The sequence below is a fragment of the Ranitomeya imitator genome, chromosome 3, assembly GCF_032444005.1.
Source record: "Ranitomeya imitator isolate aRanImi1 chromosome 3, aRanImi1.pri, whole genome shotgun sequence".
NCBI lineage: Eukaryota > Metazoa > Chordata > Amphibia > Anura > Dendrobatidae > Ranitomeya > Ranitomeya imitator.
In genome coordinates this window covers 769,824,197-769,968,375 of record NC_091284.1, presented here as the reverse complement: position 1 = coordinate 769,968,375, position 144,179 = coordinate 769,824,197, and the positions used below count along the sequence as shown (strand labels likewise).

Genomic DNA, 144,179 nt, shown 5'->3' with positions numbered 1-144,179 from the left:
TTGAATTCTGTGACCCATTCTGGTGTATCGCTGTCACTAATAGACCTGTTTCCTCTGCCCACGTGATATTGTCTGAAAGGATTCTGATGTGTTGCTTCTTTAGAGTTGACCGACTTCTTCTTAACGTTTCCCAGACAGCCTGAAGCTCTCTGAGGTTTGATGATCTGGGAAGATTCGATCTCTGCTAGGCCCCCTTTAAGGTACCGTCACATTAAGCGACGCTGCAGCGATATAGACAACAATGCCGATTGCTGCAGCGTCGCTGTTTAGTCGTTGTGTGGTCGCTGGAGAGCTGTCACACAGACATTTCTCCAGCGACCAACGATGCCGAAGTCCCCGGGTAACCAGGGTAAACATCGGGTTACTAAGCGCAGGGCCGCGCTTAGTAACCCGATGTTTACCCTGGTTACCATTGTAAATGTAAAAAAAAAACCACTACATACTTACATTCCGGTGCTTGTCGCGTCCCCCGGCGTCAGCTTCCCTGCACTGTGTAAGCACCGGCCATAAAGCAGAGCGGTGACTTCACTGCTGTGCTCTGCTTTACGGCCAGCCGGCGCTGACGGTCAGTGCAGGGAAGCTGACGCCGGGGGACGCAACAGACACCGGGAATGTAAGTATGTAGTGTTTTTTTTTTTTACATTTACAATGGTAACCAGGGTAAATATCGGGTTACTAAGCGCGGCCCTGCGCTTAGTAACCCGATGTTTACCCTGGTTGCAAGTGAACACATCGCTGGATCGGCGTCACACACGCCAATTCAGCGATGTCAGCAGGAGATCCAGCGACGAAATAAAGTTCTGGACTTTTAGCTCCGACCAGCGATGTCACAGCAGGATCCTGATCGCTGTTGCATGTTAAACACAACGATATCGCTATCCAGGACGCTGCAACGTCACGGATCGCTATCGTTATCGTTCTAAAGTTGCTCAGTGTGAAGGTACCTTTAGGTACTGCTCCTTTATATGGGGCCCCCCAGTCACTGAAGCCTGTTACAAATGGAGACAACTTCCACATTATCCCTTTTTGTAGGTTGGTCATGGAAGTCCACCATGCTAATGACTCCTTTCTTATCAGGGACAATCTTATTTTCTTATCTAGTCCATCTATCCTTCTGTTCCAGGCTGTAAAAATCTGATGTTGTAATTGTCTAGAGTGGAATTGACTCCACTGAACCCATGGTATAGAAGCTGCCATTAATCCTAAAATCTTCATACTTTTTTCTGATGGAGACCTGTGATCTCATTCTGAAAACTATATCTCTGTCTCTGAGTTCCTTTTGTTTTTTTTGTCTGGTAAGAAGGACATCTGGTATCCCTGTGTTCAGAATCATCCGATCTATCAATATGGAGTAACGAGATTAATCTGTTTACATTGATGGAGGGTAACCTGTAGCAGCCTACACTTGGGGACTGTCCTTGTGAGGACAGGAGCAATTCAGGGGCACGACAGGGAATAAGAGAGGAAGAAAATAATTCTCTTACCCCATACATACGTTCATTGCTCCTGTTTCATGTAAACCTGCTAGGAACAATCTATATATATAATTGCCTAAGGGTTTTTCCGTCTGTCTGTCTGTCTGTCCTGGAAATCCCGTGTCTCTGATTGGTCGAGGCCGCCAGGCTTCAACCAATCAGCGACGGGCACAGTATCGACGTAGAAATCCCGCGTCTCTGATTGGTCGAGGCCGCCAGGCCTCGACCAATCAGCGATGGGCACAGCGACGATGATGTCATAAAGGACGTTGACATCCCGCGTCTCTGATTGGTCGAGGCCGCCAGGCCTCGACCAATCAGCAATGAGCACAGTATCGACGTAGATGTCATAATGGTTGCCATGGCGACGATGATGTCATAAAGGTTGCCTCGACCAATCAGCGACGGGCACAGTCTGCCGCGAATTCTGGAATCATCATTGTCCATATACTATGGGGACATGCATATTCTAGAATACCCGATGTGTTAGAATCGGGCCACAATCTAGTATTCTTCATATGAGTGAGACCAAACCTTTTTTCAATGAGCACTGGTTGAGCACTAGCGATTTATGTATGTGTTTATTGTAATTTGTGTCACTTTTTTTCTATGTTGTGTCTGGAGTAATCATTTTAAGACTAATCAATTAAAGGTTATGTTTTATTTCTAAAGGAGACTCTCCCAGCTATATTCTTACTAGTCCTGAGGGTACTTTAATAGTGAAGTTTAAAATAAACACACTATAGCTGTTTTTAAATGCAAAACCCTACATGTGGCGGAAAACTAAAACTGCATATCCCTATGAAAACACTCCTCACTGGCAAACATGGTGGTGACAGTATCATGCTGTGAAGATGCTTTTCTTCAGCAGGGGCAGGGACGCTAGTCCATGGCCGGACACACCGCATGTGCAGCCTGTGCAGCTGCACAGGGGCCCAGGAGGACAGGGGTCCGATCAGCTGCTCAAATATCTTACTCTCTCATAGAGCCAGCGGCTGCATCTACACTAAGAGGAGAGGAAGGGGCCATACCTGAGTCTTTTGCTATCAGAGAGGGGCCCCTTCCTCTCCTCTGAGTTGATGCTGCCGCTGGCTCTTTGATAAGATGAAGGAGCCCGGGATCCCCGGACATGCCCCCAGCTTCTCTGCCTGGTTCACTGCAGGCAGGAACAGGCCTGGTAAGTATGGCTGATCTCAGCCAGTCCTGTCTCCTGCCTCCTCCTCACTGCCTCTGACTGCTGATGGGAACAGCCTGTGAGCAGTCAGTACATCTGTCACCTCTGCTGCCTCCTGAGTTCTGACAACTGAACTGCCTGATCAATGTTCACATGAGCTATCACATCAATCCCCCCTACCCCCTGTAGCTACCTCCATCCCCTGTACTGAGGGGGCTTTATTGAAAAACCGCTGCACTGGCCCATTCAGATGCAGGAGCTGCAGTGTGAATGCTGCCTGAGTGGCCAGTGCAGCCATTCCTCAGTAAAGACCCCTCAGTACAGGGGTGGTAGGTGGCTATGGGGGGAGGGGAGGCTGATGTGATGGCCGATGCTCAAATGGGTCAGACACCTGACAGAACTTCTCAGGAGGAAGAAGTGTCAGATCCACTGACTGCGGGGAGTACACTCTGCAGCTATCAGAGGTAGGGAAGAGGCAGGAGGACTGGAGAGAGCTGGAGATCTGGCCAGTAAGTGCTGATGGAGGACTGAAGACCCCCAGGATGGAGCTGCTGGAGATGGAAGAATGCACCTGCCAGAGGGACGACACGTGTAAGTAACAAAATGTGTACAGACTTACTATCACCTATGTGTATTACCATACTTCTGTGCACCTGTTTGTAAAAGTCTATATATATAATTATCTATCTATATATATAATTGTCTAAGGGTTTAATTGTCTGTCTGTCCTGGAAATCCCGCATCGCTGATTGGTCAAGGCCTGGCAGCCTCGACCAATCAGCGACGGGCACAGTCTGCTGCGAATTCTGGAATCATCATTGTCCTCCACTGCTGTCAAGTGCCACCATTGTGTTGTCTAAGGGTCTAATTGTCTGTCTCGGAAATCCCGCCTTGCTGATTGGTCGAAGCCAGCCGGCCTCTATGGGGCCATAACTGCATGGAGCATTATAATACGTGACTGGGCAAAATACTACGTGACTGGGCAATATACTACGGGGACATGCATAGTCTAGAATACCTGATGCGTTAGAATTGGGCCACCATCTAGTATATATATAATTGCCTAAGGGGTACTTCCGTCTGTTTGTCTGTAACTTCCGTAACGGAAATCCCGGGTCGCTGAATGGTCGCGGCCGGCCACGACCAATCAGCGATATTGGGGCGGGAGTTAAACATCGCTTCACTTTTACTATTGATGCTGCTACTGAGACATCAGTAGTTTAAGGCTATGTGCACACGTTCAGGAATTCATGAAGAAAATTCCTGGGGAAATCCGGACATTTCTGACATGCGTTTTTTTTGCGCGGTTTTGAAGCGGTTTTTGCGCGGTTTTTCCCAGACATTTCCCAATGCATTAGACAGTGGGAAAACCGCGAAAAAAACCACAAAATTAATAAGCAGGTTCAATATTTTTCCACAATGCGTTTTTCATGCGGAAAAACGCACATCATGTGCACAGAAATTGCGGATTTCATTAAAAATGATAGGATGCTTAATGTATGCAGATTATTTGCGGTTTTATAGCGTTTTTATAGCACAAAAACGCTAAAAAACCGCAAATAATCTGCAATGTGTGCACATAGCCTAAGTGTTTTTGAATATCCATATTGAATCAGGAGCCCCATATAATGATCCATACAGTTCATGATGGCCCCATAAGATGCTCCATACAAAATACGCCCCATATAATGCTCCATACAGTTTATGAAGGGCTCCATAACATGCCCCATATTAAAATATGCCCCATATAATTCTGCACAAATGTTGATTATGGCCCCATAAGATGCTCTATACAGACATTTGCCCCATACAATGCTTCACAAATGCTGATTATGGCCCCATAAGATGCTCCATAGAGATATTTGCCCCATATAATGCTGCACATGGCCCCATACAGATATTTGCTCCATATAATGCTGCAGATAGCCCCATAAGATGCTCCATACAGATATTTGCCCCATGTAATGCCGCACATTGCCCCATAAGATGCTCCATACAGATATTTGCCCCATGTAATGCCGCACATTGCCCCATAAGATGCTCCATACAGATATTTGCCCCCATATAATGCTGCACATGGCCCCATACAGATATTTGCCCCCATATAATGCTGCACATGGCCCCATAAGATGCTCCATACAGATATTTGCCCCCATATAATGCTGCACATGGCCCCATAAGATGCTCCATACAGATATTTGCCCCCATATAATGCTGCACATGGCCCCATAAGATGCTCCATACAGATATTTGCCCCCATATAATGCTGCACATGGCCCCATAAGATGCTCCATACAGATATTTGCCCCCATATAATGCTCCATACAGATATTTGCCCCATATGCTGTTGCTGTGATTAAAAAAATAAAAAATCACATACTCACCTCTCAGGCCCCCGACACTTGCTATACTCACCTTTCCCATTGCACCGCCGACCGACCGCTGTGTCTTCCCTGTCCTCTGCACTGACGTTCAGGCAGAGGGCGGCGTGTACTAATTGTGTCATCTCGCCCTCTGACCTGAGCGTCAGTGCAGAGGACGCAGAAGACACAGCGGCGCCGACAGTGGAACGGGGAGCAGGTGAATATCCCGCACTGCTCTATACTCACCTGCTCCTGGTGCGGTCCCTGCACGTCTGTTCCCTGGCACCAGCAGCTTCTTCCTGTAGTGAGCGGTCACACGGTACTGCTCATTACAGTAATGAATATGCGGCACCACCCCTATGGGAGTGGAGTCCATATTCATTACCGTAATGAGCGGTACCATGTGACCGCTCACTACAGGAAGAAGCTGTCAGCGCCTGGAGAACCAGGGACCGCGCCAGGAGCAGGTGAGTATTATTAGACAGCTGCCGCTCCCCCTCCCCTGCCGACCCCTGGGTATGATTAGAGTATAAGCCGAGAGGGGCAATTTCAGCCTAAAAAAAATGGGCTGAAATTCTCGGCTTATACTCGAGTATATACGGTATATATATATATGTATGTGTGTGTATTAGAACCTGAGTGTACAGTAGTTATCTGTGTGTGTATAATTATATATATATATATATATATATATATATATATACATACTGTATATGCTACATATAATGCACACACATACACACAGTTATGGCCAAAAGTGTTTTTATGTATCGATGTGTACTTTGGTTATCTATGCATGTATGTACAATATATATATATTAGTACCTGAGACACAGTAGGTAGTAAGTGTAAAGGTAAATATCACTTAAAGGGAACATGTCAACAGTTTTGGTCGCTATAAGAAACAGCCACCACCTTTCAGGGCTTATCTACAGAATTCTGTAATGCTGTAGATAAGCCCCTGATCCGACCTGAAAGATAAGAAAAATAAGTTTTATTATACTCACCTGGAGGGCGGTCCGGTCTCATGGTTGTCGCAGGTCCGGGTCCGGCGCCTCCCATCTTCTTGCGATGCCGTCCTCCTGTTGCTTCATGGCTCCCCGCCATCGTGCTCCTGCACAGGCATACTTATCAGTCCTGTTGAGGGCAGAGCAGTGTCCTGCAGTGCGCAGGCGCTGGGTCTCTCTGACCTTTCCTGGCATCTGCACACTGCAGTACTATGCGCAGATAAGTACGACTGCGCAGGAGCGCAATGCCGGGGAGCCATGATGCTAGCAGGACGGCGGCGATCATAAGAAGATGGGAGGCGACGGACCCAGAGCTGTGACACTCATCGGACCGGACCGCCCCCCGGGTGAGTATAATAAAACGTATTTTTCTTCTCTTGCAGGTCGGATCGGAGGCTTATATACAGCATTAGGGTTGAGCGAAACGGGTCGAACATTTTCAAAAGTCGCCGACTTTTGGCTAAGTCGGGGTTTCATGAAACCCGATCCGACCCCTGTGCGGGGTCGGCCATGCGGTACGCGACTTTCGCGCCAAAGTCGCGTTTCAATGACGCGAAAAGCGCCATTTCTCAGCCAATGAAGGTAAACGCAGAGTGTGGGCAGCGTGATGACATAGGTCCTGGTCCCCACCATCTTAGAGAAGGGCATTGCAGTGATTGGCTTGCTGTCTGCGACGTCACAGGGGCTATAAAGAGGCGTTCCCGCCGACCGCCATCTTACTGCTGCTGATCTGAGCTTAGGGAGAGGTTGCTGCCGCTTTGTCAGAAGCAGGGATAGCGTTAGGCAGGGTCCATTAACCACAAAACCGCTTGTGCTGCAGCGATTTGCACTGTCCAACACCACCCTCGGTGTGCAGGGACAGTGGAAGTTTTTTTTTTTTTTTTTCCCCTCAGCGCTGTAGCTCATTGGGCTGCCCTAGAAGGCTCCCTGATAGCTGCATTGCTGTGTGTACGCCGCTGTGCAAACCAACTGCTTTTTTCAAAGCACAAATCCTCTTGTTCCTTCCTTTCTGCACAGCTATCTTTTTTGTTTGTCCACACTTTTTATTTCATTTGTGCATCAGTCCACTCCTTATTGCTGCCTGCCATACCTGGCTGAGATTACTGCAGGCAGGGAGATAGTAATTGTAGGACATTCCCTGTTTTTTTTTTTTTTTTTTTTTTTTGGTGGGAGATTAAGATTGGCAATTTGGCATTTCTGCTAGAGTGCCATCCCTGTGTGTGCCATCTCTCTCACATAGTGGGCCATAGAAAGCCTTTTCATTTTTCTGTATTTTTTTTTGTGGGGTGTATAAATTCTCCCTGATAAAAATACAGTGGGAGATTAATATTGGCCTTTGGGCTTGTGTGCCAGTCCTGAGTGTGCCATCTCTCTCACAAATAGTGGGCCATAGAAAGCCTATTTTATTTTTTTTTGGGTTTTATAAATTCTCCCTGAAAAAAAGGGAGATTAATATTGGCCTCTGGGCTTGTGTGCCAGTCCTGAGCGTGCCATCTGTGCCAGCCCTGAGCGTGCCATCTCTCTCACAAATAGTGGGCCATAGAAAGCCTATTTAATTTTTTTTTTGGTTTTATAAATTCTCCCTGAAAAAAAGGGAGATTAATATTGGCCTCTGGGCTTGTGTGCCAGTTGTGAGCGTGCCATCTGTGCCAGTCCTGAGCGTGCCATCTCTCTCACAAATAGTGGGCCATAGAAAGCCTATTTAATTTTTTTTTTGGTTTTATAAATTTTCCCTGAAAAAAGGGAGATTAATATTGGCCTCTGGGCTTGTGTGCCAGTTGTGAGCGTGCCATCTGTGCCAGCCCTGAGCGTGCCATCTCTCTCACAAATAGTGGGCCATAGAAAGCCTATTTAATTTTTTTTTTTGGTTTTATAAATTCTCCCTGAAAAAAAAGGAGATTAATATTGGCCTCTGGGGTTGTGTGCCAGTTGTGAGCGTGCCATCTGTGCCAGTCCTGAGCGTGCCATCTCTCTCACAAATAGTGGGCCATAGAAAGCCTATTTAATTTTTTTTGGGGTTTTATAAATTTTCCCTGAAAAAAGGGAGATTAATATTGGCCTCTGGGCTTGTGTGCCAGTTGTGAGCGTGCCATCTGTGCCAGTCCTGAGCGTGCCATCTCTCTCACAAATAGTGGGCCATAGAAAGCCTATTTAATTTTTTTTTTGGTTTTATAAATTTTCCCTGAAAAAAGGGAGATTAATATTGGCCTCTGGGCTTGTGTGCCAGTTGTGAGCGTGCCATCTGTGCCAGTCCTGAGCGTGCCATCTCTCTCACAAATAGTGGGCCATAGAAAGCCTATTTAAATATTTTTTTGGTTTTATAAATTCTCCCAGAAAAAAAGGGAGATTAATATTGGCCTCTGGGCTTCTGTGCCAGTCCTGAGCGTGCCATCTGTGCCAGTCCTGAGCGTCCCATCTCTCTCACAAATAGTGGGCCATAGAAAGCCTATTTTTTTTTTTTTTTGGGTTTTAGAAATTCTCCCTGAAAAAAAAAGGGAGATTAATATTGCCCTTTGGGCTTGTGTGCCAGTACTAAGCGTGCCATCTCTCTCTCTCTCTCAGTCAGTGGGCCATAGAACGCCTATTTTTGGTTTTATTTGTTTTCTAAATTCTCCCTGAAAAAATCATTTTATTTTATTTGGTTTCTAAATTCTTCCTGATAAAATCATATTTTTTTTGTATTATTTTTTTTTCTAAAGTCTCCCTGAAAAAAAAAAAAAAAAAAAAAAAAAACAGTGGGAGATTAATATTGGCCTTTCTGCTTGTGTGCCAGTCTTGACTCCTGGGTGCGTCATCTCTCAGTCAGTGGGCCATAGAACGCCTATTTTTGGTTTTATTTGTTTTATAAATTCTCCCTGAAAAAATCATTTTATTTTATTTGGTTTCTAAATTCTTCCTGATAAAATCATATTTTTTTTATTATTTTTTTTTCTAAAGTCTCCCTGAAAAAAAAAAAAAAAAAACAACCAAAAAAAACAGTGGGAGATTAATATTGGCCTTTCTGCTTGTGTGCCAGTCTTGACTCCTGGGTGTGCCATCTCTCTCTCTCTCTCTCTCTCTCCAATTGTGGTCCATAGAAAGCCTATATTTTTTTTCCTTGATTTGGGTTCCAAAATCTACCAGAGAAAATAACTACATCAATCATTGGTAGAAAAATATTGGCCTCTGGGCTTGTGTGCCACTCCTGACTCCTGTGTGCGTCATCTCTCAGTCAGTGGGCCATAGAACGCCTATTTTTGTTTTTATTTGTTTTATAAATTCTCCCTGAAAAAATCATTTTATTTTATTTGGTTTCTAAATTCTTCCTGATAAAATCATATTTTTTTTATTATTTTTTTTTCTAAAGTCTCCCTGAAAAAAAAAAAAAAAACAACCAAAAAAAACAGTGGGAGATTAATATTGGCCTTTCTGCTTGTGTGCCAGTCTTGACTCCTGGGTGTGCCATCTCTCTCTCTCTCTCTCTCTCTCCAATTGTGGTCCATAGAAAGCCTATATTTTTTTTCCTTGATTTGGGTTCCAAAATCTACCAGAGAAAATAACTACATCAATCATTGGTAGAAAAATATTGGCCTCTGGGCTTGTGTGCCACTCCTGACTCCTGTGTGCGTCATCTCTCAGTCAGTGGGCCATAGAACGCCTATTTTTGTTTTTATTTGTTTTATAAATTCTCCCTGAAAAAATCATTTTATTTTATTTGGTTTCTAAATTCTTCCTGATAAAATCATATTTTTTTTATTATTTTTTTTTCTAAAGTCTCCCTGAAAAAAAAAAAAAAAAAACAAACAAAAAAAACAGTGGGAGATTAATATTGGCCTTTCTGCTTGTGTGCCAGTCTTGACTCCTGGGTGTGCCATCTCTCTCTCTCTCTCTCTCTCCAATTGTGGTCCATAGAAAGCCTATATTTTTTTTCCTTGATTTGGGTTCCAAAATCTACCAGAGAAAATAACTACATCAATCATTGGTAGAAAAATATTGGCCTCTGGGCTTGTGTGCCACTCCTGACTCCTGTGTGCGTCATCTCTCAGTCAGTGGGCCATAGAACGCCTATTTTTGTTTTTATTTGTTTTATAAATTCTCCCTGAAAAAATCATTTTATTTTATTTGGTTTCTAAATTCTTCCTGATAAAATCATATTTTTTTTATTATTTTTTTTTCTAAAGTCTCCCTGAAAAAAAAAAAAAAAAAACAAACAAAAAAAACAGTGGGAGATTAATATTGGCCTTTCTGCTTGTGTGCCAGTCTTGACTCCTGGGTGTGCCATCTCTCTCTCTCTCTCTCTCCAATTGTGGTCCATAGAAAGCCTATATTTTTTTTCCTTGATTTGGGTTCCAAAATCTACCAGAGAAAATAACTCCATCAATCATTGGTAGAAAAATATTGGCCTCTGGGCTTGTGTGCCACTCCTGATTCCTGTGTGCGTCATCTCTCACTCAGTGGCCCATAGAAAGCATATAGTTTGTTACATTTGTTTTCTAAATTCTCCCTGCAAAAATCTATTTTTTTTTTTTTTGGGGGGTTTCTAAAGTGTTCCTGAAAAAAATAAAAATAAAAAAATAATAATAGTGTGACATTAATATTAACATTTGTGCTTCAGTGACAGTCCTGCGTGTGGGGCATCTCTCTAATTTGCAGCCACCAAAAAAAAGAGTGTGTAACATTGGGCCTGATTTTCGCTGTGGTCTCACCAACCTGTAAAGGGGTAGCTAAATCATACTGAAGTTATAGCTCACCGTGTAAGTTGTGTGACTGCAACAAATAACGTTAGTTTGGTTACGTTTTTAAAACAATGAGGAAGTCTAGTGGAAGAGGTCGTGGCCGGGGGCGTTCATTGTCAGCTGGTAATGAGGGTAGTGGTAGTGGTGGAGCATCAGGTGGTCGTGGGGAAAAAAATATTGCACCTAAGTCTGGAGCTGTGGAGCCAGGTTCGTCGTCCGGCTACACAAGGCCTCGAACGCTCCCTTTTCTGGGATTAGGAAAACCGCTTTTAAAGCCGGAGCAGCAAGAGCAAGTTTTGGCTTATCTTGCTGACTCAGCCTCTAGCTCTTTTGCCTCCTCTCGTGAAACTGGTAAAAGTAAAAGCAGCGCGTCGTTAGTGGATGTTCACGGTCAGGGACAAGTCACTTCCTTGTCCTCTTCAGCAAAAACAACAACAGAGAAGAATGCAGCAGGCGACACAACGGGTTACTCCATGGAGCTCTTTACACATACCGTCCCTGGCTTAGAAAGTGAAGCAGTTAACAGTCCATGCCCATTACAAGTTGAATCTGACATGGAGTGCACTGACGCACAGCCACAGCCAGACTACTATGCTGGTCCTTTGACTCAGACCACAACATTGCCCTCGCAGGGTGCTGATCAAGAATCAGACCCTGATGAGACTATGTTGCCCCATCACGAACGCTATACCACCGAACGACACGGTGACACAGACGAAGTTGCGCAGGAGGTACAAGAAGAGTTATTAGATGACCCAGTTCTTGACCCCGATTGGCAGCCATTGGGGGAACAGGGTGCAGGCGGCAGCAGTTCTGAAGCAGAGGAGGAGGAGGGGCCGCAGCAGGCATCAACATCGCCACAGGTTCCATCTGCCGGGCCCGTATCTTGCCCAAAACGCGTGGCAAAGCCAAAACCTGGTGGAGGACAGCGTGGCCATCCGGTTAAAGCTCAGTCTGCAATGCCTGAAAAGGTATCCGATGCTAGAAAGAGTGCAGTCTGGCATTTTTTTAAACAACATCCAATTGATCAGCGCAAAGTCATCTGTCAAAAATGTTCTACTTCCTTAAGCAGAGGTCAGAATCTGAAAAGTCTCAATACTAGTTGCATGCATAGACATTTAACCACCATGCATTTGAAAGCTTGGACTAACTACCAAACGTCCCTTAAGGTTGTTGCACCCTCGGCCAATGAAGCTAGTCATCAACGCAACATCCCTTCCGGCAGTGTAGGACCACCATTTAGCGCACCACCTGCTGTATCTGTGCAGGTATCTTTGCCAGGCCAAAGCAGTCAGGGTCAGGGAATCACCAGTTTCGTAGTAGGAAACACTGCATCTAGGGCACCGGCGGCAACAATACCATCTCCCACCGTCTCTCAGTCTGCCATGTCCACCGGCACCCCCGCTAGTTCCACGATCTCCAGCTCTCCAGTCCAGCTCACCCTACATGAGACTATGGTTAGAAAAAGGAAATACTTAGCCTTGCATCCGCGTACACAGGGTTTGAACGCCCACATAGCTAGACTAATCTCGTTAGAGATGATGCCCTACCGGTTAGTTGAAAGCGAAGCTTTCAAAGACCTGATGGACTACGCTGTACCACGCTACGAGCTACCCAGTCGACACTTTTTTTCCAGAAAAGCCATCCCAGCCCTCCACCAGCATGTTAAAGAGCGCATCTTCCATGCACTCAGGCAATCTGTGAGCACAAAGGTGCACCTGACAACAGATGCATGGACCAGTAGGCATGGCCAGGGACGTTACGTGTCCATCACGGCACACTGGGTAAATGTGGTGGATTCAGGGTCCACAGGGGACAGCAAGTTTGGGACAGTTCTGCCTAGCCCACGGTCTAGTAAACAGTTGTCTGTAGCCGTTCGCACCCCCTCCTCCTCCTCCTCCTCCTCCTCGTCCTCCTGCAGAAGCAAGAGCTCGTCCACAGACCGCAGTCGCACAAACACTCCATCCGCACCTGCCACTGTTGCACACCAGGTCTCCCATTATGGGGCAGCTACTGGCAAACGTCAGCAGGCTGTATTGGCTATGAAGTGTTTGGGCGACAATAGACACACCGCGGAAGTTCTGTCCGAGTTCTTGCAGCAAGAAACGCAGTCGTGGCTGGGCACTGTAGATCTTGAGGCAGGCAAGGTAGTGAGTGATAACGGAAGGAATTTCATGGCTGCCATCTCCCTTTCCCAACTGAAACACATTCCTTGCCTGGCTCACACCTTAAACCTGGTGGTGCAGTGCTTCCTGAAAAGTTATCCGGGGTTATCCGACCTGCTCCTCAAAGTGCGTGGACTTTGCGCACATATCCGCCGTTCGCCTGTACACTCCAGCCGTATGCAGACCTATCAGCGTTCTTTGAACCTTCCCCAGCATCGCCTAATCATAGACGTTGCAACAAGGTGGAACTCAACACTGCACATGCTTCAGAGACTGTGCGAACAGAGGCGGGCTGTTATGTTTTTGTGGGAGGATACACATACACGGGCAGAGAGGATGTGGAAACCACAAGAGAGACGACCAACAAGGGTAGCTATAATTGAAGTAAAAAACTCTTTATTAAATACATATCTATAAAACATATTAGGACATAGATAGAACATGGGCGGGGAGATGAAACATGTTACAATACAGGTACTCCCCTATAAAGGACTAAATGTGCCGGCAAAGCTCTGACTCCCTAATTGAAAAGGATCTTAGTAGTGGGAGGAGACACCAACAAGATGGAAAGGCTAAACAGTAATTGAAGTACTATATATCTATTACATCACTATGCCCTGAATACAGTGGGTCAAAACTAATATATCTGTGGATCTCTATAATGCCCGTATATATTACCAGTACAGAGTAATGGGGCAGAGAACCAAAGACCCCTGTGACATCCCAAGTGGCCACTAATATCAGGCATGAGAGGTATACGATAAACCCGGTAACTCAACAATAAATGCCATAACCAAATGTGTAAAGCATGTCCCAAGCAATAGACCAGGGAGGTGCCAATGCACCTATGTGGAACATAAACACTGCGGTAAACCGATCATTATTACCTGGTCCTGGACTGCAGGCTGGTGTGCAACAAGAGCGTAGCCGGCACGTCTACCCGACGCGCGTTTCGGAGCCGAGGCTCCTTCGTCAGGGGTATGTGTCTGAATGCCTGCGTGCCGGGGTTTAAATGCGTGCCCGTCAGCCTCTGCAGCGGCGTCGACCGGAAATGACGCAGACGTTGCCAGGGCAACACTACCCACAGCGGCGGCGACGTCATGTGAGGGCGCCGCCATAACCATGGCAACCGCCCGAGCATAGAGACGCCGCAGACCGCGGGGAGCAGCGATTCCCAGCCCGTATGCGTACAGGGGACGCCGCTGTAGATGCGGGGCGCAAACCGGACTGGAGACAATCACCGTTCGCACAAGGTGAATGGATCATGTCTATCTATAACCTAAAATCCCTAAGGGCGTAATAAACTCCGCCAGCCCTCCCCATAGACCTCATTAGGGTATCAAGACCCAACCTCCAAAATCACCATGGTCACAAGCACTACACCTAAACGGCACTAAGGCAACAATATGGAACAAGAACCCATAGATGGAATACACCCATTATACTGTCACAAAACACAGACAGAAGAAACATAATATAAACAATGCCACAAAAACACAAAAAATAGAAAAAGATATATAAATAAAAAACAAAAGGAAAAATAGGACGAAATCCGTATCCCCCCACAGGCTGTAAACTCGGAGGGTGAAGTTGGATGCTGTTTCTTCCAAATGCGATATATCTAGGACATCATCCGATGCACAAATGGTGACTTGGGTCCAAACGACACATCTGACATGTCCATCAATAGAAATGGATCTAAAACATAAAAACAATGTTAAAAACAAAATAGGGGTGCACCCGATCATGCACATGACCAAATCCCCTATATGCCGGTCACGATCACAGAAAAGGCGCAAAGCTTATGTTCTCATTAAGTCCGTGGGGATGGACACTATTAAGTGTCCATATCCACCGCGTCTCAAGCTGTGCCAAACGTTGTGAGATATTCCCGCCTCTGATATTAGTTTCAATCAAATCGATGCCTTTAACCAGTAAACCACTGCTGTCACAATTGTGATGTTGCTTAAAATGACGCGGTATCGTTTTTAATAATTGCGCATCCGCTTCCAAAGCTGCTGCCTCGATCCCACGAACGTGTTCTCTTACTCTAATTTTTAATGACGATACCGCGTCATTTTAAGCAACATCACAATTGTGACAGCAGTGGTTTACTGGTTAAAGGCATCGATTTGATTGAAACTAATATCAGAGGCGGGAATATCTCACAACGTTTGGCACAGCTTGAGACGCGGTGGATATGGACACTTAATAGTGTCCATCCCCACGGACTTAATGAGAACATAAGCTTTGCGCCTTTTCTGTGATCGTGACCGGCATATAGGGGATTTGGTCATGTGCATGATCGGGTGCACCCCTATTTTGTTTTTAACATTGTTTTTATGTTTTAGATCCATTTCTATTGATGGACATGTCAGATGTGTCGTTTGGACCCAAGTCACCATTTGTGCATCGGATGATGTCCTAGATATATCGCATTTGGAAGAAACAGCATCCAACTTCACCCTCCGAGTTTACAGCCTGTGGGGGGATACGGATTTCGTCCTATTTTTCCTTTTGTTTTTTATTTATATATCTTTTTCTATTTTTTGTGTTTTTGTGGCATTGTTTATATTATGTTTCTTCTGTCTGTGTTTTGTGACAGTATAATGGGTGTATTCCATCTATGGGTTCTTGTTCCATATTGTTGCCTTAGTGCCGTTTAGGTGTAGTGCTTGTGACCATGGTGATTTTGGAGGTTGGGTCTTGATACCCTAATGAGGTCTATGGGGAGGGCTGGCGGAGTTTATTACGCCCTTAGGGATTTTAGGTTATAGATAGACATGATCCATTCACCTTGTGCGAACGGTGATTGTCTCCAGTCCGGTTTGCGCCCCGCATCTACAGCGGCGTCCCCTGTACGCATACGGGCTGGGAATCGCTGCTCCCCGCGGTCTGCGGCGTCTCTATGCTCGGGCGGTTGCCATGGTTATGGCGGCGCCCTCACATGACGTCGCCGCCGCTGTGGGTAGTGTTGCCCTGGCAACGTCTGCGTCATTTCCGGTCGACGCCGCTGCAGAGGCTGACGGGCACGCATTTAAACCCCGGCACGCAGGCATTCAGACACATACCCCTGACGAAGGAGCCTCGGCTCCGAAACGCGCGTCGGGTAGACGTGCCGGCTACGCTCTTGTTGCACACCAGCCTGCAGTCCAGGACCAGGTAATAATGATCGGTTTACCGCAGTGTTTATGTTCCACATAGGTGCATTGGCACCTCCCTGGTCTATTGCTTGGGACATGCTTTACACATTTGGTTATGGCATTTATTGTTGAGTTACCGGGTTTATCGTATACCTCTCATGCCTGATATTAGTGGCCACTTGGGATGTCACAGGGGTCTTTGGTTCTCTGCCCCATTACTCTGTACTGGTAATATATACGGGCATTATAGAGATCCACAGATATATTAGTTTTGACCCACTGTATTCAGGGCATAGTGATGTAATAGATATATAGTACTTCAATTACTGTTTAGCCTTTCCATCTTGTTGGTGTCTCCTCCCACTACTAAGATCCTTTTCAATTAGGGAGTCAGAGCTTTGCCGGCACATTTAGTCCTTTATAGGGGAGTACCTGTATTGTAACATGTTTCATCTCCCCGCCCATGTTCTATCTATGTCCTAATATGTTTTATAGATATGTATTTAATAAAGAGTTTTTTACTTCAATTATAGCTACCCTTGTTGGTCGTCTCTCTTGTGGTTTCCACATCCTCTCTGTATTATACAGCTACGACTGGTACGGTTTTTAGTCCGTCAAGTGAGCAGCAGTGAGTGTTTACTATTAGTCTACTCACGTGATGTTGCTCTTTAGCACCACCATTTGGATACTACATACACGGGCAGGCAGTAGGATGGCAGACATGGAGTTGTCAGGTGTGCAGTGGTCGAAGATTCAAGACATGTGTCAAGTCCTTCAGTGTTTTGAGGAATGCACACGGCTGGTTAGTGCAGACAACGCCATAATAAGCATGAGCATCCCCCTAATGCGTCTGCTGATGCAAAGTTTGACGCACATAAAGGATCAGGCGTCTGCACCAGAGGAAGAGGAAAGCCTTGATGACAGTCAGCGATTGTCTGGTCAGGGCAGTGTACATGACGAGGTACCGGGCGAAGAGGAGGTGGAGGATGAGGAGGATGATGGGGATGAGTATATTTTTAATGAGGAAGCTTTCCCGGGGGCACGGGAAATTGGTGGCGTGGCAAGGCCGGGTTCTGGTTTTTTGAGGGACACAAGTGACGTAGATTTGCCTGCAACTGCCCCTCAACCAAGCACAACCGCAGATTTGACAACGGGAACTTTGGCCCACATGGCGGATTATGCCTTGCGTATCCTCAAAAGGGACACACGCATTACAAAAATGATGAACGATGACGATTACTGGTTGGCCTGCCTCCTTGATCCTCGCTATAAAGGCAAATTGCAAAATATTATGCCACATGAGAACTTGGAACTAATATTAGCAACAAAACAATCAACTCTTGTTGACCGTTTGCTTCTGGCATTCCCTGCACACAGCGCCCGTGATCGTTCTCACACGAGCTCCAGGGGCCAGCAGACCAGAGGTGTTAGAGGGGCACAAATCAGAAGTGGCGTTGGCCAGAGGGGTTTTCTGACCAGGTTGTGGAGTGATTTTTCTATGACCGCAGACAGGACAGGTACTGCAGCATCAATTCAAAGTGACAGGAGACAACATTTGTCCAGTATGGTTACAAACTATTTTTCATCCCTTATCGACGTTCTCCCTCAACCGTCATTCCCATTTGATTACTGGGCATCCAAATTAGACACCTGGCCAGAATTGGCAGAATATGCATTGCAGGAGCTTGCTTGCCCGGCAGCTAGTGTCCTATCAGAAAGAGTATTCAGTGCTGCAGGTTCAATACTAACAGAAAAAAGGACTCGTCTGGCTACCCAAAATGTAGATGATCTAACCTTCATTAAAATGAACCACAACTGGATTTCAAAATCTTTTGCCCCACCCTGCCCGGCTGACACCTAGCTTTCCTATGAAAAGGTCTTGCCTGTGGACTATTCTGAATGACTTTTCCAATCTCGTAATTTTCTTCACCTGATTGTCCAGCATACGACATGTTTCCACCTCACGAAATGGCCAAACTCCCCACACGGGGCCGTGGTATCGCCACTTTGCGCTTGGACCCTTGAGAGTGCTGTTTGTCTGAAGAGGTGGGTGTGGCCGCTTTTGGTCGACGGCACTGCCACTGGGTCCCTCATAGTACAATAAAGTGTCTCTGGCGGTGGTGGTGCGCACCCAACGTCAGACACACCGTTGTAATATGAGGGGCCCTGTGCCTGTACCGCCGGCCACAAGACAGTTCCCCCCCCCAGCTCAAACAGTGCTCTACCACTAGCAAAATTATCTCTCACAGCTTCACCAATGTGTAGTCTAGGCGCTGACATCCTTCAATGCCTGGCACTGACAATACCATTGTTTTGACATTTTTGTTATGTTAGGCCTTCGAAGCCTGTCTGCGGTCCCTTCTTTCTACAACTACTACACTGACCAGGCCACTGCTGGCCGTGTTACCCTGGAACCAATTTAAAAGTGCCTACAGTCAGCCCAATTTTGTTATGTTAGGCCTTCGAAGCCTGTCTGCGGTCACTCCTTCCACTAGACTTCCACAGACCAGACCACTGCTGCCCGTGTACCCCTGGAACCAATTTAAAAGTGCCTACAGCCAGCCCAAGTTTATTATGTTAGGCCTTCGAAGCCTGTCTGCGGTCACTCCTTCCACTAGACTTCCACAGACCAGACCACTGCTGCCCGTGTACCCCTGGAACCAATTTAAAAGTGCCTACAGCCAGCCCAAGTTTGTTATGTTAGGCCTTGGAAGCCTGTCTGCGGTCACTCCTTCCACTAGACTTCCACTGACCAGACCACTGCTGCCCGTGTACCCCTGGAACCAATTTAAAAGTGCCTACAGCCAGCCCAAGTTAGTTATGTTAGGCCTTGGAAGCCTGTCTGCGGTCACTTCTTCCACTAGACTTCCACTGACCAGACCACTGCTGCCCGTGTACCCCTGGAACCAATTTAAAAGTGCCTACAGCCAGCCCAAGTTTGTTATGTTAGGCCTTCGAAGCCTGTCTGCGGTCACTCCTTCCACTAGACTTCCACAGACCAGACCACTGCTGCCCGTGTACCCCTGGAACCAATTTAAAAGTGCCTACAGCCAGCCCAAGTTTGTAATATTAGGCCTTGGAAGCCTGTCTGCGGTCACTCCTTCCACTAGACTTCCACTGACCAGACCACTGCTGCCCGTGTACCCCTGGAACCAATTTAAAAGTGCCTACAGCCAGCCCAAGTTTGTTATGTTAGGCCTTGGAAGCCTGTCTGCGGTCACTCCTTCCACTAGACTTCCACTGACCATACACTGCTGCCCATGTACCCCTGGAACAAATTTAAAAGTGCCTACAGCCAGCCCAAGTTTGTTATGTTAGGCCTTCGAAGCCTGTCTGCGTCCCGTTCTTTCAACTACAACTACACTGACCAGGCCACTGATGGCCGTGTTCCCCTGGAACCAATTTTAACTTGCCTACAGCCAGCCCTATGTTATTATGTTAGGCCTTCGAAGCCTGTCTGCGTCCCGTTCTTTCAACTACAACTACACTGACCAGGCCACTGATGGCCGTGTTCCCCTGGAACCAATTTTAACTTGCCTACAGCCAGCCCAATGTTAGGCCTTTGATGCCTGTCTGCCGTCACTCCTTCCACTAGGCCTCCACTGACCTGTCTATTGCTGCCCGTGTACCCCTTGAACCAACATCATTAAATATAAAAAAAATTAATTTGATTATAAAAAATAAGATCGTGTTGAGATCTCAAATGCAGACATTTTAACAATCAAAACAAACACACAACAAATATCTGGAACTGTACTACAAAGGTCCAACAGCTACAATTTCTTTCTCCTGCAAGAAGTTAACTGAAAGTTTTTTGGAGTTGTTAACACAGATATGGCATCCACCGAGTGTTGTCCTGTCGCGTCTCCTTTAAATTATTTCCAATAAGATGTTAAACTATTAATTTAATAAAATCAATAATTAAAAAAATAATTGAGTAAGTCAAAAGCACATTGCAAATAAACATTAATTACAAATCAAGAAGCATGGCGCGTCCGAGGGTGAGTAGATACCGAATAAGAATATAATCACCCTCGGACGCGCAATGCTTATTTACAACAGCCTTCCTTCCTAAGAATCAGCCCTTTCGTGGTGTAGAGAGAGGTTGTGTTACACTCCAAGGTGTTCCCCGGGTTGCCTTTCATGAGCTTCGATCTTCCGGCTCTCGTTTAGTAGTTGGTGGAAACTACGCTGCATTAGGCCTACAAATTTGGTATGGGGTGTAGAGACAGGTTGTGTTACACTCCAAGGTTTTCACCAGGTTGCCTTTCCTGAGCTTCGATCTTCATGCTCTCGTTTAGTAGTTGTAGAAAAGTACACTGCATTAGGCCTAAAAAATGGGTATGGGGTGGAGAGAGATGGTGTGTTACACTCCAAGGTGTTCCCCAGGTTGCCTTTCCTGAACTTCGATCTTCATGCTCTCGTTTAGTAGGTGTCGGAAAGTAGGCTGCATTAGGCCTACAAATTGGGTATGGGGTGGAGAGAGATGGTGTGTTACACTCCAAGGTGTTCCCCAGGTTGCCTTTCCTGAGCTTCGATCTTCATGCTCTCGTTTAGTAGGTGTCGGAAAGTAGGCTGCATTAGGCCTAAAAAATGGGGAATGGGGTGGAGAGAGATGGTGTGTTACACTCCAAGGTGTTCCCCAGGTTTCCTTGCCATTGCTTCGGTCTTCCGACTCTCGTTTAGTAGTTGTAGAAAAGTACACTGCATTAGGCCTAAAAAATGGGTATGGGGTGGAGAGAGATGGTGTGTTACACTCCAAGGTGTTCCCCAGGTTGCCTTTCCTGAGCTTCGATCTTCATGCTCTCGTTTAGTAGGTGTCGGAAAGTAGGCTGCATTAGGCCTACAAATTGGGTATGGGGTGGAGAGAGATGGTGTGTTACACTCCAAGGTGTTCCCCAGGTTGCCTTTCCTGAGCTTCGATCTTCATGCTCTCGTTTAGTAGGTGTCGGAAAGTAGGCTGCATTAGGCCTACAAATTGGGTATGGGGTGGAGAGAGATGGTGTGTTACACTCCAAGGTGTTCCCCAGGTTTCCTTGCCATTGCTTCGGTCTTCCGACTCTCGTTTAGTAGTTGTAGAAAAGTACACAGCATTAGGCCTACAAAATGGGTATGGGGTGGAGAGAGATGGTGTGTTACACTCCAAGGTGTTCCCCAGGTTGCCTTTCCTGAGCTTCGATCTTCATGCTCTCGTTTAGTAGGTGTCGGGAAGTAGGCTGCATTAGGCCTAAAAAATGGGGAATGGGGTGGAGAGAGATGGTGTGTTACACTCCAAGGTGTTCCCCAGGTTTCCTTGCCATTGCTTCGGTCTTCCGACTCTCGTTTAGTAGTTGTAGAAAAGTACACTGCATTAGGCCTAAAAAATGGGTATGGGGTGGAGAGAGATGGTGTGTTACACTCCAAGGTGTTCCCCAGGTTGCCTTTCCTGAACTTCGATCTTCATGCTCTCGTTTAGTAGGTGTCGGAAAGTAGGCTGCATTAGGCCTACAAATTGGGTATGGGGTGGAGAGAGATGGTGTGTTACACTCCAAGGTGTTCCCCAGGTTTCCTTGCCATTGCTTCGGTCTTCCGACTCTCGTTTAGTAGTTGTAGAAAAGTACACAGCATTAGGCCTACAAAATGGGTATGGGGTGGAGAGAGATGGTGTGTTACACTCCAAGGTGTTCCCCAGGTTGCCTTTCCTGAGCTTCTATCTTCAGGCTCTCATTAAATTGTGGTTAAATGGAACAACTGCATTTGGCGTACTAGTTGGTTTGGGGCCTACTATCGGTGTCTGCCACTCCTTGCTGTTCTCCTGGTTTCCTGTCCTGAAATTCCATTTTCAGCCTCTCGTTAAGTAGTTGTTAATGTTAGACTGCATTTGGCCTACTAGTTGGGTTGGGGCCTACTATCGGTGTCTGCCACTCCTTGCTGTTCTCCTCCACTGAACAAAGCTGTGCCGCCTGTTTACTACGGTTGCCAATTTTGAACTGCATTTCGACTACTTACTGATTTGGCCCTACTCTCTGTGTCAGCCTCTCATTCCAGTTGTCCTCCACTGCAATGCCCCCTGGTTATTCCTGTGTTACCAATTTTGAACTGCATTTAGCCCACTTTCTTCTTTGGGCCTATATCTGTGTTTCCACTTCATCGTGCCCATTGCCCAGCCAGTGATAGATGAGTCTGCTGGTACATTGACCCATAACGCAACATTCCCCGTGCACGCTACACAACAACATTGTGACCCTGCTGAAAGTCAGGTTGCTCTTCCCGCATACCATACCACCTTACACGGGGACAAAGAGGAAGGTGCAGATGAAAGTGCAGGTTCCTTCATCAGGTGGGGGGAGGAATACTAGTTGGCGACGTCACTGGCACAGGGCCTCTCATAGTACGCAAAAGTGTTGCTGCCGGTGGGAGGCGCCCCCGCCGTGCAAACACACCGCTGTACTTTGAGGGGCCCTGTGCCAGTGCCAATGCCAACGAGTGGGCCCCCCCTGCTTGCTCAGGTTCACAGCACTTGCAAAGTTGAAATACTTACCTCTCCCTGCTCCACTGCCGTGACGTGGTCCAGATTTCCTGGGCCCACTAATTACTTGAACCAGCCCTACCCCCCACAACTTTAGCCAAATGACCCCCAATTTCAAATGCCTTCCAATTATTATAAGGTAAATTATGCTTGACAAGCTTCATTAAGAAGAATGGATGGTTTTGACATTAAAATGGGTACTCTAGGTGTTTTCCTGGCCCCCACTCACTGCCGACTATGCTGCCCCATTGACTTGCATTGGGTTTCGTGTTTCGGTCGATCCCGACTTTACGTCATAATCGGCCGATTTCACTCGACCCGACTTTGGACATAGTCGGGTTTCGCAAAACCCGGCTCGACTCTAAAAAGGTCAAGGTCGCTCAACTCTATACAGCATTATAGAATGTGTAGATGAGCCCTGAAAGGTGGTGGCTGTATCTTATATCTGCCAAACCTGGTGACAGGTTCCCTTTAACAGGGCATTCCCGGGGCCAGACAGATCACCAATGCAGCCGCATCAGGCCCAGAAGTGGAGTGCGGCCACTGACACCAGCGAATATGTTAGCTCGATCTGCATCATTGGACGCACATTCAGCTGAAATAAATTGCAGCGCCGGTGATCCGCCAGTTCCACTGCAGTACACGCCGCTGACCAATTTGCATCCAGCATCTGACCTCGGTGTGTCCATGACTGGGGGGCATATGGCAGTGACGACAAGTCAGCTGGCGGCTCTTGCGCCGGTTGCAGAAGAGGACATGGGAGCGGAGAAAGGGGAGTAGAATCTGTTTTTTTTTTCATGTGTTGGAGAATAACAAGACAAATTATCAGAGAAAGGGGCATGTAGCGCTATGGCTGACATGGTGTCCCCTCCTCCCTCCATGCAGGGACACCAGCTTACTCACCGGCCCATGGCACTGTCTCCAGCATGCTCCTGCCTTCTACATCCACTATGCACGCTGCACTGTGTCCCGATGGCATGCCTAGGGTGCATGTGTGCACACTCCCCTGTTCTAAAAGGGGCAGCACGTGCACAGGGTAAATGCTCAGCTGGGAGGCATTTAGTTAAATGTGTGTTCACTTGCAACGTGTCTCCCAGCCAAAAGCGTGAGACATCTTGTATAAAAAGCACCCTCCCTAGTAGGGAGGTGCCTGAGCAATCCGTATAGTTACAGTATGTTAGGTGGTTGGTGTGTATGCAACTGTATGTTGCCAGGTCCCCCATCCCTAGTCTGATATAGTATCCCATATCCCATACCCTGTGTACTGTTATTAGTGCTCGCTTCCTGTGACTGCTTCGGCGGTGTCCGTATCCAGAAATCGCATATACGGTACCGGTACCCTCCCGTCCCTTATTACGTAACATCCTCTCTATTTATGTATGGTGCCGTCCTTTATTATATAGCGTCTAGTGATGAGCGAATATACTCGTTACTTGAAATTTCCCGAGCACGTTCGGGGGTCCTCCGAGTATTTTTTTAGTGCTCGGAGATTTAGTTTTTCTTGCCGCAGCTGAATGATTTACATCTGTTAGCCAGCATAAGTATATGTGGGGGTTGCCTGGTTGCTAGGGAATCCTCACATGTACTTATGCTGGCTAACAGATGTAAATCATTCAGCTGCGGCAAGAAAAACTAAAACTCCGAGCACTAAAAAATACTCGAAGGACCCCCGAGCGTGCTCGAGAAATCTCAAGTAACGAGTATATTCGCTCATCACTAATAGCGTCCTGTTATGTGGAGCGCCGTCCATTATTACCCAGTATCATCTCTTGTCATCTACAGCACCGTCCTTTACATTGAGTATTCTCATTATTTTTGTTATTCACAGCGTCTTCTCTTTATTGCATGGTGTCCTCTCCTGTAAAATGACTGCTGGGGGAGCAGCATCTGACCAGAAGACCAGTCCATCAGCCGCATCCATCACAAAAGAAGCTTTCCCATGCTCCATCAGCCATCATTTCAGTTTATATCTAACAGGAGTGGATGATATGTAATAAAGAACAGGGAGGTATAAATAAAAATAATGAGAATCTGATATGTAAGGGACGGTGCTGTACATAACAAGAGGGAACTATATGATAAGGGATGGTGCTATACATAAAGAGAGAGCACTGTGAAATAATGGGCAATATATATGAGAGGAGACTGTAAAAAAAAATGTATATGTGTAGCTTGGTCGCGATGAAAACAGGGGGGCCCAGATACATTTCTTGCACAGGGGCCCTAAGCTGTCTGTATTGATGGGAAGATGGATAGAGCTAAATGCAGGACAATCCTGGAGGAAAACCTTTTAGAGGCCAGAAAAGACATGAGACTGGTGCTTAGGTTCACCTTCCAGCAGGACAACTACCCTAATCATACAGCCAGAGCTACAATGGAGGGTTTAGATCAAAGCATATTCATATATGTGAATGGCCCAGTCACAGTCTAGAACTAAATCCCATTGAGAATCTGTTGCAAAACTTGAAAATTGCTGTTCACAGACGCCTCCATGCAATCTCACTGAGCTAGAGCTAGTTTTCAAAGAATGAGTAAAAACATCAGCTCTAGATGTGCAAAGCTGGGAGTGACTGACCTCAAAAGACTTGCAGTAGTAATGGCAGCGAAAGGTGGTCCTACAAAATATTGGTTCAGGAAGGGGGTGGTGGAGCCGAATACAAATGCATGTCACAATTTTCAGATTTATATTTTTTAAATATTTAGAAAACCATGTATCATCATCTCCTTTGCACTTACTTGCTACTTTGTGTTGGCATATCACATAAAATCCAAATAAAGTACATTTAAGTTTGTGGGTGTAATGTGAAAAAAAATGTGGAAAAATTCACAGGGTATGCCTACCTTTTCAAGGCACTGTAGTTTGTCAATTCTTCTTTATAGGCAGAAATCATCCCGTGTACATGGGCTTAGCACAGCTGTCACTTGCTCATTATCTCAATTAACACTGTCATGTAGGAGGAGAAATGACTGCTGCGCGTTGCTGATACACATATTATTCTTAACATGTAATATCCACAATAGACTCATTATAGCAGGGATTGGCATTTGGGGATTATTTGCCTTTAAAATGGGAAATAATAAGACGTGCAGCAGTAATGTGACGATTGCATAACATTGTTACAAAGGCTTTACGTGCCTACAGATAGCACGTGTCTGCCTCCAGGACGAGATGCAGAGGAGTGTGGGAGGAAATGTATTCTCCATGTATAATCTGCCCTTCATGGCCGTCCCCTCACTACACTGTATTTACTTCAGATACAGAAATCCTTTGTGACACAAACCATCCAGCTGTGCGAAAGCCTTGATGTTTCCAGTCTGCCTAAGCCCAACATGGAGATGAGGCAGGCGGTATATATAATAGTGTCACTTCCCTACAAGGAATCTACTGGGAACCTTGTATTGTAGCTTATGAATATACCACCATATCTACAAAGGGAATGTATTAATGTGCGGGGTTAGTATATTATATTCTTTATGTTATGTGAGTGGACAAAAGTACTACAACACACGTCTTAATCATGGAATTCAGGTTTTTCATTAATTGCCCCCGGTATATAATATCCGGACCCTCTTCATGCCGTCAGCTTTTACTTTCATGTGACAGTGGCTGATGGTATAGAGCTCACTGGTACCAGCGCGGTCCTGTAACTGGAACCACCAGTGTAACAAGTTAGGTCATGATATTGCTTGGCTCGTAAACATTCCACCATGAATGATATTACAGAGAAGTGGAAGGAACCGCAGAAACTCAGCCACAAAGTGAAGACCACAAAGTTACAGAACGGAGGGCCAAGTGATGAGGAGCAGAGGGCATAAAGTCACCAACACTCTGCTGACTCCATAACTGCAGAGTCCAGATCTACTCTGGTATTAACATCAGCAAAAACACTGAGCCCCCGCCGGGAGCTTCATGGATGGGCATCAATGCAAATTGTTGGATGGAGTGATGTAAAGACGCCACCACTCAACTATGAAGCAGTGGAAATTTGTTCTGACGGATCACACTTCTCTATCTGGCAATTGATGGCCAAGACTGGGTTTGGTGAATGCCAGGAGAATGTTACCATCCTGACTGCACGGTGAAAACTAAAAACTATAAAGTTTCTTTCTTCTTCAGGGATCGACCTTGATCTTAGTCCGAGTGAATGGAAATCTTAATGCTCCAGAATTCAGAACATTTTAGTCAATTTTACCTTCCAACTTTGTGGGAACAGTTTGGAGAAGTTCTTTTTCTGTTCTACATGACATAAAGACATGATTGGGGGAGTTTGGTCTGCAAGAACTTGAGGACTTCAACCCCATCCAACACCTTTGGGATGAACTAGAACAGAGTTTGAGAGTAGTGATGAGCGAGCGTGTTCGGATTAGGTGTTTTCTGACCATGCACATGTGCTAATAGAGTATCTTCGGCGTGCTCAGATTTATGTTCGAGTCACCGTGATTGCATGTCTCGCAGCTGATGGACAGCCGCAATACATGCGGGGATTTCTTGTTTGTTAGTCAATCCCTGCATGTGTTGTGGCTGTTCAACAGCTGTGAAACAGTCAGCTGTGGGGACTGGAACATAATATTCAAGCGAGCCAAAGATACTCTATTAGCACATGAGCATGGTCAGCTAACCCATTATCCGAGCACGTTCGCTCATCAATAATTGTGAGCACAGCGATCTCCTCAAACATTAGTGTCTGACCTCTTTCATGTTCTCCTGGATGAATGGTCAAAAATTCCAACAGTCACCTCCAAAAACTTGTTCAGTCTTCACAGAAGAGTGGAAGCTGTTATAGCTGCAGAGGAGTGACCATCTCCATACTAATGCCTATGGATTTAGAATTTGAGGTCATAAAGCTTTTGGGGTTCCAATGTGTGTTTGTCCTAATATACTATATCGACAAAAGTATGTATGGAGCGAGTGGACTATATAGTATCTTAAACATGAAAATGATGTATTATATAATGCTCCTCTGTATAATAACTATTGTGTTACACATGATGATACATTCTAAACAGCATATGGAACAATATAGATTACTTATCTGTAAAGACAGGGTAGAAATTGGATACATTTGTGATTTATCAGCATTGTACTCTGATTTACCAAGGTAATATTTCATATCCATAGCACATATATTTGCTACAAAAATAATAAGTCATGATACTGCCGAGAAAAGCAACCTTTCCAATAGGATTTTTATAGGATGAAGGGCAACCTTGCATTTGAGAAAGGAAAGTAAACAGTCCGTCATATCACAAGCATGCATTTCAGTGTCTTGTCATGTACCCCGTGGTAGGACCCGTAGGGATGGAGGCTCGGTTCAGGCGAGCTATATCTCTAATAGAAGAACTACAATCTATTTTGAAAAAAAAAAACAGTTATCAGGTGATGCCATGAAAAAATTTGGTGATGAGTTAGATCCTGACTTTCACTTGGGAAAAGGAAATATTATCTATAAAAGCTAAGAAATTTCAAAGGGACCTTAATAATAAATTAGCTAGCCGGGTGTACAAGTGGAGGATGGGAATAGATCGGTCATGTCCCTTTCCCCCCCCCCCCTTCGGCACTGATTCAAGGTCTCGATCCCTTTCTGGGTCGATGATTTCCATACATCAGAGGAAGATATTTTAGCCAACAAAACTACTGATGAGAGTGAGGATCAACCCACAACATTTAGGAACAATAGAACCCGGTTGGGTACTAAATGTAAAAATACTAATCAGGATAAACAGACAAAAAAATAATGTGCACGTAGTTAATTTGTAAACCCACACACTCTGACCCAGGCCCAGGACAATGTCTTGAGCAGAGGATTAACTTTTTCACCCACAAGTTCCTTTCATTTCTTTACAGCCATGAAGGATCTATACATCTTTTCTTGTAAGCCCATTCTAAGGAAATTACACAGTCATGATGATGATGCATCTCATTCCGGCTCCGATAGGGCAGTTGAGCAAGAAGCTCTCTCGATTTTGGAGGAGATATTGAAGGAACAGAACAAATAGGTGACCAACAAGGTAAGTTTCCCCAAAATATCTGGCCCTTATCTACAAGATTTCCCACTTTTGTCACTATGAGGTTGAGATTTTTACAACACTTGTTATTGATGATTTAAAGAAAATTTCATCCCAATATCATGATCCGGCTGGTTACTAAATACAAGAGAGGTATTTAGACAGCTAAAAGATAAATGCACATATGAGAAATTATCTTTCTCTCCCCTAACTGCGTTCTCCGCTCAGCTGTATGCCATCTTGGAAGAAGGGCTTGAAAAAGGCATCATCACCAAACAAATATTTGCCTGTTTGTTAGACAGCCACAACGCAGGGATTGCCTAACAACCACGAGACATGCAGCCTCGGGGACTCGAACATATTTTTTGAGCACGCCGTAGACACTCAGTTAGCACCTGATCATGGAGGATAACACCTTATCCCAGCACATTTGTTCATCACTATTAGTAAACAACAGAACGCACTTTGACAAATCCCTGAATTTTGTGTTTAGCCCCCATCTCCTGATGTCTACAGCTTACATAGCAAAAACCTGCTGACACATTCCCTTTAGGCCCCCTTCACGCGTCTTGGAGATTCCCGTGCTAGAAAAACCAGTACCGGTGAAATCCGTGTCGGACCATGAGTGCGAGATATGTATGTTCGTATGTATGTTTGTGTCATCTGTGTGTCATCCATGTGCAGTCTGTGTGCACCTGTCACAATGGTGTCACGTCCCCCTGGAAGATCTGAAGTTAAATGGTCATGTCGGGTAATGAATCGCAGGCCTTTATAGATCGTGTGTCCCATATTAAATAGATTTAGTTTTTTCTGGTGCTGAAGAGGTTAACGGCCCTTTCTATGCTGGTCAGAAACATGCAGCGCCATTTCAGCTGCTTCTGATCTGGTCATTACCTCTTCCTATATAAACTGTTCAGACCTTCTAGTCCCTGCCGGTAAAAGACTCGTGCTAAAGATAAGTGGTTGGAGTAGAGTTGTTGTAGAGGTGTTCTGTAATTTGCTGTAGTACGTGTGTGTTTATCTCCTCCCCGTTCCCATTTAGCTTATTCTTCCCGGTCCCTATCCTCCTCCCTATTTTTGGTTAGTGCTTTTGTATGATAGAGGTTTTCTGTTAAAACTGTTTTTTTTGTCTCTTGTTTACATTACATTTCTGTCCCATGCCTCATGGGGTCGGGGAGGAGACAGATCAGGGTTTAACAGGAGCATAGTAAGATCAAACACACTGGCCTCTCTAGGATCCCAGTTCAAGGACAGTTTGAGGCTCCCGTTCCTTAATGAAAACCGTCACAGCATGACAGCACCATCACTGTGACACGTACTGGAATAGAATGAAGAATAGAAATGATAGATGTTTAGGTGTTAGATGTGCAGAGATGGATAGATATCAGTGAGATACATAATTAGTGCCGTGTGTGTGGTTTACTGTACATGAATTTAGCTAATAAATAAATGTAAAAAAAATGGCGTGGGGGTCCCCTTTGTTTTTAATAACCAGCTAAGGGAAAGCAGACAGATGTGAGCTGGTCTTATTATGCTGGAAAGAGCCCAATAACCATGGAGCTTATCAACCTATTAATATCAGCCCTGGTGCAGTGGCAATCAGGGTAATGAGATTGTGAGGTTGACGTCAGTAAGGTTACCACAGTGCAGCGTGAGACCTGGCAGTGGCTGCTGCTCCAGTCTATGAAGTTTCATTCACCTATTTTAACTATGGGGTTAGTAATGGGAATGTCTGACAGACACCTCTCCATTACTAACCTCAAGCCTTGAGGTCAGCGCCAGCTGCTGACATAAACCCTACAATTCCATTACCCTGGTTGACACTGCACCAGGGCAATTAGGAAGAGCTGAGGTAAGCGCTAGAATTGGCACATCTAATGGATGTGTCATTTCTGGGGCGGCTGAGGGCTGGCCTTATTAGGCTGGGAAGGGGACAATATCCATAGACCTTCTCAGTCTGTTAATGTCAACCCACAGCTGTCTGCTTAGTATTTGCCGATTGTTAAAAATAGAGACACCACACTTGTTTTAGGGTCCCCTCTTCCTTTTTTTTTTTTAAAACATCATTTTTATTGGTTGTTTTTTTTTTTTTTAAACAAATAAGTACAATACATATTGCAAATGTTGCTTTAAATTATTACATAGAAATAAAACAAACATTAATCTTTGTAACACAAATAGTATTAACATATCCCCTAATGTCCACATCTAACCAGCTTCAATGATTGGAATCCGACAATCAAATCCAGAACATACACCAACTGATGCATTTATCATGTGACAAATTTTAATTTATCCAAACTACCACTTAAATCTTCTAACAAATACCAATCTGAATTAACAAAGGACCTCATTATCTCTTGAATTTCCCCTGTCGACAATAAGGATTCTATGAACACTCTCCATTTTTTAAAAAATCTTTTCGTCATCTTATCTTTATCCCTTTCTGCTTCTCTTTTTTCTAAATATAGGACAGCCATTAGTCCTGCTTTAATCTCTTTTATCCCTGGGAGTGTACTAGCCAACCAATATTGCAAAATTAAACGTTTTGTCACCAAAGCAATAGTATGGAACAGATCATGTAACTGACCCCCTCTTGTTTTGCCTGTCGTATAATGAAACAGCCAGCACATCGGGCTAGAATCCACCCAGATCCCACACATCTGTAGATACATATCTTGAACCATTGTCCATAACTCTTGTGTCTTGGGACACGACCACATGCCATGCTCCATATCTGTTCTTGATGCGCCACATTTGGGGCAACTCATCTGCCTATCAGGGTTCTGTGGAGTTGGCGGTATATTAAAGCCACATATTATTTTATGCATTATTCTAAATTGGCTATCCCTCCATTGCTCATTTATGATATGTTCCCTTACCAATTTCCATCCATGTAGTATTTTATGCTCAAGTTCTTCATCTTTCATGTATTTTTCCCATTTGCAAAACACTTTGTCTGTCCCTGATGGTCGTAATACATCTCTCAACAACCCATATATCGAGGAGATCGATATTTCCTTAATGTCTTTAGTGACTAAGTCTCTCCACACATCTGAATCAACCTCCTTGCTTACATCTTGTAAGAAATCTAGTACATAATGCTTCAGTTGACTATATAGCATCAAATGGAATCCCGGTAGCTCATATTTGTCTAATACCTCAGATCCCGTCAACCAGCGACCTTCCTGTAAATGTAGTAAATCTTCTAGTGTCTGTACTCCTTTTCTAGACCATTCTATGAATAATTTATTTTCCCTTCCCAATTTAAAGGCTGGAAATGACCAAGGATTCAGGTGCTTTGACACTCTCCATGACATTTTCAGTTTTTTCCTTACTGCTTTCCATGTAGCAATAGTGTCTTTACAAATAACCGAGTGTTTAATATTTGGTGGTAAGTATGACAGTGGCGTGTGAAGCAATGCTGTCAAATCCCATGAGCCACAAAATTCCGTTTCTAGTGTATAATCTGTATAGCGTCCTGTCTTTTTAATCCAATCAACTACATTCCTCATTAAGCACGAGAGATTATACCCTCTAATATTCGGCAACCCTACTCCTCCTCCCTCTTTTGGACGCATTAGTGTTCTCATAACAAGTCTCGCTCTTCTCCCCCTCCAAATAAATTTAGAAAAAGCCCTATTCAATTTGAGAACATCTACGTGTCGGATTAGCATTGGAATAGTCTGCATTGGATATAATAATCTCGCAAAGCTTGTCATCTTAATTAGATGACAGCGGCCTAGTAGTGAGAGGGGTAGATTTCCCCATCTTTCCAATTCTTTCTCTATTTTGTCTATAATAGGCTTATAATTAAGATCATACATCTGTTTCGGCGAACTTCCCAAATGTATTCCCAAATATTTTATAGATGTTGTCGCTTTCGGGATGCCCATTATATTATTTCCCTGACCACGTTTCACATTATTTCTCATGAACAGAATTTCACATTTAGTCCCCTCTTCCTTTTTAATAACAAGTAAAGGCTAGGTAGACAGCTGTGAGTTGATATTAATATGATAGGAAGCTCCATGGTTATTGGGCCCTTCCCAGCATAATAAGACCAGTTCACAGCTGTCTGCCTTCCCTTAGCTGGTTATTAAAATTAAGGGGGAACTCAGGCAATTTTTATAATTTATTTTTTTAACTAAATATATGTACACTAAGCTACATAGGCAAAGCACTTATTATATATCTCGCGGTCATCTTTATATTTATTGTGTATCATCTATGAACCTCATAGCTAACGATTTATCTTTATCTTTGCACATCTTTAACAACCAAAAATACTTTCACTTCTATTCTGCATTCTATTTTGGTATGTGTCACATGGGTGGCACACGCATTTCATCCATGCTGCTGGAGAAAAAAAAGGACATATGTACGGGTTTTGCACACGACCACACGGTCTGTGTGAAAACTCTGACATGTGCGTGTCACCATAGATTTAAATGGGAGTGCATGTGTCAGTGTTTGCAGTACGTGACTACAAACACAGACGTGTGAATGGGTCTTAATTTGTGATTCACTGGGATCTAAGGAAGGAAATGTTCTGCAGTGATATCTCCTGCAAAGGGGCCCACCAGCTTTGTCACATTACAGCACAGTGAGTTGGTAATACATCTGACAAGACACGGATTTGAGAGTTAAGGCCCCTTCACATTAAGCGACGCTGCAGCGATACCGACAACGATCCGGATCGCTGCAGCGTCGCTGTTTGGTCGCTGGAGAGCTGTCACACAGACCGCTCTCCAGCGACCAACGATGCCGGTAACCAGGGTAAACATCGGGTTGCTAAGCGCAGGGCCGCGCTTAGTAATCCGATGTTTACCCTGGTTACCATCCTAAAAGTAAAAAAAAAACAAACAGTACATACTTACCTACAGCCGTCTGTCCTCCAGCGCTGTGCTCTGCTCTCCTCCTGTACTGTCTGTGTGAGCACAGCGGCCGGAAAGCAGAGCGGTGACGTCACCGCTCTGCTTTCCGGCTGACCGGCGCTCACAGCCAGTACAGGAGGAGAGCAGAGCACAGCGCTGGAGGACAGACGGCTGTAGGTAAGTATGTAGTGTTTGTTTTTTTTTACTTTTAGGATGGTAACCAGGGTAAACATCGGGTTACTAAGCGCGGCCCTGCGCTTAGTTACCCAATGTTTACCCTGGTTACCAGTGAAGACATCGCTGGATCAGCGTCACACACGCCGATCCAGCGATGTCAGCGGGAAGTCCAGCGACGAAATAAAGTTCTGGACTTTCCTCAGCGACCAACGATCTCCCAGCAGGGGCCTGATCGTTGGTCGCTGTCACACATACCGATTTCATTAACGATATCGTTGCTACGTCACAAAAAGCAACGATATCGTTAACAATATCGTTATGTGTGAAGGTACCTTTAGTCTGAAAGTGGCGGATAAGTTCAGGAGGCAGAGGGGAGAGGAACAAGTGTCTGATAAGTAGGGAAGGAAGTGGATTTCTCTGATAAAATATATTACAAAGTTCCTTATATTCACTTGTGCTATTGAATTAGGCAGTGTTTGTTGAAAATACAGTTCATCCATTTTAGGCAGACGCGAGATGCAAGCTGAAAGCAGTTCCAAGAACTTTGTGTTTGTGAAGTGTTCCAGAGAGGCAGTTGTCGAAGTTGTCAGAGGGTAGAACAGAAGGTAAGACACAAAACTGAGTACAATATTCAGGGTAGTAAACATTTTTTTTTCTTGCTTTAAAGTTTTCCTCTCCCCCTAAAACAATGTCTCGTCTATAATTAAACTGTCACACGGGAGACAGCTCCGTCAGACATGAAATGCAGCGTTATTATCTAATCACAGACATCTATTCTCTAAGAGCGTTAGATCGGGCAAAGGAAATCTTACAAATCACGGTTAACAAGTCATAAAATTATCATGTCATCCTACATCAATTTATAAAAGAAGGAAAGTCTTAAGTGTCATCTATTAACAATATTATCTCAGGGAGAGACTTTTTTTTTGTTGGATCGCACATTAACAGAAATCCACATAGGATTAGACCAGTGTGACTTTTTTAAAATTGTTTTACATTTGTACATTTTTGTCTGGATTGTTATTAAAAAAATGACACCGTCAATATTCAGCTTAATTCTATCCCAAATCTGCAGGAATTTATATGTGATAATATCCTCTTTTCTGTAAATTAAGACTACTAGATGGTGGCCCGATTCTAACGCATCGGGTATTCTAGAATATGCATGTCCATGTAGTATATTGCCCAGCCACGTAGTATATTGCCCAGCCACGTAGTATATTGCCCAGCCACGTAGTATATTTCCCAGTGACGTAGTATTCTTCCCATTGACGTGGCATACAGCACAGAGCCACGTAGTATATTGCCCAGCCACGTAGTATATTGCCCAGTCACGTAGTATATTGCCCAGTCACGTAGTATATTGTCCAGTTACGTAGTATATTGCCCAGTCACGTAGTATATTGCCCAGTCACGTAGTATATTGCCCAGCCACGTATATTGTCCAGTTACGTAGGATATTGCCCAGTGACGTAGTATATTGTCCAGTTACGTAGGATATTGCCCAGCCACGTAGTATATTGCCCAGCCACGTAGTATATTGCCCAGTCACGTAGTATATTGCCCAGCCACGTAGTATATTGCCCAGCCACGTATATTGCCCAGTCACGAAGTATATTGCCCAGTCACGTAGTATATTGCCCAGTCACGTAGTATATTGCCCAGCCACGTAGTATATTGTCCAGTTACGTAGGATATTGCCCAGTCACGTAGTATATTGCCCAGCCACGTATATTGTCCAGTTACGTAGGATATTGCCCAGTGACGTAGTATAGTCCAATTACGTAGGATATTGCCCAGCCACGTAGTATATTGCCCAGTCACGTAGTATATTGCCCAGCCACGTAGTATATCGGCCAGTCACGTAGTATATTGCCCAGCCACGTATATTGCCCAGTCACGTAGTATATTGCCCAGTCACGTAGTATATTGCCCAGCCACGTAGTATATTGCCCAGCCACGTAGTATATTGCCCAGCCACGTAGTATATTGTCCAGTTATGTAGGATATTGCCCAGCTACGTAGTATATTGCCCAGTCACGTAGTATATTGCCCAGCCACGTATATTGTCGTTACGTAGTATATTGCCCAGTCACGTAGTATATTGCCCAGCCACGTATATTGTCGTTACGTAGGATATTGCCCAGTTACGTAGGATATTGCCCAGCCACGTAGTATATTGCCCAGTCACGTAGTATATTGCCCAGCCACGTAGTATATCGGCCAGTCACGTAGTATATTGCCCAGTCACGTAGGATATTGCCCAGCTACGTAGTATATTGCCCAGTCACGTAGTATATTGCCCAGCCACGTATATTGTCCAGTTACATAGGATATTGCTCAGTGACGTAGTATATTGTCCAGTTACGTAGGATATTGCCCAGCCACGTAGTATATTGCCCAGTCACGTAGGATATTGCCCAGCTACGTAGTATATTGCCCAGTCACGTAGTATATTGCCCAGTCACGTAGTATATTGCCCAGCCACGTAGTATATTGTCCAGTTACGTAGGATATTGCCCAGCTACGTAGTATATTGCCCAGTCACGTAGTATATTGCCCAGCCACGTATATTGTCGTTACGTAGGATATTGCCCAGTGACGTAGTATATTGTCCAGTTACGTAGGATATTGCCCAGCCACGTAGTATATTGCCCAGCCACGTAGTATATTGCCCAGTCACGTAGTATATTGCCCAGCCACGTAGTATATTGCCCAGCCACGTATATTGCCCAGTCACGAAGTATATTGCCCAGTCACGTAGTATATTGCCCAGTCACGTAGTATATTGCCCAGCCACGTAGTATATTGTCCAGTTACGTAGGATATTGCCCAGTCACGTAGTATATTGCCCAGCCACGTATATTGTCCAGTTACGTAGGATATTGCCCAGTGACGTAGTATAGTCCAATTACGTAGGATATTGCCCAGCCACGTAGTATATTGCCCAGTCACGTAGTATATTGCCCAGCCACGTAGTATATCGGCCAGTCACGTAGTATATTGCCCAGCCACGTATATTGCCCAGTCACGTAGTATATTGCCCAGTCACGTAGTATATTGCCCAGCCACGTAGTATATTGCCCAGCCACGTAGTATATTGCCCAGCCACGTAGTATATTGTCCAGTTATGTAGGATATTGCCCAGCTACGTAGTATATTGCCCAGTCACGTAGTATATTGCCCAGCCACGTATATTGTCGTTACGTAGTATATTGCCCAGTCACGTAGTATATTGCCCAGCCACGTATATTGTCGTTACGTAGGATATTGCCCAGTTACGTAGGATATTGCCCAGCCACGTAGTATATTGCCCAGTCACGTAGTATATTGCCCAGCCACGTAGTATATCGGCCAGTCACGTAGTATATTGCCCAGTCACGTAGGATATTGCCCAGCTACGTAGTATATTGCCCAGTCACGTAGTATATTGCCCAGCCACGTATATTGTCCAGTTACATAGGATATTGCTCAGTGACGTAGTATATTGTCCAGTTACGTAGGATATTGCCCAGCCACGTAGTATATTGCCCAGTCACGTAGGATATTGCCCAGCTACGTAGTATATTGCCCAGTCACGTAGTATATTGCCCAGTCACGTAGTATATTGCCCAGCCACGTAGTATATTGTCCAGTTACGTAGGATATTGCCCAGCTACGTAGTATATTGCCCAGTCACGTAGTATATTGCCCAGCCACGTATATTGTCGTTACGTAGGATATTGCCCAGTGACGTAGTATATTGTCCAGTTACGTAGGATATTGCCCAGCCACGTAGTATATTGCCCAGCCACGTAGTATATCGGCCAGTCACGTAGTATATTGCCCAGTCACGTAGGATATTGCCCAGTGACATAGTATATTGCCCAGCCACGTATATTGTCCAGTTACATAGGATATTGCCCAGCTACGTAGTATATTGCCCAGTCACGTAGTATATTGCCCAGCCACGTATATTGTTGTTACGTAGGATATTGCCCAGTGACGTAGTATATTGTCCAGTTACGTAGGATATTGCCCAGCCACGTAGTATATTGCCCAGTCACGTAGTATATTGCCCAGCCACGTAGTATATCGGCCAGTCACGTAGTATATTGCCCAGTCACGTAGGATATTGCCCAGCTACGTAGTTTATTCCCAGTCACGTAGTATATTGCCCAGCCACGTATATTGTCCAATTACGTAGGATATTGCCCAGTGACGTAGTATATTGTCCAGTTACGTAGTATATTGTCCAGTTACGTAGGATATTGCCCAGCCACGTAGTATATTGCCCAGTCACGTAGGATATTGCCCAGCTACGTAGTATATTGCCCAGTCACGTAGTATATTGCCCAGCCACGTATATTGTCCAGTTACGTAGGATATTGCCCAGTGACGTAGTATATTTTCCAGTGACGTAGTATTCTTCCCAATGACGTAATATACAGCACAGAGCCACGTAGTATATTGCACAGCGAAGTAGTATACAGCACAGAGCCACGTAGTATATTGCCCAGCCACGTCTATTGTCCAGTTACGTAGGATATTGCCCAGTGACGTAGTATATTGTCCAGTTACGTAGGATATTGCCCAGCCACGTAGTATATTGCCCAGTCACGTAGGATATTGCCCAGCCACGTAGTATATTGCCCAGTCACGTAGGATATTGCCCAGCTACGTAGTATATTGCCCAGTCACGTAGTATATTGCCCAGCCACGTATATTGTCCAGTTACGTAGGATATTGCCCAGTGACGTAGTATATTGCCCAGTCATGTAGTATATTGTCCAGTTACGTAGTATATTGCCCAGTTACGTAGTATATTGCCCAGTCACGTAGTATATTGCCCAGTCACGTAGGATATTGCCCAGCCACGTAGTATATTGCCCAGTCACGTAGGATATTGCCCAGCTACGTAGTATATTGCCCAGTCACGTAGTATATTGCCCAGCCACGTATATTGTCCAGTTACGTAGGATATTGCCCAGTGACGTAGTATATTTTCCAGTGACGTAGTATTCTTCCCAATGACGTAATATACAGCACAGAGCCACGTAGTATATTGCACAGCGAAGTAGTATACAGCACAGAGCCACGTAGTATATTGCCCAGCCACGTCTATTGTCCAGTTACGTAGGATATTGCCCAGTGACGTAGTATATTGTCCAGTTACGTAGGATATTGCCCAGGCACGTAGTATATTGCCCAGTCACGTAGGATATTGCCCAGCCACGTAGTATATTGCCCAGTCACGTAGGATATTGCCCAGCTACGTAGTATATTGCCCAGTCACGTAGTATATTGCCCAGCCACGTATATTGTCCAGTTACGTAGGATATTGCCCAGTGACGTAGTATATTGCCCAGTCATGTAGTATATTGTCCAGTTACGTAGTATATTGCCCAGTCACGTAGTATATTGCCCAGTCATGTAGTATATTGCCCAGTCACGTAGTATATTGCCCAGTCATGTAGTATATTGCCCAGTCACATAGTATATTGCCCAGTCACGTAGTATATTGCCCAGTCACGTAGTATATTGCCCAGCCACGTATATTGTCCAGTTACGTAGGATATTGCCCAGTGACGTAGTATATTTTCCAGTGACGTAGTATTCTTCCCAGTGACGTAGTATACAGCACAGAGCCACGTAGTATATTGCACAGCGAAGTAGTATACAGCACAGAGCCACGTAGTATATTGCACAGCGAAGTAGTATACAGCACAGAGCCACGTAGTATATTGCCCAGCCAGGTTTGTCACAGGTTAAAAAATAAAAAATAAACATATACTCACCTTTCCGAGGGAGCCCTTGTAGTTCACGGCAGCTTCCGGTCCCAGGGTTGGTATCAGTGCAGGACCTGTGATGACGTCGCGGTCACATGACCGTGACGTCATGGCAAGTCCTTGTTGCGCAGGCCCTGTGATGAAGTCGCAGTCACATGACCGTGACGTCATGGCAGGTCTTTCTGCCACCGGAACCTGCAACGGAGGATGGCGGCCGGCGCGAGCGGGAATGGTTTTCACTTCACAGGTGTGCCCTGTCAGGTTTAATAAGTGGGATTTCTTGACTTATAAATGGGGTTTGGACCATCAGTTGTGTTGTGCAGAAGTCTGGTGGATGCACAGCTGATAGTCCTACTGAATAGACTTTTAGAATTTATATTACGGCAAGAAAAAAGCAGCTAAGTAAAGAAAAACGAGTGGCCATCATTACTTTAAGAAATGAAGGTCAGTCAGTCTGAAAAATTGGGAAAACTTTGAAAGTGTCCCCAAGTGCAGTGGCAAAAACCATCAAGGGCTACAAAGAAACTGGCTCACATGAGGACCGCCCCAGGAAAGAAAGACCAAGAGTCACCTCTGCTTCTGAGGATAAGTTTATCCGAGACACCAGCCTCAGAAATCGCAGGTCAACAGCAGCTCAGATTAGAGACCAGGTCAATGCCACACAGTTCTAGCAGCAGACACATCTCTACAACAACTGTTAAGAGGAGACTTTGTGCAGCAGGCCTTCATGGTAATATAGCTGCTAGGAAACCACTGCTAAGGACAGGCAACAAGCAGAAGAGACTTGTTTGGGCTAAAGAACACAAGGAATGGACATTAGACCAGTGGAAATCTGTGCTTTGGTCTGTTGAGTCCAAATTTGTGCGACGCAGAAAAGGTGAACGGATGAACTCTACATGCGACGAATCATGAATATATAGAAGAAAAGAACGCTTGTTGTTCCAGCTCCTTGGTTAAAAAGTTTCAATGTATTCGAATTCTTAAAACATAATAAGCTCCTAGACAGCAATATAGTGCACACTGGGACAGAGAGACGTGTTTCCATAGCAAAAGCAATCTTTATCAAAGCTACTACACCTGGAAAGAATGAATGTTTTAAAAGACCCAGAACCAATCAATTGTCCGAAGACATCACATGGTATGTAAGGTCCTGGTGAATACACAGAAACAGACACAGTGCAAAGAACCATACAACATAATGAATGAAATCTAACATATTGCATACAAAATAAGATCAATAAATATAAAAACATATATTACGGTATAATTCTAATAGTGAAACAATTTCATTGCATCTGTTAAATCAATTTGGAAACCTGGTACCTAGACTGTAGATCCAATAGGCTTTTCGAGTAAGTAAGCAGCGTCTGATATCTCCACGTCGCACCGGTTTGTTAACTCATTCTAGTCCACACACCTGTAGAGAAGCAATGTTGCGAGAGTGATGGAAAATGAAGTGTTTTGCAACTGATGAAATGTTGCGATTGGCATTATTGTCCTCCGCATTGGAGATATCATACAAGTGTTCAGAGATACGAGTCTTTCATTTTCTGGATGTGAATCCAACATAAGCATCATTACGTGTAATACAGTCTATTTGATAGACAGCATAACACGTGTTGCAATTAATAAATTCTTTTACATTAAATTTGAGTGTTTTATCGTAGTTATTGAAAACTTTTACATTGACTAATTGTTTACAAGTTTTACAATTGGCGGTACCACATTTATAGCAACCTTTAATATCCAACCATGTTTAACGAGGAGTTTTAGACAGAAACATGCTTGGAGATAGCATGTTCCCCAAAGTGGGAGCTCGTCTTGCTACTATCTTGCATCCTGCTTGTAGTACAGATGCCAAGATGGAATCCTCATGTAATATAGGTAAAAATATCTTTATATTCAGTCTAATTTTGTAAAATTGGGGACTGTATTGGAAACATAAAAAGGGTTTGTTTGCAACCAAATTATTTTTTGCGATTGCTCGGTTATGAAATTAAATCCTCATGATCCCTAGATGATACCAAATTTAAATCCCTATTTAACATCATAATTTGGATACTTCTTCCTCTTGAGCTTTCTACACAACTGCCTAAGTTTATTGAGATACCGTAATTAACAAAGACTAGTATGGCAGATACAACCCCCCAAATGATGAGGACATCATCGATGTATCTGCCATACCAGACACTGGAGGACACTAAATTGTTGGATAGAGAAAATAAATGGTGAAATTCCCATGGCCTAGGGTGATGTCAGAGAGGTCACTTAAGAAATGCTATGTGGATTACTGCAAAAGGGAGACGATCAAAAAAGGGAGCAAGACCCGGAGCTGATGAAAAACACATACACTGCTCTCCTCTTCTCACATCTCTGAGAAATGCCAAGTAATGCCGAAAGTGCGCAGCGCAGTCAGCTTTGGTCCCTTTAATTTGGAATATTGTAGGAGGTCAGGGACTGTTCAAAACTTCTCAAATGTTGTATGATAAGTGTTTGAAATGTTGCTTAACCTTGATAAGGAGAGTGAACTCTACATTTCAATAAGATGTTGGCAGTAGTGAAAGAACTGTGACAATCTGCTCCGCGCCACTCATCTGTACAGCGCTAAGCAAATTGCATTTTGAGTCAATAGATGTAGCTCCACAAATGTTTGTTTAGTGCCTGCTATATCTGGATCACTGCTCTTGATAAAAATGCAAATCAAACTTTAAAACAGGACTTTCAAACTAAGCTGGTTACATGGGCCACACAGAAAAAAAATGAATTTGACAGGCCGCATTCTTTGCAGAATGAGATGTCATTTTCAGTGATAGCATTTTTTTGTGATCATCTTTGGCCCTTTTTTTTGTTTTGTTTAATATCATTTATCGTATAGGTTATGGTACAATTTTATAGCTTGTCAAATTTGTATAGCAAATGTCCCCATCCTGGTCACCTTCTTATAGCAAATGTCCCCATCCTGGTCATCTTCTTATACCAAAGTCCCGATTCTGCTCACCTTGTCATAGCAATATACAATTGTATAGGTTGAAAAAAGTCCTAGGTCCATCAACTTCATCCTTTCTCCATCAATTATACATCTTCTTACTAAGTTATCTATAACCCACAATGTTCTGTGTACTGAGGAAATCATCCAGCACATTTTAAAAAGCTGTAAGGGTATGTGCACACGTTGCGGATTTTGCTGCGGATCCGCAGCGGTTTTGACGCTGCGGATTGGCAGTTTTCCCTGAGTTTACAGTACCATGTAAACCTATAGAAAACAAAATCCGCAGTGCACATGCTGCGGAAAAAACGCGCGGAAACGTAGCGTTGTTTATTCTGCAGCATGTTCATTCTGTGTGCGGATTCCGCAGTGGTTACACCTGCTCCATAATAGGAATCCGCAGGTGTAAAACCGCAGGTGGAATCCGCACAAAAAATGCATAAAATCCGCAGTCAAAACGCAGTGCTTTTTACCTGCGGATTTCTCATAATACATTGCAACTGAATAGGAGTCCAAGGATGCACATTCTGCTGAAGCGCCGGCATCGGCAACCGCTGAACCAGGCCACAATCGTCACGGGGAACTCGGGCCGCATGTTGTACCCTCAAGGGCCGCATGTTTGAGATCTTTGGGTTAAAAAGTAAACTAGAAATACAGTTCTAGTTATCAGGACATTTCCAACGTCGCAGTACAGAACAGCGGTGTTCAGCACGGAATTTTATATGTTTAATGAAGTCAACATAGAAATGGGCCGCATCATTTTCACATTCTCAGTAATTAGGAACATAGAGTGACATTCAGAAGAACAGAACCAATAGACCCAAGTTTAATAACAGTATACCATACCATGTACCCCTAAAAAAAAGATGATTAGGCCTCACGTTCCTGCAATGCATTATGGGACAATCAAAGGTTAAGTACAAGGCACATGACATTAAGAGCATCAAATTACTTATGGACGTTACGAAAGCCTTAACGGGTCCATTTTTGACATTATTTTAGTTAACATTTTACGTAAGTTAATTCTACATGTAAAGTCACTTTGTAAGCATTGCATTACTGGTATTGATCTTCGTTATGGTTCGCTTTCAGGTGCCGATTGGCCTGACGTCCAGTCCAAATTCCCCGAGTAAACAAGGCAGCACCCAGCCTAAAAGCGAACCATCCCCCGGTGTAAACTGGCAGTGTGCTGCCGACAAGATGCAAACTGCAAAAGGATCAAATAATGACTGTTCATCCCCATAGCCTCGGTTCTCACGTTATGGATTTGGTGCGAATATTCAGCATAGACTCCCAAACTGAAATTCACTGCGTTTCTGAAAATTGTGTATATTTTCCTCACTTATTCATGGGTTTTATGTGCGTTTTTTTTATTATATGGTGAAAACAAACCAAAAACGTGACAAAACATTTCTAAATTAGAGGTTTAACCTGCAGATTTAGGGTCTCCACCGAACAGAACGTGTAAAATCTGCATCAAAAAGGTGCTTATCCCCAACAGAAATTCACATGCTGCAGATTTTTTTTAAAAAACAAAAGCTACTGTAATTTCTACACAAAAAAAATGCAGCATGTGGATGGGACCAAGTTAAAAATCCTCCACTTTTCTGGTACTGTAAAACACTACGGGTTTTTAAAAGTGGAAAATCCACAACAAATATATGGGAAAACTAGCCTAAAGCCATAAAACCTGTCAATAATGTTGTGTCACAATGATGTGACACTGGGCTACATGCTGTAGTTTTGATAAAATCACTGTTTTATCAGCAATAGATCAATAGAGGATTAATAAGTCTCCTGCCGTATAGTCCCCATTTTCATGAGCTCTGTATAACCTCCCCCCCCCCCCACACACCATTGAAAGCGGACGATCAGCTGGACGGGTTGTGCAGAGCGAAGCATTCAAAGAACTGGTAGATCTGCAGCAGATCTTATCAAAATTACAGCAAGCAGTCCATTATGTGAGTTGTTGCTAGAATCAGGGTCTCTACCCCTAAATCAAGATGGGTAAGGAAAAAAAAACTCTAAGGATATGTCCATTGACAAGCTTGTTGACGCTTTCCAGTAGCAATGCAGCTTTGGGTTATTCTATAGGGTGAAAATCAGGATCAAATAATGTATTTATAACATTTCTGGCCTTTTAATGCCAATTCTATCTCTGTATTAACACTGTACAATAGTAATTAATGGTGAACATACCCTTTAAGCTCTCCCTAGCTAACGACGCATCTTCAACGCTCATCAAGTCTTTTTGGCAACTGGCTAACATATCTATAAAAAGATGTTGAAAGAAGAAAGCCGACATATTTGGCACATCAAATGCTAAAACAATAAAGGATTACGCCTCAGCTCACTCGTCACCTAAACGTCTAGAAAAAAGTGGATTCAAAGATCTGTAGCGATGGGAACGGCATAGTACTACAGGTGCCACGCTGTGCTACTCATCCTCCTACGTCAGGACAGTGCCAATCCCACCAGGTCCTTAATGGTTCCTTCACATCTAAGAATCAGGTCTACCCATCTAAGGAAGTCAGGTGCACACTGCTGCTTCTGATTTCCAGATATAGCCCAGGTAAAAAGTCGAAATTTTATTAGACAAAATGCTCTAATAAAATTTAGACATTTTACCTGGATGGTCATGCCGGAAAGAATCCTTTGTTTTCCTACTATGCCTAGAACGCTGTTCAGTTTGGGTTTGCCGGTGTGTGAATCACGGACCGTAACACATGGATGCGTGAATGCAGCGTCATACATGTCCTCACTAAAGGAAGATCGTCCTCAACAAAGAATTTCTCTAATCGACAACAGTCCATTTACATAAAACTTCTGTCGCCGCCAAAACCCCTTAAAAATTATACAACTTTAGTCCAATAGGTAAAGATGGCTGATTCCGTGACATTACGTCCCTGGGCATCTCATGTGCCATATTCATCAGGTGTTTTGTGAAGAGAACGTGACTATCAGACCTACAGCATATTGTACCCCGCAGGGCAGACAAGTCGCCTTCCATACAAAGGACAGCTGGACTAACGAAAGAATAAAGTAGAAAATGAAGGACTATAGTGGGTTCAATACGGTCTTACGTACTGGTGAAAGCTAGAACACAAGAAGGAGGCTGTAACATTAAATGTTGTCCGTCATGTCTCCGTAAAAATCCCGTTACCTCAGGTGGATAGCTTCGACCTTCACTGGGACATTTTGCAGCAGAATTTTCCCATTTTAACTAGTGAAGTTCTGCAGTAGTCACACAATAATTTTAGATTTGTGCTTTGTACTAAAAAGTGGGTGCAGTGGCATTTAGGCCTGGCAATCTATGGGGGCCAAAAAACGTCCCTTTGGCCTATTTGAAAAGACCAATAGTTGTGAAGACCTGTAACATTTGGGGGTCCTGTTGGTGATTTTGCATTGGGGCCCACAAGCATCAATTACCTATTCACTGCGCAGAAGATCTGATCTTCTCCGTTTACAGGTTCCACACTTTCCCCCAGTCCATATGACCTAAGAGGGCATAGAGACCCCCTGGGTGAGACAGCACAGAGAGCATAGAGACCCCCTGGGTGAGACAGCACAGGGAGCCAGTGACCATCTGCACTCGTTTGCTAGAGACGCAAGACTGGAGGGTCTCAGAATTTACAGTAAAGGGATTGTCTATGATTAGTTAACCCCTTTGGTTCCATATTACAGATGATGGACCCCTGTGGTTTTACAAATCCAAACTTCCATCCCTACTAGATTCTATGCTGATCCCAACATTCTCTTGAGTGGGATCGCGAGTATTCACACCACCCGGTCATGGAGCAGCAGAGACTCCAAACCATGTCTTCATCTAGTCTCAATCACTGGAGTGTTTTATTTATTTATTTTTTTTAAGAAACCATTTTAGAGAGTGTGAAAAATCAACATTGTAAAACACCAACTGGATATTATTGTAATTTAAAGGGAACATGTCAGCTGCCCATGCCCCCTAAACCACCACCATGACGGTATTGCACCCTTTTACTACATTCTAACAAGCCCCTTTTTGTTTCATAGGGATTGCTAAATAAAAGGAAACACTAACCTTAAACCCTTCGCTCACGCTCCGTGAATCAGTGAGTGACTAGTCGGGGGTAGTGATGGGTCATTCGCGAACAATCTGGGTGAGTGGAGCCAATGATCCAGATCACCAGCTGCGCTAGCCATCAATAATCGGCGGCAGGGCGTTGATGTCTTCGGACTAGTCCCAACTCTCACAAGTTTGCCCATGTGGGCGTGAATGACATGATTTCCAAAAGTGATGTTACCATTAGCTCTTTACTACATCCATGGACATGAGGCACGTGCCAATGAAGCCACAGAGCAAACACCAGACTTCATTGCGCATTCCCAGAGAGACCGAACGTCACACCCATGCGCGAGATATGAAAGGATCATGTCACTAACGCCCAACAAGGGCGAGCATACAGTTACATAGTGCAGGGTTTAATACTAATTTTACATTTATGTAACAATAAGTGCACAACAAAAACGGGCTTATTAGAATGCAGGAGAAGGGCATAATACAGACAGGCACACAAGAGAAGGGCATAATACAGACAGGCACACAAAAGAAGGGCGTAATACAGACAGGCACACAAGAGAAGGGCGTAATACAGACAGACACACAAGAGAAGGGCGTAATACAGACAGACACACAAGAGAAGGGCGTAATACAGACAGACAAGAGAAGGGCGTAATACAGACAGACACACAAGAGAAGGGCGTAATACAGACAGACAAGAGAAGGGCGTAATACAGACAGACAGACAAGAGAAGGGCGTAATACAGACAGACACACAAGAGAAGGGCGTAATACAGACAGACACACAAGAGAAGGGCGTAATACAGACAGACACACGAGAAGGGCGTAATACAGACAGACACACAAGAGAAGGGCGTAATACAGACAGACACACAAGAGAAGGGCGTAATACAGACAGACAAGAGAAGGGCGTAATACAGACAGACACACAAGAGAAGGGCGTAATACAGACAGACAAGAGAAGGGCGTAATACAGACAGACACACAAGAGAAGGGCGTAATACAGACAGACACACAAGAGAAGGGCGTAATACAGACAGACACACAAGAGAAGGGCGTAATACAGACAGACACAAGAGAAGGGCGTAATACAGACAGACACACAAGAGAAGGGCGTAATACAGACAGACACACAAGAGAAGGGCGTAATACAGACAGACACACAAGAGAAGGGCGTAATACAGACAGACAAGAGAAGGGCGTAATACAGACAGACACACAAGAGAAGGGCGTAATACAGACAGACAAGAGAAGGGCGTAATACAGACAGACACACAAGAGAAGGGCGTAATACAGACAGACAAGAGAAGGGCGTAATACAGACAGACACACAAGAGAAGGGCGTAATACAGACAGACAAGAGAAGGGCGTAATACAGACAGACACACAAGAGAAGGGCGTAATACAGACAGACACACAAGAGAAGGGCGTAATACAGACAGACACACAAGAGAAGGGCGTAATACAGACAGACAAGAGAAGGGCGTAATACAGACAGACACACAAGAGAAGGGCGTAATACAGACAGACACACAAGAGAAGGGCGTAATACAGACAGACACACAAGAGAAGGGCGTAATACAGACATGCACACAAGAGAAGGCCGTAATACAGACAGACAAGAGAAGGGCGTAATACAGACAGACACACAAGAGAAGGGCGTAATACAGACAGACACACAAGAGAAGGGCGTAATACAGACACACAAGAGAAGGGCGTAATACAGACAGACAAGAGAAGGGCGTAATACAGACAGACACACAAGAGAAGGGCGTAATACAGACAGACAAGAGAAGGGCGTAATACAGACAGACACACAAGAGAAGGGCGTAATACAGACAGACACAAGAGAAGGGCGTAATACAGACAGACACACAAGAGAAGGGCGTAATACAGACAGACACACAAGAGAAGGGCGTAAGACAGACAGACACACAAGAGAAGGGCGTAATACTGACGGACACACAAGAGAAGGGCGTAATACAGACATGCACACAAGAGAAGGGCGTAATACAGACAGACACACAAGAGAAGGGCGTAATACAGACAGACACACAAGAGATAACTGCAGGTCCCACGTCTATCAAACATTTAAGAAAGGACATGCCCAAACCTGATATCTTCCCTCATCTACCGTGAAGGGACTGTGTGTAGACCCCCATACACATCAGACAGACGAGCTATGACTGATCCCGTTCATGCTAATTTCAAGAGACAAAACCTGTGCGCTAACCTTATACGTCCAAGTCTTTCATCAGCACTTTCCAAATACCTGTACATACCAATTATATCCACATGTGGACCTCTACGCCAGAACAACTTAAAAGGGATTGCCCGGAATTATTACAGGTGTTTTTTCCTGAAACCGCACCATTCTTGTTCATATGCTCTGTCTGGTATTGCAGGACAGACACAATTAGGATGGAGCTGCAGTACCACAAGCAGCCTGTAGGCAAAAGGTGCATTGTTTTTTTGAAAAATAAAAACAACAATAAACCCCTATTACTGATTTCAGGCAATTGCTTGTTTTACCTAAATCTTATTTCCTGCATCCAGCAAACAACAAAAAACTCAAGTTATCATTTCAAGTCAAGACAGCAGCTAAAAAACTAAAAATAACAGATAAAATCTCAATCATTTTACATCTTCAGAACAGATCTGACCATACAACTTAGACAGCAGTCAGTCGAAAGCCATTTTACCCAACAACTGTTCCTTCCCCCATACAGATGATGTGTCAGCAAAGGATCAGGCATGTTGAAATTAACAGCCTGATCCTTCTTCTGTCTGACATTCGCTCCTGGAGGAAAGTTGGGGCACCATTATATCCATCAGACAGATGTCTGGTTGCGCCAAAATCAGAAGGTTCAGTTGATATTAGCGTAATGTGTATGAAGGGCCGCAGGTACAGACATCCTGACGACTAAAGACCTACAAGTCTCTGATGAAAAGTGCTAAATCGGAGTGAAATCCCTGATGACATACCAGCGCGGATACTACCAATATGCCATATACAGTATATCCCACGTGTACTAGGTGCAATGATCTAACAATAGCAGAGATGGGGAGGAGGGCCTTTCCAGTTTGGCTATGGACTTATATGCTTCATCGACAAGTCAAATAGGGACAAAATGCTGAAAGTAGTTGTCTGCCTTTTGGGCCTTTTTTTTTTTTTTACTAAAATACAAGGGCTATAGAAGGCAGAAAGGTGCACAGTTTTTTTTTATAAAGAAAGCCAATTGCAAACATGATGTTTAGGGTGTTCTCCCAGTATTTTGGGTGTGCCTGTAAATTACCGGTATGTTTGTGTTGCCGCAGCTGCATGATTTGCAGCTGCTAGACAGCCTGAACACATGTATTCAGGCTATCTAGCAGCCGCAAATCATGCAGCTGTGGCAACACAAACAATCTGCGAGCATGCCCAAGATACTTCGAGACCACACGAGCATGCTCGGGGAAACCCGAGTAACGAGCACGCTCGCTCATCACTAATAATGACTCTAGTACAGAAAGTATAATATAGGCAGTGGTCACTTATTAGGTGGAGAGGACATACAAACCCACCGGAAAACAGGAGATCACATCCAGCGTAGACAGGGCAGACATCAGATTGCCTTCCTCTCAACTTTTGTGACAATATTTAAAGGGAATCCGTCAGGTGATTTTTCCATAGCATACTAAGAGTATCCTGGAATAGTTCTTGGGCAGCCCTCTTAGAATATGTAACGTTTATTGTTGTACCTTGTACCGTTTTCTTGCTGCAAGTTCCGGAAAAGTTGTGCAGCGGCTAGTGAAGCCTACGTACATCCAATGTGAATATTCACCGCTAATCCCGCCCACCTCTCTGCGCCGGCGTCAGTGATAGGGTGCCTCCCTTTCCTACACTGAGCCCCGCCCCTGTCATGTGACTTACAGCACGCCCCGCCCATTGCTATCTCAGTGTCTGCGTTGATCCTCCCAAGTAATACGGCAGTCTGGCTGCACTGCCGACGCAGAGGGTTGGGTGGGATTATGGTCGGAGGTAGGGGTGAATATTTACATACACTTGATTAGCCATCGTACGACACTAAATTGTCTAGAATTTACAGCAAGAAAGCGAGACAAGGTACAGCAATAAAAGTTACATATTCTGAAAGCGCGGCCCAAGCCCTATTTCGGGACGCTCACCTGACAGATTCCCGTTAAAGCGCGGGTTTCAACAAGAGGGCAGAACCCTGGGCTTGATGCGGGGAACCTTAGTGGGTTTTTCTGGGCCTCAGGCGTGTTAACATTTTGTAATATGGCTGCCTATTTTGGGCAATGAGACACAAACTAGCACAAGGGTTTGACTTCGACTGGACATTTTAAGCTCTTCTCCACTTGAGCTTTGGAAAGTCCATCAGTACCCATCACAGACTACTATGTGTGTTCATAGGTATTAACATTTTTAGTGGTAACCACATCCAAACCTACCCAAAAGCACCCAATTGAGGGCGGGTTTTGTGCAAGACTCTACCCCTTTGTGACCCAACACACCTCAAATTTTCCAGGATTGCTGTCTATAATGTGTACAGTCCTGACAAATTTAGGACAATTGTGTTATACACAGTTCAGGGCTTGAGGTGGCACATGAAGATATGGCCGATTAGGTGAGCAATGCCGGGCACCAATAAACCCCAGAGAGATTTTGGGGCAGACTGATGTCACTCGCTCGCCCTGGAATAATAGATAAAGGTAGTAGAGGAAGGGCGCATGTATATTGTGGGCAAATCCTACGTTGTGTAGGAAGTGGATGAGAGCCTGTGTTGAGGCTCGCCCTTGGACTATGAGCCTTAAATGCTGCTGCAGTTACAGGCAGATGCCGGTTGTGTCACACAGGTATAGTGCGGGCTCAGCACCTGAGCCCGGTCCATATTCCCACACCCTACATGCGTTGTATTGATGCGCCTCTTAATAAATTTGGAAGGTCTTTCTCCATTGGGCTGTGGTGTCTGAAAAGGCTTAGTAATCCCCCCCTATTTATTCCCTCTACAATATCACATTGCAATATAATGAACAACAGCTTATGTTTTAATAGAAACAATAACTAGATAAAACAACATTTATCCATTCCACTCTTACAAATGAAGCAGACATGATTCCGTCCTGGCCAACAACCACAAAATCGGCTAAAGGAAGTATAAAGAGCAGCGAGATCCGGCACGCCAGAGGACGTCGGAGGCACACGCCAGCACAGACGACAAATACAGCAAAAGATAAAAAAGAAGTATATACTGCGCTTCAAGACCCCAAATTACTGGCTATCATTACAAGAGATTCAAGTTTTCTAGTGCAAACAATTCCCTTTATAAAAGAAGTTTGGAAATGATAAAGCCTTCCAAATCCAGAATATATGTACATGGAGCCATCCCAATTCATGGTCAGAAGGTGAAGGCTTTCCTATTCAGAGTCACTGGGGTATAGAAAACGCATGGCTAGTGATCCATAGTAGATCTATTTGCGGGACACAGATCCACCATCCAGGTCATTGTACTTAGCGGTGAGACGAGAAGACCACGAATCTCTAACCTTCCAGCATCCCCAGCAGGTCACTTAATTTGTTGGGCCTGGTGCGACGTCATCTGCCGAAGATGATGCACCAGCCCTTACAAATGCCATGCCAGGAATTGTAAAAATCAGGCAAGAACAAATGCATTTAATTAAAAAAAAATAAAAAAAGTATCCCGAACGTCCTACTGACCATAATCCTACAGATTAACGAGAAAAAAATGTAGAAATTCTATTTTATACAACTTCTGGCTTACAAAAAGTCATTCGTTCCAAGAAATATTTTAGTCTCCCATGACTAGAGGATTGTGTAATGCGGGCTGCAGGGGTATATATGTATACGGTGTTATTGATATGTATCATATGAAATTACCTAGAAGAGTGAAGGCCCCTGTGTTACCGATACAGCTACATCCGATCATATACAATATACTGTGTACATATGTATCCGGACAAATACAACCCGCTCCATAAAAATAACTAGGAGAACTGTGTTAAATAGGGTGTCTAAGTTATATTAACGTGTGTCCCTATAGAATCAGCCCCTCCATTACCTACACGTGTTCTATTTCACCTGTAGGAAAGGTCTGAATCTTTCTATATACAGCATTCGTGTATCAGACCCCGTATATAGCAGCAGGGTCATATAAAGGGTCCTCGATAACCTGCTCACAGGCTGTTACCAGTCGCCCTATACTTTTTTCTAACCTCCTCCTCTCGTTCTCACCTAGACAATCACTATCCACGCTATGTCACAGGCCAGAGAGAGGCGCTCCCTGTGCCCTGCGCTCCCCGTGCCCTGCGCTCCCTGTGCCCTGCGCTCCCCGTGCCCTGCGCTCCCCGTGCCCTGCGCTCCCCGTGCCCTGCGCTCCCTACAAGCACCAAGGCGATTTCAGAGTAGTCCACACTTTAACTAACTCGCATTTTCGCAACTCCAAACTCCAGGCTGACAATAGAGGGCTCGGCCTTGGATATCTCCTGTGAGTAGTCAGTATAGCGGTTGTCTTCAGTGGTACTGCCCTCTAGGGTTCGGTTGGGGTCCTGCAGGGGGTGAAGAACTTTTTGCTTCTTGTAACAAGAAGACTCCTTTAGCTTGGGGGACACTTGGCCAGTCGGGGAGCTGCAGCAGCTGTCACCGGCATACTTTCCTTCTTTGCTAAGGTTTCTGATTTTCTACAAGAAAATAAAAAAAATGTTTATATATTATATATAGATTAGATTAAAAAACAGCAAAAAAATGTTGCTCTGGTACTTAGATGCAATTACTTAGTATTGAGTTTTATGCTGTATTTTACAAAGGACTTAAAATCTTTAAAAAAGAGTAATACTCGCCCTCACTGTTCCTCCGCATCTCCCTTTACTACACTTACACAGAACCCGCCGGTCTCTACTTCTTCATTCCGCCTTTATGGCCTGCTCAGCCAATCACTGACCATAGTGGTGACACGCCTCAGCCTGCGATTGGTTCCAGGGGCATTTCCTGTACAGACCACACCAAGAAGAAAAGAAGAGGACGGACTTGGACACTGTCAGACCTGGGGCTGCGGAGGATCAGTGAGAGGAAATACCACTTTTGCCACAAAGAACTTTTAGAAATAAATGTATTAAGCCTGACTCTTAGCCGAAACTTGCCATTGAGCGCAGTGATCGGTAACTACGCCAACCTTACCAATTGAAGTTGTTTCAGTTCGTCTTCTAATGCTTTGTTTTCAGACGATATTTTCAAGAGCAGATTGGGGACTGATTGCCTGGGGTGCAGCAACAGGTCAAACTGGTGATACATGTTCCTCCAAAACCTGTATACAAAGACGAGTAATACAGCTCACCAGATGTATGGAAGAACAACCCGCAATGTGATGTATGGATGGAAAATTGCCTTACTTGAAGTTAAAGTAGATAGTGTTCGGCTCCAGAACAGGCTGAGTCTCCAGGGAGTGCAAGTCAAATATTGGATTCTGGTACTTGCTCTGCTCGCTCAGAAGATAAGCCCATAATGAATGCGTTTTATCTTTTAATCTGTAATAGTAAAATGTTAAGGCAAAATTATCCTACAGTTAATTGACAACGATAACATTTCTTTTCATCCTAAGCCATACATTTTTTTTTTATATTTTAGCTGATACAGTAATATGCAGCGCTCGGGCACCCTTCCCACCATCTCGTTTTCCACTGGAAAACCAGTGGAAACAGATAAAAAACAAGTAGGTGGGAAAGTGCATTGAAATGCTATGCCATGGGGTCGGGCTTTTATTTGATTCAGATCTTTCATTCATTCCCTATATCTAATCACTCGCTGATGTAACCTGCACCTCAAAAATATCTAAAATTCAACTTGAAATGTCTGTACATGTCCCTGCTGAATTGTAAAGTGCTGTGGAAAATGTTGGCGCATAGAAATAAAATGATTACCATTATAACAATCATTTTGTGCTGACAGACTCCTCTTTTTTCAGGTTGAGACGTTATTTTTAAAGTGGTTGTCCCGTAGATGCAAGTTATCACCTATCCTTAGGTGATGACTTGCTGATAGCTGTCTATCCCACTGCTGGGACCCCCATGGATTCCGAGAAGGGGACTAAGCTGTAATCAGCTATCTCCATCTCGTGGCGTGAGGTGCTCATATGGACCATTGTTCTCGGGATGGGTGAAGGTCTCAGTGGTAGGACTTCCAACTATCGGCAAGTTATCACCTATCCTGGAGGGTACATGCATGAAATAACATTTTATTTTTCTGTCAATGACGCATCAGGAAGGCTTATATTTTGTGGGACGAGCTGCAGCCTCCATTGGTACAAACTCGATACGTATGTGGAACAAATAGGTTTATACAAGGCAGGTCTAGAAAATAAACTGCTCTTACAGTGGCTCGTAGAGGGGTCCCGAGCTAAATAGAACTTGTAAACTGGGTGGTCTATAATAAAACATAACAGTGGTGGAACTGCTCCAAACTTAACCTGACCTCCAAAAATAGGGTTGAACTGTTTATCTTATTTTATCTCACCTTTCTCGACCTATCTAATATCTCTAATTTATGTAGGTTTTATCTTATACCATCCTGACCTCTATATATGTAATATCTAAGATGACTTTTATATCAGTGTAACACCTCATATTTATCTATTGCGATAACAGGTCAGAATGACGACACGTGGCGAGGCACTGATAGTTACTCACACTGATGTATCAAAACAAAAATACAAATTAATATCATATTATATATACACATACACACTACTAACAAAAAGTGAGGGTAGGTTCCCACGGTCAGTAAACGCTGCGGTTGGTTGCTGCGTACCTCTGCAGCATCCAACCCGCAGGGTCCAGATGTTACAGCATAGGGGATGGGATTTTAGGAAATCTTGTGTCCACTATGTGCGCATGGACACCAGTGGATACTGACATGTGGTGCGTCTTTCAAGACGGCAGCATGTCAATTTATCTTGCGGAGACGCTAGACTACGCAAGATAAATTTCACCCGTACAATGTATAGGGTACGGTGATTCTGCACAGTTCAATGAACACATGCGGATTCACCTGCGTTCAATAGCCGGCAGCGCTTTGGATGCAGAGGACACGTGCTGCAGGACAGGTGTTTGATCCATGAATCGGCCAGTACATTTCTGGGTTCAATTACTATTGGTATTAATCAGTCCTCATGTTGTTCATATTTCACGATGTCCTTCCCAGCTATACTAAAATATATATATTTTATATACAATGTATATATATTAGCATAGCTAGGAAGGACACAGTGAAATATGAACAGCATGATATATATCATATAGATGTAAAGACACCAAAGCTCCTCACAATGCAAGGAGGTCTCCACTCAGCGCAAAGCTGGGAACAACTAAGATTCTGCACAGAACCCTCAAACTCCCAAAATTAGCTGGTATATATATATATATATATCTATATATATAATTGCCTAAGGGTTTTTCCGTCTGTCTGTCTGTCTGTCTTTCTGTCTGTCTGTCCTGGAAATCCCGGCTCTCTGATTGGTCGAGGCCGACAGGCCTCGACCAATCAGAGACCGGCACAGCATCGACGTAGAAATCCCGCGTCTCTGATTGGTCGAGGCCGCCAGGCCTCGACCAATCAGCAACGGGCACAGCGACGATGATGTCATAAAGGACGTAGACATCCTGCGTCTCTGATTGGTCGAGGCCGCCAGGCCTCGACCAATCAGCAACGGGCAAAGCGACGATGATGTCATAATGGTTGCCATGGCGACGATGATGTCGTAAAGGTTGCCTCGACCAATCAGCAACGGGCACAGTCTGCCACGAATTCTGGAATCATCATTGTCCATATACTACGGGGACATGCATATTCTAGAATACCCGATGCGTTAGAATCGGGCCACAGAGGTATCAGGAGGACTGATCAATATAGAATGTCAGGAGGACTGATCAATATAGAGGTATCAGGAGGACTGATCAATATAGAAGTGTCAGGAGGACTGATCAATATAGAGGTATCAGGAGGACTGATCAATATAGAAGTGTCAGGAGGACTGATCAATATAGAAGTGTCAGGAAGACTGATCAATATAGAAGTGTCAGGAGGACTGATCAATATAGAATGTCAGGAGGACTGATCAATATAGAAGTGTCAGGAAGACTGATCAATATAGAAGTGTCAGGAGGACTGATCAATATAGAATGTCAGGAGGACTGATCAATATAGAGGTATCAGGAGGACTGATCAATATAGAAGTGTCAGGAGGACTGATCAATATAGAGGTATCAGGAGGACTGATCAATATAGAAGTGTCAGGAGGACTGATCAATATAGAAGTGTCAGGAAGACTGATCAATATAGAAGTGTCAGGAGGACTGATCAATATAGAAGTGTCAGGAGGACTGATCAATATTGAAGTGTCAGGAGGACAGATCAATATAGAAGTGTCAGGAGGACTGATCAATATAGAAGTGTCAGGAGGACTGATCAATATTGAAGTGTCAGGAGGACTGATCAATATAGAAGTGTCAGGAGGACTGATCAATATTGAAGTGTCAGGAGGACTGATCAATATAGAAGTGTCAGGAAAACTGTCAGGAGGACTGATCAATATAGAAGTGTCAGGAGGACTGATCAATATTGAAGTGTCAGGAGGACTGATCAATATAGAAGTGTCAGGAGGACTGATCAATATAGAAGTGTCAGGAGGACTGATCAATATAGAAGTGTCAGGAGGACTGATCAATATAGAAGTGTCAGGAGGACTGATCAATATTGAAGTGTCAGGAGGACTGATCAATATAGAAGTGTCAGGAAAACTGTCAGGAGGACTGATCAATATAGAAGTGTCAGGAGGACTGATCAATATAGTGTTGGCGCTATATAAATAAAAATTATTATTATTATTATTATTATTATATAAAAGTGTCAGGAGGACTGATCAAGACACTTCTATATTGATCAGTCCTCCTGACACTTCTATATTGATCAGTCCTCCTGACACTTCAATATTGATCAGTCCTCCTGACACTTCTATATTGATCATTCCTCCTGACACTTCTATATTGATCAGTCCTCCTGACACATCTATATTGATCAGTCCTCCTGACACTTCTATATTGATCAGTCCTCCTGATACCTCTATCCTCCTGATCCTCCTGATCTAGGCCTGATCCTGGCCTAGGCCAGGTCTAGATTGTGGCCCGATTCTAACGCATCGGGTATTCTAGAATATGCATGTCCCCGTAGTATATGGACAATGATGATTCCAGAATTCGCGGCAGACTGTGCCCGTCGCTGATTGGTCGAGGCAACCTTTATGACATCATCGTCACCATGGCAACCATTATGACATCTACGTCGATACTGTGCCCGTCGCTGAATCAGAAACGGGATTTCTATGTCCCACTTCTGTATTGATCAGTCCTCCTGACACTTCTGTATTGATCAGTCCTCCTGACACTTCTATATTGATCAGTCCTCCTGACACTTCTATATTGATCAGTCCTCCTGACACTTCTATATTGATCAGTCCTCCTGATACCTCTATATTGATCAGTCCTCCTGACACTTCTATATTGATCAGTCCTCCTGACACTTCTATATTCATCAGTCCTCCTGACACTTCTATATTGATCAGTCCTCCTGATACCTCTATATTGATCAGTCCTCCTGATATCTCTATATTGATCAGTCCTCCTGACATTCTATATTGATCAGTCCTCCTGACACTTCTATATTGATCAGTCCTCCTGATACCTCTATATTGATCAGTCCTCCTGACACTTCTATATTGATCAGTCCTCCTGACACTTCTATATTGATCAGTCCTCCTGACACTTCTATATTGATCAGTCCTCCTGACACTTCTATATTGATCAGTCCTCCTGACACTTCAATATTGATCAGTCCTCCTGACACTTCTATATTGATCGGTCCTCCTGACACTTCTATATTGATCAGTCCTCCTGACACTTCTATATTGATCAGTCCTCCTGACACTTCTATATTGATCAGTCCTCCTGACTCAGGAGGATCAGGCCTCTATCAGGCCTCTAGGCCAGGCCAGGCCAGGCCTGATAGAAGTGTCAGGAGGACTGATCAATATTGAAGTGTCAGGAGGACTGATCAATATAGAAGTGTCAGGAGGACTGATCAATATAGGAGTGTCAGGAGGACTGATCAATATAGAGGTATCAGGAGGACTGATCAATATAGAATGTCAGGAGGACTGATCAATATAGAGGTATCAGGAGGACTGATCAATATAGAAGTGTCAGGAGGACTGATCAATATAGAGGTATCAGGAGGACTGATCAATATAGAAGTGTCAGGAGGACTGTCAGGAGGACTGATCAATATAGAAGTGTCAGGAGGACTGATCAATATTGAAGTGTCAGGAGGACAGATCAATATAGAAGTGTCAGGAGGACTCAGTCCTCCTGACACTTCTATATTGATCAGTGCTCCTGACACTTCTATATTGATCAGTCCTCCTGACACTTCTATATTGATCAGTCCTCCTGATACCTCTATATTGATCAGTCCTCCTGACACTTCTATATTGATCAGTCCTCCTGATACCTCTATATTGATCAGTCCTCCTGACATTCTATATTGATCAGTCCTCCTGACACTTCTATATTGATCAGTCCTCCTGACACTTCTATATTGATCAGTCCTCCTGACACTTCTATATTGATCAGTCCTCCTGATACCTCCTGATCTCCTATAGGCCTGGCCAGGAGGATCTATCAGGAGGACTGATCAATATAGAGGTGTCAGGAGGACTGATCAATATAGAAGTGTCAGGAGGACTGATCAATATAGAGGTATCAGGAGGACTGATCAATATAGAAGTGTCAGGAGGAATGATCAATACAGAAGTGTCAGGAGGAATGATCAATACAGAAGTGTCAGGAGGAATGATCAATATAGAAGTGTCTATATATATAATTGCCTAAGGGTTTTTCTGTCTGTCTGTCTGTCCTGGAAATCCCACGTCTCTGATTGGTCGAGGCCGCCAGGCCTCGACCAATCAGAGACCGGCACAGCATCGACGTAGAAATCCCGCATCTCTGATTGGTCGAGGCCGCCAGGCCTCGACCAATCAGCAACGGGCACAGCGACGATGATGTCATAAAGGACGTAAACATCTCACGTTTCTGATTCAGCGACGGGCACAGTATCGACGTAGATGTCATAATGGTTGCCATGGCGACGGTGATGTCATAAAGGTTGCCTCGACCAATCAGCGACGGGCACAGTCTGCCGCGAATTCTGGAATCATCATTGTCCATATACTACGGGGACATGCATATTCTAGAATACCCGATGCGTTAGAATCGGGCCACAATCTAGTATATATATATATATACACACACACACAAACACAGTTGTGGGCGAAAGTATTGACACCCCTGCAATTCTGTCAGATAATACGCATTTTCTTCCTGAAAATGATTGCAATCACAAATTCTTTGGTATTATTATCTTCATTTAATTTGTCTTAAATAAAAAAACACAAAAGAGAATGAAGCAAAAAGCAAAACATTGATCATTTCACACAAAACTCCAAAAATGGGCCAGACAAAAGTCTAACACCCAAAGATGGTATACCAACAGAAAGGATGGTGGTCAAGGCTTGATAGGCATCCAAGCCACCATCACGGATGAAACAAGGAGAATCCAGGAATACATCAGAAAAATGTCACCAAAAGATGAGATGCTGAGAGAAAGCCTAAGGCATTAACAACAGATCTGGAAGGAAGAACAGGATCATGAAGCCCCATGGCAAGAGAAGCCGCTGCATGGGATGTACCATCGACAGATAATAGAGGTGGATGGAATGGAGAAATCCTACCAATGGCTGGAGATAGCGGGACTCCGAGACAGCACAGAGGCACTAATCATAGCGGCACAAGCACTAAGTACCAGACCCATAGAAGCACTAATCTACCACACAAGACAAGACCCAAGGTGCAGACTATGCAAAGAAACCTCAGAAACCGTCCAACACATAGTGGCAGGATGCAAAATGTAAGCAGGAACAGCGTAAACCGAACGCCACAACCAAGTAGCGGGAATTGTATACAGGAACATGTGCCCAGCATATGGGCTAAGTCTTCGTAAGTCCAGGTGGGAGACCCCAGAGAAAGTGGTGGAGAATGAAAGGGCTAAAATCCTGTGGGACTTCAAGATCCAGACGGATAAGCAGGTGTTGGCTAACAAACCAGACATTGTGATAGTAGACAAGGATCAGAAGACAACAGTGATAATAGATGTCACAACATCAGAAAGAAAGAAAATGAGGAGCTGGAGAAATACCAGAGCCTCAAAGGAGAAATGGAGAAGATGTGGAAAGTGAAGGCAACAGTGATTCCAGCGGTGATAGGAGCACTTGGAGCAGTGACCCATAAGTTGGGAAAATGGCTACAACAGATCCCAGAAGCAACATCTGAACACTCTGTCCAGACAAGTGCAAAGCTGGGAACAACTAAGATCCTGCGCAGAACCCTCAAACTCCCAAAATGAGCTGATATATATATATATTTGAAGCGGCTAATTTTCTAATTAATTGGATGTACATTATGGTGAAATTAAACGAAAGGCTTTATATAATTAACAAATCAGCACAAAAAACATAATACATTATAGAATGTAAGCCCGCAAGGGCAGGGTCCTCGCCCCTCTGTATCAGTCCGTCATTGTTAGTTTGTTTACTGTATGTGATATCTGTAACTTGTATGTAACCCCTTCTCATGTACAGCACCATGGAATCAATGGTGCTATATAAATAAATAAATAATAATAATAATAATAATAATAATAATAATACACACACATACATATGCATACATTCATACACTGTATATGCTGTTTTTTATTGTTTTTGTGCGGATTTGCTAATTATATAAAGCTTTTCCTTTAATTTCACAGTAATCGTCATCCAATTAATTAGAAAATTAGCCGGTTCCTGCCAGGAGGGGGTGACCTTAATCTGCGCCTCGATTAATCCAGAAACCTATCGTTTTAGTACATTAGCCTAATTGCTGCCAATTGTCAAAACAGCGATTGAAGGGGCATTAATCACTCTAAATACAGCAAATAAGCGCCTTGATTTAGCAGTAAGTAATGTTATAAGATGGCTGTAATTGCTCTCACTAACAAGCGTTGTGGTCACTTCACGGAGACTCATTAGGCTGTAATGGTGCCGATTCAGAAATCTACGTCGTATGTAATAAAGGGAACCTGTTGGGCGTTTCCTGCAGCCCGAAACGGGTGTCAGACTCCTTTGAAACAACCAGCTACAATATATAACAGACTGGCACGTAGCCGGGTCACAGAGAAAACACGGCTTTAAAAAGAACCAGGAACAGAGAGGAGTCAAGGGGGCGGATCCTCCCATCCTGCTAGGTATGATTGACAGTTCCTTCTTTATACACAAACAGGGAGAGAAATAACAGGGATAAGTGAGCAAGAAACCTTTACTTTCCTTCCTGTTCACGGCTCTACTACAAAAATAACGTGTGCCGATATTGTTGCCCAGGGGGTTCGGTATATTAAAGGGGTTGTAACGTTACAGGACAACCCATTATTAATAGTCCGAGAAGAGGTCAACTCCTTTAAATAAAGCCTATCAGCACAAAACTGCTTAAACCAAGCACAGGGGCTCAGTGCACCCTTGGCGCGGCCGCACCATTCATTTCCCCACTTCCTACTAATTCGCCTGCCTCAACACCACCTCTTCTTTGATCAACAGCTCTGGCTTTATAGGAGTCAGAAACAACAAGTGGGAAGGTGCACTGAAATGTTTGGCCTTTCTTAGGATGCACAGAGTGTCTGCTTGGTTTGATCAGTCATTTTGTGTTTTCTGTAGAGTTCGAGGTAAAACTACTCAGCCATCTTAACGAGAATGCATCTAAACAAAATGCCTTATTGTGTAAATCAAGTATTTTATGTTAAATGTACTATATATAGTATATACCTGTTATATATAACAGGTATATACTATATATAGGAGATGACATACAGGTATATACTATATATGGGGGAGATGACACAGCAGGTATATACAGGGGAGATGACATACAGGTATATACTATATACAGGAGATGACATACAGGTATATACTATATACAGGGGAGATGACACACAGGTATATACTATATACAGGAGGAGATGACATACAGGTATATACTATATATAGGAGGAGATGACATACAGGTATATACTATATATAGGAGATGACATACAGGTATATACTATATACAGGGGAGATGACACAGCAGGTATATACTATATACAGGGGAGATGACACACAGCAGGTATATACTATATACAGGGGAGATGACATACAGGTATATACTATATACAGGAGATGACATACAGGTATATACTATATACAGGAGGAGATGACACAGGTATATACTATATACAGGGGAGATGACACACAGGTATATACTATATACAGGAGGAGATGACATACAGCATTTATATACTATATACAGGAGGAGATGACATACAGGTATATACTATTTATAGGAGATGACATACAGGTATATACTATATACAGGGGAGATGACACAGCAGGTATATACTATATACAGGAGGAAATGACACAGGTATATACTGAGGTGAAAATGAGGGGTGTGAGGTGAAAATGAAAAGGTGTGAGTGCAAAATGAGAGGAGTGAGGGAAAATAGTAGAGTGATCGGAAAATGACAAATGTGAGGTCGAAATGACAAGTGTTAGGAAGGAATGAGAGGAGTGAGGGGGAAAATGAGAGATGTGAGGGGGAAAATGAGAGGCATGATGGGAAAATAAGAGGCATGATGGGAAAATAAGAGAAGTGAAGCGCTATAACTAACCACAGATATTCACTATGCCCAGGCAACGCCGGGCTCTTCAGCTAGTATGTATATATATATATATATATATATATATATATATATATATATATATATATATATATACACATATACACACACACACACACATATACAGTGTATATATATATATATATATAATATATTAGAATACATTATATAATTTATGTTTTATTTTTTTACATTTTCGATATTATCATCTGTATTACATCAAAACCCAAGTGGTAGGATATTTCTTCTCCCCCAAGAATAGATCACTAACCTCAGTTCTTCCCGTTCTTTTTCGCATTTTCCAATAAAGTTTCCGAACTGACAGGAGTGTACGTGCTCGTGTATCTGAAGAAGGAACGCTTCATTGAATTCAAAAGCCTGCGGGAATTGCTCGGTCAGATGCCAGACACACTCCAAAAACTGTGTGAACACCGGGGAGATCTCCTTGGCGTCACTGTCCAACTGCCCGCACCTACAACCAAATTCACATAACTTCACATTTCGTTTTTATTTTATTTATTTTTACCCGTCATTAGATATACAGCTCGTAAACCAGCACCATAACGTTAGCCAGAATGGGAATATGTTTCTAAAAATGTCCCTCTTTGTAATCTGCATAGCACCAAAAGGGAAAAAAATATATATATAATGATGCCTGCTACCTGTGAAGAGTCATGAGGGCGGTCCTTGTTTCCTCAGGAGTCATGAAGTGCTGGCTAACATAAGTCATTACCAGCCAAATAAAGTCAAAGCCAGTTCACCTTGCAGATGATAGTGGAGTTGCCTGCATGTGTTGCGGCGCTCGAACAGCTACGAGATATGCAGCTGCGGAGACTCGGACATCTTATTAGAGCCCGAAGAAGACACTCAGGTAGCACATGAACATGCTCAGATAATGTTTGCTCATTACTAGTAACCATGTTTTGAACTCTTGACTTTCAGGATCCATATCTCACCATTCCTTGCTGCTTTAATTGTGAGTCTACCATCATTTTATAGACAATCCTTTTGGCGATCTCATACACAGATGTGACTTGTAACTATTTAGCATCTGATTAGTTATGCAGATTCTCGTCACGTCACTGCATTGTTACTGTTTTGCTCCTGGTAAAGGAATAAACTTTTTCTTCCTGTATACTATGAATTACAACCTGTTCTCTCGTTCCCCGATAGCTCAGTATGTTATTAGGTTGATTCCCAAGGGAAAGGTCACAGGTTCGAATCGAGGAGCAGCCATGAAGATTTCCCAAGAAAGAGAAACAGCATCATCCAGCCCATCGATAGCGGTCATCATGTGAGTGCCATAACAGTTGGAAGAATGCGAAATTAAGTCCATGCATCCATGCAAAAGCCAAAAGGTGGAGATCCGGGCACAATATCGGAGTCAACAAGTCGGCTCATCATAAGGTTTATCAGTTTTGGCGCGACAAACACAGCAGTGGAGGTGGCTCGAACGCTTCATAATAGAGAGATCACTGACATCCGTGCTACGCACGTTACACAAGTCTGGAATGGTGGCACCAAAAAAAGATGAAGAAGCCACAACTTCAATATCGTCATAAGAGGAGCCGGCTCGAGTTTACGAATAAGTATGAAAAGTGGACAGTAGAAGATTGGGAACGGGTGACTTGGAGCGATGAGATGAAAGTTTATAGACTCGACTCTGATGGGCGCAAATCAGACTGAAAGAAACAAGGGAAAAAAAGGTCTAACGGATCGAGAAACTGAAGGAACTGTCAAGTACGGCGTAGGAATCCTCATGATAGGGGGTTGTCTCACAGCCGAAGGCATTGGATACTTGACCAGGATCGATGGTGGTCTCAATGCTGAGCTATGTGTGAGTATCCTACTAGACGAGTTACTGCACACAGTCATGTACGCTCATGTACTCAGTACTATGGGTATGAAAAGGACGACATAGTGTTCCAACAACACGAAGAATACAGCAAGATTAGAAGAGATCTGGGACCAGATTTGGGTCGAGAGCATGCCAAGAAGGATTCAGACAGTGTAGAAAGGCAAAGATGGATTTACAAAATACTAATAATAAAAATGTAGATATTTAGGAGCAAAACAGTAACAATGCAGTGACGGGACAAGAATCTGAATAACTAATCAGATGCTAAATAACGGCAAAGTCAAATTTATTTGTGAGATGGCCAAGATGATTGTCTATAAAATTATAGTAGTCTCACGTTCAAAGCAGAAGTGAATGGTGAGATATGGAACCTGAAAGTCAAAAGCGCAAAACATTTTTACCCTTTTGCTCATAAGTGTAAGGAGCATCCAAATATCCTATTACTTATTTCCATTTAGTTCCATGCCGGCGATCGAGCGATTCATTTGCAACGACGGATAGAAACCGGATGTTTTTATTCACTTACAGCAAACACTATTATTATTACTAGGAAGACAAATGTTTACCTGTCTGCAAACTTGTGTCCAAATGATATCCAGTCTTTCTCAATTAAAACCTGAAAAAGAAGAAGGGAAAACCTTGGACCTTTACTAAAGGAAGTTTTCTCTAACCGCTTAGATGCAACAGTCGCTGTGGAAACACTGACTGCAGATTCTAAGCAGTTAGTAATCACTGATCCGTGAGGATGTGCTAGATGTGTACAGTACTTTGCGGTGAGCTCGTCCTGACCGCACCACATATAAATAGTAGAGAGAGGATGAGCCAACTACCAATTACTGAATCCTAGAGTCCATGTTATATATCATCTAGGCGTTAGTGGTGAGCGAACGTGCTGGGATAAGGTGTTATCCGCCATGCTCAGGTGCTAACCCAGTGTCCTCGGCGTGCTTGAATAACAGGCTCTAGTCCTGTAGCTGCAGGTCTCGCGGCTTTTTGACAGCCACAACACATGCAGTGATTTCCGGTTTGTTAGGCACTCCCTGCATGTGTTGTGTCTGTTGAACAGCCGCGAGACCCGCAGCCACAGGACTAGAACATATTTTTCGAGCACTCGGAAGACACTCAGCACCCGAGCATAAATAACACCTTATCCCAGCATGCTCACTCATCACTACTAGGCATCAGAAGAGCAAAATTTGCTCCACATAACCTACAGTCCATGTACTCATCTGTCCATAGACACAGTCAGTGGGGCATCACTAGTTTGTGTACGGGGTCTCCTTGACTGAGGATCTTCACATTTCTACATGCCTATCCTTTGCCAGTGTCTCTGCCCCACTTTAGGCCGAACTTACATGTTATAGATGGTGAAATGTTTGCACAACAACTTTAAGTACATGGCCACCTGACTGGAAAACTCAAGTCCTCGGCCATACAGAAGTAGATCTCATGGCAATAATCTCTTTCAACTGCTTGTGAGGGCGCAGTCAGACGGCCGTATAAGTCGGGACCAAGATCGGACAGCAATGCACAGACTGCCCAACCCGAGCATGACAGCTTCATGTATATCTATGCGGCTGCGCACGGCGTTCCAATCTCAGACTGATTAAAGAGAACCTGTCACCCCCAAAATCGAAGATGAGCCAAGCCCACCGGCATCAGGGACTTATCTACAGCATTCTGTAATGCGTAGATTAGCCTCCGATGTATCCTGAAAGATGAGAAAAAGAGGTTAGATTATACTCACCCAGGAGCGGTCCCGCTGTGGTCCGGGTCCGATGGGTGTCGCTGTCCGGTCCGGGGCCTCCAATCTTCTTACGATGACGTCCTCTTCTTGTAGACACGCTGTGGCTCCAGCGCAGGCGTACTTTATCTCCCCTTTTGAGGATAGAGCAAAGTACTGCAGTGCGCAGGCGCTGGGCCTCTCTGACCTTTCCCGGCGCCTGCGCACTGCAGTACTTTGCTCTGCCCTCAACAGGACAAAGTACGCCTGCAGCAGGGCCGCAGCATGACTACAAGAAGAGGACGTCATCGTAAGAAGATGGGAGGCCCCGGACCGGACCGAGACACCCATCGGACCAGAACCGGACCGCCCTCCCAGGTGAGTATAATCTAACGTCTTTTTCTTATCTTTCAGGATACATCGGGGGCTTATCTACAGCATTACAGAATGCTGTAGATAAGCTCCTAATGCCGGTGGGCTTAGCTCACCTTCGATTTTGGTCGTGACAGGTTCCCTTTAATACAGCCGCCTTACTGTTCCCTAATTGTGAAATGTAGCTGTGCAATGAGCTCACTAATGGCTCAGTAGTGCTCTACATCACCCGTACAAAACCCGATTCTCAGCCTGATATTACTGAGCCAAAAATATGTCTGTAAATGGATTCTCGAAGGAAAATTCGTCTTTTTAAATATTTATACAAGATTTCTAACTTCTGTTTTATATATCCTACTAAATCCCTGCTGCCATCTGGATCTCCTCCATGCTGTACGGCGCATCCTTCTTTAGTTTTCGCAGGGAGAACACAACAGGTGGCGCTGGACTTACCATGAATCCTTTGATGGTTCTGTAAAATGGATCAAGCAGTAAGGATCCCAGTGAGCAGACTTGTGATGTGCGGTCCCAGCCATCGGAGCAATGGACGAGCACGCTGGTCCTCTCATCATATATAGCCTGGGAACAGAGAAATTAATGGCTCTGGTGCGTGTACCATAGAGGCAGCTCATACACTGGCTGGGACCAGGATTCCTTAGATTAGACTTTTAGTGACCAGACTATTTTTTTTTTCATGTACGGTACAGACCAAAAGTTTGGACACACCCTCTCATTTAAAGATTTGTCTGTATTTTCATGACTGAAAATTGTACATTCACACTGAAGGCATCAAAACTATGAATTAACACATGTGGAATTATATACTTAACAAAACTTCCAGAAAACACGCTATTAGCCACCATAGATATATAGTCTCTCTATTCCAACATTCCTCATGAGGATGGAATTGCAGCATGTAAATATTTCCTTCAAAAGAACAATCTAGCCACAGAACCAACACTGCAATTTATCAGGGTTGTGCTCCATCACAACTATTTTTCTTTTGGGAACAATTTATACCAACAGAGTATGGGCAGCGCCATGGGAAGCAAAATGTCCCCACAATATGCTAACTTATTTATGGTGAAACTAGAGGAAGAATTTTTGTCATCTTGTTCTGGTAAACCTTTTGCTTACTTCCGCTACATTGATGATCTGCTAATAATATGGACAGGCTCAAAAGATGATCTACTCACCTTCCACAATAACTTCAACAAGTTCCACCCAACCATCAAGCTCTCCCTCAACGTTTCAAAGACCCAAATACATTTTCTGGACATCACCATATACATCAAGGACAATGCCGTACAGACATCCATTTACCACAAGCCCACCGGACGTCCGGCTTATCTTAGATGGAACAGCTTTCATCCAAGACACACAAGAAAATCCATCATCTACAGTCAAGCTCTGTTTGGCCACTGTTTTTTCTTTACTTCGCTGCTTTTTTCTTGCCGTAATACAAATTCTAACAGTCTATTCAGTAGGACTATCAGCTGTGTATCCACCAGACTTCTGCTCAACACATAACGGATGGTCCCAACCCCATTTATAAGGCAAGAAATCCCACTTATTAAACCTGACAGGGTACACCTGTGAAGTGAAAACCATTCCCGGTGACTACCTCTTGAAGCCCATCAAGAGAATGCCAAGAGAGTGCAAAGCAGTCATCAAATCAAAAGGTGGCTACTTTGAAGAACCTAGAATATAAGACATATTTTCAGTTGTTTCACACTTTTTTGTTAAGTATATAATTCCACATGTGTTAATTCATAGTTTTGATGCCTTCAGTGTGAATTTACAATTTTCATAGTCATGAAAATACAGAAAAATCTTTAAATGAGAAGGTGTGTCCAAACTTTTGGTCTGTACTGTGTGTTTCCCACATTTCAGCAGCCATTACTGTTTTTTTATTTTTTCACTTGTGTAACAGTATGATGCCTTTTATTGTATGGGAGAAATTGTATTATTTGGTGGTACATATAGACTAATCTGTAATTTATTTTAAAAATTATATATTTATTTTTTCTTTTTTTTGCTCTATTGTCAGCATTTTGTCCTTCCTAATTAGGATGCTAATAATCCATTCTGTGCGCAGCGGCAAACCTCTAATAACGATCTTTATTCGCTGCTCTCCAACATGGTACATGGCGCTGTACAGTCCAACGGGTGTGCGGACCAACCTCGCAGCCCCTAGTGAGCTCTCTAATCCGACCCTTCTGTCCATGACTGATAGGGCCTGGGATAGTGAGCTCACAATCCACACAGACATTGCGATTTACATAAATTAGGGGACCTGACAGCTTCGCTTTAAAGGAGCACTGCCATCAAAGTTTTTATCCTCTTAATATATTGCAGTCATATTATACAGCACTGTGTACTTACAATTGCTCATTTTACCTTTCTACCCAGACAATTCTTTTCTTTTCTCTGCTCTATGTCGAAACAAGAAGTCTCTTGTCCCTACAAAAATCATCCCCCTCTAATTCCTGCCCCAGTTGCTGCCTCCTTCCCCTGCCAGGGACTTTTGCAGTAACTCATGACTCATACAGGGAAAATTGCCCTCCTTTTTCTACATAGAGCTTAGAAGGATTCAGCTAGTTATTAATCACGCGATGTCATAGATCTAATGGAAAAAGAGAAGAATTATCTGGGTAGAAAGATAAAATGAGCAATTGTAAGGACACAGTGCTGTATAATATGATGACTGCAATATATTAAGAGGAAAAAAACTTTGATGGGAGGAGGAGGAAGGCTCCTTTAAAGAGGACTTTTCACCAGTTCAAAAGTGATTAGTTTTTGCTTTTATTTTATTATTATAGTGCCAAATAAATAAAATGTCCCCTATCTCTAGAACCGTATGTTGCATTAAAAAATAAATAAAATAAAAATGGCATTCTAAGGGGAATAAACTAGGAATACAAACGGGCCCCTTTTGACCTGGTGACAGGTCCCCTTTAAGTAATAAAAATGTCTGTAATCTTCAGAAGAATAAGCTGTAGCTCTTGGTTATTAGGAAGAACTGATAAAAAGGAGTCATATCACAGAAAGTGGCGTAAACTGTCTGAAAAACCCGCAAATGATTGACCGTCCAAATAACATTACCGCAGATAATCCCAAGCAGTAACTTCACTGACTGCAGTGTGCAGTGTGCGACCCTTCCTCATGGGTTCCTCTGATGCCTGGAGACATATAATGGCTATCTGTAGCCGGCGAGCACCAGGAACCTGTCCTAATTGTGATTCCAGGCAGGGAGGAGCGCGGCCCCGGGTGACACCAGTGAGCGGCCACACATACTAATGGATATCTCCAGGCCCTGGGCACTCACCTGTCAGCAAAAAGCTGGACTCATCTCATTTCCCATCACAATGCCAAAACCTCCGAATCTGACGGCTGCCCCCCACCGTAAGTGTAATTAGGTGACGCTATTATACATACATTTCTATTGTGATCTACAGGAGTAATCTCATCTCCAAGATCTTATCCCACTATGTAGTAGGTGTAATAATAATAATAGCAGCAAATACCTCCAATTAGAAATGTAGGATAGTTCTTCTGATTCGCTAGGTCATTTACCCCATGTGCAGGGCATTGCAGTAGCTTAGATATCCATGGATACAGCCACCTATATAGTGATAGTTAGCTGTTAGTGGCCGTAACCACGGATACCCAAGCTACTGCAATGCCCTGCACATAGGGGAAGTGACATGGTGAATCAGAAGAACTATACTACATTTCTAATTGTAGGTATTTGATAATATTATTATAACACCTAGTACATATTGGGATAGGACCTTGGAGATAAGAATACTCCTTTATTGCCCGCATTGGAGAACATCTTTCGATGGCTATAAATATTGTATCAGGTACCCAATGAACATTTAGATGTAATAATGCAATATTACAATTTATCTGCAGCAATCAAAGTGAATATGGCCGCTTACCCTAGTAACATCAGGGTGCAGGAAGCGAGACCCTGGCATATGCATTTTATCCAGCTAGCACCGTTAGAAGGAAAATGAAAGCTGCAGACTATTTCGTGCTCCTGAAACAATTAGTCTTGTACTGTCCTTTAACCCCATAATGACCTATGACATGCAGTGTCCGTCATAGGTCACCTCCCCCTCTTTGGTGCAGCTTCGGCGATGAGCCCGCTCCTTTTCCGTCACATGACAGCTGATCCACCTGCGGCTGTTAACTAGTTAAATGCCGCTGTCAATCTCTGACAGTGGCATTTAACTCGCGCAAACTTGGATGTACGTTTTAGCTCCGTCCATGTCACATGACCGTGGGACGCCAAGGGCTCCCCCATACACACGCATGCTCCGCCTAGAAAAGTCTGCATAGTATTCATTGGGAAGAGGGTAACAAGCAGCTGCCAGACTCTGCTCACCTCCTGCAGGAATACGCCGGAGTTCAGCCTTCTTTTCTCCGATCTCTGGCATCACATTGCCCTTTAAATCTTTGGGTTTCGTAAAATAATATTTAAAGGGAATTTATCTACTTGAAAATGCCGTCCGATCTGCAGGCCCCATGTTATAGAGCAGGAGGAGCAGAGAAGATTGATATATAGATTTGTGGGAAAAGATTCATGATGACATATGTATTAATCATGTAAACATCAGCTCCTCCTGGGCATTTCAGTCCAGTGGGCGGTCCTATCAGTGATGACCGTCCCCCATGTATAAGTGTAGGACCGCCCACTGGACCCGAAAAGGCCAGAATAAGCACAAGAGTATGAAGGAGTAAAACACAGGTTATACTGGGTCTTTTCCCACAAATCTATATATCAATCTGCTCTATAACATGGGGTCTGCAGATTGGAAGATCCTTTAGGTGAAAGGTTCCTGTTAAAGGGAACCTGTCACCCCGTTTTTTCAGTATGAGATAAAAATACCGTTAAATAGGGCCTGAGCTGTGCTTTACTATAGTGTATTTTCTGTCCCCTGATTCCCCACCTATGCTGCCGAAATACCTTACAAAAGTCGCCGTTTTTCGCCTGTCAATCAGGCTGGTCTGGTGAAAAGGGCGTGGTCACAGCGCTGTTTCTCCTCCACATCTTGCTTATCTTCCCGTTGGTGGCGTAGTGCTTCTCGCATGCGCAAGTGCCGAATGCACTGCGCAGCTGTAGAAAAAGAGCGCGATCTATGCTATTCAGCGGTTTATCGGTGGGCGCGGCCATCTTCCTGAGGCCGCGCGTGCACAGATGGAGTGTCCTGCTTCCCGGGGCTTCAGGAAAATGGCCGCGGGATGCCGCGTGTGCGCAAATGGAGATCGTGGCGGCCATTTTCCTGAAGCCGAGTTCGCATCTCAGTGCATTCGGCACTTGCGCATGCGAGAAGCACTACGCCACCAACGGGAAGATAAGCAAGATGTGGGGGAGAAACAGCGCTCTGACCACGCCCTTTTGACCAGACCAGCCTGATTGACAGGCGAAAACGGCGACTTTTGTAAGGTATTTCGGCAGCTTAGGGGTGGAATCAGGGGACAAAAAATACCCTATTGTAAAGCACAGCTCAGGCCCTATGTAACGGTATTTTTATCTCCTACTGAAAAAACGGGGTGACAGGTTCCCTTTCATGTGCATGGGCACCTATAGCGAGGGCTGCTGACGTATGGGGGGGATAAATTAGATAAGGTGGGATGTTATGAGACCTGGATCATAGATGGCAGTGACTGAACAGAGTCAGAGGCAGTGTGTTACCCCGAGATATGTAAATCATTGTAGAATTATGGGGGAATCGGTCACCAGATTTCACAATGCAAACTGCAGACATTTTTAAACAGCTTTCTCAAACCTGATGTGGCCGGTGTCCTTACGTTGAAAATCCAGGTCAGAATGGCCGTCTAATCCGTTTTGGAAGCTTTTATTACTGCCTGACATTAAAATGAAGATTTTACGAGTCCAACTCCTAAAATATCCATCTTAATAGCTATGTTGACATGGGGCTTTCAAAGTAAGTACACCACCCTCATGGGGTCCAAGAGATTTACTCAATAATATAAGCAAAGTGAAATCTGTTGAGAGATCCGCCTTAAATGTTATTTGACTCATGAATATACTTTTCGAATGGAACCATTATCAGTTCTCTGCTTGATGTCATTGAATGGAACCATTATCAGTTCTCTGCTTGATGTCATTGAATGGAACCATTATCAGTTCTCTGCTTGATGTCATTGAATGGAACCATTATCAGTTCTCTGCTTGATGTCATTGAATGGAACCATTATCAGTTCTCTGCTTGATGTCATTGAATGGAACCATTTTCGGTTTACTGTTAAAAACTTGGCCTGAAAATGAGATTGAAAGCTCTCGCTCTCTCTTTTTACTGAACTCTTCCGCTGTGTGAGCCGCTCAACCTATGAACGTTTGCATTCACTGACAGCAAGCAGTGAACCAGAAAACTGAAGCCTGAGCGATGATTTCCCAGTGATGCCGTGAATTCTGTACCTTCGCTAACCAGACGGACGCATCCAGCACGGCTTTGATGTGACGCAGCCATCCGCAGCTTTCTAGGCCACTTAGAAAGTCATTTACAGAGAGATTCCTTGATCCACAAACTGAAAAAAAAAATTAAATAATAATTAATTAATCCATACTCTTGGACATGAATTGTTAATTAGATCTCATTTTTGGACGCTCCTTTGTGCATGTATCTGTATGAACAGGCGGTATGTGGTGTTACCCTGTGTGGTCTATACCTTTTTTTGACATTCTCCTTTTTTTATATTTTTTATTGTGTCTTGACAATTTTTTAATGAAAGTAAAAACTTTGTATGCATTCCTGGCTACTACTATGTCGTTATAGGTTTTCTTGATTATAATGGGAGAGCCGTTAACTGTGGTCCATTAGATTAACCATTTAAATGCCGCTGTCAGCAATGAGGGTACTACACCTCCGCCCGGGAAGCGGGACTGCGTGGTACCAACCGGTTAATATAATAGAATATCATAAAATCACTTGTTCCAAGTCCCCTAAGGGGACTAAAAAGACCATGTACGAAATAAATAACGTTTTTAAAAATATATATTAAATTAAAAAAATGTTAGGAATATAAAAATTCAAATCACCACTTTTCTTCCTGGAGAAAAATCAAGAAATATAAATAAAATATTTGGGATCACCACATCTGTAAAAGTCCAGGCTACTAAAAGATGTCTTGACAGGAAGGGTACATGTGGTAATCGCAGAAAAAAAAAAAAAATGGCAGAACTGCAGTTTTCAGTCACTAAACCATTCTGGAAAAAAAAAAAAAAAAATCTTATGAACCACAAACTGGTACCATTAAAAAGGTCACCGCACCAAAAAAAAAAAACAAGACTTCACAGAACTCAATGGATGTAAGAAGCAAAAAACAAACAGCAGGTCTTGGAAAATGGTGTAAAAGCACAACATTTTCCCCCTTTTTCCAGTACATTATGCGGTAAAATGAATGGGATCATTCAAAGCTACAACTGATCCTGTAAAAAAACAAGCCTTTATATAGATATGGTGACAGTAAAATAAAAAAAAAAAAGGTCATGGCTTTTGAAAAAAGGTGAGGAAAAAATGGGGAAAAAAAAAAAAGAACACGGAAAATCATCCGTTCGTGAAAGGGTTAATCATTCCATGGTCCTGCAGACTGCACTGTTCCATGGGGCGCTTTATTCCCTTAGCTCTGGATAACCAGAGGTGCACACTGCCATCTAGTGGATTAAACAGAATATACAGAAATCTTCTATTTGACTCACTTTTTCCATTAGGATGCAACAAAAACCTTCTGATATTTCATCCGCATCTTTACCGAAGAAAATTGTAAGCTTTTTATCCCCTTAGGACAGTATAATCCTTTCCAAAAAGGTTATACGGGCCAACCCCAAAAGTTCCTTCATTGATACTCGCCTATCAGTACCCAAATGTATCTCCAGTGATGAGTGAACGCGCTGAGATAAGGTGTTATCTGAGCATGCTCATATCCTAACCGAGTGTCTTCGGCGTGCTCGAATACTATGTTCGAGTCCCCGAGAGACTGTATGTCTCATGGATGTTCGACAGCCACAACACATGTAGGGATTGCTTAACAAACAGGAAATCCCTGTATGTGTTGCTGCTGTCCATCAGCCATGAGATATGCAGCCGCAGGGATTAGAACATATTATTCGAGCACGCCAAAGACACTCGGTTAGCACACCAGCATGCTCAGATAACACCTTATCCCAGCACGTTCACTTGTCTCCAACACAGAATATATCCACACCACCAGCTGCCTGACCACCTGTGATTGGCTGCAGCGGTCAAGTGACTTGAGCAGACCTCGATCAAAGAAATAAAATCTACAGACGTGCTGCTCAAGTCACCTGACAGCTGCAGCCAATCACAAGGTGCAGCAGTCCTGCGGTTGGTGGTATGGTGACATTTCCACTTCCTGTGTCAGTGCAGACCCCTGAGCAGCCAGCGCTGGATACAGGTGGGGTTTTGAATTTCTACAAAAATGTAAAACAACAAATAAATTTCTTTCAACTTCACAATTGTGTTCCACTTGTTGTTGATTCTTCACCAAAAATTTACATTTTGTATCTTTATGTTTGAAGCATGATATGTAGGAAAAGGTTGAAAAGTTCCAGGGGGCCGAATACTTTCGCATGGCACTGTATTCATATATGTCCAGGAGGAATAATAGAAGAACTACACAATGCAAAGGTTTGGGTTTGTTTTTTTTTTAACGATGCTCCATCACTGGTTCTCATTGGGCAACACTGACGTTTGGGGAGACAGACACATCAGGACAGAACAAATCAAGTCCTTTCTATCTACCATAAATAGACCGTAAAATAATAAAGATGACATTTTCTTAGTCCTATAGGGAAAAAAAAAACTTGAAAAATAATTCCCCAGTCTATTTCCCACCATATAAAGTAATGGAAGAATAAGAATGAGCCCCCAGGGGTTAGGAGTTCTGACTTGGAATGAAGCATTTTCCCTGCACATTGGTACCGAGAGCGAATGTCTCCAGCACCTCGGAGCGTCACTGTTCAAGGAGCGAATGTCTCCAGCACCTCGGAGCGTCACTGTGCAAGGAGCGAATGTCTCCAGCACCTCGGAGCGTCACTGTTCAAGGAGCGAATGTCTCCAGCACCTCGGAGCGTCACTGTGCAAGGAGCGAATGTCTTCAACACCTCGGAGCGTCACTGTGCAAGGAGCGAATGTCTCCAGCACCTCGGAGCGTCACTGTGCAAGGAGCGAATGTCTCCAGCACCTCGGAGCGTCACTGTGCAAGGAGCGAATGTCTTCAACACCTCGGAGCGTCACTGTGCAAGGAGCGAATGTCTCCAGCACCTCGGAGCGTCACTGTGCAAGGAGCGAATGTCTTCAACACCTCGGAGCGTCACTGTGCAAGGAGCGAATGTCTCCAGCACCTCGGAGCGTCACTGTGCAAGGAGCGAATGTCTTCAACACCTCAGAGCATCACTGTGCAAGGAGCGAATGTCTCCAGCACCTCGGAGCGTCACTGTTCAAGGAGCGAATGTCTCCAGCACCTCGGAGCGTCACTGTTCAAGGAGCGAATGTCTCCAGCACCTCGGAGCGTCACTGTGTAAGGAGCGAATGTCTCCAGCACCTCGGAGCGTCACTGTTCAAGGAGCGAATGTCTCCAGCACCTCGGAGCGTCACTGTGCAAGGAGTGAATGTCTCCAGCACCTCGGAGCGTCACTGTGCAAGGAGCGAATGTCTTCAACACCTCAGAGCATCACTGTGCAAGCAGCGAATGTCTCCAGCACCTCGGAGCGTCACTGTTCAAGGAGCGAATGTCTCCAGCACCTCGGAGCGTCACTGTGCAAGGAGCGAATGTCTCCAGCACCTCGGAGCGTCACTGTGCAAGGAGCGAATGTCTCCAGCACCTCGGAGTGTCACTGTGCAAGGAGCGAATGTCTTCAACACCTCGGAGCGTCACTGTGCAAGGAGCGAATGTCTCCAGCACCTCGGAGCGTCACTGTTCAAGGAGCGAATGTCTCCAGCACCTCGGAGCGTCACTGTTCAAGGAGCGAATGTCTCCAGCACCTCGGAGCGTCACTGTGTAAGGAGCGAATGTCTCCAGCACCTCGGAGCGTCACTGTTCAAGGAGCGAATGTCTCCAGCACCTCGGAGCGTCACTGTGCAAGGCGCGAATGTCTCCAGCACCTCGGAGCGTCACTGTTCAAGGAGCGAATGTCTCCAGCACCTCGGGGCGTCACTGTGCAAGGGATGGAGATTTTATTTCTCTCATGACACTAAGGCTATGTGCACACGTTCAGCTTTTTTCGCAATAAAAACGCATTCATATGCATCCTATCATTTAGAATGCATTCTGCAATTTTTGTGCACATGATGCGTTTTTTTCCGCGAAAAAATGCATTGCGGTAAAAAAAGAAGCATGTTCATTAATTTTGCGGATTTTTCATGTTTCTTCCGCTATTTAATGCATTGGGAAAAAACTCACAAAAAACGCATGCGGATTTCTGGCAGAAATGTCCGGTTTTTGTCAGGAAATTTCTGCAAGAAATCCTGACGTGTGCACATAGCCTAAAGTTAAAGGGAGATAACTTTCCTCTTGGTCGGGGCGCTGATCCCCGCTAGAACTTTTATCCCCGCTAGAATGGACGCTGCAGCTCTTAATTGATAGAGGCTGCCGGAGCCTCCGATTCGCCAGGGGAGGTGAGTAAAAAGATTTTAATTTTTAACTTTGTGGAAAATATTTTTCTAAAATATTTTTAAGCCTTTTGGCATTTCACAGAGAATAGGGTAAGTTCTGTAGTTTGACTTACCAATTAATCTCAATGGGAAAAATCCTTACACGGGATCTCACAAGTTGTCACCTATGCACAGGATCGACGATAACTTATTTGCGTGTCACTCGCTGCTGGGAAAGGATCACGTGTAACCGTGTTATAACGGAGCAGCGTTGGGCATCACCGACCCCGAGAGCTGTGTTCGGCCTTTTCTGCCAATCCCATAGAAAATTAATAGTGTTGGTTGGGTCATGCGACTTGCTGCATCATTTTTGGATAAAACTTCCCAATCCTGCCGATCAGTGCAGCTCCCAGCTGTCAGACACGCACTGATCAGTACATTATAACCTACTATCTGAAGAGCCCGGCGTTGCCTGGGCATAGTAAATATCTGTGGTTAGTTATAGCACGTCACTTCTCTTATTTTCCCATCACGCCTCTCATTTTCCCAATCACATCTTTAATTTTCCCCCTCACATCTCTCATTTTCTCCCTCACACCTCTCATTTTCTCCCTCACTCATCTCATTCCCCCCTAACACTTGTCATTTCGACCTCACATCTGTCATTTTCCGATCACTACACTATTTTCCCTCACTCCTCTCATTTTGCACTCACACCTTTTCATTTTCACCTCACACCTCTCATTTTCACCTCAGTATATACATGTTTGTCATCTCCCTTATATATAGTATACACCTGTATGTCATCTCCTGTATATAGTATATACCTGTATGTCATCTCCCCTGTATATAGTATACACCTGCTGTGTGTCATCTCCCCTGTATATAGTATATACCTGTATGTCATCTCCTCCTATATATAGTATATACCTGTATGTCATCTCCTCCTATATATAGTATATACGTGTATGTCATCTCCTCCTATATATAGTATATACCTGTATGTCATCTCCTCCTGTATATAGTATATACCTGTGTGTCATCTCCCCTGTATATAGTATATATCTGTGTGTCATCTCCTCCTGTATATAGTATATACCTGTATGTCATCTCCTCCTGTATATAGTATGTACCTGTATGTCATCTCCTCCTCTATATAGTATATACCTGTGTGTCATCTCTCCTGTATATAGTATATATCTGTGTGTCATCTCCCCTGTATATAGTATATACCTGTGTGATCTCCTGTATTAGACCTCGTTAACACGTTATTTGCTCAGTATTTTTACCTCAGTATTTGTAAGATAAATCCCCAGCCAATAGGAAGCCCTCCCCCTGGCAGTATATATTAGCTCACACATACACATAATAGACAGGTCATGTGACTGACAGCTGCCGTATTTCCTATATGGTACATTTGTTGCTCTTGTAGTTTGTCTGCTTATTAATCAGATTTTTATTTTTGAAGGATAATACCAGACTTGTGTGTGTTTTAGGGCGAGTTTCGTTTGTCAAGTTGTGTGTGTTGAGTTGTGTGTGGCGACATGCATGTAGCGACTTTTGTGAGATGAGTTTTGTGTGGAAACATGCGTGTACCAACTTTTTGTGTGTCGAGTTGCATGTGACAGGTTAGTGTGGCAAGTTGTGTGCAGCAAGTTTTGCGCATGGCGAGTTTTGCGCGTGGTGAGTTTTATGTCTGGTGCCTTTTGAGTATGTGCAAGTTTTGTGTGAGGCAACTTTTGCATGTGTTGCAAATTTTGTGCATGTGGCAATTTTTCCGCGTGTGCAAGTTTTGCGTGTGGCGAGTTTTCCATGAGGTGAGTTTTGCACTTGTGGCGAGTTTTGCGTGAGCCTAGTTTTTGCATGTGGCGAGTTTTGCGCGTGGCGAGTTTTGAGCGGCGACTTTTGTGTTTCGACTTTTATGTGGCGAGGTTGGTGTATGTGTGGTGAAATGTGTGCTGAGGGTGGTATATGCGTTCAAGCACGTGGTAGTGTGTGGCGCATTTTGTGTGTGTGTTCATATCCCCGTGTGTGGTGAGTATCCCATGTCGGGGCCCCACCTTAGCAACTGTACGGTATATACTCTTTGGCGCCATCGCTCTCATTCTTTAAGTCCCCCTTGTTCACATCTGGCAGCTGTCAATTTGCCTTCAACACTTTTCCTTTCACTTTTCCCCATTATGTAGATAGGGGAAAAATAGTTTGGTGAATTGGAAAGCGCGGAGTTAAAATTTCGCCTCACAACATAGCCTATGACGCTCTCGGGGTCCAGACGTGTGACTGTGCAAAATTTTGTTTCTGTAGCTGCGACGCCTCCAACACTTTTCCTTTCACTTTTTCCCCATTATGTAGATAGGGGCAAAATTGTTTGGTGAATTGGAAAACGCGGGGTTAAAATTTCACCTCACAACGTAGCCTATGACGCTCTCGGGGTCCAGACGTGTGACTGTGCAAAATTTTGTGGCTGTAGCTGCGACGGTGCAGATGCCAATCCCGGACATACACACATACATACACACACACACACATTCAGCTTTATATAGTAGATCCTGCATGTAGATGACGTTGTTTTCCCAGAGAATCCCTTTAATAAAGCCGTGATTTCCACTACAATCTGCCCCCGATTACATTCTGACCACATTATACCAGACAGGACCCCATCACACACCTTCCAGAAGCTTCTGCAGACTCGACCTCATCACGTGAATATTCTCAATTCCCACGAACTGGAACTTAATATTAGAGTAATTGTCGGCGTTCTCGTAGCCTTTTCCTGCCGCTCTGTTCGCCATGGCATTCAGCTGCAAAGTGACAAAATGTGTTCTGGTGAAATACATCCAGACTTAGTAGGAAATACGGAGGAGCTGCGGACTCACCTTGGGCCTAGTATCCATGACATACATGGAGCGCCATTCAGGGGTGGCTTTACTGACTGACTGCAGCATGTGCTCATCTTCTAGACACCGAGCGCTAAAACCCGACAAGGGCTGACTGCAGCGGCAGATGGCCACCTATGCGAAAGGAAAAGAAGTCATGTGACTATACATCCATGGTCCATGGTGGACGACTGATCACTGCCGAAACGAACACTCTTCTGCCTGTATCACCGATACTACTGGACCATCGCATGCCGCGCTCACATGTGTCAGTCCGCCAATAGCCTGGATACTTGAGAACATTCATTTCCCTTTAATCCCCCCATTTCAGCGGCAGCGGATACAGAGTTTCCACGTTCTCCCCTTGCAGAGAGCAGAGGAGGAAGGTGTCCCCGAGCAGGCGCCATCATTACATTTAGCACCCTATGAAATGTTTTGCTTCTTAAAATCTTTGCATTCTGAGATACATTTTCATGTACTTCTTTAACCCCTTTACCCCCAAGGGTGGTTTGCACGTCAATGACCAGGCCAATTTTTACAATTCCGACCACTGTCCCTTTATGAGGTTATAACTCCGAAACGCTTCAACGGATCCTGGTGATTCTGACATTGTTTTCTCGTGACATATTGTACTTCATGATAGTGGTAAAATTTCTTTGATAGTACCTGCATTTATTTGTGAAAAAAACGGAAATTTGGCGAAAATTTTGAAAATTTCGCAATTTTCAAACTTTGAATTTTTATGCAATTAAATCACAGAGATATGTCACACAAAATGCTTAATAAGTAACATTTCCCACATGTCTCCTTAACATCAGCATAATTTTGGAACCAATTTTTTTTTTTGTTAGGGAGTTATAAGGGTTAAAAGTTGACCAGCAATTTCTCATTTTTACAACACCATTTTTTAGGGACCACGTCTCATTTGAAGTCATTTTGAGGGGTCTATATGATAGAAAATACCCAAGTGTGACACCATTCTAAAAACTGCACCCCTCAAGGTGCTCAAAACCACATTCAAGAAGTTTATTAACCCTTCAGGTGTTTAATAGGAATTTTTGGAATGTTTAAATAAAAATGAACATTTAACTTTTTTACACAAAAAATTTACTTCAGCTCCAATTTGTTTTATTTTACCAAGGGTAACAGGAGAAATTGGACCCAAAAAGTTGTTGTCCAATTTGTCCTGAGTACGCTGATACCCCATATGTGGCAGTAAACCACTGTTTGGGCGCATGGGAGAGCTCGGAAGGGAAGGAGCGCTATTTGACTTTTCAATGCAAAATTGACAGGAATTGAGATGGGACGCCATGTTGCGTTTGGAGAGCCACTGATGTGCCTAAACATTGAAACCCCCCACAAGTGACACCATTTTGGAAAGTAGACCCCCTAAGGAACTTATCTGGATGTGTGGTGAGCACTTTGACCCACCAAGTGCTTCACAGAAGTTTATAATGCAGAACCGTAAAAACAAAAAATCATATTTTTTCACAAAAATTATATTTTTGCCCCCAATTTTTTATTTTTCCAAGGGTAAGAGAAGAAATTGGACCTCAAAAGTTGTTGTCCAATTTGTCCTGAGTACGCTGATACCCCATATGTGGCAGTAAACCACTGTTTGGGCGCATGGGAGAGCTCGGAAGGGAAGGAGCGCAGTTTGACTTTTCAATGCAAAATTGACAGAAATTGAGATGGGACGCCATGTTGCGTTTGGAGAGCCACTGATGTGCCTAAACATTGAAACCCCCACAAGTGACACCATTTTGGAAAGTAGACCCCCTAAGGAACTTATCTAGAGGTGTGGTGAGCACTTTGACCCACCAAGTGCTTCACAGAAGTTTATAATGCAGAACCGTAAAAATAAAAAATCATATTTTTTCACAAAAATTATATTTTTGCCCCCAATTTTTTATTTTTCCAAGGGTAAGAGAAGAAATTGGACCTCAAAAGTTGTTGTCCAATTTGTCCTGAGTACGCTGATACCCCATATGTGGGGGGGAACCACCGTGTGGGCGCATGGGAGGGCTCGGAAGGGAAGGAGCGCCATTTGGAATGCAGACTTAGATGGAATGGTCTGCAGGCGTCACATTGCGTTTGCAGAGCCCCTAATGTACCTAAACGGTAGAAACCCCCCACAAGTGACACCATTTTGGAAAGTAGACCCCCTAAGGAACTCATCTTGATGTGTTGTGAGAGCTTTGAACCCCCAAGTATTTCACTACAGTTTATAACGCAGAGCCATGCAAATAAAAAATATTTTTTTTTCCACAAAAATTATATTTTAGCCCCCAGTTTTGTATTTTTCCAAGGTTAGCAGGAGAAATTGGACCCTAAATGTTGTTGTCCAATTTGTCCTGAGTACGCTGATACCCGATATGTGGGGGGAACCACCGTTTGGGCGCATGGGAGGGCTCGGAAGGGAAGGAGCATCATTTGGAATGCAGACTTAGATGGATTGGTCTGCAGGCGTCACATTGCGTTTGCAGAGCCCCTAATGTACCTAAACAGTAGAAACCCCCCACAAGTGACCCCATATTGGAAACTAGACCCCTCAATGAACTTATCTAGATGTGTTGTGAGAACTTTGAACCCCCAAGTGTTTCACTACAGTTTATAACGCAGAGCCGTGAAAATAAAAAATCTTTTTGTTTTCCCACAAAAATTATTTTTTAGCCCCCAGTTTTGTATTTTCCCAAGGGTAACAGGAGAAATTGGTCCACAAAAGTTGTTGTCCAATTTGTCCTGAGTACGCTGATACCCCATATGTTGGGGTAAACCCCTGTTTGGGCACACAGGAGAGCTCGGAAGGGAAGGAGCACTGTTTTACTTTTTCAACGCAGAATTGGCTGGAATTGAGATCGGACGCCATGTCGTGTTTGGAGAGCCCCTGATGTGCCGAAACAGTGGAAACCCCCCCAATTATAACTGAAACCCTAATCTAAACACACCCCTAACCCTAATTCCAACGGTAACCCTAACCACACCTCTAACCCTAACACACCCCTAACCCTAATCCCAACCCTATTCCCAACTGTAAATGTAATCTAAACCCTAACCCTAACTTTAGCCCCAACCCTAACTGTAGCCCCAACCCTAACCCTAGCCCTAACCCTAGCCCTAACCCTAGCCCTAACCCTAGCCCTAGCCCTAACCCTAGCCCTAACCCTAGCCCTAATGGGAAAATAGAAATAAATACATTTTTTTTTATTTTTCCCTAACTAAGGGGGTGATGAAGGGGGGTTTGATTTACTTTTATAGCGAGTTTTTTAGCGGATTTTTATGATTGGCAGCCGTCACACACTGAAAGACCCTTTTTATTGCAAAAAATATTTTTTGCAATACCACATTTTGAGAGCTATAATTTTTCCATATTTTGGTCCACAGAGTCATGTGAGGTCTTGTTTTTTGCGGGACGAGTTGACGTTTTTATTGAAAACATTTTTGGGCACGTGACATTTTTTGATCGCTTTTTATTCCGATTTTTGTGAGGAAGAATGACCAAAAGCCAGCTATTCATGAATTTCTATTGGGGGAGGCGTTTATACCGTTCCGCGTTTGGTAAAATTGATAAATCAGTTTTATTCTTCGGGTCAGTACGATTACAGCGATACCTCATTTATATCATTTTTTTATGGTTTGGCGCTTTTATACGATAAAAACTATTTTACAGAAAAAATAATTATTTTTGCATCGCTTTATTCTCAGGACTATAACTTTTTTATTTTTTTGCTGATGACGCTGTATGGCGGCTCTTTTTTTGCGGGACAATATGACGCTTTCAGCGGTACCATGGTTATTTATATCTGTCCTTTTGATCGCGTGTTATTCCACTTTTTGTTCGGCGGTATGATAATAAAGCGTTGTTTTTTGCCTCGTTTTTTTTTTTTTTTCCTTACGGTGTTTACTGAAGGGGTTAACTAGTGGGACAGTTTTATAGGTCGGGTCGTTACGGACGCGGCGATACTAAATATGTGTACTTTTATTGTTTTGTTTTTTTTATTTAGATGAAGAAATGTATTTATGGGAATAATATATATATTTTTTTTTTTCATTATTTTGGAATATTTTTTTTAATTTTTTTTTACACACTTGGAAAATTTTTTTTTTACTTTTTTACTTTGTACCAGGGGGGGACATCACAGATCAGTGATCTGACAGTTTGCACAGCACTCTGTCAGATCACTGATCTGACATGCAGCGCTGCAGCCTTCACAGTGCCTGCTCTGAGCAGGCTCTGTGAAGCCACCTCCCTCCCTGCAGGACCCGGATCCGCGGCCATCTTGGATCCGGGGCTGGAGGGAGCAGGGAGGGAGGTGAGACCCTCGCAGCAACGCGATCACATCGCGTTGCTCCGGGGTCTCAGGGAAGCCCGCAGGGAGCCCCCTCCCTGCGCGGTGCTTCCCTGCACCGCCGGCACATCGCGATCATCTTTGATCGCGGTGTGCCAGGGGTTAATGTGCCGGGGGCGGTCCGTGACCGCTCCTGGCACATAGTGCCGGATGTCAGCTGCGATAAGCAGCTGACACCCGGCCGCGATCGGCCGTGCTCCCCCCGTGAGCGCGGCCGATCGGCTATGACGTACTATCCCGTCCAGGGTCAGATAAGCCCAGGGCACCTCGACGGGATAGTACGTCTAAGGTCACAGAGGGGTTAAAGAATACACATGCAGACGCCACATCAAATGCTGTTATCATATTGTGTCGTCCCCTCTAAATTGAGTGCACGATGATCCACACAAAAGCCTTATCTGACGTTGTCCATAATATCCAATATTACACACTGGACATATTTTGCTCACTGAACCACTTCACTAGCACTTTTCCCTGTGACATGGTCTCCCTCACGCTGGAAAAAGCATTGTTCATCACCAGATTGCTCCTGGATCACTGACAGAAGTTGCTCTTGGATGATGTTTAGATACTTTGGCAAAATTGTGAGTGAGGCCCCCCACACGAGTGGTCTCAGGATGCTTAACTGCTGGCAGACACCGGACACATGGTAGAGCTCAACTTTTCTTCTCTGGACAATAAATCTTCCAGATGTCACAGTGTGAAGGGGATTTCAGAGAAAATAACTTTACCCCAGTCCTCTGCAGTCCAATCCCTGCACTTACTACAGAATGTCAGTCTGTCATTGAGGTTTTCCTTGGACAGAAGTGTCTTTTTTGCTGCTCTTCTCTACACTAGGCTGCCTCCAAAAGCTTTTTACTCACTGTATGTGCAGATGCACTGACACCTGCCTGCTGCCGTTCCTGAGCAAGCTCTGCACTGGAGCTGATCCGATCCTGTAGTTGAATCTTCTCTTGGAAATTGTCCTGGCACTTGCTTGTCTTTCTTGGGCACCACAAAGTTTTCTTCCAACTCAACCACTCTCTGAAGTTCTTGATGATTTGATAAATGGTTAATTTAGGGGCAATCTTACAAGCGGCAATGTCCTTTCCCGTAACACCCTTTGATGCAAAACTATGATAACCTCAAGCATTTCCTTGGAGGTAACCACAGTTAACAGAAGAAGACATTGATTTCTAACATCAGACCCCATTTATAGCAACCAGTCTGCTCTTATAGTTCAATCCGCATGACAGTGGTAACAGCTGCCTACACTTTCTCCTGAGCTTGCATGATCACTGAAATGATGTTAGCAACTCATTGTAAGGCAGGGCTGAATCTCAGAGGGAATTGGATTTTTTTAATAAAGTTAATTTTCATGGCAAGAAATGACTTTGCATTTTTTTGCAAATCCTCTGATCACTCTTCATACAGTTGGTTACAATTTAGTCTACTTATACAAATTTATGGTAAACAATAATAAATCAATAATTTAATATTTACGCAAGAGGAGTATTCCGGTAAGAATTTGTGAAAATTATTAGATCGGTTATTTTCTTGTTAATCAAAAACACGAATGTACTTTGTTATATGAGTGGATACCATTTATTATGCTCAATGAAAATCTATCTGATTTAAAAAAAAATTATTAGATCGGTAAGTGCACCTGTCTCATCTAGCCGGCTTACTTATCCAGCCCGCACCTGCCTCATCTAGCCAGCTGACTTATCCAGCCCGCACCTGCCTCATCTAGCCGGCTGACTTATCCAGCCCGCACCTGCCTCATCTAGCCGGCTGACTTATCCAGCCCGCACTGCCTCATCTAGCCGGCTGACTTATCCAGCCCGCACCTGCCTCATTTAGCTGGCTGACTTATCCAGCCCGCACCTGCCTCATCTAGCCGGCTGACTTATCCAGCCCGCAAATGCCTCATCTAGCCGGCTGACTTATCCAGCCCGCACCTGCCTCATCTAGCCGGCTGACTTATCCAGCCCGCACCTGCCTCATCTAGCCGGCTGACTTATCCAGCCCGCACCTGCCTCATCTAGCCGGCTGACTTATCCAGCCCGCACCTGCCTCATCTAGCCGGCTGACTTATCCAGCCCGCACCTGCCTCATCTAGCCAGCTGACTTATCCATCCCGCACCTGCCTCATCTAACCGGCTGACTTATCCAGCCCGCACCTGCCTCATCTAGCCGGCTTACTTATCCAGCCCGCACCTGCCTCATCAAGCCGGCTGACTTATCCAGCCCGCACCTGCCTCATCTAGCCGGCTGACTTATCCAGCCCGCACCTGCCTCATCTAGCCGGCTGACTTATCCAGCCCGCACCTGCCTCATCTAGCCGGCTGACTTATCCAGCCCGCACCTGCCTCACCCAGCCCACACCTGCCTCACCCAGCCCACACCTGCCTCACCCAGCCCACACCTGCCTCACCCAGCCCGCACCTGCCTCATCTAGCCAGCTGACTTATCCAGCCCGCACCTGCCTCATCTAGCCCGCACCTACCTCATCCAGCCCGCACCTGCCTCATCTAGCCAGCTGACTTATCCAGCCCGCACCTGCCTCATCTAGCCCGCACCTACCTCATCTAGCCAGCTGACTTATCCAGCCCGCACCTGCCTCATCTAGCCCACACCTACCTCATCCAGCCCGCACCTGCCTCATCTAGCCGGCTGACTTATCCAGCCCGCACCTGCCTCATCTAGCCGGCTGACTTATCCAGCCCGCACCTGCCTCATCCAGCCACCAATGTGATAACCGGGTTCCACACTAATAGCAATGTACCCGACTATCTCTGGCAATCCGATAGGGAATGAATGGAAAGGCTGGGCTCAGGCTCAACCGCGGCTCCATTCAAACATGGGACAGAAGTCACCTATTTGTGGTCTCAGTAGATGGACCACCACCAATCTGGTAGTTATCACCTATACTGTGAATACATTATGACTTCTTCTTACTTGTATATACAGGGGATTTAGACTTCTACATCAGGAAACAAAACTGTGATCATAAAGCCTAGTCTAAACTTTCAGCCAGCCATTAACAGAAGTTTTGTACATTTCAGAAATAGATACCTGTGTCTCCTGATGGTAATAAGACAGCACGGGAAACCTGCCTTTACTTCTGAACTTTGAGCTCCCCACAATGATCGGCTTACTAGCAGTAACCGGTACATACAGGTCTCGAGGGTAAGTCTCACATACCTGAAAAATAAAATAAGGCAGTGATATACGGTCCATGCTCGGATCGCAATACCCGGCCTGAGCGGAGGTGTCCTGACCTGAAGGAACAGTCTCATCTATGTCTCTGAAGCAGTTGTCTGGAGTCAGGAGACCCTCCGGTCAGGCCTAATATTGGGAGCCTAGCAAGGACCGTATCATGGACTAACACAGGGAGAGCGATGCAGAGAATACTCTTAGTGCCCTATTCCAGGCTACGGCCATGTTCAGACTAGAGTTTGTGTGATTCTGACATTTTAATGTTTTCTTGTAGCAGCGATTCTGCCCGAAATCACCAAATCCAAACTTCTTGTCACGCGTCACTGAATTATTAAAACTCTGCGTCTTTCTCTCCTGTATCTAGTTGGGGAAAATCACAATATGTTTTATTGTTCCAATTCCTGATCTTGAGACAGGAGTCTAGGAGACCAAGCGTGACGTCCGCGTCACAGGGTACACATGCGTCAAGATGGCGTCTGGTCTGCGCTACAGTCAAGTCCCATCTACACCACAAACGCTGCAGCTAATCACTGGGCTCAGTGGTATTTTCCCGTCTACCCAGCATCAGCGCTGAAGTCAGTGATTGGTTGCAGTGGTATTCTGTTGTAGAAGAGTTGTCACTGGTGCAGTCCAGCAGGGGATACAACAGGTATGTAAGGATTATTCTGCTTTTTAAAGCGTTATCAGCATTTTGCTCCATTGTTACCTTTCAGTCCACCCGGAAGCTTCTAAGGAAAGTATACAGAAAGTCATAGAGCCCTCAAATATGGCGAAACAAATTGGTAAATATACCAAGATTAAGTAAATGACAAACAAACTCTGATCTGTCTGTAAACAACTACAGAAATAAAGCTACATAACAAGAAATCGCATAAATAGCAGTTCCCTAAAATGATGTTAGTTTTGAAGACATTTTTACATTTCGATAAACCGACTCGTCCCCCAAAGGTGCATTTACCTTATACTCCCTGTTCACATCGGAGAGGTGCCAGTAACCATTAGGGACTCCCATCCGCCTATACTCATCTCTCAGGTCTATGCATTGCCAGCCGAGAACACGTTCCGCCTCCTTTTGTTTGGGGTTGTAGGAAAATGCGTAAAGATCTTCATATCGGACTAATAGAAAAATAAGAAATAGTTCTGCATTTACCTGCATGCTGTAATAAACATTTTTGTGTGTGTTTTTTTGGTGGGCACATATAAACCTATATGGCTGCAAATCTATAATACAGTAAATATTTGTTCAGTGATCCATAGCTTTTGGGCTTTTTTTCAATACTGAATGCAGCTCCTTCCCACTACATGACAAAGTAATATGCCATGGAGCAGGCTCAAGCTTGAGCCCCTCAACACAGGGCAAGTGCCAGTTGGCTTATCCAGCCGGCACCCGCCTTACCCAGCCGGCACCTGCCTTACCCAGCCGGCACCCGCCTTACCCAGCCGGTACCCGCCTTACCCAGCCGGCACCCGCCTTACCCAGCCGGCACCCGCCTTCCCCGGCCGGCACCCGCCTTACCCGGCCGGCACCCGCCTTACCAGGCCGGCACCCGCCTTACCAGGCCGGCACCCGCCTTACCAGGCCGGCACCTGCCTTACGCTATCTGCACACGTTGTGGATTTCCTGCGGATCCGCAGCGTTTTTTCCCGTGTAGAAACGCTGCAGATCCGCAAGTGATTTACAGTACAATGTAAATCAATGAAAAAAAAACGCTGTGCTAATGGTGCAGAAACGCTGCGGATTAAAATAAGTAGCATGTCACTTCTTTTGTGTGGATCTGCAGCGTTTTTGTACCCATTCCATTATAGAAATCCGCAGGGGTAAAAACGCAAGAAATTCGCACAAAATCTGCAGCCAATCCGCACAAAAAAACGCATCAAATCCGCACCTGCGTTTTCTGCCAAGAGATGCAGAATCCGCCCAAAAATTCCAGAGGCTAACCCGCAACGTGTGCACATAGCCTTACCCAGCCAGCACCTGACTTACCCAGCCAGCACCTGACTTACCCAGCCAGCACCTGACTATAAGAAATAGACATAGCGCCAGTCACTCGCAATCAAATTGGCTCCATCCTTGTGACTCGTCAATTTGGGCTTCCATCACCTGCCCCAGCACTATGACCACAGAAGTGATTTTTAATTGATATTTAAGGTAGCTGGGGCCCACTCAAGGCTACGGATGCTGCCATGTTAGTACTCCTGTGAAGCCCAGTCTGTGGTGGACTGTCATTTAACCAAAAAGATGCAATACTGTGGTATAGGAATACAGTCTAAAGTATTAAAAGATTATATATAATGGTTGCCATGGCGACGATGATGTCATAAAGGTTGCCTCGACCAATCAGCGACGGGCACAGTCTGCCGCGAATTCTGGAATCATCATTGTCCATATACTACAGGGACATGCATATTCTAGAATACCCGATGCGTTAGAATCGGGCCACAGTCATATATATATATATATATATATATATATATATATATATATATATATATATATATATATATATATATATATATATATATATATATATATATATATATATGTATATATATATATATATACATATATATATATATACATATACATACACATATATATACTGTAGCTATTGAACCCGTTCTACGCCCGGGTGGCGAGCATTTATATTCAGCAGAAAAAACTCCGGCACACAATTAAAGTCAATGCAATTTGCTGGTGAATTTATTAGAAAATAACAACGTTGCAAGTAGTATAAATCCGTAGGAGGAAAAAATGTAACACCGCATACGTAGGAAAAATGCTATGTATTGATTCACAGGTAATAATTTCATGTATTGATTCACGGGTAATAGTTTCAACGTTTCGGCCTGTAAGCCTTTTTCAAGAAAACCTGTATGTGAATCCGTGACAGGAATCCAGCAGTGCGGGGTCCGTAATGCGGTCATTACGGACCCCGCACTGCTGGATTCCTGTCACGGATTCACATACAGGTTTTCTTGAAAAAGGCTTACAGGCCGAAACGTTGAAACTATTATCCGTGAATCAATACATGAAATTGTTACCTGTGAATCAATACATAGCATTTTTCCTACGTATGCGGTGTTACATTTTTTCCTCCTACGGATTTATACTACTTGCAACGTTGTTATTTTCTAATAAATTCACCAGCAAATTGCATTGACTTTAATTGTGTGCCGGAGTTTTATTCTGCTGATTCTACTATTTTTCTCCTGAGCACCTTACCCAAGGACAGTGAGCACCTCATTTTCTACAGACTGAGCATTTATATTGGTATATGGTCTCCATCCTGGTATGTGCTGCTCCATCCTGCGTCCCCATCCTGTCATGTGCTGCACCCATCCTGCGTCCCCATCCTGTCATGTGCTGCACCATCCTGCGTCCCCATCCTGTCATGTGCTGCACCCATCCTGCGTCCCCATCCTGTCATGTGCTGCACCCATCCTGCGTCCCTATCCTGGTATGTGCTGCACCCATCCTGCGTCCCCATCCTGTCATGTGCTGCACCCATCCTGCGTCCCCATCCTGCGACCCCATCCTGTCATGTGTTGCTCCCATCCTGCGCCCCCATTCTGTCATGTGCTGCTCCCATCCTGCACCCCCGTTCTGTCATGTGCTGCCCTATTCTGTCATGTGCTGCTCCCATCCTGCGCCCCCGTTCTGTCATGTGCTGCTCCCATCCTGCGTCCCCATCCTGTCATGTGTTGCTCCCATCCTGCGCCCCCGTTCTGTCATGTGCTGCTCCCATCCTGCGTCCCCATCCTGTCATGTGCTGCACCCATCCTGCGTCCCCATCCTGTCATGTGCTGCACCCATCCTGCGTCCCCATCCTGTCATGTGCTGCTCCATCCTGCGTCCCCATCCTGTCATGTGCTGCACCCATCCTGCGTCCCCATCCTGTCATGTGCTGCACCCATCCTGCGTCCCCATCCTGTCATGTGCTGCTCCATCCTGCGTCCCCATCCTGTCATGTGCTGCACCCATCCTGCGTCCCCATCCTGTCATGTGCTGCACCCATCCTGCGTCCCCATCCTGTCATGTGCTGCACCCATCCTGCGTCCCTATCCTGGTATGTGCTGCACCCATCCTGCGTCCCCATCCTGTCATGTGCTGCACCCATCCTGCGTCCCCATCCTGCGACCCCATCCTGTCATGTGTTGCTCCCATCCTGCGCCCCCATTCTGTCATGTGCTGCTCCCATCCTGCACCCCCGTTCTGTCATGTGCTGCCCTATTCTGTCATGTGCTGCTCCCATCCTGCGCCCCCGTTCTGTCATGTGCTGCTCCCATCCTGCGCCCCCGTTCTGTCATGTGCTGCTCCCATCCTGCGCCCCCGTTCTGTCATGTGCTGCTCCCATCCGGCGCCCCCATTCTGTCATGTGCTGCCATATTCTGTCATGTGCTGCTCCCATCCTGCGCCCCCGTTCTGTCATGTGCTGCTCCCATCCTGCGTCCCCATCCTGTCATGTGTTGCTCCCATCCTGCGCCCCCGTTCTGTCATGTGCTGCTCCCATCCTGCTCCCCCATTCTGTCATGTGCTGCCCTATTCTGTCATGTGCTGCTCCCATCCTGCGCCCCCGTTCTGTCATGTGCTGCTCCCATCCTGCGCCCCCGTTCTGTCATGTGCTGCTCCCATCCTGCGCCCCTATTCTGTCATGTGCTGCCCTATTCTGTCATGTGCTGTTCCCATCCTGCGCCCCCGTTCTGTCATGTGCTGCTCCCATCCTGCGCCCCCGTTCTGTCATGTGCTGCTCCCATCCTGCGCCCCCGTTCTGTCATTTGCTGCTCCCATCCTGCGCCCCTGTTCTGTCATGTGCTGCTCCCACACTGCTCCATTATGGTTTATGGCCTCATAAGATGCTCCATACTCTATGCCCCCGTACACTGCTCCATTATGGTTGATGGCCCCCTTAACATGCTCCATTCTATATGCCCCCGTACACTGCTCCATTATGGTTGATGGCCCCCTTAACATGCTCCATTCTATATGCCCCCGTACACTGCTCCATTATGGTTGATGACCCCCTTAACATGCTCCATTCTATATGCCCCCGTACACTGCTCCATTATGGTTGATGGCCCCCTTAACATGCTCCATTCTATATGCCCCCGTACACTGCTCCATTATGGTTGATGGCCTCCTTAACATGCTCCATTCTATATGCCCCCGTACACTGCTCCATTATGGTTGATGACCCCCTTAACATGCTCCATTCTATATGCCCCGTATGCTGCTGCTGCAATATAAAGAAAAAAAAAAAAACATACTCACCTATGGTCGCTGGGCGCCGAGTGCTGGGGGGCCTGAGCAGGCGGGGACACCAGCGCGCTGTGGGGGTCAGGTGCCGGTATCGCCGCCAGCTCAGGCCCCCCAGCGCTTACTATATTCACCTGTCCCCGTTCCACCGCTGAGCGCCGCCATCTTCCCGGCTTTTCTGGCTGTGACTGTTCAGTCAGAGGGCGGCGCCGTCGCGCATTAAGCGCGTCATCGCGCCCTCTGAACTGAAGGTCACAGGCCGAAGACCGGGAAGATGGCGGCGCTCAGCGGTGGAACGGAGGACAGGTGAATATAGGCGATACTCACCCTGCTTCTCTGTTGGAGATCGCGGTGTGCGTTCAGTGTAAGGCCCAGACTGCGCCGGCGCTTGCGCAGTCTATAAAGGCTTCGGACAGAGTGATGCTCCCAGCGTTATATTATAGATATATAAATTTAAAGATTTTTCTGTATTTTCATGAATATGAAAACTGTACATTCACACTGAAGGCATCAAAACTATGAATTAACACATGTGGAATTATATACTTAACAAAAAAGTGTGAAACAACTGAATTTATGTCTTATATTCTAGGTTCTTCAAAGTAGCCACCTTTTGCTTTGATGACTGCTTTGCACACTCTTGGCATTCTCTTGATGAGCTTCAAGAGGTAGTCACCGGGAATGGTTTTCACGTCACAGGTGTGCCCTGTCAGGTTTAATAAGTGGGATTTCTTGCCTTATAAATGGTGTTGGGACCATCAGTTGTGTTGTGCAGAAGTCTGGTGGATACACAGCTGATAGTCCTACTGAATAGACTGTTAGAATTTGTATTATGGCAAGAAAAAAGCAGCTAAGTGAAGAAAAACGAGTGGCTATTATAACATTAAGAAATGAAGGTCAGTCAGTCCGAAAAATTGTGCAAACTTTGAAAGTGTCTCCAAGTGCAGTGGCAAAAACCATCAAGCGCTACAAAGAAACTGGCTCACATGAGGACCGCCCCAGGGAAGGAAGACCAAGAGTCACCCCTGCTTCTGAGTATAAGTTTATCCGAGTCACCAGCCTCAGAAATCGCAGGTTAACAGCAGCTCAGATTAGAGACGAGGTCAATGCCACACAGAGTTCTAGCAGCAGACACATCTTTACAACTGTTAAGAGGAGACTTTGTGCAGCACGCCTTCATGGTAAAATAGCTGCTAGGAAACCACTGCTAAGGACAGGCAACAAGCAGAAGAGACTTGTTTGGGCTAAAGAACACAAGGAATGGACATTAGACCAGTGGAAATCTGTGCTTTGGTCTGATGAGTCCAAATTTGAGATCTTTGGTTCCAACCACCGTGTCTTTGTGCGACGCTGAAAAGGTGAACGGATGGACTCTACATGTCTGGTTCCCACCTTGAAGCATGGAGGAGGAGGTGTGATGGTGTGGGGGTGCTTTGCTGGTGACACTGATGGGGATTTATTTAAAATTGAAGGCATACTGAACCAGCATGGCTACCACAGCATCTTGCAGCGGCATGCTATTCCATCCCGTTTGCGTTTAGGTGGACCATCATTTATTTTTCAACAGGACAATGACCCCAAACACACCTCCAGGCTTGACCAAAAAGGAGAGTGATGGGGTGCTACGCCAGATGACCTGGCCAGACCGGAACCCAATCGAGATGTTTTGGGGTGAGCTGGACCGCAGAGTGAAGGCAAAAGGGCCAACAAGTGCTAAGCATCTCTGGGAACTCCTTCAAGATTGTTGGAAGACCATTCCTGGTGACTACCTCTTGAAGCTCATCAAGAGAATGCCAAGAGTGTGCAAAGCAGTCATCAAAGCAAAATGTGGCTACTTTGAAGAAACTAGAATATAAGACATTTTCAGTTGTTTCACACTTTTTTGTTAAGTGTATAATTCCACATGTGTTAGTTCATAGTCTTGATGCCTTCATTGTGAATTTACAATTTTCATAGTCATGGAGATACAGAAAAATCTTTAAATGAGAAGGTGTGTCCAAACTTTTGGTCTGTACTATATATATATATACCATATATATATACCGTAATCCTCACCATTTTGCTCAGTCAAAAGTAAATAGATAAAATAAAATACAAGTGTTTTAAAATTTTGCTGCATCCGTAAAAGTCAGATGTATGAAAATATAAAAATATTTAACAAGTATGGCAAATATTGTGCAGAAAAAAAGTGAAAACGAAAAGATGCATGTAATTTAAAAATGCACTAAAATGTGATCAAAAGGCTGTGTGTGCTCCAAAATGATGTCATTAAAAACTACAGCTCGGTGAGCAAAAAACGGCCCCGACACAGGACCCTCCATGGAAAAATAAAACTTAGGGGTCTCAAAAACTGGGGACACCAATTTTTTATTTTTATTTTTTTACAAATTTTACAATATTCAAAAGGCAAGATTTCCAGCCCCCGATTGCTTATGCTGATCCTGAACTACCAGTTTCATGAATAGAATGCCAACACTGAAGTGAAGACTGACACATAACCAGGAGATTATTTATTATATATATACGACTCATATAAAGACTTGGATGTGGTCCTACCTGGCCTGGACAGCTGGAGCAGAGAGTTGTAGATGTCATGACAGTCCCGCTCTTTGGGAACTATGAAATGCACCACGCGGAAGTTCTTGCACTGGATGACTAGTGGGCAGCCTGTGGTGGTGAGGGCCAGCTTCTCCACAGCAGAGATGTGATGGTGCAGAATCTAATGTAGACCAGGAGCACATCAGTCACGGGGAGTACAAACCTCAACTATGCACAAAACCATCCAAATAAAGTCATCCATGTCCTATAAAGCAGAGATATTTTGGGAGCCATGACATAACCTATTTTTCTCTTTTTCTTTTCATCGACACATTGCAAATTCTATGACTAATTCTATGACTTTGATGTTGGAGATTTTCTGCGCCTATTACATAATATTACTTGCGCTTTTATAGCTGTGGTTTTTGTCTCTTTTTGTTATGTCATGTTTTAAATAAAGCTGCTTTATTTTCCATACTTTCTGGTATTTGCGGTTTTTACCTGTGGATTTTCCGCATCTAATGCAAGTCTATGGGGAAAATCTGCACAGAAAACTTAGAATATCCACAAGAGAAACTGAAGTTGCGGATTTCCTCTGGAGGATTGCCAGTGTCAGAGGCTGACATCCTCCGACACAGCCTCCCCTGCTGCGCTGTGTTACGGCGGCCTCCACTTCACCCACACTCCTCGCCCCGGGAACAGACATGGTGGAGGAGTGGGTCTTTTTACCATCTGCACCTTCAACCCAATCCCACCTCTGCTCTCCCTTATTCTCCATTATTTTGAAGTCCACTCTGTCCACATCTACTATCCCACCAACAACCTCCAAGTGGCCGTCATATACCGACCTCCAGGCCCGGCCATTGCCTTTATTGACCATTTCTCCACCAGGCTTCTTCAATTTCTCTCTGGTGACATTCTCACCGTCATCATGGGTGACTTCAACATCCCCCATTGACACCTGTAAGTTGGCAGCCTCCAAACTCACGTTGCTTATTTCATCTTTTGGATAGTGGTCCTCCTTAGCCACCCACACAGACGGACACACATTAGACCGTATCTTCACCCGCCTCTGCTCCCTATGTAACTTCAGAACCTCCTCTCTCTCCCTATCTGACCACCATCTACTCACATTGTCATCCATGTCCAGCATGTAGCATACTCCTATAGAGACCTTGCACATCTAGACACTAGAACACTCTCTGACTATTATACTACTGGCATCCATATCTTCACAGACAGTGCCACTGCTTTCTACAATGCCATAATGGCAACAGGTATTGATGCAGTTGCCCCTCTCATTCACGGCAAAGTGTGACGAATGAGTAGACAACTCTGGCACAATAACACCACTAAAAACCTTCGGCAAGTGTCCACAGATGCGGAGTGGCTCTGGAAGAAAACAAGTTCGCAAGATGACATCACTGGATTCTAACAAGCAACACTCACATTCAAATCAGCCCTCACCTCTGCTAAACAGGACATCTTCACAAGTTTTGTATCTTCCTTATCCAACAACCCCAAACAGCTATTCAAAACTTAACTCTGTTGTCCAATCTCCACTGCTCCCTCTGACCTCCCTAATCTCTTTTGAGGACTTTGCCATGCATTTCAAAAATAAGATCAACTAAACAAGGCAAGTCTTTATTGTTCGACCACCACAACCCCTTTGTATACCAGACCAATGCCCCTCCCCCATAACCTCCCTCTCCAACATCACTGAAGGAAACCTTACTTATCTCCTCTTCAAATCACACCTCACAACTTGTGTACTTGACCCCATCCCATCTCCTCCTCAACTTCACCACCCAACTTATCACATCACTTCAACCTATCATTAAACTTCTGGTACCTTCCCTTCTGCTTTCAAACATGCCACAATCACTCCTATGCTCAAAAAGGCATCCCTCAACCCAACCGCTATGTCCAGCTATGGCTACGTTCAGACTAGCGTTGTGCGCCGCTGCGTCGGCGAAGCAACGCACAACGCACGCAAAAACGCGGCAAAACGCACGCAAAAACGCTGCGTTTTGCGACGCGTGCGTCGTTTTTTGCCGAAAATCGGACGCAAGAAAAATGCAACTTGTTGCGTTTTCTTGGTCCGACGCTTGCGGCAAAAAAGACGCATTTGTCGCAAAACGCAAACAAACAAAAACGCATGCGTCCCCCATGTTAAACATAGGGGCGCATGACGCGTGCGTCGCCGCTGCGTCGCCCGACGCTAACCCGACGCACACTAGCACAACGCTAGTCTGAACGTAGCCTATCACCTCATATTGCTGCTCCCATTCGCTTCCAAACTCCTTGAACAACATGTTCACAAACTTTTCTCCCCCCTCTCATTTAAGTTGCTCTTTGCCAACCTACAATCTGGCTTTCGTCGCCATCATTCCACTGAAACTGCCCTGACCAAAATTACTGAAGACTTACAGCCAAAGCCAACAGACAATTCTCTATACTCATCCTTCTAGACCTGTCCTCTGCCTTCTACTACACATCCTCTCTTCCTTTGGCATCAAAGACCTTGCCCTATCCTCAATCTCCTCATTCCACACTACCTCCTCATCCCATTCTCTCTCTGTTGGGAGTCGGCCAAGGATCTGTTTTAAGACCCCCTACTCTTCTCCATCTATGCCCTTGGCCTGGGACAACTCAAAGTCCCATGGCTTCCAGTACCATCTGTACACTGATGACACTCAGATCTACCTCTCTGGCCCAGATGTCACCTCTCTGCTGTCCATAATCCCAGAGTGTCTATGAGCCTTAGTGTCCTCATTCTCCGGTTGCTTCCTCAAGCTCGATGTGGACAAATCTGAACTTATTATCTTTCCTCCATCTTACATATCTTCCCTAACTAATATATCTATCACAATAAATGACATCACACTATCCCCTGTACCAGAAAGCAGCTTCCTCAAGGGTAACCCTTGACTCTGCCCTGTCCTTCAAACCACACATCTAAGCTGCGGCCACAACCTGTTGCCTTCAGCTCAAAAATATTTCCATAATACTTCCTTTTTTCAACCCTCAATCTACTAAAATATTTTTGCATGCCCTCATTATCTCCCACCTCAACTACTGCAACATCCTTGTCTGTGGCTTACCTGCTAACACTCTTGCACCTCTCCAGTCTGTCCTTAAGTCTGCTGCCCGAATAGTCCATCCTTATCCTTGCTACTCCTCAGATTTTTCCCTCGGCTAATCCCTTCATTGGCTCCCAATTCCCCAGCGTATCCAGGTCAAACTACTAACACTGACCTACAAAGTCATCCATAACCTGTCTCCTACGTACATCTCCAAACTAATCTCCTGATATCTTCCCAGGTAATCTCCAGTCTTCCCAAGACCGCCTTCTCTCCTCCACACTTATTAGTTCCTCACCCAATCGCCTCCAAGACTTCTCCCGAATATGCCCCCATCCTCTGGAATTCTGTGCCTTATCCACCATATTCCGATCCTGCAGACAGAACCTGAAAACCCATCTCTTGAAGAAAGCTACAACCTGCAATGATCACGCTGCCACCTCAACACCACCGGAGCTGCCGCAACTCCCCAACCTATTGTCTCTTTCAACATCATCCTGTAGAATGTAAGTCGGCAAGGGCATGACCCTCTCCCCTCTGTACCAGTCTGTCATTGTTAATATGTTTACTGTAAATGATATCTGTGTTTTGTATATGACCCCTTTCTCATGTACAGCACCATGGAATCAATGGTGCTATATAAATAAATAATGATTCCGAGCACGTTCGGCAGGCTCTTTATGCTGAGTAAAAAAAAACACAATCTCTATCTATATATATAATTGTCTAAGGGTTTTTCCGTCTGTCTGTCTGTCCTGGAAATCCCGCGTCTCTGATTGGTCGAGGCCGCCAGACCTCGACCAATCAGCGACGGGCACAGTGACGATGATGTCATAATGGTTGCCATGGCAACGATGATGTCATAAAGGTTGCCTCGACCAATCAGCGACGGGCACAATCTGCTGCGAATTCTGGAATCATCATTGTCCATATACTACGGGTACATGCATATTCTAGAATACCCGATGCGTTAGAATCGGGCACAGCGACGATGATGTCATAAAGGACGTAGACATCCCGCGTCTCTGATTGGTCGAGGCCGCCAGGCCTCAACCAATCAGCAACGGGCACAGCGACGATGATGTCATAAAGGACGTAGAAATCCCACGTTTCTGATTCAGCGACGGGCACAGTATCGACGTAGATGTCATAATGGTTGCCTCGACCAATCAGCGACGGGTACAGTCTGCCGCGAATTCTGGAATGATCACTGTCCATATACTACGGGGACATGCATATTCTAGAATACCCGATGCGTTAGAATCGGGCCACAATCTAGTATATATATAATTGTCTAAGGGTCACTTCCGTCTGTCTGTCCTTCTGTCACGGTTATTTGTTCGCTGATTGGTTTCGGCAGCTGCCTGTCATGGCTGCCACGACCAATCAGCGACGGGCACAGTCCGATTAGTCCCTCCCCTACACTCACTGCCCGGCGCCCGCTTCGTAATCCCCTCCACTCACCGCGCACACAGGGTTAATGGCAGCGGTAACGGCCCGCGGTGTAACGCACTCCGTTACCGCTGCTATTAACCCTGTGTGTCCCCAACTATTTACTATTGATGCTGCCTATGCAGCATCAATAGTAAAAATATGTCATGTTAAAAATAATTTTAAAAAAAACCTGCTATACTCACCCTCCACCGCCTTTCCCGCTGCTCGCCACGCTCCCGGGACCGCTCCATTGCAAGCAGCAGCTTCCGGTCCCAGGGCGACAAGGACCTGCCGTGACGTCATCATAGGTCCTGCTCACACCAGCCCTGGGACCGGAAGCTGCCGCTTGCAATGGAGCGGTCCCGGGAGCGTGGCGAGGAGCGGCAAAGGCGGCGGATGGTGAGTATAGCAGAACTTCCAACGGGCCATCGGAAGGTGAGTATATATATATTTTTTTTTTTTTTAAGTCTCTATACTACGTGGCTCTGTGCTGTATACTACATCGCTGTGCAATATACTACGTGGCTGTGCAATCTACTACGTCGCTGGGCAATCTACTGCGTCGCTGGGCAATCTACTGTGTCGCTGGGCAATCTACTGCGTCGCTGGGCAATCTACTGCGTCGCTGGGCAATCTACTACGTGGACATGCATATTCTAGAATACCCGATGCGTTAGAATCGGGCCACCATCTAGTTGGGACATAATTGTCCATTAGTGGGAAGCGGTTATGGGGTCACGTCATCTTGACAAGATCTTTTCCAATCGAAGCCAACTAAGCCAATACCTGAAGAGGGTCAAGCTTTAAAAATACATGGACAGTTTGGTTGGGCCACAGTGAGAACCATTCTTCACCAGTGTCCCTACAACATGGGTTTGGTTAGGGTCTTTTGCTCTCTGCGATGTCTATATGCTTCAACGGGGATATGTAAAGGGGTTGTCAGGATTAGATAACATCAGTTGTAGTTCATTGAAGGTAAATATTGACCAGTTTGTATAGTTTAAGGCTATGTGCACACTGAGTTTTCCAAATCTCAAAACTCTTCAAAAACCTACATTTCTGCTCTGATACATGAGCAAAAAAGACTTGATGTGCATATAACCTAAAGGAGTGTATGTGTGAGATAAGGAGGTCCACCGACGACTGCACGTACCCAGATCTCTCTCTGCTGCGAGTCTATAAACAGTAAGTGCGTGGCTGTGAGATACAACGTTCCTGAAGTCGACTTGTTGCTTGGACTAAAACGATCCAATAACTTCACCTGCTCCACCTAAGAGAACAAACAAAGCATGGCTGTAAAGTGAGTCTATAAAAGTCAACATGTGAACTGCGTCTGATCAGGTAGACTACAGCAGACAAGATAGAAGGCGTAATAAAAAGAAAATAATAAAATATTTGAGAGTTTTCAAAGCTTTCACTCTGCTTTTCTGTTTTCTGGAGTAAAAGCTTTGGTGAATTGTCTCCTATGTTCATAGAAAGCTTAGATCCATACAGTTTTCATTTTTCTTAAATAACAAACTTTATGAAAAGTTAGAAAAATTTGCAATTTTTCAATTTTTTTAAACTTTAAAGGTATTGTTCACATCAAAACTAATATATATATATATATATATATATATATATATATATATATATATATATATATATATATATATATATATATATATATATATATATATGGTATGGATTAATGAAAAAATAATAAGCAGAGGCATACTCACCCTCCACTGCCCCTGAAGATCGAGCAGGCGCGGGTTGTTCCTAAGTCACAGCACCGCTGCAGTCTGTAATTGGCTGCAGTGGTCAGATGACCTGAAGAGCGCCATCATGGGAGAACCATACTACACAAACTAGTTAATAAACTGCATTTCCGACATGTCAGTATTATTTTTTTGTTAGAACGTTTCATTTTTTTTTTTCAAGGAAATTTACAAAAACACATTCAGTTTTGCTTTGACTGAGTGACTCATATTTTAGAAAATTCCCATTTTAAAAGCTGCACCGCTCGAATTAGGCAAAACGGCTGTTAGGAAGTTTGTTAACACTTCTGGTGCTCCACAAAAATGAACGCAAAGTAGATTAAAATGATAAAAAAAAGATAATTACATTTTTTACAACTAAAACGTTGCTTTCCATGACCTTTGGTTGTCTTGGCATCTTGTGAGCACAGTTTGTGGCTGAATCAACAGGATGTCAGCTATGATATACTGCTGATATCCGCTGAACTTTCCAGAGTGGGGGTGGGGGCCTTTTAGCCTCAATTCTGTGACTTTAAAAAGGTGTATTGGCGGTCATTGAGTGGTTAAACCAGTTCTATCAGGGTAAAGGGGTTGTCCAGGCTTTTCACACCACTGAAGACATGTGAATCCCCACATCACGAGGAGGGAGGATTCTCCGGTATGGGCGAGCGGCCCTCAGCAGCTGCTTACACACCGGCCTGGGGGACATATACATTCCTGCAGCCCGGCCCAGCCCGCCCATGTGCACATGCAGTAATGCCCTGATGGCGGCGGCCAGCGGGCAATCTGTGTGGTAGCCTAGGGCCCCCCACACCACTGGGCCTTGGGCTACCGCCCAGATTGACCCTCTTATAGTGCGCCCCTGGGTGCGGCCGAGTGGTCATGTAACCACAAGTATGCGACATTAATTCTTCCGGTCACATTCCGACTAGAGGTGCACAGCCTTGCTCAATAAAACCGAATTGTTAATAGCCACGTGAGTCTAGTCGGAATGTGGCCAGGAGTATGAATTTTGCATACTTGTGGTCACATGACTGCCCGGTCTTGCCGCTGGCACCAGAGAATCCTAAAAGCGCGCAGTGCTCGCGATATGGAAAATCACAAGTTTGCAGTCACAGAGTGGGAAAAGCCTGGACAACCCCTTTAATATGCTGTCCTGTTTAATGGCAGTATTTTACTGCTGCGTGTGCATGCCCTTACACACAGCACTCTGTCAATCAGTACCCTGTTAAGCAGGGCGAGCGCGCTCAATGCCCCAGACTCCTCACTTCAGTGCCTCAAGTAGTTAAATGCCTTATTTTTGTGCCATATCGGCTATTGGGAGTACGGACCTGTAATGTTCTCCCCTTAAATATAACAGCATATAAAAGGCTCTGCTCACCTTCACACAGAATATTCTTAGCGTTCATTTTCTTCCTACACACAAAGTTAGAGCACCACTCCAGCGGTTTATATTATTGTGGAACTGAAGTGGTGCTACTAATGTAAGTTCCCTGCCTCCAGCCTTATACTCATCACCCACCATCTTCATCTTTTATCGGCACCGCTCCGGTCAGTCTTCTGTAGGCTGTGATCTGCCGGATCTTGCTGGGCAAGCCAGAAGTCACAAGTCCATGTAAGTCTATGAGGGCTAGGACGGGGATCTCAGGGACTTACACTGAGAATGTGGAACCGTTACCTGTGACTCCCGGTCAGTCAGAAGTTGTGGTCACAAGATGGTGGGACCGAAGCGGTACCAGGAAGAACTGAAGACGGCAGCTGGTAAGTAATACTGGGGAAGGTAACTTAGATTAGTGACACCACTCCAGAATTGGAAAAAAACAAGCAAACACTGGAGCGGTGCTTTAAAGGAAGCCAGTCAGCAGGATTGTGCTCCGTAGCCTACAGACAGTGTCAGGTTGGTGCCGTTATACTGATTATAATGATTCCTTGGTCGATGAAATCCGTCTTGTGGTTGTTGTGTAATCTTTATTTTCAGTTTTGAGTTAATGATATTCTCGTGCCAGGGGCGGCCTGCGGGGGTCTGCATGTGGTGCTCCGATTAGCTATTCATACTGATGGCTTCTGACAGGTCACTGACCGGACCCCTATTTTACAAAATCACATTCAGTAGGCAGGCTGCGCTGTAGCGTGATCACATCTACAATATGCAGATGTTCGTTTTATTTAGTGATAAAAATTTGAGAAATAAAACAAAATTTCTTCCTCAAAATTGCGCAGGCCGGGGGTTATGGGGGACTTTAACTACCCGGATATTAACTGGGAAACAGAAACCTGTGAAACCCATAAAGGCAACAGGTTTCTGCTAATAACCAAGAAAAATTATCTTTCACAATTGGTGCAGAATCCAACCAGAGGAGCAGCACTTTTAGACCTAATACTATCTAATAGACCTGACAGAATAACAAATCTGCAGGTGGTTGGGCATTTAGGAAATAGCGACCACAATATTGTGCAGTTTCACCTGTCTTTCACTAGGGGGACTTGTCAGGGAGTCACAAAAACATTGAACTTTAGGAAGGCAAAGTTTGAACAGCTTAGAGATGCCCTTAATCTGGTAGACTGGGACAATATCCTCAGAAATAAGAATACAGATAATAAATGGGAAATGTTTAAGAACATCCTAAATAGGCAGTGTAAGCGGTTTATACCTTGTGGGAATAAAAGGACTAGAAATAGGAAAAACCCAATGTGGCTAAACAAAGAAGTAAGACAGGCAATTAACAGTAAAAAGAAAGCATTTGCGCTACTAAAGCAGGATGGCACCATTGAAGCTCTAAAAAACTATAGGGAGAAAAATACTTTATCTAAAAAACTAATTAAAGCTGCCAAAAAGGAAACAGAGAAGCACATTGCTAAGGAGAGTAAAACTAATCCCAAACTGTTCTTCAACTATATCAATAGTAAAAGAATAAAAACTGAAAATGTAGGCCCCTTAAAAAATAGTGAGGAAAGAATGGTTGTAGATGACGAGGAAAAAGCTAACATATTAAACACCTTCTTCTCCACGGTATTCACGGTGGAAAATGAAATGCTAGGTGAAATCCCAAGAAACAATGAAAACCCTATATTAAGGGTCACCAATCTAACCCAAGAAGAGGTGCGAAACCGGCTAAATAAGATTAAAATAGATAAATCTCCGGGTCCGGATGGCCTACACCCACGAGTACTAAGAGAACTAAGTAATGTAATAGATAAACCATTATTTCTTATTTTTAGTGACTCTATAGCGACAGGGTCTGTTCCGCAGGACTGGCGCATAGCAAATGTGGTGCCAATATTCAAAAAGGGCTCTAAAAGTGAACCTGGAAATTATAGGCCAGTAAGTCTAACCTCTATTGTTGGTAAAATATTTGAAGGGTTTCTGAGGGATGTTATTCTGGATTATCTCAATGAGAATAACTGTTTAACTCCATATCAGCATGGGTTTATGAGAAATCGCTCCTGTCAAACCAATCTAATCAGTTTTTATGAAGAGGTAAGCTATAGGCTGGACCACGGTGAGTCATTGGACGTGGTATATCTCGATTTTTCCAAAGCGTTTGATACCGTGCCGCACAAGAGGTTGGTACACAAAATGAGAATGCTTGGTCTGGGGGAAAATGTGTGTAAATAGGTTAGTAACTGGCTTAGTGATAGAAAGCAGAGGGTGGTTATAAATGGTATAGTCTCTAACTGGGTCGCTGTGACCAGTGGGGTACCGCAGGGGTCAGTATTGGGACCTGTTCTCTTCAACATATTCATTAATGATCTGGTAGAAGGTTTACACAGTAAAATATCGATATTTGCAGATGATACAAAACTATGTAAAGCAGTTAATACAAGAGAAGATAGTATTCTGCTACAGATGGATCTGGATAAGTTGGAAACTTGGGCTGAAAGGTGGCAGATGAGGTTTAACAATGATAAATGTAAGGTTATACACATGGGAAGAGGGAATCAATATCACCATTACACACTGAACGGGAAACCACTGGGTAAATCTGACAGGGAGAAGGACTTGGGGATCCTAGTTAATGATAAACTTACCTGGAGCAGCCAGTGCCAGGCAGCAGCTGCCAAGGCAAACAGGATCATGGGGTGCATTAAAAGAGGTCTGGATACACATGATGAGAGCATTATACTGCCTCTGTACAAATCCCTAGTTAGACCGCACATGGAGTACTGTGTCCAGTTTTGGGCACCGGTGCTCAGGAAGGATATAATGGAACTAGAGAGAGTACAAAGGAGGGCAACAAAATTAATAAAGGGGATGGGAGAACTACAATACCCAGATAGATTAGCGAAATTAGGATTATTTAGTCTAGAAAAAAGACGACTGAGGGGCGATCTAATAACCATGTATAAGTATATAAGGGGACAATACAAATATCTCGCTGAGGATCTGTTTATACCAAGGAAGGTGACGGGCACAAGGGGGCATTCTTTGCGTCTGGAGGAGAGAAGGTTTTTCCACCAACATAGAAGAGGATTCTTTACTGTTAGGGCAGTGAGAATCTGGAATTGCTTGCCTGAGGAGGTGGTGATGGCGAACTCAGTCGAGGGGTTCAAGAGAGGCCTGGATGTCTTCCTGGAGCAGAACAATATTGTATCATACAATTATTAGGTTCTGTAGAAGGACGTAGATCTGGGTATTTATTATGATGGAATATAGGCTGAACTGGATGGACAAATGTCTTTTTTCGGCCTTACTAACTATGTTACTATGTTACTATGTTACGCAGTAGCCTCTATCGGCGATCCAATAAATGATACTGCACGGGCGCCAGCTTGGTGGAGACAATTTTTTTCCCTCTAGCAAAATGGCGGTGACACCTGAGTAATAGCATCTATCGCGTTCCAAATCTTGCTACTGCGCAGGTGCGGCCGACGCCATTTTCAGGAAGATTTTTTTTTTAAAGAAAATTATATCACTAAACAAAATGAATATATGCATATTATAGATGCGATCATGCTACAGCGCCGCCGCCTGCCTGCTAAATGTGAATTATTTATTTGCAACCAATAAAATACACAGTATGTAAAATAGGGGGCAGGTCAGTGACCTGTCATAAGTCATACAGATGAATATCTAAGCAGAGCACCACATAAAGCCCCGCCCACAGGACTTCCCACAGCTCCGCCCACAATACTTCGAGAATCTCATTAACTGAAAACTACAAATAAAGATTAACAACCACAAGATGATTTTATCACCCAGATATCATTTTAATCAGTATAACAGCGCCGACACTGTCTGTAGGTTATTGTGCACAATCGTGTCGACAGGTTCCCTTTAAGCAACTTTTTAAATAGCCTTCATTAAAAATGTTTTTTGGGTTTTTTTTGCCGCAAATTGCAAGTCTTTGGCTATGTGCACACGTTGCGGACTTTGATGCATTTCCACAGCGTTTTTGGATGCGCAGAATTGCATCAAATCCACAATGTAGTGCACTACCAATGTTAGTCAATGGGAAATCTAGAATTGTTGTGCACATGCTGCAGAAAAAAACGTGCGGATTTGCAGTGTCTTATTTTCCGCAGCATGTCAATTCTTTTAGCGGATCTGCAGCATTTCTTCACCCATTGATTTCCACTGATTCAGTCAAATCCACAGCAAAACCGCAGGTTTAAAAACATCTGCGGTTTTGCTGCAGAGTTGGGTGCGAGAAACGATGCAGATCAAAAGGAGGAAGAGTGTGTGCGGAGACTGTGTGTGCACAGAGAAGATGTGCGTGTCTGTGTGCACCTGCGGGTATCTGCGTGTGTGTGTGTCTTATGTAGGCAGGCATCGTCTGATGGGACTACTAGTCCCATCTGGCTATGCCTGCTACAGTGACAGATAGCCAATGATGGGACACCAGTAATCCCATCATCCGGCTACTGTGTAAAAAAATAAAAAAAACACATATACACATACAGTACATTCAACATACAGTATACACTCATCATACAGCTAATCCCCGACTCCCTCAATCACATGTAAAAAAATAAAATAATAATCCATCAGTATACTCCCTGTTCCCATGTAATCCATTTAATAACGAGTGTCCCACGACGATTTTCCGTGGAGAGCTGTCACATCGACAGATGTGACCACTCTCCAGGGGCTCTGGTGATACAATGACAGGAGATAATCCTCACCACTGTATCCCTCCACCGCCGTGAGTTCAGCAGAGTTCATACTGTCACTTGCAGCACCGCTGCGTAGGAAAATTCTCACGCAGCAGTGAGAACATGAACTCATTGAACCGTTAGTGATAACACTGCAGGAGCCATTGTCTCCTGTCAGTGTGTCACTGGTGGCCCCTGTAGAGTGGCCACATCTCCTGATGTGACAGCTCTGTAGGGGAGATCGTCGTAGGACAGTCGTTATTAAATGGACTACATCGGACGAGGGAGTATTTGTGTTGTTTTTTTTTTTTGCAGGAGATCGAGGGCGTCGCATGGAATGGCAGAACAATAAACTCCACAACTCCACATGCCACCACTGCAGGGCAATGGGAAGACAGAGGCTAAGTGCCAGAATTGGCGCCATTTCTGGGGCGGCTGGGAGCAGGTGTTTGTAGCCGGGGGGAAGGGGGGGGGAAATATCCATGGCCCCTTCCTAGGCTATGAATATCAGCCCGCAGCTGTCTGCATAACCTTTTCTGGCTATTATTTATATGGAGACCCCACGTCATTTTTTGGGGGGGTCCCCTTATTTTAATAGCCAGTAAAGGCTAAATATACAGCTGCAGGCTGATATTCATATCCTGGGAAGATCCATAGATATTTACCCCTTCCTAGGCTATAAACATCGGCTCACAGTAGCTGGCTTTCCCTCTCTGGTGCAATTTTTTTTTAATTAAACAGATATTGCGTTTAAGGCCAGGGTAACACTTGCAAAGAGCGTGCGGCTGTATGTATTTCTATGCATCTGAACGCTCCGGTCTGAGTGCCGGCGGCAGTGCTGGGTATTGATGCAAGAGACTCATGCGAGTTTCTCACAAGTGTGACCCTGGCCTAACACAGATTTTGTGTGTGTGTGTCTTTATATAACTCTTTATGTACCATTTTATTATGTTTATTACTAAACATCGGGCTTGGTATTATCTATCTATAGATATATCTATCTAGCTCTCTATTATCTATCATCTATCTGTGTGTGTAAACATTATTCTTCAATGGAGTATGTAAATGAAGAGGTTGGACAAGAAATGACATCACAATTCTTTTTTTTGTTAAATAATAGATCTTTATGTAGCATACAAAAACGCATACAAATCTGCATGAAAAAAAAAAAACGCATGAAAATCCGCATCAAATCCGTGCGGATTTTTACCTGCGTTTTCTGCCAAGAGATGCAGAATCTGCGCAGAAAATTCCACAGGCAAATCTGCAACATGTGCACATAGCCTCTCATGCTCTGTTCTGATGGCTCTCTTTGCTCTCTGGCTCTATTTTCTCAGTGCTTCAGATAGTTGGAAGGAGGAAAGTGTAGTTACACAAATCTGCACAGCAGAGAGGGGAAAGTATCCGGCTGTGTGCACACGATGCAGATTTAGGCTATGTGCACACGTTGCGGATTAGGCTTAGGAATTTCTGAAGGGGATTCTGCCTCTCCTGGCAGAAAACGCACCTGCAAATTTGTCGCGTTTTTTGTGCGGTTCCGCAGTGTTTTTTGTGCGTTTTTGCTGCGGTTTTCTTGCGGATTTGCTGCGTTTTTTACCCCTGCGGTTTTCTCAAATGGAATGGGTACAAAGACACTGCAGATTCACAAAAAAGAAGTGACATGCTACTTCTTTTAAACCGCAGCGTTTCCGCAGCGGATTTTCCGCAAAGTGTGCACAGCATTTTTTTTTCTCATTGATTTACATTGTACTGTAAATCAATTGCAGATCTGCACTGCAAAAAACGCTGCAGATCCGCAGAGAATCCACAACGTGTGCACATACCCTTAGTGGAGATCTGCAGCGTTTTTTTCCATGCAGAAACGCTGCAGATCTGCACTGTGATTTACAGTACAATGTAAATCAATGTGAAAAAAAAAAAGCTGTGCACATGGTGCAGAAAAATCCACGCAGAAACGCTGCAGATTTCAAAGAAGTGTATGTCACTTCTTTTCTGCGGATCTGCGGCGTTTCTGCACCCCTCCATTAACCCCTTTACCCCCAAGGGTGGTTTGCACGTCAATGACCGGGCCAATTTTTACAATTCTGACCACTGTCCCTTTATGAGGTTATAACTCTGGAACGCTTCAACGGATCCCAGTGAATCTGACATTGTTTTTTCGTGACATATTGTACTTCATGACAATGGTAAAAATTCTTTGATAGTACCTGCGTTTATTTGTGAAAAAAACGGAAATTTGGCGAAAATTATGAAAATTTCGCAATTTTCCAACTTTGAATTTTTATGCAATTAAATCACAGAGATATGTCACACAAAATACTTAATAAGTAACATTTCCCACATGTCTACTTTACATCAGCACTAGGGTTGAGCAAAACGGGTCGAACATTTTCAAAAGTCGCCGACTTTTGGCTAAGTCGGGGTTTCATGAAACCCGATCCGACCCCTGTGCGGGGTCGGCCATGCGGTACGCGACTTTCGCGCCAAAGTCGCGTTTCAATGACGCGAAAAGCGCCATTTCTCAGCCAATGAAGGTAAACGCAGAGTGTGGGCAGCGTGATGACATAGGTCCTGGTCCCCACCATCTTAGAGAAGGGCATTGCAGTGATTGGCTTGCTGTCTGCGACGTCACAGGGGCTATAAAGAGGCGTTCCCGCCGACCGCCATCTTACTGCTGCTGATCTGAGCTTAGGGAGAGGTTGCTGCCACTTTGTCAGAAGCAGGGATAGCGTTAGGCAGGGTCCATTAACCACAAAACCGCTTGTGCTGCAGCGATTTGCACTGTCCAACACCACCCTCGGTGTGCAGGGACAGTGGAAGTTATTTATTTTTTTTTTTTCCCTCAGCGCTGTAGCTCATTGGGCTGCCCTAGAAGGCTCCCTGATAGCTGCATTGCTGTGTGTACGCCGCTGTGCAAACCAACTGCTTTTTTCAAAGCACAAATCCTCTTGTTCCTTCCTTTCTGCACAGCTATCTTGTTTGTTTGTCCACACTTTTTATTTCATTTGTGCATCAGTCCACTCCTTATTGCTGCCTGCCATACCTGGCTGAGATTACTGCAGGGAGATAGTAATTGTAGGACATTCCCTTTTTTTTTTTTTTTTTTTTTTTTTTTGGTGGGAGATTAACCCCTTCATGACCCAGCCTATTTTGACCTTAAAGACCTTGCCGTTTTTTGCAATTCTGACCAGTGTCCCTTCATGAGGTAATAACTCAGGAACGCTTCAATGGATCCTAGCGGTTCTGAGATTGTTTTTTCGTGACATATTGGGCTTCATGTTAGTGGTAAATTTAGGTCAATAAATTCTGTGTTTATTTGTGATAAAAACGGAAATTTGGCGAAAATTTTGAAAATTTCGCAATTTTCACATTTTGAATTTTTATTCTGTTAAACCAGAGAGTTATGTGACACAAAATAGTTAATAAATAACATTTCCCACACGTCTACTTTACATCAGCACAATTTTGGAAACAAAATTTTTTTTTGCTAGGAAGTTATAAGGGTTAAAATTTGACCAGCGATTTCTCATTTTTACAACGAAATTTACAAAACCATTTTTTTTAGGGACCACCTCACATTTGAAGTCAGTTTGAGGGGTCTATATGGCTGAAAATACCCAAAAGTGACACCATTCTAAAAACTGCACCCCTCAAGGTGCACAAAACCACATTCAAGAAGTTTATTAACCCTTCAGGTGCTTCACAGCAGCAGAAGCAACATGGAAGGAAAAAATGAACATTTAACTTTTTAGTCACAAAAATGATTTTTCAGCAACAATTTTTTTATTTTCCCAATGGTAAAAGGAGAAACTGAACCACGTACGTTGTTGTCCAATTTGTCCTGAGTACGCTGATACCTCATATGTGGGGGTAAACCACTGTTTGGGCGCACGGCAGGGCTTGGAAGGGAAGGAGCGCCATTTGACTTTTTGAATGAAAAATTGGCTGCACTCTTTAGCGGACACCATGTCACATTTGGAGAGCCCCCGTGTGCCTAAAAATTGGAGCTCCCCCACAAGTGACCCCATTTTGGAAACTAGACGCCCCAAGGAACTTATCTAGATGCATAGTGAGCCCTTTAAACCCCCAGGTGCTTCACAAATTGATCCGTAAAAATGAAAAAGTACTTTTTTTTCACAAAAAAATTCTTTTAGCCTCAATTTTTTCATTTTCACATGGACAACAGGATAAAATGGATCCTAAAATTTGTTTGGCAATTTCTCCTGAGTACACCGATACTTCACATGTGGGGGTAAACCACTGTTTGGGCACATGGTAAGGCTCGGAAGGGAAGGAGCGCCATTTGACTTTTTGAATGAAAAATTATCTCCATCGATAGCGGACACCATGTCGCGTTTGGAGAGACCCTGTGTGCTTAAACATTGGAGCTCCCCCACAAGTGACCCCATTTTGGAAACTGGACCCCCCAAGGAACTTATCTAGATGCCTAGTGAGCACTTTAAACCCTCAGGTGCTTCACAAATTGATCCGTAAAAATGAAAAAGTACTTTTTTTTCACAAAAAATTTATTTTCGCCTCAATTTTTTCATTTTCACATGGGCAATAGGATAAAATGGATCCTAAAATTTGTTGAGCAATTTCTCCCGAGTACGCCGATACCTCATATGTGGGGGTAAACCACTGTTTGGGCACACGGCAGGGCTCGGAAGGGAAGGCGCGCCTTTTAACTTTTTGAATGGAAAATTAGCTCCAATTGTTAGCGGACACCATGTCGCATTTGGAGAGCCCCTGTGTGCCTATGCAATGGAGCTCCCCCACAAGTGACCCCATTTTGGAAACTAGACCCCCCAAGGAACTTATCTAGATGCATACTGAGCACTTTAAACCCCCAGGTGCTTCACAGAAGTTTATAATGCAGAGCCATGAAAATAAAAAATATTTTTTCTTTTCTCAAAAATGATTTTTTAGCCTGGAATTTCCTATTTTGCCAATGGTAATAGGAGAAATTGGACCACAAATGTTGTTGTCCAGTTTGTCCTGAGTATGCAGATACCCCATATGTGGGGGTAAACCACTGTTTGGGCGCACGGCAGGGCTCAGAAGGGAAGGCACGCCATTTGGCTTTTTAAATGGAAAATTATCTCCAATCATTAGCGGACACCATGTCGCGTTTGGAGAGCCCCTGTGTGCCTAAACATTGGAGATCCCCCACAAATTACCCCATTTTGGAAACTAGACCCCCAAAGGAACTAATCTAGATGTGTAGTGAGCACTTTGAACCCTCAAGTGCTTCACAGAAGTTTATAACGCAGAGCCATGAAAATAAAAAAAAAAAATTATTTTCTCAAAAATGAATTTTAGCCCGCAATTTTTTATTTTCCCAAGGGTAACAGGAGAAATTTGACCCCAAAAGTTGTTGTCCAGTTTCTCCTGAGTACGCTGATACCCCATATGTGGGGGTAAACCACTGTTTAGGCACATGCTGGGGCTCGGAAGTGAAGTAGTGACGTTTTGAAATGCAGACTTTGATGGAATGCTCTGCGGGCGTCACGTTGCGTTTGCAGAGCCCCTGATGTGGCTAAACAGTAGAAACCCCCCACAAGTGACCCCATTTTGGAAACTAGACCCCGAAAGGAACTTATCTAGATGTGAGGTGAGCACTTTGAACCCCCAAGTGCTTCACAGAAGTTCATAACACAGAGCAGTGAAAATAATAAATACGTTTTCTTTCCTCAAAAATAATGTTTTAGCCCAGAATTTTTTATTTTCCCAAGGGTTACAGGAGAAATTGGACCACAAAAGTTGTTGTCCAGTTTCTCCTGAGTACGCTGATACCCCATGTGTGGGGGTAAACCACTGTTTGGGCACACGTGGGGGCTCAGAAGGGAAGTAGTGACTTTTGAAATGCAGACTTTGATGGAATGGTCTGCGGGCGTCACATTGCGTTTGCAGAGCCCCTGGTGTGCCTAAACAGTAGAAACCCCCCACAAGTGACCCCATTTTGGAAACTAGACCCCCAAAGGAACTTATCTAGATGTGTGGTGAGCACTTTCAACCCCCAAGTGCTTTACAGAAGTTTATAACGCAGAGCCGTGAAAATAATAAATACGTTTTCTTTCCTCAAAAATAATTTTTTAGCCCAGAATTTTTTATTTTCCCAAGGGTTACAGGAGAAATTGGACCACAAAAGTTGTTGTCCAGTTTCTCCTGAGTACGCTGATGCCCCATGTGTGGGGGTAAACCACTGTTTGGGCACACGTGGGGGCTCAGAAGGGAAGTAGTGACTTTTGAAATGCAGACTTTGATGGAATGGTCTGCGGGCGTCACGTTGCGTTTGCAGAGCCCCTGGTGTGCCTAAACAGTAGAAACCCCCCACAAGTGACCCCATTTTGGAAACTAGACCCCCCAAGGAACTTATCTAGATATGTGGTGAGCACTTTGAACCCCCAAGTGCTTCACAGACATTTACAACGCAGAGCCGTGAAAATAAAAAATCATTTTTCTTTCCTCAAAAATGATGTTTTAGCAAGCAATTTTTTATTTTCTCAAGGGTAACAGGAGAAATTGGACCCCAGTAATTGTTGCGCAGTTTGTCCTGAGTATGCTGGTACCCCATATGTGGGGGTAAACCACTGTTTGGGCACACGTCGGGGTTCGGAAGTGAGGGAGCACCATTTGAATTTTTGAATACAAGATTGGCTGGAATCAATGGTGGCGCCATGTTGCGTTTGGAGACCCCCTGAAGTGCCTAAACAGTGGAAACCCCTCAATTCTACCTCCAACACACCCCTAACCCTTATCCCAACTGTAGCCGTAACCCTAATCACAACCCTAACCCCAACACTCCCCTAACCACAACCCTAACCCCAACACACCCCTAACCCTAACCACAACCCTAATTCCAACCCAACTCTAAGGCTATGTGCCAACGTTGCGGATTCGTATGAGATTTTTCAGCATCATTTTTGAAAAATCCGCGGGTAAAAGGCACTGCGTTTTACCTGTGGATTTACCGTGGATTTCCAGTGTTTTTTGTGCGGATTTCACCTGTGGATTCCTATTGAGGAACAGGTGTAAAACGCTGCGGAATCCGCACAAAGAATTGGCATGCTGCGGAAAATACAACGCAGCGTTCCCGCGCGGTATTTTCTGCACCATGGGCACAGCGGATTTGGTTTTCCATATGTTTACATGGTACTGTAAACCCGATGGAACACTGCTGCGAATCCGCAGCGGCCAATCCACACCGTGTGCACATAGCCTAATTCTAAAGGTATGTGCACACGCTGCGGAAAACGCTGCGGATCCGCAGCAGTTTCCCATGAGTGTACAGTTCAATGTGAACCTATGGGAACCAAAAATCGCTGTACACATGCTGCGGAAAAACTGCACGGAAACGCAGCGGTTTACATTCCGCAGCATGTCACTTCTTTCTGCGGATTCCGCAGCGGTTTTAGAACTGCTCCAATAGAAAATCGCAGTTGTAAAACCGCAGTGAAATGCGCAGAAAAACCGCGGTAAATCCACGATAAATCGGCAGCGGTTTAGCACTGTGGATTTTTCAAATCCGCTGCGGAAAAATCCGCATAGGACCAGAATACGTGTGCACATACCGAAACCCTAACCCTAGCCCTAACCCTACCCCTAACCCTAACCCTAGCCCTAACCCTACCCCTAACCCTAGCCCTAACCCTACGCCTACCCCTAACCCTACCCCTAACCCTAGTTCTTACCCCAACCTTAGTGAAAAAAAAAAAAATTCTTTATTTTTTTTATTGTCCCTATCTATGGGGGTGACAAAGGGGGGGGGTCATTTACTATTTTTTTTATTTTGATCACTGAGATAGGATATATCTCAGTGATCAAAATTCACTCTGGAACGAATCTGCCGGCCGGCAGATTCGGCGGGCGCACTGCAAATGCGCCCGCCATTTTGGAAGATGGCGGCGCCCAGGAAAGAAGACGGACGGACCTCGGGCGGCCAGGTAAGTATAAGGGGGGGGAGATCAGGGCACGGGGGGGGCGTCGGAGCACGGGGGGGTGGATCGGATCATGGGGGGGGGTGGATCGGAACACGGGAGGGAGGATTGGAGCACGGGGAAGGATTGGAGCACGGGGTGAGGGATCGCTGTGCGGGGGGGGGTGGATCGGAGCACGGGGGGGGGGGGTCGCTGTGTGCGGGGGGGGGATCGGAGTGCGGGGGGGTTTGATTGCAGCACAGGGGGTGTGATTGGTGCACGGGGAAGCGGACAGGAGGACGGGGGAGCGGAGCACAGGACTGAGGGGAGCGGACCACAGATCGGGGGGCTGGGGGGGCGATCGGAGGGGTGGGGTGGGTGCACATAAGTGTTTCCAGCCATGGCCGATGATATTGCAGCATCGGCCATGGCTGGATTGTAATATTTCACCAGTTTTTTAGGTGAAATATTACAAATCGCTCTGATTGGCAGTTTCACTTTCAACAGCCAATCAGAGCGATCGTAGCCACGAGGGGGTGAAGCCACCCCCCCTGGGCTAAACTACCACTCCCCCTGTCCCTGCAGATCGGGTGAAATGGGAGTTAACCCTTTCACCCGGCCTGCAGGGACGCGATCTTTCCATGACGCATATGCTGCGTCATGGGTCGGAATGGCACCGACTTTCATGACGCAGCGTATGCGTCAAAGGTCGGGAAGGGGTTAAGATTGGCAATTTGGCATTTCTGCTAGAGTGCCATCCCTGTGTGTGCCATCTCTCTCACATAGTGGGCCATAGAAAGCCTTTTCATTTTTCTGTATTTTTTTTTGTGGGGTGTATAAATTCTCCCTGATAAAAATACAGTGGGAGATTAATATTGGCCTTTGGGCTTGTGTGCCAGTCCTGAGTGTGCCATCTCTCTCACAAATAGTGGGCCATAGAAAGCCTATTTTATTTTTTTTGGGGTTTTATAAATTCTCCCTGAAAAAAAGGGAGATTAATATTGGCCTCTGGGCTTGTGTGCCAGTCCTGAGCGTGCCATCTGTGCCAGCCCTGAGCGTGCCATCTCTCTCACAAATAGTGGGCCATAGAAAGCCTATTTAATTTTTTTTTTGGTTTTATAAATTCTCCCTGAAAAAAAGGGAGATTAATATTGGCCTCTGGGCTTGTGTGCCAGTTGTGAGCGTGCCATCTGTGCCAGTCCTGAGCGTGCCATCTCTCTCACAAATAGTGGGCCATAGAAAGCCTATTTAATTTTTTTTTTGGTTTTATAAATTTTCCCTGAAAAAAGGGAGATTAATATTGGCCTCTGGGCTTGTGTGCCAGTTGTGAGCGTGCCATCTGTGCCAGTCCTGAGCGTGCCATCTCTCTCACAAATAGTGGGCCATAGAAAGCCTATTTAATTTTTTTTTTGGTTTTATAAATTCTCCCTGAAAAAAAGGGAGATTAATATTGGCCTCTGGGCTTGTGTGCCAGTTGTGAGCGTGCCATCTGTGCCAGTCCTGAGCGTGCCATCTCTCTCACAAATAGTGGGCCATAGAAAGCCTATTTAAATATTTTTTTGGTTTTATAAATTCTCCCAGAAAAAAAGGGAGATTAATATTGGCCTCTGGGCTTCTGTGCCAGTCCTGAGCGTGCCATCTGTGCCAGTCCTGAGCGTCCCATCTCTCTCACAAATAGTGGGCCATAGAAAGCCTTTTTTTTTGGGGTTTTAGAAATTCTCCCTGAAAAAAAAAGGGAGATTAATATTGCCCTTTGGGCTTGTGTGCCAGTACTAAGCGTGCCATCTCTCTCTCTCTCTCAGTCAGTGGGCCATAGAACGCCTATTTTTGGTTTTATTTGTTTTCTAAATTCTCCCTGAAAAAATCATTTTATTTTATTTGGTTTCTAAATTCTTCCTGATAAAATCATATTTTTTTTATTATTTTTTTTTCTAAAGTCTCCCTTGGGTTTCTAAAGTGTTCCTGAAAAAAATAAAAATAAAAAAAAAATAATAGTGTGACATTAATATTAACATTTGTGCTTCAGTGACAGTCCTGCGTGTGGGGCATCTCTCTAATTTGCAGCCACCAAAAACAGAGTGTGTAACATTGGGCCTGATTTTCGCTGTGGTCTCACCAACCTGTAAAGGGGTAGCTAAATCATACTGAAGTTATAGCTCACCGTGTAAGTTGTGTGACTGCAACAAATAACGTTAGTTTGGTTACGTTTTTAAAACAATGAGGAAGTCTAGTGGAAGAGGTCGTGGCCGGGGGCGTTCATTGTCAGCTGGTAATGAGGGTAGTGGTAGTGGTGGAGCATCAGGTGGTCGTGGGGAAAAAAATATTGCACCTAAGTCTGGAGCTGTGGAGCCAGGTTCGTCGTCCGGCTACACAAGGCCTCGAACGCTCCCTTTTCTGGGTTTAGGAAAACCGCTTTTAAAGCCGGAGCAGCAAGAGCAAGTTTTGGCTTATCTTGCTGACTCAGCCTCTAGCTCTTTTGCCTCCTCTCGTGAAACTGGTAAAAGTAAAAGCAGCGCGTCGTTAGTGGATGTTCACGGTCAGGGACAAGTCACTTCCTTGTCCTCTTCAGCAAAAACAACAACAGAGAAGAATGCAGCAGGCGACACAACGTCTTACTCCATGGAGCTCTTTACACATACCGTCCCTTGCTTAGAAAGTGAAGCAGTTAACAGTCCATGCCCATTACAAGTTGAATCTGACATGGAGTGCACTGACGCACAGCCACAGCCAGACTACTATGCTGGTCCTTTGACTCAGACCACAACATTGCCCTCGCAGGGTGCTGATCAAGAATCAGACCCTGATGAGACTATGTTGCCCCATCACGAACGCTATACCACCGAACGACACGGTGACACAGACGAAGTTGCGCAGGAGGTACAAGAAGAGTTATTAGATGACCCAGTTCTTGACCCCGATTGGCAGCCATTGGGGGAACAGGGTGCAGGCGGCAGCAGTTCTGAAGCAGAGGAGGAGGAGGGGCCGCAGCAGGCATCAACATCGCCACAGGTTCCATCTGCCGGGCCCGTATCTTGCCCAAAACGCGTGGCAAAGCCAAAACCTGGTGGAGGACAGCGTGGCCATCCGGTTAAAGCTCAGTCTGCAATGCCTGAAAAGGTATCCGATGCTAGAAAGAGTGCAGTCTGGCATTTTTTTAAACAACATCCAATTGATCAGCGCAAAGTCATCTGTCAAAAATGTTCTACTTCCTTAAGCAGAGGTCAGAATCTGAAAAGTCTCAATACTAGTTGCATGCATAGACATTTAACCACCATGCATTTGAAAGCTTGGACTAACTACCAAACGTCCCTTAAGGTTGTTGCACCCTCGGCCAATGAAGCTAGTCATCAACGCAACATCCCTTCCGGCAGTGTAGGACCACCATTTAGCGCACCACCTGCTGTATCTGTGCAGGTATCTTTGCCAGGCCAAAGCAGTCAGGGTCAGGGAATCACCAGTTTCGTAGTAGGAAACACTGCATCTAGGGCACCGGCGGCAACAATACCATCTCCCACCGTCTCTCAGTCTGCCATGTCCACCGGCACCCCCGCTAGTTCCACGATCTCCAGCTCTCCAGTCCAGCTCACCCTACATGAGACTATGGTTAGAAAAAGGAAATACTTAGCCTCGCATCCGCGTACACAGGGTTTGAACGCCCACATAGCTAGACTAATCTCGTTAGAGATGATGCCCTACCGGTTAGTTGAAAGCGAAGCTTTCAAAGACCTGATGGACTACGCTGTACCACGCTACGAGCTACCCAGTCGACACTTTTTTTCCAGAAAAGCCATCCCAGCCCTCCACCAGCATGTTAAAGAGCGCATCGTCCATGCACTCAGGCAATCTGTGAGCACAAAGGTGCACCTGACAACAGATGCATGGACCAGTAGGCATGGCCAGGGACGTTACGTGTCCATCACGGCACACTGGGTAAATGTGGTGGATTCAGGGTCCACAGGGGACAGCAAGTTTGGGACAGTTCTGCCTAGCCCACGGTCTAGTAAACAGTTGGCTGTAGCCGTTCGCACCCCCTCCTCCTCCTCCTCGTCCTCCTGCAGAAGCAAGAGCTCGTCCACAGACCGCAGTCGCACAAACACTCCATCCGCACCTGCCACTGTTGCACACCAGGTCTCCCATTATGGGGCAGCTACTGGCAAACGTCAGCAGGCTGTATTGGCTATGAAGTGTTTGGGCGACAATAGACACACCGCGGAAGTTCTGTCCGAGTTCTTGCAGCAAGAAACGCAGTCGTGGCTGGGCACTGTAGATCTTGAGGCAGGCAAGGTAGTGAGTGATAACGGAAGGAATTTCATGGCTGCCATCTCCCTTTCCCAACTGAAACACATTCCTTGCCTGGCTCACACCTTAAACCTGGTGGTGCAGTGCTTCCTGAAAAGTTATCCGGGGTTATCCGACCTGCTCCTCAAAGTGCGTGGACTTTGCGCACATATCCGCCGTTCGCCTGTACACTCCAGCCGTATGCAGACCTATCAGCGTTCTTTGAACCTTCCCCAGCATCGCCTAATCATAGACGTTGCAACAAGGTGGAACTCAACACTGCACATGCTTCAGAGACTGTGCGAACAGAGGCGGGCTGTTATGTTTTTGTGGGAGGATACACATACACGGGCAGGCAGTAGGATGGCAGACATGGAGTTGTCAGGTGTGCAGTGGTCGAAGATTCAAGACATGTGTCAAGTCCTTCAGTGTTTTGAGGAATGCACACGGCTGGTTAGTGCAGACAACGCCATAATAAGCATGAGCATCCCCCTAATGCGTCTGCTGATGCAAAGTTTGACGCACATAAAGGATCAGGCGTCTGCACCAGAGGAAGAGGAAAGCCTTGATGACAGTCAGCGATTGTCTGGTCAGGGCAGTGTACATGACGAGGTACCGGGCGAAGAGGAGGTGGAGGATGAGGAGGATGATGGGGATGAGTATATTTTTAATGAGGAAGCTTTCCCGGGGGCACGGGAAATTGGTGGCGTGGCAAGGCCGGGTTCTGGTTTTTTGAGGGACACAAGTGACGTAGATTTGCCTGCAACTGCCCCTCAACCAAGCACAACCGCAGATTTGACAACGGGAACTTTGGCCCACATGGCGGATTATGCCTTGCGTATCCTCAAAAGGGACACACGCATTACAAAAATGATGAACGATGACGATTACTGGTTGGCCTGCCTCCTTGATCCTCGCTATAAAGGCAAATTGCAAAATATTATGCCACATGAGAACTTGGAACTAATATTAGCAACAAAACAATCAACTCTTGTTGACCGTTTGCTTCTGGCATTCCCTGCACACAGCGCCCGTGATCGTTCTCACACGAGCTCCAGGGGCCAGCAGACCAGAGGTGTTAGAGGGGCAGAAATCAGAAGTGGCGTTGGCCAGAGGGGTTTTCTGACCAGGTTGTGGAGTGATTTTTCTATGACCGCAGACAGGACAGGTACTGCAGCATCAATTCAAAGTGACAGGAGACAACATTTGTCCAGTATGGTTACAAACTATTTTTCATCCCTTATCGACGTTCTCCCTCAACCGTCATTCCCATTTGATTACTGGGCATCCAAATTAGACACCTGGCCAGAATTGGCAGAATATGCATTGCAGGAGCTTGCTTGCCCGGCAGCTAGTGTCCTATCAGAAAGAGTATTCAGTGCTGCAGGTTCAATACTAACAGAAAAAAGGACTCGTCTGGCTACCCAAAATGTAGATGATCTAACCTTCATTAAAATGAACCACAACTGGATTTCAAAATCTTTTGCCCCACCCTGCCCGGCTGACACCTAGCTTTCCTATGAAAAGGTCTTGCCTGTGGACTATTCTGAATGACTTTTCCAATCTCGTAATTTTCTTCACCTGATTGTCCAGCATACGACATGTTTCCACCTCACGAAATGGCCAAACTCCCCACACGGGGCCGTGGTATCGCCACTTTGCGCTTGGACCCTTGAGAGTGCTGTTTGTCTGAAGAGGTGGGTGTGGCCGCTTTTGGTCGACGGCACTGCCACTGGGTCCCTCATAGTACAATAAAGTGTCTCTGGCGGTGGTGGTGCGCACCCAACGTCAGACACACCGTTGTAATATGAGGGGCCCTGTGCCTGTACTGCCGGCCACAAGACAGTTCCCCCCCCCAGCTCAAACAGTGCTCTACCACTAGCAAAATTATCTCTCACAGCTTCACCAATGTGTAGTCTAGGCGCTGACATCCTTCAATGCCTGGCACTGACAATACCATTGTTTTGACATTTTTGTTATGTTAGGCCTTCGAAGCCTGTCTGCGGTCCCTTCTTTCTACAACTACTACACTGACCAGGCCACTGCTGGCCGTGTTACCCTGGAACCAATTTAAAAGTGCCTACAGTCAGCCCAATTTTGTTATGTTAGGCCTTCGAAGCCTGTCTGCCGTCACTCCTTCCACTAGACTTCCACTGACCATACACTGCTGCCCATGTACCCCTGGAACCAATTTAAAAGTGCCTACAGCCAGCCCAATTTTGTTATGTTAGGCCTTCGAAGCCTGTCTGCGGTCACTCCTTCCACTAGACTTCCACTGACCAGACCACTGCTGCCCGTGTACCCCTGGAACCAATTTAAAAGTGCCTACAGCCAGCCCAAGTTTGTTATGTTAGGCCTTCGAAGCCTGTCTGCCGTCACTCCTTCCACTAGACTTCCACTGACCATACACTGCTGCCCATGTACCCCTGGAACAAATTTAAAAGTGCCTACAGCCAGCCCAAGTTTGTTATGTTAGGCCTTCGAAGCCTGTCTGCGTCCCGTTCTTTCAACTACAACTACACTGACCAGGCCACTGATGGCCGTGTTCCCCTGGAACCAATTTTAACTTGCCTACAGCCAGCCCTATGTTATTATGTTAGGCCTTCGAAGCCTGTCTGCGTCCCGTTCTTTCAACTACAACTACACTGACCAGGCCACTGATGGCCGTGTTCCCCTGGAACCAATTTTAACTTGCCTACAGCCAGCCCAATGTTAGGCCTTTGATGCCTGTCTGCCGTCACTCCTTCCACTAGGCCTCCACTGACCTGTCTATTGCTGCCCGTGTACCCCTTGAACCAACATCATTAAATATAAAAAAAATTAATTTGATTATAAAAAATAAGATCGTGTTGAGATCTCAAATGCAGACATTTTAACAATAAAAACAAACACACAACAAAAATCTGGAACTGTTCTAAAAAGGTCCAACAGCTACAATTACTTTCTCCTGCAAGAAGTTAACTGAAAGTTTTTTGGAGTTGTTAACACAGATATGGCATCCACCGAGTGTTGTCCTGTCGCGTCTCCTTTAAATTATTTCCAATAAGATGTTAAACTATTAATTTAATAAAATCAATAATTAAAAAAATAATTGAGTAAGTCAAAAGCACATTGCAAATAAACATTAATTACAAATCAAGAAGCATGGCGCGTCCGAGGGTGAGTAGATACCTAATAAGAATATAATCACCCTCGGACGCGCAATGCTTATTTCCAACATCCTTCCTTCCTAAGAATCAGCCCTTCCGTGGTGTAGAGAGAGGTTGTGTTACACTCCAAGGTGTTCCCCAGGTTGCCTTTCCTGAGCTTCGATCTTCCGGCTCTCGTTTAGTAGCTGTTGGAAACTACGCTGCATTAGGCCTACTAATTGTGTATGGGTGAAACAGTGGCGCATCTGCGGTCCCTCCTTCCACTAGGCCTCCACTGACCTGTCCACTGCGGCCCGTGTACCCCTTGAACCAACCTAATAAAATATTAAAAAAATTAATTTGATTATAAAAAATAAGATCGTGTTGAGATCTCAAATGCAGACATTTTAACAATAAAAACAAACACACAACAAATATCTGGAACTGTACTACAAAGGTCCAACAGCTACAATTTCTTTCTCCTGCAAGAAGTTAACTGAAAGTTTTTTGGAGTTGTTAACACAGATATGGCATCCACCGAGTGTTGTCCTGTCGCGTCTCCTTTAAATTATTTCCAATAAGATGTTAAACTATTAATTTAATAAAATCAATAATTAAAAAAATAATTGAGTAAGTCAAAAGCACATTGCAAATAAACATTAATTACAAATCAAGAAGCATGGCGCGTCCGAGGGTGAGTAGATACCTAATAAGAATATAATCACCCTCGGACGCGCAATGCTTATTTACAACAGCCTTCCTTCCTAAGAATCAGCCCTTTCGTGGTGTAGAGAGAGGTTGTGTTACACTCCAAGGTGTTCCCCGGGTTGCCTTTCATGAGCTTCGATCTTCCGGCTCTCGTTTAGTAGTTGGTGGAAACTACGCTGCATTAGGCCTACAAATTTGGTATGGGGTGTAGAGACAGGTTGTGTTACACTCCAAGGTTTTCACCAGGTTGCCTTTCCTGAGCTTCGATCTTCATGCTCTCGTTTAGTAGTTGTAGAAAAGTACGCTGCATTAGGCCTACAAAATGGGTATGGGGTGGAGAGAGATGGTGTGTTACACTCCAAGGTGTTCCCCAGGTTGCCTTTCCTGAGCTTCGATCTTCATGCTCTCGTTTAGTAGGTGTCGGAAAGTAGGCTGCATTAGGCCTAAAAAATGGGGAATGGGGTGGAGAGAGATGGTGTGTTACACTCCAAGGTGTTCCCCAGGTTTCCTTGCCATTGCTTCGGTCTTCCGACTCTCGTTTAGTAGTTGTAGAAAAGTACACTGCATTAGGCCTAAAAAATGGGTATGGGGTGGAGAGTGATGGTGTGTTACACTCCAAGGTGTTCCCCAGGTTGCCTTTCCTGAGCTTCTATCTTCATGCTCTCGTTTAGTAGGTGTCGGAAAGTAGGCTGCATTAGGCCTACAAATTGGGTATGGGGTGGAGAGAGATGGTGTGTTACACTCCAAGGTGTTCCCCAGGTTTCCTTGCCATTGCTTCGGTCTTCCGACTCTCGTTTAGTAGTTGTAGAAAAGTACACAGCATTAGGCCTACAAAATGGGTATGGGGTGGAGAGAGATGGTGTGTTACACTCCAAGGTGTTCCCCAGGTTGCCTTTCCTGAGCTTCTATCTTCAGGCTCTCATTAAATTGTGGTTAAATGGAACAACTGCATTTGGCGTACTAGTTGGTTTGGGGCCTACTATCGGTGTCTGCCACTCCTTGCTGTTCTCCTGGTTTCCTGTCCTGAAATTCCATTTTCAGCCTCTCGTTAAGTAGTTGTTAATGTTAGACTGCATTTGGCCTACTAGTTGGGTTGGGGCCTACTATCGGTGTCTGCCACTCCTTGCTGTTCTCCTCCACTGAACAAAGCTGTGCCGCCTGTTTACTACGGTTGCCAATTTTGAACTGCATTTCGACTACTTACTGATTTGGCCCTACTCTCTGTGTCAGCCTCTCATTCCAGTTGTCCTCCACTGCAATGCCCCCTGGTTATTCCTGTGTTACCAATTTTGAACTGCATTTAGCCCACTTTCTTCTTTGGGCCTATATCTGTGTTGCCACTTCATCGTGCCCATTGCCCAGCCAGTGATAGATGAGTCTGCTGGTACATTGACCCATAACGCAACATTCCCCGTGCACGCTACACAACAACATTGTGACCCTGCTGAAAGTCAGGTTGCTCTTCCCGCATACCAGACCACCTTACACGGGGACAAAGAGGAAGGTGCAGATGAAAGTGCAGGTTCCTTCATCAGGTGGGGGGAGGAATACTAGTTGGCGACGTCACTGGCACAGGGCCTCTCATAGTACGCAAAAGTGTTGCTGCCGGTGGGAGGCGCCCCCGCCGTGCAAACACACCGCTGTACTTTGAGGGGCCCTGTGCCAGTGCCAATGCCAACGAGTGGGCCCCCCCTGCTTGCTCAGGTTCACAGCACTTGCAAAGTTGAAATACTTACCTCTCCCTGCTCCACTGCCGTGACGTGGTCCAGATTTCCTGGGCCCACTAATTACTTGAACCAGCCCTACCCCCCACAACTTTAGCCAAATGACCCCCAATTTCAAATGCCTTCCAATTATTATAAGGTAAATTACGCTTGACAAGCTTCATTAAGAAGAATGGATGGTTTTGACATTAAAATGGGCACTCTAGGTGTTTTCCTGGCCCCCACTCACTGCCGACTATGCTGCCTCATTGACTTGCATTGGGTTTCGTGTTTCGGTCGATCCCGACTTTACGTCATAATCGGCCGATTTCACTCGACCCGACTTTGGACATAGTCGGGTTTCGCAAAACCTGGCTCGACTCTAAAAAGGTCAAGGTCGCTCAACTCTAATCCGCACAATTTTGGAACCAAAATTTTTTTTTGTTAGGGAGTTATAAGGGTGAAAAGTTGACCAGCAATTTCTCATTTTTACAACACCATTTTTTTTTTAGGGACCACATCTCATTTGAAGTCATTTTGAGGGGTCTATATGATAGAAAATACCTAAGTGTGACACCATTCTAAAAACTACACCCCTCAAGGTGCTCAAAACCACATTCAAGAAGTTTATTAACCCTTCTGGTGCTTCACAGGAATTTTTTGAATGTTTAAATAAAAATGAACATTTAACTTTTTTTCACAAAAAATTTAATTCAGCTCCAATTTGTTTGATTTTACCAAGGGTAACAGGAGAAAATGGACCCCAAACATTGTTGTACAATTTGTCCTGAGTACGCAGATACCCCATATGTGGGGGTAAACCACTGTTTGGGTGCATGACAGAGCTCGGAAGGGAAGGAGCGCCGTTTGACTTTTCAATGCAAAATTGACAGGAATTGAGATGGGACGCCATGTTGCGTTTGGAGAGCCACTGATGTGCCTAAACATTGAAATCCCCCACAAGTGACACCATTTTGGAAAGTAGATCCCCTAAGGAACTTATCTAGAGGTGTGGTGAGCACTTTGACCCACCCAGTGCTTCACAGAAGTTTATAATGCAGAACCGTAAAAATAAAAAATCATATTTTTTCACAAAAATGATCTTTTCGCCCACAATTTTTTATTTTTCCAAGGATAAGAGAAGAAATTGGACCCCAAAAGTTGTTGTACAATTTGTCCTGAGTACGCCGATACCCCATATGTGGGGGTAAACCACTGTTTGGGCGGATGGGAGAGCTCGGAAAGGAAGGAGCGCCGTTTGACTTTTCAATGCAAAATTGACAGGAATTGAGATGAGACGCCATGTTGCGTTTGCAGAGCCCCTAATGTACCTAAATAGTAGAAACCCCTCACAAGTGACACCATTTTGGAAAGTAGAACCCCTAAGGAACTTATCTAGATGTGTGGTGAGCGCTTTGACCCACCAAGGGCTTCACAGAAGTTTGTAATGGAGAGCCGTAAAAATAAAACAAAAATTTTTTCCCACAAAAAATATTTTTTAGCCCCCAGTTTTGTATTTTCCCGAGGGTAACAGGAGAAATTGGACCCCAAAATTTGTTGTCCAATTTGTCCTGAGTGCGCTGATACCCCATATGTGGGGGGAAACCACTGTTTGGGCGCATGGGAGGGCTCGGAAGGGAAGGAGCTCCATTTGGAATGCAGACTTAGATGGAATGGTCTGCAGGTGTCACATTGCATTTGCAGAGCCCCTGATGTACCTAAACAGTAGAAACCCCCCACAAGTGACACCATATTGGAAACTAGACCCCCCAGGGAACTTATCTAGCCCCTTAATCCCATATGACGTACTATCCCGTCCAGGTGACCTGGGACTTAATTCCCAGGGACGGGATAGTACGTCATATGCGATCGGCAGCGCTCACGGGGGGAGCGCGGCCGATCGCGGCCGGGTGTCAGCTGCCTATCGCAGCTGACATCCGGCACTATGTGCCAGGAGCGGTCACGGACCGCTCCCGGCACATTAACCCCCGGCACACCGCGATCAAAGATGATCGCGGTGTGCCGGCGGTGCAGGGAAGCATCGCGCAGGGAGGGGGCTCCCTGCGGGCTTCCCTGAGACGATCGGTACACGGTGATGTACTCACCGTGTACCGAGCGTCTTCTCCCTGCAGTCCCCGGATCCAAAATGGCCGCCGGGCTGCATCCGGGTCCTGCAGGGAGCACTTCCGGGTCAGGATCAGGCTGCAGCTGCAGCTCTAATCCTGCCCGGCTGTATGTCAGAGTGCTGTGCACACTGTCAGATCGGTGATCTGTGATGTCCCCCCCTGGGACAAAGTGAAAAAGTAAAAAAAAAAATTTCCACACTTGTAAAAAAAAATAAAAAAAAAAATTCCTAAATAAAGCAGAAAAAAAAAAAATATTATTCCCATAAATACATTTCTTCACATAAAAAAAAAACAAAAAAACAATAAAAGTACACATATTTAGTATCGCCGCGTCCGTAACGACCCGACCTATAAAACTGGCCCACTAGTTAACCCCTTCAGTGAACACCGTAAGAAAAAAAAAAAAAAAACGAGCCAAAAAACAACGCTTTATTATCATAACGCTGAACAAAAAGTGGAATAACACGCGATCAAAAAGACGGATATAAATAACCATGGTACCTCTGAAAGCGACATCTTGTCCCGCAAAAAACGAGCCGCCATATAGCATCATAACCAAAAAAATAAAAAAGTTATAGTCCTCAGAATAAAGCGATGCCAAAATAATTATTTTTTCTATAAAATAGCTTTTATCGTATAAAAGCGCCAAAACATAAAAAAAATGATATAAATGAGGTATCGCTGTAATCGTACTGACCCGAAGAATAAAACTGCTTCATCAATTTTACCAAACGCGGAACGGTATAAACGCCTCCCCCAAAAGAAATTCATGAATAGCTGGTTTTTGGTCATTCTGCCTCACAAAAAATCGGAATAAAAAGCGATCAAAAACTGTCACGTGTCCGAAAATGTAACCGATAAAAACGTCAACTCGTCCCGCAAAAAACAAGACCTCACATGACTCTGTGGACCAAAATATGGAAAAATTATAGGTCTCAAAATGTGGAGACGCAAAAACTTTTTTGCTATAAAAAGCGTCTTTTAGTGTGTGACGGCTGCCAATCATAAAAATCCGATATAAAAAACGCTATAAAAGTAAATCAAACCCCCCTTCATCACCCCCTTAGTTAGGCTAGGTTCACATGGCGTTAATGGGTTAACGCTAACGGACAGCGTTGCACGGCGAAAATGTCACAATTAATGCCGTGCAACGGGTCCGTTAGCACAACCATTGACAGCAATGTGATTTTCGGGTGTAGCGCATCGCTAGAGCGTGCCATTTTCGGCTCGCGCTAGCAAGGTGCCATTCTTTTGTGGCGCGCCTCAGACGCTGCTTGCAGCGTCCGCGGCGCGCCCGAGGTCCGATCCCCGATCTTCCAGAGCGGGGACGTTAACGCGACCACTAAACACGACACCTAAAAAGACATTGCGTTAGCGCAATCCGCTAGCGCTAAACGGATTTCCCTAACGCAATGTGAACCTAGCCTTAGGGAAAAATAATAAAATTAAAAAAAACGTATTTATTTCCATTTTCCCATTAGGGTTAGGGCTAGGGTTAGGGCTAGGGTTTGGATTACATTTACGGTTGGGATTAGGGTTGGGATTAGAATTAGGGGTGTGTCAGGGTTAGGTGTGTGGTTAGGGTTACAGTTGGGATTAGGGTTAGGGGTGCGTTTGGATTAGGGTTTCATTTACAATTGGGGGGTTTCCACTGTTTAGGCACATCAGGGGCTCTCCAAACGCGACATGGCGTCCGATCTCAATTCCAGCCAATTCTGCATTGAAAAAGTAAAACAGTGCTCCTTCACTTCCGAGCTCTCCCGTGCGCCCAAACAGGGGTTTACCCCAACATATGGGGTATCATCGTACTCGAGACAAATTGGACAACAACTTTTTGGGTCCAAGTTCTCTTGTTATCCTTGGGAAAATAAAAATTTGGGGGGCTAAAAATCATTTTTGTGGGAAAAAAAAGGTTTTTATTTTCACGGCTCTGCGTTGTAAACTGTAGTGAAACACTTGGGGGTTCAAAGTTTTCACAACACATCTAGATAAGTTCCGTGGGAGGTCTAGTTTCCAATATGAGGTCACTTGTGGGTGGTTTCTACTGTTTGGGTACATCAGGGGCTCTGCAAATGCAACGTGACGCCTGCAGACCAATCCATCTAAGTCTGCATTCCAAATTGCGCTCCTTCCCTTCCGAGCTCTGCCATGCGCCCAAACAGTGGTTCCCCCCCACATATGGGGTATCAGCGTACTCAGGACAAATTGAACAACAACTTTTGGGGTCCAATTTATTCTGTTACCCTTGTAAAAATACAAAGCTGGGGGCTAAAAAATCATTTTTGTGAAAAAAAAAAAAAGAATTTTTATTTTCACGGCTCTGCGTTATAAACTGTAGTGAAACACTTAGGGGTTCAAAGTTCTCACAACACATCTAGATAAGTTCCTTGGGAGGTCTAGTTTCTAATATGGGGTCACTTGTGGGGGGTTTGTACTGTTTGGGTATATCAGGGGCTCTGCAAATGCAACGTGACTCCTGCAGACCAATCCATCTAAGTCTGCATTCCAAATGGCGCTCCTTCCCTTCCGAGCTCTGCCATGCGCCCAAACAGTGGTTCCCCCCCACATATGGGGTATCAGCGTACTCAGGACAAATTGGACAACAACTTTTGGGGTCCAATATATTCTGTTACCCTTGTGAAAATACAAAACTGGGGGCTAAAAAATAATTTTTGCGAAAAAAAAAAAAAAATTATTTTAACGGCTCTGCGTTATAAACTGTAGTGAAACACTTGGGGGTTCAAAGCTCTCAAAACACATCTAGATAAGTTCCTTAGGGGGTCTACTTTCCAAAATGGTGTCACTTGTGGGGGGTTTTAATGTTTAGGCACATCAGGGGCTCTCCAAACCAACATGGCGTCCCATCTCAATTCCAGTCAATTTTGCATTGAAAAGTCAAATGGCGCTCCTTTCCTTCCGAGCTCTGCCATGCGCCCAAACAGTGGTTTACCCCCACATATGGGGTATCGTCGCACTCAGGACAAATTGCACAACAACTTTTGTGGTCTAATTTCTTCTCTTACCCTTGGGAAAATAAAAAATTGGTGGCGAAAAGATTATTTTTGTGAAAAAATATGATTTTTTATTTTTACGGCTCTGCATTATAAACTTCTGTGAAGCACGTGTTGGGTCAAAGTGCTCACCACACCTCTAGATAAGTTCCTTAAGGGGTCTACTTTCCAAAATGGTGTCACTTGTGGGGATTTCAATGTTTAGGCACATCAGGGGCTCTCCAAACGCAACATGGCATCATATCTCAATTCCAGTCAATTTTGCATTGAAAAGTAAAATGGCGCTCCTTCCCTTCCGAGCTCTGCCATACGCCCAAACAATGGTTTACACCCATATATGGGGTATCAGCGTACTCAGGACAAATTGGCCAACAATTTCTGAGGTCCAATTTCTTCTCTTACTCTTGGGAAAATAAAAAATTGGGGGCGAAAAGATCATTTTTGTGAAAAAATATGATTTTTTATTTTTACGGCTCTGCATTATAAACTTCTGTGAAGCAATTGGTGGGCCAAAGTGGTCACCACACATCTAGATAAGTTCCTTAGGGTGTCTACTTTCCAAAATGGTGTCACTTGTGGGGGGTTTCAATGTTTAGGCACATGAGGGGCTCTCCAAACGCAACATGGCGTCCCATCTCAATTCCTGTCAATTTTGCATTGAAAAGTCAAATGGCGCTCCTTTCCTTCCGAGCTCTGCCATGCGCCCAAACAGTGGTTTACCCCCACATATGGGGTATCAGCGTACTCAGTACAGATTGTACAACAATGTTTGGCATCCATTTTATCCTGTTACCCTTGGTAAAATAAAACAAATTGGAGCTGAAATAAATTTTGTGTGAAAAAAAGTTAAATATTCATTTTTATTTAAACATTCCAAAAATTCCTGTGAAGCACCTGAAGGGTTAATAAACTTCTTGAATGTGGTTTTGAGCACCTTGAGGGGTGCAGTTTTTAGAATGGTGTCACACTTGGGTATTTTCTATCATATAGACCCCTGAAAATGACATCAAATGAGATGTGGTCCCTAAAAAAAAATGGTGTTGTAAAAATGAGAAATTGCTGGTCAACTTTTAACCCTTATAACTCCCTAACAAAAAAAAATTTCGGTTCCAAAATTGTGCTGATGTAAAGTAGACATGTGGAAAAGGTTACTTATTAAGTATTTTGCGTGACATATCTCTGTAATTTAAGGGCATAAAAATTTAAAGTTGGAAAATTGCGAAATTTTGTAAATTTTCGCCAAATTTCCGTTTTTTTCACAAATAAACGCAAGTTATATCGAATAAATGTTACCACTAAAATGAAGTACAATATGTCACGAGAAAACAATGTCAGAATCGCCAAGATCCGTTGAAGCGTTCCAGAGTTATAACCTCATAAAGGGACAGTGGTCAGAATTGTAAAAATTGGCCTGGTCATTAACGTGCAAACCACCCTCGGGGCTTAAGGGGCTAGATGTGTTGTGAGAACTTTGAAACACCAAGTGTTTCACTACAGTTTATAACGCAGAGCCGTAAAAATAAAAAATCTTTTTTTTTCCCACAAAAATTATTTTTTAGCCCCCAGTTTTGTATTTTTCCAAGGGTAACAGGAGAAATTGGACCCCAACAGTTGTTGTCCTATTTGTCCTGAGTACGCTGATACCCCATATGTTGGGGTAAACCCCTGTTTGGGCACACGGGAGAGCTCGGAAGGGAAGGAGCACTGTTTTACTTTTTCAACGCAGAATTGGCTGGAATTGAGATCGGACGCCATGCTGCGTTTGGAGAGCCCCTGATCTGCCTAATCAGTGGAAACCCCCCAATTATAACTGAAACCCTAATCCAAACACACCCCTAACCCTAATTCCAACGGTAACCCTAACCACACCTCTAACCCTGACACACCCTTAACCCCAATCCCAACCGTAAATGTAATCTAAACCCTAACTGTAACTTTAGCCCCAACCCAAACTGTAGCCCCAACCCTAACCCTAGCCCTAATGGGAAAATGGAAATAAATACATTTTTTTAATTTTTCCCTAACTAAGGGGGTGATGAAGGGGGGTTTGATTTACTTTTATAGCGGGTTTTTTACGGATTTTATGATTGGCAGCCGTCACACACTGAAAGACGCTTTTTATTGCAAAAAATATTTTTTGCGTTACCACATTTTGAGAGCTATAATTTTTCCATATTTTGGTCCACAGAGTCATGTGAGGTCTTGTTTTTTGTGGGACGAGTTGACGTTTTTATTGGTAACATTTTCGGGGACGTGACATTTTTTGATCGCTTTTTATTCCGATTTTTGTGAGGCAGAATGACCAAAAACCAGCTATTCATGAATTTCTTTTGGGGGAGGCGTTTATACCGTTCCGCGTTTGGTAAAATTGATAAATCAGTTTTATTCTTCGGGTCAGTACGATTACAGCGACACCTCATTTATATCATTTTTTTATGTTTTGGCGCTTTTATACGATAAAAACTATTTTATAGAAAAAATAATTATTTTTGCATCGCTTTATTCTCAGGACTATAACTTTTTTATTTTTTTGCTGATGATGCTGTATGGCGGCTCGTTTTTTGCAGGACAAGATGACGCTTTCAGCGGTACCATGGTTATTTATATCTGTCCTTTTGATCGCGTGTTATTCCACTTTTTGTTCGGCGGTATGATAATAAAGCGTTGTTTTTTGCCTCTTTTTTTTTTCTTTTCTTACGGTGTTTACTGAAGGGGTTAACTAGTGGGCCAGTTTTATAGGTCGGGCCGTTACAGGACGGCGATACTAAATATGTGTACTTTTATTGTTTTTTTTTTATTTATTTAGATAAAGAAATGTATTTATGGGAATAATATTTTTTTTTTTTTCATTATTTAGGAAAAAAAAATTTTGAATTTTTTTTTTTTACACATTTGGAAAAATTTTTTTTTACTTTTTTACTTTGTCCAGGGGGAGACATCACAGATCGGTGATCTGACAGTTTGCACAGCACTCTGTCAGATCACTGATCTGACTTGCAGCGCTGCAGGCTTCACAGTGCCTGCTCTGAGCAGGCTCTGTGAAGCCACCTCCCTTCCCTGCAGGAACCAGATCCGCGGCCATCTTGGATCTGGGCCTGGAGCAGGCAGGGAGGGAGGTAAGACCCTCGCAGCAACACGATCACATCTCGTTGCTGCGGGGGGCTCAGGGAAGCCCGCAGGGAGCCCCCTCCCTGCGCGATGCTTCCCTGCACTGCCGGCACATCGCGATCATCTTTGATCGCGGTGTGCCAGGGGTTAATGTGCCGGGGGCGGTCCGTGACCGCTCCTGGCACATAGTGCCGGATGTCAGCTGCGATAGGCAGCTGACACCCGGCCGCAATCGGCCACGCTCCCCCCGTGAGCGCCGCCGATTGCGCTGGACGCACTATCCCGTCCGTGGTCAGAGGGGCCCACCTCGACGGGATAGTACGTCCGATGTCAGAAAGGGGTTAACAGAAATCCGCAGTGGTAAAAACTGCAGAAAATCCGCACAAAATCCACATCAATTCCGCACAAAAAACGCACTAAAACCGCATAAAACCACAGCAAATCCGCAGCTGCGGATTCTGCCAGGAAATGCGGATTTTGTGCAGAAAATTCTGCACCTCTTTTCTTACGTGTGCACACAGCCTTATGGAGAGCAGAGAAAAAAAGGTTACAGACAGGAAGGAAAGAAAATACAGAGGAAACAAGTGCAGGACAGAAGCTGTGCTGATATATGAACTAATCAAGAGAGCAGCTCCCTGGGTACACACAGAGCTAACATCCAGCCTACATTACTGGGAGAGACACTCCAACATGAGAAAAATCTGAAACATGAATCAAGCTGCAAACTGCATATCAGGAGGTCTGAAAATAAATTAAGGAATGATAATTGTAGACTGAAACTGTGTGCAAGTTTATTCACAAAATGGAATCACTCGCATTTATGAAAATAATTTTTCCAGGTCAAAAATGTCCATAGCCTTTAAGCTGACAGGTTCTAACTATAAAGCGATGAATCTAAAGACCCCAATTTAAAAAAAAATGTGAAATCTGAGTTGCGGAACAAAAGGAAATACCAGGGATATTCCCATCTTCTAATGTTATGGGACATCATTAAGAGATGACCTAATATTTCTATGGAATTGGGATCAACGTCTAGGACCCTCACGGAATATGAAGGGACAGGGATCACTTTGGCATTTCTCCAGCATCGTGGTCGAAAACTGCAACATAGCTCTATGCAAATACCGTAAATGAGGCTGTGCTGCCGTTCCGCGCCCACCATGTTGTTGGCGTTGCAGATTTTGTGCACCTATTATGTAAATTTTGTTACTTGCATTTTTTCAGTGCGTTTGAGTGCTGTTTTTTAACGTGTTTTTATCATATTTTTCACTCTGCAATTTGTGATTTTTTTTATAATTACCGGTATTTGGCTTTGACAAAACTTTATTGTTATAATCATGTGCGGATTACACGTATTTTTCGTACGTTTCTGCCACGGAAACTCAGTAATAAAGCAAGTGCGTTTTCATTTGCGAATTTTCTGCATCTAATGCACTATGGGGGAAAAATCTGCACTTAAAACTCACTGTACCTGCAAGCCAAACAGATGTATCCGAGGCAAAAAGGAGGCACATACGCATCTGAGGTAAAAAGGAGGCACAGACACATCTGAGGCTAAAAGGAGGCACAGACACATCTGAGGTAAAAAGAGGCACAGACACATCTGAGGCTAAAAGGAGGCACAGACACATCTGAGGTAAAAAGGAGGCACAGACACATCTGAGGCTAAAAGGAGGCACATACGTATCTGAGGTAAAAAGGAGGCACAGACACATCTGAGGCTAAAAGGAGGCACAGACACATCTGAGGCTAAAAGGAGGCACAGACACATCTGAGGCTAAAAGGAGGCACATACATATCTGAGGTAAAAAGGAGGCACAGATGCATCTGAGGTAAAAAGAGGCACAGACGCATCTGAGGTAAAAAGAGGCACAGACACATCTGAGGCTAAAAGGAGGCACATACGTATCTGAGGTAAAAAGGAGGCACAGACACATCTGAGGCTAAAAGGAGGCACATACGCATCTGAGGTAAAAAGGAGGCACAGATGCATCTGAGGTAAAAAGAGGCACAGACGCATCTGAGGCTAAAAGGAGGCACAGACGCATCTGAGGTAAAAAGGAGGCACAGACGCATCTGAGGTAAAAAGAGGCACAGACGCATCTGAGGTAAAAAGGAGGCACAGACGCATCTGAGGCTAAAAGGAGGCACAGACGCATCTGAGGTAAAAAGGAGGCACAGACGCATCTGAGGTAAAAAGAGGCACAGACGCATCTGAGGCAAAAAGAAGGGACAGACGTATCTGAGGCAAAAAGGAGGCACAGACGAATCTGAGGTAAAAAGGAGGCACAGACGCATCTGAGGTAAAAAGGAGGCACAGACGCATCTGAGGTAAAAAGAGGCACAGACGCATCTGAGGTAAAAAGGAGGCACAGACGCATCTGAGGCTAAAAGGAGGCACAGACGCATCTGAGGTAAAAAGAGGCACAGACGCATCTGAGGTAAAAAGGAGGCACAGACGCATCTGAGGCTAAAAGGAGGCACAGACGCATCTGAGGTAAAAAGAGGCACAGACGCATCTGAGGTAAAAAGAGGCACAGACGCATCTGAGGCAAAAAGAGGCACAGACGCATCTGAGGCAAAAAGGAGGCACAGACACATCTGAGGCTAAAAGGAGGCACAGACGCATCTGAGGTAAAAAGAGGCACAGACGCATCTGAGGTAAAAAGGAGGCACAGACGCATCTGAGGTAAAAAGGAGGCACAGACGCATCTGAGGTAAAAAGAGGCACAGACGCATCTGAGGCAAAAAGGAGGGACAGACGTATCTGAGGCAAAAAGGAGGGACAAACGCATCTGAGGTAAAAAGAGGCACAGACGCATCTGAGGCAAAAAGAAGGGACAGATGTATCTGAGGCAAAAAGAAGGGACAGATGTATCTGAGGCAAAAAGAAGGGACAGATGTATCTGAGGCAAAAAGAAGGGACAGACGGATCTGTGGTAAAAAGGAGGCACATACGCATCTGAGGTAAAAAGGAGGCACAGACGCATCTGAGGTAAAAAGGAGGGACAGACGCATCTGAGGCAAAAAGGAGGGACAGACGTATCTGAGGCAAAAAGGAGGGACAGATGTATCTGAGGTAACAGAAGGGACAGATCTAGCTGAGGCAAAAAGAAGGGACAGACGTATCTGAGGTAAAAAGGAGGCACAGACATATCTGAGGTAACAGAAGGGACAGATGTATCTGAGGTAACAGTAGGGACAGACCCTCTAGAGAAGGAACATTTGGAAGGTGTATACTCGTGAATGGAGGTTGACCTGGTACAGCTCAGAGTCCGTCCTCACCTACATGTCTCATTCATGGCACTCTGATCCATAACAGAATGGGACTGGTTGTCCCTGATTCCAGCTGATTATTCCACAGCCCAACAATGAGGACATTCATCTGAGAAAGCAACAAACAAAGCAACGGAAGCTCTGGCCAACAACAAATGTGGTCACTGCTACCACCATACAATCAGGGAGCTGAGCCAAGCCCCCCAGCAATTCACACCATGCCAGCAAGTGACGAGTCACGGCCGTGTGTGACACAGCAGAGCGGCATCCTGTGCTTCATAGCCATCCTCGCAGCAAAATGCCGCATTAAATGGCAGGTTCATCTCCGACCACAACCCGACAGTCTGTACAGAGACTGAATCTACAAAGTTGAGAAACTTGGTAAATCCCCAGCAATTATTCTTATTAGTGATGAGCGAGCATGCTCGGGTCCTGTCTTCGGCGTGCTCGAATAATATGTTAGAGTCCCCGCGGCTGCATGTCTCAGTCTGACACTTGACAACCCTAGACCCGTCCTGCTAGACTGCAGAGAACTAACTTTTCCGTCGGGCCGCCGGATGACATCATCACACATGATTTGCATAGTGATGTCATTGAATGACTTCATCAGTCCCAGTGAGTTATCTCGTGAGTCACAGATCGCGCTAAATGATCATTTCTGCTCAGACATCAGTGTAATTGTGTCCAGCTTAAAAGGACATTGCCTAAAAAACAAAAACAAAAAAATGTTTTGGACTGTTCCAGATTAAAGTGTGGCTGCTATCATCGGTACCATTTTTTTTTCACAGGAGTTGTATAGTTGTCATTCATGGGGTCCCAGGGATTTCCTTCTTTAGACATATTTGGCCCGTACACAGGATATGTCATCAAAGAGCCGAACGTTGCAAACTACTGACAGATGGCAATCCAACTTTCTAGCAGAGTCGTCCCGGATGTCCAGAGGGCCGCGGCAGAAGGGGACGAGGGGCATCAAGTTGTCCTGTTATGACTAGTGGGGGCCGTCTCCTGCTGAGAGCACTGGGGGAAGTAGACAGATAAACTATGGTCATTGGTAGTGGGGGAATGAATGACCATTTTTTTTACTGCTAGTCTGGGGGGGCTTGTACATTCCACTTTCTATGCTTCGGCTAGACATTTTTTATAAAGTCCATTAAGGTCAGGTTCACACAGAAGCGGATATTTCATCAGATCTCTTAACACTAAGCGCATACAATGAGAAGGATCTTAGACCCGGTGAGACTATGAAAATCCCTGATAGAATGGCTAGATTATCTTGGAATTAATATCAGGTGGGAATATTAAAAAAAAAAAGACTATAAAGACATTCCCACATTGATTTTCACAGAAAGTACACTAGTCTCACCAGGTCTAAGACTAATAATCTGTGCAATTTGCATTTGCTTTGAGTTTTTGGATCCTGTTGCTGACTCCAACACCTAAGATGTGGCTGCCCTGACACTACTAACTTTCCATTAACATGACTGAGAACATAGTGGAAATCTAACCAACCCCATTACAGTCAACGGAGTTTCCTGGGCGCGATTTGTGCCCGTTATTTGTCGCATTCGAATGGGTTCTACTTCTCACCTATGGCAGACGTGAGCCTGGCCTTACACCGAGCACTTCTGTAGGCTCCGCTGTCCATAGTCACATCCACCTCCGCCCCGTGGAGCACCCAATATTACGGTGTATTAAAGGGGTCTTCCCAATGTGATCACTTATGTCTATACAGAGGACGGGGTGTCCCTCGATCCACCACATCAAGGAGAATGAATAGACAGCAGGCGGAGCTCTCCATTCACTTCTATGGGAATGATGGAGGCAGTGAGCAGATCTGGTGTAATAGACCAGAAATGTCGGTGTGGAGACTACGCCTTTAACTTCTCACTGTGTTTTTTTGGAAAATGGAAATGACAGAATTGAGGGGAAGGGACACTCTGGTTTTAGGCCGATTCTAGGGAAAACGACTCATGCAGAGGAGTCTTCTGTACATTGTACTGCAGGGCAGAGCCTGGAACATGGCACCAGTAAGTGAGAGGAAGCAGCACTGGAGGGAGGCATGACCATGCCATGTCACCCACTACCATCAGTGCCATGCAACCAGCTGACGCTGCACTCACAAGCCCCAGCCCCCCTACCTTGGTGGTGCGGATGTGCTCCATCTCCGGCCCCTTCTATCAGATGCACCAGGACCGGGTGATCGCCGGGATCCTGCTCGCTTCCTGCTGCTGCTGCCGGAGCCGCAATACACTTCCTGCTATGATCGATGCAACAAGGACTGAAACACAGTGCGAGCTGCGGCGGCGCCGTACAGTCCTGCGTGTACACCGGCGCCACCGTGTGCTCATATTACGGTACTGCAGTATTGCAGTACTGGGACTATAAACTGATGACGACCTTTGACACTCACACTGCAGGAATGAATGTGTCGCATGGATTTATGTCTTTTTACATCAGCAAAGGAACTTGCCCCCAGACACCCATCAGCCATAACATGAAGCTTACTCACAAGAATCCACAAGGAAATCCACCCCCAAATCGCATGGATTTTGATGTAGATTTTGCTGCTGATTTCTCAGCAGAAAACAGCAGCATACAAAATAAAACAAATCCTCATTACCTACCTGGCTTTTCCATGGCTCCAGTAAGTCTTGGGACAACTCTGCCTACTGCAATGACATCTGAGCCCATGTGGATTGTGATTGATAGCGGCAGGCAAGGTCTCCGAGCCTTCGGATCGCTGAGGGAGTTTCATAGAGTTTTTTTTAAACTTTATGAAAAGTATTTTTTTTAAAGTCTTTTGATGTTTCACCGAAAATTGGCTTCATTATGGACTTTGACTTCCATGTTGAAATCAAGGGGCAAAATCCTTAAGGGGGTTCTTTGGTAAAAAAAAAAAAAAAAACGAGTTATCGATGCACAGGATAGGTGATAAGTTATTGATCGGTGGGTCTCTGACCGCTGGGACTCTCACTGATCGGTAGAAAGGGTAGCATTCATCCCCTACGGAGCATGTTTATTCCCCATTAGGGTTTGTTCCCACGGTTAAGAATCGGCAGCGCATTGAATGCAGCACATGTCCGCTCCGTCTAAAGCGCTGCCGGCTTTTGAACGCAGGTGATTCCGCATGTGTTCATTGAACCGTGCGGAATCACTACGTCATATACATTGGACGAGAAATTTATCTTGCGGAGATGGAGGGTCTCCGCAAGATTAATTGACATGTTGCATGTCCGTCTCCGCAGTGAAGCCGGAGGCATCCGTGCACGCATAGTGGACATGGGATTTCTTAAAATCCCATCCACTATGCTGTAACATCTGGACGCTGCAGATTGGATTTACAGACCGTGGGAACATACCCTAAAGCCATAGTCACACTAGCGAGTTTTATGGACTTATGAGAGGCGCAGAAAATATGCATTGCACACGGACTAATGATTTTCTATGAAGCAGCTCCTATCTACCATATTTTACGCATCCGTATTATACGGTATTGTACGGGCGTAGAAAATCGCCGCATGCTACGTTTGTCAGCGTATTGCACAAAAAATACGCCACTGAAAGTCAATGGAGGCGAGAAAAATACGGATTACACACGGACCAACATTGTGACTTGCGAGAAATATGCAGCGGTGTTCTATAGAAAAGCCGGCAATTCAGTGCGGTGTACAGTAAAATCACACTGACAGGTTAGAATAGAATAGCTAAAATAAACGTCTACACATAGTATAGGGGTATATATATACACTAGCTATTGAACCCGTTCTACGCCCGGGTGGCGAGCATTTATATTGGTATATGGTCTCCTTCCTGGTATGTGCTGCTCCATCCTGCGTCCCCATCCTGTCATGTGCTGCTCCACCCTGCGTCCCCATCCTGTCATGTGCTGCACCCATCCTGCGTCCCCATCCTGTCATGTGCTGCACCCATCCTGCGTCCCCATCCTGTCATGTGCTGCTCCATCCTGCGTCCCCATCCTGTCATGTGCTGCTCCATCCTGCGTCCCTATCCTGTCATGTGCTGCTCCATCCTGCGTCCCCATCCTGTAATGTGCTGCACCCATCCTGCGTCCCCATCCTGTCATGTGCTGCACCCATTCTGCGTCCCCATCCTGTCATGTGCTGCACCCATCCTGCGTCCCCATCCTGTCATGTGCTGCACCCATCCTGCGTCCCCATCCTGTCATGTGCTGCACCCATCCTGCGCCCCCATCCTGTCATTTGCTGCTCCCATCCTGCGCCCCCATCCTGTCATGTGTTGCTCCCATCCTGCGCCCCCATCCTGTCATGTGCTGCTTCCATCCTGCGCCCCCGTTCTGTCATGTGCTGCTGCCATCCTGCGCCCCCGTTCTGTCATGTGCTGCTCCCATCCTGCGCCCCCGTTCTGTCATGTGCTGCTCCCATCCTGCGCCCCCGTTCTGTCATGTGCTGCTCCCATCCTGCACCCCCATTCTGTCATGTGCTGCCCTATTCTGTCATGTGATGTGTTATGGACCTGGTGGTTAGGAGCACCCGGAACGACCTGATGGTTAAACTCACACAGGACAAGCTCTGGGAAGTGGGAGCTCTGCCGACCGCAACCCCTAATCCTATCACACAACTAGAAATAGCCGTGGAGCGTACCTAACATGACCTAGACGCCTCTTCACAGCCTAAGAGCTAACTAGCCCTAAAGATAGAAAATAAAGCCTACCTTACCTCAGAGAAATTCCCCAAAGGAAAAGGCAGCCCCCCACATATATTGACTGTGAGTTACGATGAAAGTCACAAACACAGAAATGAAACAGGTTTCAGCAAAGGGAGGCCAGACTTACTAAACAGACTGAGGATAGGAAAGGTAACTTTGCGGTCAGCACAAAAAACTACAAAAGACCACGCAGAGTGTGCAAAAAGACCTCCGCACCGACTCACGGTGCGGAGGTGCCACTCTGCATCCCAGAGCTTCCAGCTAGCAAGGCAAAATCATGATAGCCAACTGGACAAGGAAACAATGAACAAATAATAACTAGCATGGACTTAGCTTCTGCTGGAGTAGACAGGTCACCAGAAAGATCCAAGAGCGAACTGAACCAGTACAAGAACATTGACAGCTGGCATGGAGTAACGATCTGAGTGGAGTTAAATAGAACAGCCATCCAAAGAATAAACTACGTCACCTGTGGAAGGAACCTCAGAAGCAGCAGCTCCACTCACAGCCACCAGAGGGAGTCCATGGACAGAACTCGCCGAAGTACCATTCATGACCACAGGAGGGAGTTCGAAAACAGAATTCACAACAGTGATGTTTCCATCCTGCGCTCCCGTTCTGTCATGTGCTGCTCCCATCCTGCGCCCCCATTCTTTAATTTGCTGCTCCCATCCATATGCCCCATACGCTGCTCCATAAAGGTTTATGGCCCCCATAAAATGCTCCATAGTATGTGCCCCGTACAGTGCTCCATAAAGGATGATGGCCCCCATAAGATGCTCCATAGTATATGCCCCCGTACACTGCTCCATAAAGGTTTATGGCCCCCATAAGATGCTCCATAGTGTATGCCCCGTACGCTGTTCCATAAAGGTTTATGGCCCCCATAAGATGCTCCATGGTATATGCCCCCATACACTGCTCCATTATGGTTTATGGCCCCATAAGATGCTCCATAGTATATGCCCCGTACACTGCTCCATAAAGGTTTATGGCCCCCATAAGATGCTCCATAGTGTATGCCCCGTATGCTGTTCCATAAAGGTTTATGGCCCCCATAAGATGCTCTATGGTATATGCCCCCGTACACTGCTCCATTATGGTTTATGGCCCCATAAGATGCTCCATTGTATATGCCCCCGTACACTGCTCCATTATGGTTTATGGCCCCCATAAGATGCTCCATAGTGTATGCCCCGTACACTGCTCCATTATGGCTGATGGCCCCCATAAGATGCTCCATAGTATATGCCCCCGTACACTGCTCCATTATGGTTTATGGCCCCCATAAGATGCTCCATGGTATTTGCTCCCGTACACTGCTCCATTATGGTTTATGGCCCCCATAAGATGCTCCATAGTATATGCCCCGTACACTGCTCCATTATGGTTTATGGCCCCCATAAGATGCTCCATAGTCTATGCCCCGTACGCTGTTCCATAAAGGTTTATGTCCCCCATAGGATGCTCCATGGTATATGCCCCCGTACACTGCTCCATTATGGTTTATGGCCCCATAAGATGCTCCATTGTATATGCCCCCGTACACTGCTCCATTATGGTTTATGGCCCCCATAAGATGCTCCATAGTGTATGCCCCGTACGCTGTTCCATAAAGGTTTATGGCCCCCATAAGATGCTCCATACTATATGCCCCCGTACACTGCTCCATTATGGTTGATGGCCCCATAAGATGCTCCATTGTATATGCCCCCGTACACTGCTCCATTATGGTTTATGGCCTCATAAGATGCTCCATACGCTATGCCCCCGTAC

The 144,179-nt window shown here is 44.8% G+C and overlaps 1 protein-coding gene across 1 annotated transcript; it reads right to left on the bottom strand.

The window, feature by feature from the left end:
• Positions 1-52,724: 52,724 nt before the first annotated feature.
• On the bottom strand, positions 52,725-139,990 carry MTMR6 (myotubularin related protein 6). Its single transcript, XM_069759061.1, has 14 exons — positions 139,856-139,990; positions 101,782-101,898; positions 96,130-96,292; positions 89,278-89,435; positions 88,176-88,304; positions 80,770-80,904; positions 80,562-80,694; positions 73,699-73,808; positions 67,701-67,826; positions 65,719-65,768; positions 63,566-63,766; positions 53,832-53,966; positions 53,620-53,746; positions 52,725-53,123 (listed from the first exon to the last, which is right to left on the bottom strand). Exons 1-14 carry the CDS (start codon positions 139,877-139,879, stop codon positions 52,860-52,862), a joined length of 1,872 nt encoding a protein of 623 aa, XP_069615162.1. The 5' UTR covers positions 139,880-139,990; the 3' UTR covers positions 52,725-52,859.
• Between the last annotated feature and the right edge of the window lie 4,189 nt (positions 139,991-144,179).

Coding starts and splice junctions, on each gene's coding strand:
- MTMR6 (XM_069759061.1), bottom strand. CDS start 139,879: ATGGAGCACATCCGCACCACCAAG. Junction 53,967..63,565: donor AAAGAACGGGAAGAACTGAG/GTTAGTGATCTA, acceptor TTACTATTACAG/ATTAAAAGATAAAACGCATT. Junction 53,747..53,831: donor ACTATCTACTTTAACTTCAA/GTAAGGCAATTT, acceptor CTTTGTATACAG/GTTTTGGAGGAACATGTATC.